The sequence below is a fragment of the Hibiscus syriacus genome, unplaced genomic scaffold, assembly GCF_006381635.1.
Source record: "Hibiscus syriacus cultivar Baekdansim isolate YM2019G1 unplaced genomic scaffold, ASM638163v2 tig00116971_pilon, whole genome shotgun sequence".
NCBI classification, from domain to species: domain Eukaryota; kingdom Viridiplantae; phylum Streptophyta; class Magnoliopsida; order Malvales; family Malvaceae; genus Hibiscus; species Hibiscus syriacus.
Window position 1 is genome coordinate 3,532,658 of NW_024063495.1, and position 144,179 is coordinate 3,676,836.

At 35.1% G+C, this 144,179-nt stretch overlaps 7 protein-coding genes, 1 long non-coding RNA gene and 2 pseudogenes across 9 annotated transcripts in view; 6 read left to right on the plus strand and 4 right to left on the minus strand.

The window, feature by feature from the left end:
* The window catches only part of LOC120192075 (methylenetetrahydrofolate reductase 2-like), a 4,132-nt gene extending 190 nt beyond the window's left edge, over positions 1 to 3,942 (minus strand). Inside the window, exons 1-11 of the mRNA XM_039194928.1 lie at positions 3,807 to 3,942; positions 3,005 to 3,448; positions 2,861 to 2,921; positions 2,686 to 2,768; positions 2,405 to 2,578; positions 2,063 to 2,236; positions 1,552 to 1,652; positions 1,327 to 1,438; positions 981 to 1,061; positions 708 to 885; positions 193 to 527 (exon numbers count right to left, since the gene is read on the minus strand). Coding sequence (XP_039050859.1) covers positions 193 to 527; positions 708 to 885; positions 981 to 1,061; positions 1,327 to 1,438; positions 1,552 to 1,652; positions 2,063 to 2,236; positions 2,405 to 2,578; positions 2,686 to 2,768; positions 2,861 to 2,921; positions 3,005 to 3,409 — 1,704 coding nt within the window. The 5' untranslated portion in view covers positions 3,410 to 3,448; positions 3,807 to 3,942. The remainder of the gene's footprint in view (positions 1 to 192; positions 528 to 707; positions 886 to 980; positions 1,062 to 1,326; positions 1,439 to 1,551; positions 1,653 to 2,062; positions 2,237 to 2,404; positions 2,579 to 2,685; positions 2,769 to 2,860; positions 2,922 to 3,004; positions 3,449 to 3,806) is intronic.
* Positions 3,943 to 33,674: 29,732 nt separating this feature from the next.
* Positions 33,675 to 40,381, plus strand: LOC120192063 (methionine--tRNA ligase, cytoplasmic-like). The gene is made up of 17 exons (XM_039194917.1): positions 33,675 to 33,891; positions 33,992 to 34,136; positions 34,218 to 34,371; positions 34,663 to 34,818; positions 35,156 to 35,386; positions 35,479 to 35,622; positions 37,107 to 37,197; positions 37,341 to 37,447; positions 37,541 to 37,655; positions 38,046 to 38,164; positions 38,278 to 38,343; positions 38,445 to 38,573; positions 38,704 to 38,847; positions 38,987 to 39,107; positions 39,462 to 39,694; positions 39,828 to 39,929; positions 40,027 to 40,381. The coding sequence occupies exons 1-17, from the start codon at positions 33,774 to 33,776 to the stop codon at positions 40,255 to 40,257; spliced, it is 2,406 nt and encodes an 801-aa protein (XP_039050848.1). The 5' UTR covers positions 33,675 to 33,773; the 3' UTR covers positions 40,258 to 40,381.
* A 1,175-nt stretch (positions 40,382 to 41,556) lies between these two features.
* Positions 41,557 to 44,418, plus strand: LOC120191704 (alkaline ceramidase-like). Its single transcript, XM_039194621.1, has 3 exons — positions 41,557 to 41,697; positions 43,018 to 43,337; positions 43,646 to 44,418. The coding sequence occupies exons 2-3, from the start codon at positions 43,087 to 43,089 to the stop codon at positions 44,157 to 44,159; spliced, it is 765 nt and encodes a 254-aa protein (XP_039050552.1). The 5' UTR covers positions 41,557 to 41,697; positions 43,018 to 43,086; the 3' UTR covers positions 44,160 to 44,418.
* A 782-nt stretch (positions 44,419 to 45,200) lies between these two features.
* Positions 45,201 to 47,096, minus strand: LOC120192144 (pathogenesis-related thaumatin-like protein 3.5). The gene is made up of 3 exons (XM_039194978.1): positions 46,607 to 47,096; positions 46,144 to 46,420; positions 45,201 to 45,351 (listed from the first exon to the last, which is right to left on the minus strand). Exons 1-3 carry the CDS (start codon positions 47,079 to 47,081, stop codon positions 45,201 to 45,203), a joined length of 903 nt encoding a protein of 300 aa, XP_039050909.1. The 5' UTR covers positions 47,082 to 47,096.
* A 12,760-nt stretch (positions 47,097 to 59,856) lies between these two features.
* On the plus strand, positions 59,857 to 62,264 carry LOC120191797 (annotated as a pseudogene).
* Positions 62,265 to 65,364: 3,100 nt separating this feature from the next.
* LOC120192165 lies at positions 65,365 to 68,875 on the plus strand (annotated as a pseudogene).
* Positions 68,876 to 70,135: 1,260 nt separating this feature from the next.
* LOC120191983 lies at positions 70,136 to 71,602 on the plus strand. Its single transcript, XR_005522747.1, has 4 exons — positions 70,136 to 70,351; positions 71,043 to 71,104; positions 71,349 to 71,405; positions 71,514 to 71,602. It is a non-coding gene; the product is annotated as an uncharacterized LOC120191983 (long non-coding RNA).
* A 14,453-nt stretch (positions 71,603 to 86,055) lies between these two features.
* On the minus strand, positions 86,056 to 107,958 carry LOC120191728 (ENHANCER OF AG-4 protein 2-like). Of its 2 annotated transcripts, XM_039194647.1 has the most exons (14): positions 107,577 to 107,958; positions 107,395 to 107,514; positions 106,747 to 106,823; positions 102,877 to 104,718; positions 102,265 to 102,772; positions 101,988 to 102,096; positions 101,617 to 101,729; positions 101,328 to 101,515; positions 100,215 to 100,869; positions 99,640 to 100,132; positions 98,969 to 99,064; positions 98,787 to 98,880; positions 98,252 to 98,431; positions 86,056 to 86,372 (listed from the first exon to the last, which is right to left on the minus strand). In XM_039194647.1, exons 2-12 carry the CDS (start codon positions 107,500 to 107,502, stop codon positions 98,804 to 98,806), a joined length of 4,266 nt encoding a protein of 1,421 aa, XP_039050578.1. In that variant the 5' UTR covers positions 107,503 to 107,514; positions 107,577 to 107,958; the 3' UTR covers positions 86,056 to 86,372; positions 98,252 to 98,431; positions 98,787 to 98,803. The 2 variants fall into 2 exon arrangements, with proteins under 2 accessions (XP_039050578.1, XP_039050577.1); XM_039194646.1 differs by having other exon boundaries at positions 107,395 to 107,957.
* Positions 94,285 to 96,330, plus strand: LOC120192145. Its single transcript, XM_039194980.1, has 3 exons — positions 94,285 to 94,892; positions 95,003 to 95,306; positions 96,310 to 96,330. The coding sequence occupies exons 1-3, from the start codon at positions 94,285 to 94,287 to the stop codon at positions 96,328 to 96,330; spliced, it is 933 nt and encodes a 310-aa protein (XP_039050911.1).
* A 19,369-nt stretch (positions 107,959 to 127,327) lies between the features above and the next one.
* Positions 127,328 to 127,711, minus strand: LOC120192146 (leucine-rich repeat extensin-like protein 3). Its single transcript, XM_039194981.1, has one exon. It carries the CDS (start codon positions 127,709 to 127,711, stop codon positions 127,328 to 127,330), a length of 384 nt encoding a protein of 127 aa, XP_039050912.1.
* Positions 127,712 to 144,179: the final 16,468 nt, after the last annotated feature.

Below are 144,179 nucleotides of genomic sequence, written 5' to 3' on the forward strand. Positions count from 1 at the left end.
GTTATACGGCGTAACTCGGACTCTGGGGTGAGTGTCGGATGCAGTATACGTCTCCAAAACATGCATGATCAACTCTTTTTTTGCTTTTGCATATATGTATACTCATATTCGTATAGATGGCATTGAGATTATATTGTGCTTAGTACTAGTAAATATGAAGTGCAGAAGTGAGCATCAAAGCAAACAACAAACCTGTTCGAGCAATTTTTTCGAAGGATCACCGTCCGGGTACAAGGCGGACCATGATCGAGCCCAGATTTCGAATGCTTCATCCTTCCACACAACGAAGCTGGCAGGATCCACAACGGTTGGCTGGATTATTTCTCTAGCTGGGAAGACACCCCAAGTTACTGCATTCACACTTGTGAGACCAATGTTCAATACCAAATTTCCATCTTTGTTGACAGCAACGTAGGTCAAAGACGAAAACGACTCGCTCTTTTTCACAAGTGCATCTAATTTTTCCCGGGAGCAGAAAAACTCGAGATAAGCCTTCTGGTAAACATACCCTCCGGGGCCACCCCAACCTGTAAGCCATCATATCGGAACAAGTTAGTGCCGATATAGCACCAACTTTTACAATGAGAAGTTGAAGCGAAGAGAAGGGAAGGAAGGTTCAAACTGGATAGTAGCATTCATTGAGGGCCATTTTATCAAACCACAGTCGAGAATACATAAGAAAACATAAGTCGTATACTTGTACATACCGACAGATGGAGAATCAGAGCGCTCCCCGTTAACAGCTGGCTGACTATTGATGGTAAGGAAACCCTTCAAATTGATCTTTCCTAGCTGTTCATGTATGATCTTCGTCTCCGGCTGAAGCCCATCCAACTCAGACCAAGGGCTACTTCTCAACTTACCCAGACAGTAACTTTTGAATTTCTGATAAACCCGAATTCGAGAATATATAATTAAGGCCGGTTTAATCGGAAAAGAGAAGAGAATAGACCAAATGCATTCCAATCTAGAAATTTCACCTCTTGGATATCATCGATGCTTTTCAACGGGGTAGCCCATTCTTCCTGAAGTTTCTTGTCACGTGCACGGGGCCTCATGAACTATTGAGAAGTTAAATCAACTTCAGTCACACACAGGTTATATCATCGAAAAGAGAAAGTAAACAAGGGCATTTCATCGACTAAACAAAAGTTGGTGTTCTTTATCAATGAACCGATATAACACATCAACTTGTTACTGAGAAAGCCAACATACAAGCAGAAAGAAATTGCAGTTGCGCTTCCTCCAAGAGATATTGAGTGGAACGAAGATGCTTTAAATATCATCGATAAGAAACAAATAACAAAATTCAACCATATTGTATACCTGATGGTCAGATAGCACACCATATGATGGATTTTGAGAATCACCCCATCTCCCCTGTGGGTATTGGTCCCAACCAATAGTCCTGGATATGTAACTCTTTGGACGGTTAGCCCTGCCATCATTAAGCCAAAAGATCAGATATTCATGAATGTTTACATTACAGTACAACTCGGTAAAGTGCAGGGATCTTGCCAAGAACTGGGACGCTCAATATTTATCACCTACCAAAATATTGGCCGAACGTCCTCTTTAACACGAAAGACATTTGCAGGGCGTCTCCAAGGTAAAGACCTGGAAATTTTGGACTCTTCAATCAATCCAAGATTCTGCAAACACAAAGCTTATGATTAGCATGGTGAAAACGAATAATGATGGGCATTAGCTCAACCCAAAACTGTTGCCAAAGTTCAATTCTCATTTACTTTCAATTGCAGAAAAGAAACTTTCTGGCATATTATCTAAATCTTCATACGAAGCAAAGCCTAAGTAATGAAATTTGCTAGTAAATCCATTATGTACCCCGTATTTGCATATCTTTTCTAAAACAAGTGAACAAAACATAAAGTTTGAGAGTTTTCATATGACCCTCGAATTGTAAATGTTCAATTTGAGGAAGAAACCATGAACTGCATATTTATTCAAGATTTTTCATTTTAAATTTCAGAGTTCAAGAAGTCAAATGATATTCGGTAGGTAACATCTTTAACATATGAAATATAGGATGATAAGAAACAACCATTAGAATAGCTAATGCAGGTTTCTCCATATTTAATGTATAAATGTGCAGAGTCTTAATCCCGTTAGCTATAATCTTGCGGCACATTTCTGTTCCGAGGTGAATCCCATAGGCTTTGACAGCTTCATCATTGTCCTTGATAGGCTCTAAGGCAGCAGTAACCTCATCCGGTATCTACAATGAGCCAATAAAAGTAGGTGTTACAATCGAAAACTATTAATCGAAGTAACCACCAAATAGCCCTTCCTCCACTCTTCTAAGCAGCCATAACAAATATATTCAATCACTAATAAGAAAAAAACATAACAGCCCAAACATATGCATTATAAAGATACCACATACCTTAGTTTTGCAAAAGCCGGTCATGCGCAAGAAGCCCTTGTAGTTATTAATGGGCATAATACCGGGCACGATGGGACATTTAATTCCAATTTGACGACAATCATTGACAAATTTGAGAAAGATATCAGTATCATAAAACAGTTGAGTAACAATCAGATCAGCTCCGGCATCGACCTGCGGAGTAAAGAGGGTTTAACACAACAATTAACCACTACAAGGAAATCGAGATATTAACATTTAGAACAAAACATTCAAAATAACCAGTGAGTTAAAAGTAAAACCTTTCTCTTCAAGTAAGCAATATCATTCTGATAAACTTCTGGTGTTGCTACACCGTTATCTCCGATAGCATCAGGATGAGCCTCTGAGCCAAAAAAAAGGGACAACATTAATAATCACAAACCACAAAAAGAGAAGCCTATTTGTAGCAGACAACTAAACGAAGATCAAAAGCACCTGGATAACCAGCAACTGTTATGCCAAAGTAGTCACCATATTTAGCTCTAATATGTCTCACCTAGAACATTGTAAGAGAATTTAGTAACTTATTCCAGGAAAAAATGGAAGCAAAATAAATAAAGAAAAAACATTGATGTTTACCAGATCGAGTGCACAGGCGAATCCACCTTCGACCTGAACGAACTTGTCCTGGCCATGAGGCGGGTCACCTCGAAGGGCGAGAACATTCTGAATGCCATTGGACTTAATGGTCTCAAGAGCATGGTCAATCTTCTCAACAGGCATGTTGGTGCAAGTGAGATGCATCATTGTTTCAACACATATGATGTTTTGCATCTTGTTAGCAATGTCCAGAGTGAGATCCGCCGTTGAACCACCGGCACCCCATGTGATGTCGCAAAAAGATGGATTATGAGCCACCATTCGATCCATCCTCTCGAACAGGTTGTCCACACCATCCTCAGTCTTTGGAGGGAAGAACTCAAAGGAAAACACCACCTTCCCTTGGTCCTGTTGCAAAGACTGGATCTTTTCTATCACCTTCATTTTTTTAATTGGATCTGGGATTCTCAGTGCCAACAACAACTACAAAATAAATAAATAAAGAATCGAAAATCAAAACCCAGATTTTCGAAGACATAAACAAGAAAGAAAGATCAAACCCAAACCCGAATCAGAATCAGAGTGAAAACCCGATAATTCAGAGATAAACCCAAGATTTAATTTTGAAGAACAACATAGAAAATATCAAAAGAAATGAAGAATTTTACATTTTACATTTTACATCAATCATTTATAAGTAAATCAGATCAGCTGAAACATAAATGATATACTAATACTACAAGTTGCATATTCAAGATTATAGAATCTAACATCCAGTAAACAAAGACAAAATGTTCCCATATCCATGGAAAAAAATATCAACAGAAATATGAAAACTCACAGGGAGGGTGCTATTGGGATCAAATGAGAGATGTGAAGCAGAGAATGGTTGGGAAATTGAGCTAGTATTTGAATGTGAGTGGAGAGGGTTGGTGTGGTTGAAATGACAAAGTTGCCATTCAACAACCCAAAAGCTAGTTTTAAATACCAACTCCCATAATTCATAGTTTCAGCAATATGATATTATTAGCAAGCTACAAATTCCAATCATATACATTATTTAACTTTTACCAACCATAAACAATGACATGTTTGATTCAGCTTCAAAACATGGAAAAATATTGGTACTTTTATTTCTGACCAGAACTACTAAAGATTATATATACATACATTATAAATACAGGGTAAACTATGCAAATAGTTAATTTTGTTTTCGGTATGATTGATTTTGGTCACCAATTTAAAAATTAAGAGTACATGGTCCTTAACATTATCGATATGTTCGATTTTAGTCTCTAATGTTATCAATCCGCTCAATTTTAGTCCATCGGCTGTTAACTCCCATTTAATTTTAGTCTCTCATCTATGTTACATATTTGTTAAGGGTTAACGACAGAGGGATTTAAATCAGACGAATCAATAATGTTAGGGATCATTTATTATTAATTTTTAAATTGGTGATCAAAGTCGGACAGACCCTAAACAAAAGGAACTATTCACATAATTTACCCATAAACATATTACGAGTCACTTATAGGGATGGTAACGAGTCGAGTTAAGTTTGACTGAATTTTTTGTCGATTTGGTCCAATATGAGAAGTATACCTCCTTCACTAGAACTTGATTCGAGACTAAAAAGATTTCATCTCACTTGGAAATTTGATTCAAATTTTGAGATAAAAAGTTGCATTCGATATTACCCGACGCAAATAAAAATAATAATACATAAAGAATGATAAAATAAAACACATTCTCACTAAAAAAATCTTCACCCATGATTTACAAAAGAATATAGACATTTATGTTCAACAATTTCATTTGAAGTGAGAATTTGAAAGATCTATTTACTAAGTCGGTTTTTCCCACTACATTCTTCAACATTTTCTTTTTGAAAGTAAACCATGATTTCATTAAGAGAAATTAGCCTTTAATCCTACAATACTAGAAATGCATGAAGTTCTCCCATGCGACGGCCTTAATATACTGCTAATGAAAGGCGCTACTAATTTTGTTATTATTTTTTAACAAAATCGGTAAAAAAAATTGCCTAAAATATTATTATTTCTACCTAAAACATTAATATTTTTTAACATTTTCGATAAAATGCCCAATAATAACAAAACCAATAGCGTTTTACCGGATATGTTAACAAAACCGGTAAAACGCCCAATAATAATAAAACCGATAGAAATAATAATGTTTTCGATAATTTTTTACAAGTTTTGTTAAAAAAATAATAACAAAACCGGTAGCGTCTTTCCTTAACCATATATTAAGGCTGACAATGCTAAAATTTCCAAAGGAGAACCAACAATGCTATGAACCCGAAAATGGGAAGTGATTCCATAAGATAGTCCAGGCATGAGCCAAATGAATTGAATTGTAGATAATCATCATCCACATCAAACCCAGCAGAGGTAATAATGGAGCGTTATTCAATGGAGTCACGTAATGCATGGGAGACTGTTTCCTTCGGTGAATCGCAAAGACAGCAGTAACAATCAGAGACATCAGCAAGGAAAAGACATCGACCCACAAGAAGTGTCTCGTGAGACGCTCACCACCCAAACATACGAACTTGAGTCAGGGTTGGCAAACGCGAGAGGAAAAGCCACAGCTGAAAAGCTTGGAGAGGGGGAGACTGACGACGTAGAAGCCAATAACCCAAGCACACTGAATAAAAACCTGATGAATGACCACTCCAAACAAGGATATTGGTATCCACCGAAGAGATGGGATAATCCAAAATAATCTTCAACATTGAATGATAACATCTAATCATATTATTAAATTGCAATCGCAACGCTGTGTAACGGTTACATTATAATGGTTTTAAAGGTCACCGCGATGCAATATCGACGCAACGCGATAATAAAATCGCATCACAACTATTGCGGTCTAAAACTGTTATGTAACACTGCAATATGCTATAAATTACACCGCAATACCGAAAAAAAACTTTTAAATTATCTTAAATATAAAATTACATTGATGAAATAATTTCATTTAATCATTAAAAATGGATTATAAATATATAGTTAGTAATATTGTAATAGTCATGTTTAAAACTAGTTACTTAAATTTGAATTATTTAAATTATTTTTTTACATTGTTTTAAAATTAAACCCATTTTAGTTTAAATTAAATCATCTCTCATATTTAATATTATTTGAATTAATTTTAAATTAAATTATTAAATTGACATTAAGTAACATAATTCTATGTTTATTTATTATTAAAAAATTACATAAAAGAGAAATTCACTTTATAATATTATATTTTTAAATCAAAATTAAAGAAGAAAGAAAAGTCTCTCATCTTATTTTATATTATTTAGTATTCATAGTACTCCATTTGTTTTACCTTTTCACTATAAAATAAATAAAAATAATAATGTGCAAGTAAAGAAGAAATTGTGCAAGTAAATGACTAAAGCAAATAATAGGTGACAGTAATGTGTAAGTAAATGACTTAAGCAAATAGTAGATATTTCGTTTGCAAGTGTAAAAAAATAATTAAAAATGGATTTTAAAATAAAAATTTTAAAAAAATCACAACACATACAAAGAAGTAAAGAACCAACGGGAGGAAGATAAACAAAAACTTTTAGTTTCAAATTTTCATCTCATTTTCTCCATATTTCTAAGAAAGAATTTCTTCTAAATTTCTCAATCTTTTTTCTCCACCATTTTAAGAAATCATTTTTCTTCCTTTCATTTCAACTTCAAGACTTGTTCATATCAACTCAACATTAAAGTGAAAAATACACGTTATCTAAATATATGTTTCATTTTTAAATATTTTTGGTGTTAGTTATAATTTTTTATTTTTATGAATCTTTTGTATTATCAATTACAAATATTTTTTTATTAAAACAAGTTTCAAAATACATAAAACTTGAAAAAAAAACTAAATAAAAAAATAGAATTATAGGTATTTAAAATATGTTTTATGAGCTTCACCTTCTTTACTTTTTGAACGGCGGTATTATCATTACATACAGTCGTTATGATTTTCTTTCATTTTCTGAATATGTTTTATTGTTAGTTTTAAATTTTATAATTATTTTTTTTATTTTTAAATACTTTATTAACTGATTTGATCTCATAAAATGAATAATAAATGATTTATGCTTAGATATAAGAAAAAATGTCAATTTAAAAGTGAAGAATGTGAAGCTCCTAGAGATGATAACAGTTGAAGGTGGGGAGACCTGTTGAAGGCCATCGAAATATTGTCATATGTAAATTTTGTGACAAAGTTATCAAAGGAGAAATAACAATATTGAAAGAGCATTTGGCTGCAAAAATTGGAATGTAACACCTTATCCAAATGTCTCGATTGAAATTTGTTAAACACACTTTGATATTTTGATATATCAAAAATGTTAAATAGTTTTAACAAATTTTAAGATTATATTCGATTCGATTATTCGAATATATAATGAAACATCACAATTATCGGGTCAGTGACCAAATTGTAAGAACTTCTAAACTTAGTGATTGAATTAGAATAATGTTATAATTCAATGATTTATGGAGGAATTTTGTGTTAGGTATTATAATAAATATGAAGGTTTAACAAGGGCAAAATGGTAATTTTTAGGGGAATGATATTTTTAAGATAAGTTTAGGGTGACGAGAAAAGGGTTGAACTCTTTATTTCTCATCTTCTTCTTGTCGTGGGAACCATTGCAAAGGTGAGAATATGAATTTTTTGGTTTTTCCTTTAATTTTTGGGTTGGTAATGAAAGTTTGGATGATATATAAGCTTAAGGAAAGCTTATATAGCAATAAAACAACAAGATGAGTATTTTAGAGATGGAATTCTAAAATGGGTTTTTAGATGAAATTTTGTTATGGATGAGTTTTTTAAGTTTGAATGAAATATTTAACTTGTCAATAGGTTAAGTAAAGAGTTAGGAGTGTTAGAATTGGTTAATAATATGATAGAAATTTGGGTAAGATTTTAAGATTCAAGTGTTCAAGTGGGAATTTAGATAATTAAGAGTGGTAATTGGATATTAATTGATTTAGAAATATGAAGGTGAGTTTATAGACTTAAGGTATGTGATTATAAGAGTGTTAGGAGAATTTTTAGGTGATTATCGGGATGAAAATGACCATTCTGGTCTGAGGGTATCGGTACCCTTATGAACAGGTAACGATACCTCATGAGTTTAATAGAAGAAATTGTAGAAAGTGTATCGATACATGTTGATATAGGTATCGATACCATTAGGGTAGTATCGATACCTGAAGGATGGTATCGATACCCTTAAAATATCGAATGCCAAATGGGTATCGGTACCTTGAGGAGGTATCGATACCCTTGCAATATCGAACGTAAATTCGGTATCGTTATATGTGGAGGTATCAATACCCTTGAAGGGTTGTATCGGTACCCTTAGGGTGGTACCAATACCTCCAAGCATGAAATGAAATACAAGATTTTCTTGCATATCAAGTTTTTATGATCCGATATATTTGAGATAAGAACGATATTGATTTTAGATTATTTTGTATAGTGGTTGAACGTAATTGACTTCCAGTTAGCTTGGTATTTTGAACATTGATTCGAAAGGATTTGGATGAGACATTAGTGAGGCAAAGGTGAGTACAATCTTTTCTTTCTTGTAATAGAATTGAGGAAGGCTTGCGATAAGCCAACCTCCTTGTTTTCGATCGAAAACTTTATATTTATTTTATGTTCTATTTCAATGTTTTATTCAATTTTTATTTTACAAACTATATTTTATGACTATGTGCTATGAAAATATGAACCTTGAACAAGTGAATATGAACTTCGAACCAATGAATGTGAATATACTTTATGACAGAGAAACTATGTGAATAAGAAACACTTTAAATAAGGATTAAACTTAATTATGTGATTAAAAGCCCAATGTATATGTATGAGGATTAGAAGTATAGTTGGCATGCCAAGAGTCGAGGGTCTATGTGGTCCTCTGGGACACGTATGTGGCACTTCGGTGCAACCCTATATGGCACTTCGGTGTAAACTATGTGGTCATTCGGGACAATTATGTGTCACTTCGGTACAAATTACGAGCTGTGGTGACAACATTAGTGCACAACCTCATAGTACTCAAATACCTAGATTTCTCAGTAGTATACTTTGGGCAATTTGCAACAAAGACATACAAAGTATAATTATTCATAAGTATATATTTGATATGGAAATCAGGAAAGCTCTTTGAAAATAGTTTGAATAAAACAAATAAGGTTTTGCTTAATAAGTAGCAGTATTAGTTTTGCTTCACTAAGTCATCGACTTAGCATGTGTTTTCTCACGCGTAGGTTCGAAGAAAGCTGAAGGTTGATTTGGGTCGAGGATAGCATACACTTCAAAAGATCATATCAGTACAAATTAACTGTAGGTTTTTGGTTCATTTTGTAAAAAAACTGTTGGTATATGTTGTACGTTTAATTTGGAAATGCTCTGGTCAATTTTGTAAACTTATATATATTTTGTATGGTGTAAACTCTTACTTTTGGTTATTTATGTGAATTATTAAGACTTTATGTGAAATTATTTTCTATTAAGAATAGTATTATTTTCTTTATTTTAATTTGAATAATAAACTTTAAATTTATTCCTTTTGGCGAATTTCCTTTGTTTTTGAAAAGTCAAATATGACACATTAGATTCGTATCTGGGTCGGATACGGGTCAGGGGTGTTACATTTAATGGTATCAGAGTTATGGTTTTAGTGATTTTAAGTCCAAAATAAAGTCGTTTTCGGTTTTAAAAAGAGTACATGCCAATTTTTAACAAAGTTTTATGATATGATAAGCGGATTAATATGTTATCTTCACTAATACCTTTAGTAATTTAATCTTAATAGATGTCGAACTTTGAAGGCTCTCGAAGTGATGTGGGAGATAGGATGGAAGAAAGTAGTAACCCCCTGCCTCTAGCAGATAGGGTAAGGAGCAGACACAACCTAGAGTGATTGTTTAAGATTAGGGGGCATTCTTTCAGACGTTGGACACTATCCTAACGCGTTTCCAACCGTCTGTCTCTTCAGTCCCTAAGATGAATATCTCTAAAGAGCTGAGAAGTTTAGGAGAGCCAGAATTTAGGGGATAAATAAAAAAAGGTCCAGTTGCTGCATATATGTGGCTTCATGATTTGAAAGTGGTGTTAGAGAATCTCAACTGCTCTGAAATGGAGAAATTAGATGGTGTTGTTTCATTATTAAAGGGTTAAGCCAGAATTTGGTGGTCGAATATGACGATGCGAGTTTCAAGAGATCTGGTGAATTGGCCTTTCTTTCTGGAAGATTTTAAGAACAAATACATAGGGGATCAATTTATTCGGCAGATGAAGTAGGAATTTATGAGTTTAAACAAGGGAATCACACGGTGTATGATTTTGAATGTGAATTCAACAAGCTGAGTCGATTTGCAGTTGAGTTAGTTCTGACAGAAAAAGACTCGTGTGATTGGTTCGTGGAGGGTTTAAGACCCATATTGAAAGAGTTGTTGTTGACCCTTAACCTCTCTTCCTTCTAAGAGGTTGTGAATCGAGCTAAACCCTATGAGCGAGCTCAAAATGAAAGATTTTTGAAGCAAAAGACGCAATGGAATAAAAGATTTGATGCATTGTCTAATTCTTCATAATCAAAGAAGAGTAGAGGTTCAAGTTCTCGACCTCAGACCAGGGCAGAATTCGTAGCATCCTCAGGTAGAGGATCAAATTCGAGAAGGGCCAGACAAGCTTATTCAGTGGAATCTGGAATGGATAAGCCGAAGCAATGTCAGCACTGTGGGAAAAACCATAGTGGAGTATGCAGACGGGTCTCCGGAGCTTATTTTAAATGTTGAGACACATGGCATTTTATTCGAGACTACACAATGATGACTAGAGAGCCTACTCAGACAGAGAGATCTATGGCTACACCAGTAAGAGGAAGAGGTTGAAGAAGAGGAAGAAATCAATCCGAGTCTATTACTCAACCTGAAGTGTGTTCTACCACTCGGGTTTACAATCTAAAGACCAGTGAAGATTGTGATGACCCGAAAATCATTGCAGGTACTTTTCAGATAGCTGGTAGATCTGTCTTAGTCTTGATTGATTCGGGCTCGAATTACTTCTATGTCAGTAGTAAATTGGTTAAAGAGTTAAACCTTCCTTTAGAGCCTATTCGTAGTGAGATAATTGTGACAAATCCATTAGGAAATAATGCTCGAGTGAGATAAGTCTGTAAAGGGAGTCCCATAAGGATTCAGGGAATTGAATTCCCTGCTAATCTAATGGAATTACCTTTTAATGAATTTGAGGTTATTCTGGGGATGGATTGGCTTTATCAATATTATGCCAACTTAGATTGCCGACTTAAGAGAGTGTAGCTAACAAGTATTTAGGGGTTGGAAGTTAGTGTGGTCAGCGAAAGAATTCGTCATTTAGCTAATGTGATATCGGTGATGTCAGTTCAGAAGTTGATGCTGCAAGGATATTCAGCGTACATTGCTAATTTAATCGATACAAGAGAGAAAGAAAATAAGCTTGAAGATATTCCAACATTCAGAGAGTTTCTTGACGTATTTTCGGATGATTTTCCTGGGTTACCTCCAGATAGAGAGGTTGAGTTTCAGATTGAAGTGACATCTGGATCAACACCGATTTTAATGGATCCTTATAAGATAACTCTGAAAGATTTGAAAGAGTTAAAGGCTCAATTGTAAGAGCTGTTAGATAAAGGATTTATTATACCTAGTGTGTCTACTTGGGGTGCTCCAGTGTTGTTTGTAAAGAAGAAAGATAGTTTGATGTGCCTCTGTATAGATTATCGTCAATTTAACAAGGTGACCATAAAGAATAAGTATCATCTTATGAGGATAGACGATCTATTTGATCAACTCAATCGTGTTTTCAAAGATAGATTTACGCTCGGGGTATCATCAGCTAAAACTTCAAGATAAATATGTTCCTAAATGGTGTTTAGGACTCGGTATGGTCATTACGAATTTGTAGTAATGCTATTCGGGTTAACTAATGCACCTGTAGTATTTATGGATCTAATGAATAGAGTTTTCCAACCGTACCTTGATCAGTTCGTAGTTGTCTTTATTGATGACATTCAAGTGTACTCTAAGTCAGAAGAGGATCATGATGTCCATCTTCATGTAGTTCTTCTAACGTTGAGAGATAAGAAGCTTTACGCGAAGTTCTCTAAATGTGAGTTTTGGTTATCAGAAGTGGTATTTTTAGGGCATATGGTTTATGTTGAGGGAATTCGGGTAGACCCATAAAAAGTTAGGGCTATGTTAGAGTGGGAGACTTCGAAAAATGTGTCGGAAGTTCGAAGTTTCTTGGGTCTCGCAGGTTATTATCGGAGGTTTGTTAAAAACTTTTCGATGATATCCCTGCCTTTAACCAAATTATTAAGAAATGATGTATATTTTGAATAGACTCTTGATTTCCAGAAATTGAAACATTGAAGAAAGTTTAGACCGAAGCGCCAGTGTTGGTGCAACCGGAATCAAACAAGGATTTCACAATTTTCAGTGACGCCTCCCATAATGGTTTAGGTTGTATTTTAATGCAAGACGGGAAGATAGTTGCTTATGCTTCAAGATAGCTGAAGCCTCATGAAAAGAATTACTCGACCCATGATTTAGAGTTAGCAGTTGTGGTATTTGCAATAAAAATTTGGAGGCATTATTTGTATGGTGAGCTTTGCTACATATTCACCGATCATAAGAGTTTGAAGTATTTGTTGACTCAAAAAGAGTTAAATTTGAGGCAAAGAAGGTGGATGGAATTGTTGAAAGACTATGATGCCATCATTGATTACTATCCCGGGAATACTAACGAAGTAACGGATGCTCTTAGTCGGAAGACTTTTACCGCTTTGCATAGTTTGGATACTCGAATGGTGTTAAAAGAAAATGGTGCATTGATGGCTAAGTTAAGGTTGAAACCATTTTTGTTAGATCGGATCAAGGAGATACAAAAGAAAGATGATAAATGTTTGGTTTGGTTTGATCGAGTAGAGGAGGGGGACTTGAGGACTTCGAGGTTAAGTCGAATGGGTGTTTATATTTTAAAAATCGTATGTATGTCCCTAATGACTATGAGCTTGTAACACCCCCAACCCGTACCCGACCCAGATACGAGTCTGAGGTGTCACATTGACTGTTCAAAACGAATACTTTGTCAATATCTAATAAAATTCAGTTTGACATCTCCAATAAAAACTAAATAATTTCTGTTGTATAAAATATATGGTTTTACAAAATTGATCAGAGCATACCCAATAAAAATCTTTTATCTTACATGCCAACTACATTTCATATGACAATATATAAAATTTAAATACATTTATGATCTGAACTGTGGAAAGGAGAATCTGACATGTCTTGCTCCTCTTAGTTTTTCTTCTTGCTTTCCGGAACCTACGTGTGAAACACTCATACGCTAAGTATATGACTTAGTGAGGTATAAATAAACTTACTATAACATATCATTTCTAATTCCTATTATGCATACCTCATGTAATCGTAATAAACTTTAAAATACATTATGTATCAAAACACAAATACATATCATTTTATTATCCTTATTATTACTCTTATAATCATCATTAATCTTTTTTATCATATTACTCTTTTATCTTACCATATATAAACATCATGTAACACTTAACAAGTATACCACTACACCAGAGAACAAACATGTCCTCATGTAAATTCTGTAACACATTTCACATTACCAAACATACATATCACATATAGTGTATTTGTTATTATTTCTTTATTAGCCCATGTACACATGTGAGAACTATATATATGTGAGTCTATTGAGGTTGTGCATTATGCTGTCACTACAGCTCGTATGGGGTCCCACTAGGGGCATATGAATTTGTCCCGAATGACCACTATGTCCCGAAGGACTGCATAGAACCCTCGACTCTTGGCATGCCAACTATACCTCTAGCCCTCATAACACATATCATGGGCATGATTATTACTTATATCATTTCACATATTCATATGTACATATCACTTTTCATATGATTTCATATGCATATATCACGTAGCTTATAACACTTCTCTTGTGTTCATATGACATATATATCATTGCCATCTATTGTTCACATATGTTTTTCATAAACCACATATATCACATATACCACATAATATCTCTTATATTCTTTCTCATATATTCATAATGTCATATCATATAGTTCATATATTTTCATATAATTTCATAGTTTAGTATTGCCTAACTTAACTTATCTCATATCCTCACGTGTTCACATATATTATAGACACTTAACATGTATCATATAAACATATAATCTTATAGTGCATACAAAAACATATCAACACGTATAACCATGCCTATATACAAAATCATGTCATTCACATGCTTATGTTTATGACTTCATGCACTAGACTTATAGAAAATGGACTTGTCACAAGTCCAATTTCTATGTAATCTTATACCAAAATAAGATGCACTCACCTAGTCAATACTGATCTCATCCCTCTTCTCGATGGTTATTACGTATCAACTTGTCCAGACTTGTACTTGATCGATATCTACACAATCATACATTTCAGATTACTATAATAATACCTTTAATTTCTTAGACTAAACGAGAAGATTATTTTCAATTTCCTTTTGAAGTGTATCGGTACACACTATAGGGTATCGATGCATCCCTTAACGTGTATATCGATACACTACCTATGTATCGGTACACAAATTACATTCGATGTTTTCATTTTTAAGGGGTGTATTGATACACTTTCTGTGTATCGGTACACACTAAACAATTTTTGGAATTTACCATTGATGTATCGGTACATGTTGAATGTGTACCGATACACACCAACCCAGAATTCACATTTTATGCTCGAGAATTTCTTCATTTCCAACTCAACACTTCCTATTTCATTTATTTACATATTCTTAGTTCATCTACTCATGCTAAAACTCATTTCTATTAACTAATAACATCTTTAACCTCAAAATATTATCCTTCATATATAATTCAAGAATTATATCAACTTTGCAACATGTTCTAAATTTAATTCTAACACTTCATTCTCCTTAATTAACTTGATGACAAATCAAATCCAACTTTCAATTCTTATTATGAACTCTATTCCAATATTTCATTCAATATCTCCTAATCTTTAATCTCTGCTAACTTCATCATCCTTTGATTTTAAGATAACTTAAGCTTTCCTTAAGCTTAGTTATCATCTAATAATCATAACCCAACTTTAAATTCAACAAGAAATTAACTAATCAGAAATCTCACCTTTAGCTTTGCCTCTCACGCATGAAGGAAGAAGAAGAGGAAGAGAACTCTGGAAGCTTGTTTATTTCCTTCATTTCCATGTGTAGCACATATATATTGCCCCACTCAATAATTATCTTACTATAAAATTACCATTTTGCCCTTCTATTTTTCTTTCTTTGATATTTAATCATGTACCAAAATTTCAATATAAGTCCCCGTACTTTTCAATTTATCAACTTTAACCAACAAATTCTGAAATATTTCATTTAGTCACTAACCCGATATAGAGGATGTTACAGAGATGAAACGAGATATTTTGTATAAAGCACATTGTAGTCCCTTAACAATGCACCCAGGAGGTAAAAGATGTATCAAGATTTGAAAGAGCGTTATTTGTGGCCTAGTATGAAGAAAGATATTATAGAATTTGTAGCAAAGTGCTAAAATTGTTAACAAGTGAAAGCTGAGCATCAGGTGCCTTCAAGTTTGTTGCAACCCTTCTCAATTTTGCAATGAAATGGGAAAACATTACGATGGACTTTGTAATGGGTTTGTCTTTATCGCCGAGTAAAAATGATTCAATTTGGGTAATTATGGATCGCCTTACAAAAACAGCGTATTTTATTCCTATACGGACGGATTTCTCTATGGAAAAACATGCAGAATTATATATCAAGGAGATAGTGCGACTGCATGGTATTCCAATCTCAATAGTGTCTGATAGAGATCACAAATTCACTTTGAGATTCTGGAAGTCCTTGCAATGAGCTTTGGGTACCCGGTTAAATTTTAGTACTATGTTTCATCCCCAGACTGATGGTCAATCAGAGCGAACAATTCAGATTCTAGAAGATATGTTGAGAGTATGTGTGATTGACTTTTCTGAATTGTGGAAAATATATTTGCTACTTGTGGAATTTGCCTATAATAACAACTATCAGTCCAACATAAAAATGGCACCGTATGAAGCATTATATGGAAGAAAGTGCAGAACACCACTCAATTGGTATGAATTAAAGGATCGAGAAGTTCATGGTCAGGATTTGATCAAATAAGTGAAAGAAAAGATTCAAGTGATTCAACATAATTTGAAAGTTGCATCGGACAGACAAAAGTCATATGTTGATTTAAAAAGAAAAGAGATTGAATATCAAGTAGGCGATAAGGTGTTTTTTGAAAGTTTCACCTTGGAAGAAAGTGCTTCGATTTGGACGTAAAGGAAAGTTGAGTCCTAGGTTCATTGGGCCTTATGAAATTCTGAAGAAAGTCGGACCAGTGGCATATCAATTAGCGTTGCCACTAGAGATGGAAAGGATCGACAATGTCTTCCATGTGTCTATGTTTCAGTGGTATCAATCTGATCCTGCACATATCATAACTCCAGATGAAATTGAAGTTCAACCTGAATTGTCTTTTGAGGAAAAAACTGTTCAGATTCTAGCTTTTGAAACCTAGCAGTTGCGGAATAAGACGATTCCGGTAGTTAAGGTTCTGTGGAGAAATCATAAAGTAGAAGAAACTACGTGGGAGCGTGAGGAAGATATAAGGGAACAATATCCCCACCTTTTTATGCAATAAAAATTTGAGGATGAACTTTCTTAAGGGGGAGATTTGTAACATACCAATTATCGGGTCATTAACCAAATTGTAAGAACTTCTAAACTTAGTGATTGAATTATAATAATGTTATAATTTAATAATTTATGGAGGAATTTTGTGTTAGGTATTATAATAAATATAAAGGTTTAACAAGGGAAAAATGGTAATTTGTAGGGGAATGATATTTTTAAGATATAAGTTTGGGGTGATGAGAGAATGATTGAACTCTTTATTTCTCATCTTCTTCTTCTTGTCGTGGGAACCATTGCAAATGTGAGAATATGAATTTTTGGTTGTTCCTTTAATTTTTGGGTTGGTAATGAAACTTTGGATGATATATAAGCTTAAGAAAAACTTATATAGCATTAAAACAACAAGATGAGTATTTTAGAGATGGAATTCTAAAATGGGTTTTTAGATGAAATTTTGTTATGAATGAGTTTTTGAAGTTTGAATGAAATATTTGACTTGTCAATAGGTTAAGTAAAGAGTTAGGAGTGTTAGAAGTGGTTAATAACATGATTGAAATTTAGGTATGATTTTAAGATTCAAGTGGGAATTTGGATAATTAAGAGTGATAATTGGATATTAATTGATATAGAAGTATGAATGTGAGTTTATAGAATTAAGGTATGTGATTATAAGAGTGTTAGGAGGATTTTTAGGTGATTTTCGGGATGAAAATGGCCATTCTGGTCTGAGGTATCAGTACCCTTATGAACATGTATCAATACCTCATGATATAATAGGAGAAATTGTAGAAGGTGTATCGATACATGTTGATATAGGTATCGATATCATCAAGGTAGTATCGATACCTGAATGATGGTAACGATACCCTTAAAATATCGAATGTCAAATGGGTATTGGTACCTTGAGGAGGTATCGATACCCTTGCAACATCAAACGTAAATTCGGTATTGGTACATGTGGAGTTATCGATACCCTTAAAGGGTGGTATCGGTACCCTTAGGGTGGTACCGATACCTCCAAGCATAAAATGAAACATAGGGTTTTCTTGCATATCAAGTTATTATGATCTGATTTATTTGAGATAAGAACGATATTGATTTTAGATTGTTTTGTGTAGTGATTGAACGTAATTGACTTCCAGTCAGCTTAGTATTTTAAACATTGATTCGAAAGGATTTGGATTAGACGTTAGTGAGACAAATGTGAGTGTAATCTTTTTTTTCTTGTAATAGAATTGAGGAAGGCTTGCGATAAGCCAACCTCCTTATTTTCGATCGAAAACTTTATATTTATTTTATGTTCTATTTCAATGTTTTATTCAATTTTTATTTTACAAACTAAAATATATAACTATGTGCTATGAAAATATGAACCTTGAACAAGTGAATATGAACTTCGAACCAATGAATGTGAATATACTCTATGAAAAAGAAGCTATGTGAATAAGAAACACTTTTAATAAGGATTGAACTTAATTATGTGATTAAAAGCCCAATGTATATGCATGAGGATTAGAGGTATAGTTGGCATGCCAATAATCGCGGGTCTATGTGGTCCTCCGGAACAAGTATGTGGCACTTCGTTGCAACCCTATATGACACTTCGGTGCAACCCTATATGGCACTTCGGTGCAAACTATATGGTCCTTCGAGATAATTATGTGGCACTTTGATGCAAATTACGAGCTGTGGAGACAACATTAGTGCACAACCTCATAGTACTCAAATACCTAGATTTCTAAGTAGTATACTTTGGGCAGTTTGGAACAAAGACATACCAAGTATAATTATTCCTAAGTATATCTTTGATATGAAAATCAAGAAAGCTCTTTGAAAATAGTTTAAATAAAACAAATAAGGTTTTGCTTAATAAGTAGCACTATTAGTTTTACCTCACTAAGTCATCGACTTAGCATGTGTTTTCTCACGCGTAGGTTCGAAGAAAGCTGAAGGTTGATTTGGTTCGAGGATAGCATACACTTCATAAGATCAGATCAATACAAATTAAATGTATGTTTTTGGTTCATTTTGTAAAAACTGTTGGCATGTGTTGTACGTTTAATTTGAAATTGCTCTGGTCAATTTTGTAAACTTATATATATTTTGTATGGTGTAAACTCTTACTTTTGGTTATTTATGTGACTTATTAAGACTTTATGTGAAATGATTTTCTATTAAGAATAATATTATTTTCTTTATTTTAATTTGAATAATAAACTTTAAATTTATTCCTATTGGTGAATTTCCTTTGTTTTTGAAAAGTCAAATGTGACACCTCATATTCGTATTTATTCCTCAACTCTTGGCATGCCAACTATACCCCTAGCTCTCATACATATAACATGGGCATTCTTATTATATTATCACATTTTCACATATTCATATCATATACACATATAAGCTCAAGGCTTCTTATCACATATATCGTGTAATACAAACTTGGAGTTTCATATCTTCTTATCACATATCAAATAGCTTTTCACTTTTAGTTGTATTGTTTTCCACATAGCTCATAGTCATGATTCTTATCTCATAACATATATTCACACATATGCATGTTCTCATACAACCCCTTCATTCAATTATAACATTTAATCTAACTTATTACGCTAACATGTATTCACATCACTCATTTAACATACATATCATATCATGTAACATTCTAATAGAAACACATATGAGTCATATCACTTTCACATATAAAGATGCATTCGACAATTAAACATATGGATTTACTCATATACAATACATCTAGCACCATATCACTACATGTTTATGCTTCAGTACTCATATCACATAATATCGGAATTAGACTTATCGCAAGTCTTAATTCCCTAACATAACGTACAATTAATATCATGTACTCACCTGGTCACAATGAACACTACCAAGCTCTTGTTCTTTCTTGCTTATCTTACTCTGACGACCTATCTGAACTTTACTTTCGATCGATATCTACACGAATACCAAATTTAATGAATGTTGATATTCGAATTTCCAATCTAACTGGAAATTCACTTATGTTCAATCACTACACAAACAATTTAGAATCAATATAAATCTTATCTCAATTATATCGAATCATAATAACTTGATATGTAAGAACCCTATTTTTCATTTCATAACTGTGGGTATCGATACACTCCTCAGTGTACCGATACACAAGTTGTATTCGATGTTTGAGGGTATCGATACACTCCTCAGTGTACCGATACACAAATGATATTCGATGTTTTGAGTGTATCGATACACACTCATACAATTACGTCTCTTGACCTCATAAGGTATCGTTACATCTCCTAAGGGTACCGATACACTAGGCCCATAATGAATATTTTTCACCCGAAAATTTAACACTTTGCCCCCAAAATTTACTGGTTAAACCCTTCTTATGCCTTAAAACTTATCTATACATAACTAAACATTCTTATAACACTATAACACTTCACTATTCCTCATAACTAACCATAATTCTTGAATCAAAGAATCTCATCAAAATTTTCATGTGTTCTAAATTCATTTCTTTCACCTCTAACTTCTTAATTATACCCTTGACAAGTCAAATTCATCATTATTACTTCAAAAACCTCTCTATATCAAAAGTTCATTTCTAAACTCTTAATAGAATCTCCTTTCTAATTATCTCTTTTTGGTGTTTTAAACTTATATAAGCTTTCCTTATAACACCCAATTACTCTAACCCAACCTATAAATTCAAGAAATTAACCAAATAAAATCAACTTACCTTTGGGAGCTGGAGCCACGAGAGGAAGAAGAAGAAAGAAAGAAGATAAGTTTCTAGAGCTTTTTCCTCTCTCCCACGTGTTATCTCCCTAAATAGGGAGATAAAAATATCCTCCAAGCTAAATTACCATACTACCATTTTAATCTTTTCATATTTACCCTTTAATCCAATATGGAAATATTTCTATTTAAATCCTTGAACTTTTCATTTTTTCTTAAATTGATCCCTAAATTTCAAAAATTCTCATTTTAGTCACTGACCCGGATTTTGGGATGTTACAAGGGGTGTTACATTTAAATTATTTTTAAGGTTAAAAACTCTATTTTACTCCTCACTCTATTGAAAAATTGAGTTTTATACTGGAAATCGCTTTGAAATAATTTTTACTAAGGGTGTCGAATTTCAATTGAGTCAAAAATCCTTTTTAAATATAATAGTATCGATACTACATAAACAATATTGATATTGTTCATGAAGCATAGATACAACTATTAATGCTGAAGCACAAAATTATGCAGTAGTATTAGGGATGGCAACTCAACCCGAACTCGACAGGATCTGACCCGATCGGGTCAGATTTTAAAAAAAAATCAGGTTCGGGTTTAGGGTGGAAAAATCCGACCCGACCCGACCCGACCCAAAAAATATATATAATTTTACCCTATATATTTAGGGATAATTACAATAATACCCCTCTATATATAATTTTTTTCAATTAAGTCACTGTTTTTATTGAATAAAAATATTTTTTTATTATTCCGGGTCGAGTCGGGTGAAACCTTAATTTCGTCGAGTCAGGTCGGGTCATAGGTGGAGGAACCTTTCTTCTCAGGTCGGGTCGGGTTGCCCAAAAACTCGACCCGACCCATTGCCATCCCTAAGTAGTATCGATATTGTCTGTAGGTCTGATAAAACATAATGCTATTTTGGTATTGATACTATTTCAGTATCGATACTACTTTTCATAGTAGTATCAATATTCCAAATGGTAGTACCGATGCTACCCTTTTGTTTTTGAAATTATCAAAATTCCAGTATACTTGTCACCCCCTAGACCCAGCCTATGCGTTTCGACTAAGTATAGCGGATCACATCCATGATTTTTAAAGACATTTTCCAAAACCCTTATTCGATCAATGTAAAATCACATTATAAATACATTTATAAAAGGATATAATAAATTACGATAAAACCTAACTCATGAATATAAAACTAAATAGTTAAAATTTTAATTTTTAAAACATGTCGTAGAATTTGGATCACTATAAACCAATTATCAATAGCTGAATAATATTCATTTCTGAAACAAATACTTCAAATAAAGGCTCATGTTACCAAAATAAAGTCAACTTGAAATATAAAAGCATTACAAATAGATGTACTTCAAGATATATGTTGATTCTCCAAGTGCTCGATCTGGGGTATCTAACCAACAGTATCTGAAAGGGGAAAAACATTTTCAAAAAGTGAGCTAGGCTCAGTGTGTCCCAATAGTACAATAAAATCATAGTAGGTACAATAACCGAGTAATAATTCAGTAAATCATCATAATATCATAATGAAGTTTAACTTTTGAAACTCGTAGTTTAAATCCCTTCCCCTGTATACCAACCGCGGTTCCCTAGAACTGCGTCCGTAGGGCTACCTTAAGCACACAACAAAAAGGAAGCCTACCTAAGGATAAGCTTTTGGGCCTGTATCCTTAGGTCTGTAGGACTTACTCTAAGCACACAACAAAGAGGGCCAACCTAATAGAGCATCTTGGGGCTCGTGAGCCTACCCAAGAGTCCATTAAGTCCGTAAGGTTTACCAGCTTGATCAAAGCTATACCTCCGTAATTCAATCCAACCCAAAATTAGTATTTCAAAAATACTATTTATGCAGTAAGCATAATTTCCATAAATCAGTAAATATCGTTATCATATATTAATGAAAACCAATAGTCATATATCAGTCATTGTCCATAAACCATCAATAAACAATAAATCATAGCTTTCAATGTACCATATTTCAAAACAGATAAAACAATTAAATAGTACTTAGGGAACACACCTCGATAATAGGTTCAAGTAGTAGATCTATTGATTGCTGGTCTCACCACGTTCTGCTACAGTTTTCGAACCTAATTTATAATAACACTATATTACTAATGGGTAACATAATTAATCTCTAAAATCATAAAATTTACAGATCTTACGGGTGAATACTGGCACACGTGGTTTAACTGATCTAGAAGAGCTGGGTCGAACTGTCGAACGATTCGGAGAGTCTCTTGTACCTTCAAACAATAATAATTTATCAGCCCAAGTCTTACTTAATTGTTCAAAGCTAAATTCTTAAGTATATAAGCATTTTCCGAGTTTGACTATCAATTTGGAGGATTTCGAGTCTGAATTTGACCAAACGGATTGCGGAATCGGAATCAGGACGTCGAAAAACATAAAGTATGACTTTTTAAAAATTCAAATTCTTGGTCAAAATCAAAGTCAACGGGTTTGACTGATGATTTGGATGCCTTCGGGTTCGAATTTGGCAAAAAAGGACTTCAGAAACGGATTCGGCACGTCGAAAAATGTCAGAATAGGTATACTCGAACAAAATCAAAGGTAGTTTAATGGCCGTTTAAAGCCGGTCAAAGTTGTGGTCAAAGGGGTTCAATAGTCCACATTCGAAAATTCCCAAATTGTCATTTTTTCACAAAAATTCCCAGAATGTCACCTTTTCCATAAAAATTCCCAGAATATAACTTTTTTCATAAAAATTCCCAGAATTACACCTTTTTCACAAAAATTCCCAGAATGTCACTAGGTCAGGTCAACGGGTCGGGTCGGGTCAGACCGGTCAACCCGGTTCGGACCAGTCAAACCGGTCATAACACCACTCATCAATTCGGAACTCCCCCACGCGTAGGGGCGGTACGTGGGGGCGCTTGAAGGGTCTTCCGGCCTCCAAAAATTCCTGAAAAAAATTTTAAAAATTATTTTAAGCGATTTTGAGTCAATTACCAACCTCGGTTCAAATTTTTGAACGGTAGATAGCTCGATTTCACTTCGATCAAAACTTGACCTCTCCACCTCCCACACGCGCTGCCGCCTACGGAGACAAGGACGACACCGTCGGACTCGGAACGACAACAGGAACACGATGATGCAGGAGGTGTCGAAAACCGATCAACGATCGGAGATGAATTTAAGATTTTCCCGGCGGTGGTGCTAAAAAAAATCAAGACTTTGACTCGAAATTCACGTCGTTTGGTAGCGCTTCGCTATAATTGGTTTACTGGGTTCTAATCACGGGTCGACGATGAACACTATGGTGGTTTTAATTTTTCGATTGGAAGTCGGACGACGTCAGAATTGAGCTTGAAAGTAGAGGTACGGGAGGAAGAATTTTAAGTAAATAAAGTATGTGTTTTCTGATTTCAATCAGAAAACACGCTTATAATGCAAGCCTGCCGACACTCCTTGGTGGAATTCAGGGCTTGGTCCCTGAATTTCCTGCAACTTTTAAAATGGCCTATAAGTTTTCATAAATTTTAATTTAGCCACTAAATTTCACCAAATTACACCGATTTAATAATTTTTTTTCTCGGGTTGTTACAATTCTCCCCCTCTACAAGAAATTTCGTCCTCGAAATTTACCTTATGAGAATAGTTGAGGAAACTGAGCCTCTATTGACTCCAATGTCTCCCAAGTAGCTTCAGAGGGGCTTCGGTTACTCCATTGAACTTTTATCATCAAGATACGTCTATTCCAAAGAACTCGCTCATCACTTTCCAAGATCTGAATGGGCTCCTCCTCATATGACAAATCAGGTCTTAGCTCTACCTCTTCAACCTGAATAATGTGACCCGGATCTGGACGGTATCGCCTCAACATTGATACATGAAAGACATCATGAATACGATTGAGCTCATGAGGCAATTCAAGATGATATGCAACATGTCCTAACCTCTTCAAAATACGAAATGGTCCAATAAATCTTGGACTCAATTTACCCTTACGCCTGAATCTCAATATTTTCTTCCAAGGTGATACTTTTAAAAAGACCTGATCTCCAACTTCAAACTGAATATCTTTCCTCCTTTGATCTGCATAAAACTTCTGTCTATCAAATGCCTCTTTCAGACGGTCACGAATTAATCTCACTGTGTCTTCCGTCTCGCGTATTAACTCAGGTCCCAAAGTCTTTCGGTCACGCAACTCAGTCCAACATATCGGAGTGTGACATTTACGCCCATAGAGTGCTTCGTAAGGTGCCATACGAATGCTGGTCTAATAACTGTTATTGTAAGAAAATTCAGCCAACGGCAAAAAGTTCTCCCAGCTACCATGAAAATCAATTACGCAACCCCGCAGCATATCCTCCAGAATCTGAATCACTCTCTCAGATTGACCATCAGTTTGTGGGTGAAAGGATGTACTATAATCCAATCTTGTTCCCAAAGCTGTATGTAGCACCTTCCAAAATCTCGAAGTAAATCTCGGATCTCGATCAGAAATAATAGACAATGGAACACCATGCAATCTGACAATCTCTGAAATATACAATCTCGCCAGCTTGTCCAAATTATAATTTACCCGCACAGGAATAAAGTGAGCTGACTTTGTAAGTCTGTCAACAATCACCCAAACTGAATCCTTTTTTCGAATGAGTCATTGGTAACCCAGTAACAAAATCCATAGTAATACGCTCCCATTTCCATTCAGGAATCTTGATAGGCTGTAAAAAACCTGATGGATGTTGATGTTCTGCTTTAACTTGCTAACAAGTCAAACATCTAGCCACATAATCCGAGATGTCCTTCTTCATGCCGACCCAATGATACCTCTCCCTCAAATTCTGATACATCTTATCTCCACCGAGGTGCATAGCATATGGACTACTGTGAGCCTCATTAAGGATAATTTGCCTCAACTCAGCATCATCAGGCACACAATATCGACCCTTAAAGCATAAAACTTTATCCTGATCAAGGGATTAATCTGTGATTGTCCCCTGCTCTACTTGCTCAAAGATAGATAGTAAGGAGCTATCAAGGGGCTTTTTAACTTTAATTTCATCAACCAAAGTCAGCTTAATTTGTAATTCTGCTAACAAAGTGCCATCGTCGTATAAATTCATCCTGTCCATTAAAGACCTCAATTCTGATACCGCCTTTCAACTCAAAGCATCTGCCACAATGTTAGCTTTACCAGGGTGATAATCAATCACACAATCATAATCCTTTAGAAGCTCTAGCCAGCGCCGTTGTCTCAAATTAAGCTCCTTCTGAGTCAGAAGATACTTTAAGCTCTTATGATCAGTGAAAATATAACACTTCTCTCCATAAAGATAGTGTCTCCAAATCTTCAAGGCAAAAATCACTGCTGCTAACTCCAAATCATGAGTAAGATAATTACACTCATGCGGTCGTAGTTGACGGGACGCATAAGCCACCACCTTACTTTCCTGCATTAGAACACATCTAAGTCCTGAATGTGAAGCATCACTATACACTGTAAAATCCTTCCCGGACTCTGGTTGAATCAACACTGGTGCTTGAGTTAAAACCGCCTTTAATTTCTCAAAGCTCTCCTGTTATGCCTCGTCCCAATCAAACGGCACGTTCTTCCTTAACAGCTTTGTCAAAGGAGCAGCAATGATCGAGAAGCCCTCGACAAAACGTCGATAATATCCAGCCAAGCCCAAAAAACTACGGATCTCAGAGACATTCTTGGGTCGTTTCCAATTCACAATAGCCTCGATCTTGCTTGGATCGACCTGAATACCTCGAACAGAAATAATGTGCCCAAAAAACGACACTTCTTGAAGCTAAAACTCACACTTGCTTAGTTTGGCATATAGTCGATGCTCTCTCAATATCCGCAGAACAATCTTCAAATGCTCGTCATGCTCTGCTTCCGTCCGAGAATAAACTAGAATATCATCAATAAAGACAACCACAAATTGATCCAAATATGGCCGGAACACACGATTCATCAAATCCATGAAAGCTGCGGGAGCGTTCGTCAAACCAAAAGGCATTACTAAGAATTCATAATGACCATATCTAGTACGAATGGCTGTTTTTAAAACATCTGACCCCTTAATTTTCAATTGATAATACCCCAAACGAAGATCAATCTTAGAGAATACAGTAGCTCCTCGCAACTGATCAAATAAGTCATCAATCCTGGGTAATGGGTACTTATTCTTGACCGTCATCTTGTTCAACTTTCGATAGTCAATACATAGCCTTAGCGACCCATCCTTCTTTTTCACAAACAAAACTGGAGCTCCCCAGGGTGAGGTACTATGCCGAATAAATCCTCGATCGAATAATTCTTGCAATTGTATCTTCAACTCCTTAAGTTCCTTTGGAGCCATGCGATAAGGTGCCATAGAAATAGGTGAAGATCCCGGATAAGTCTCAATCTCGAACTCTACCTCTCTATTAGGAGGTAACCCAGGCAGCTCCTCCGGAAAAACATCAGAAAACTCGCTAACTATACGAATCTCCTCGATCGTGGACAAGGAACCTTTAGTGTTCAGAATACAGGCATTGAAAGTCTCATACCCCTTCCTGATCATACAATCAATTTCCATAGTTGAAACAATATTGGAGAGATAGCTACGCCGTTCACCAATTAACACAATAGTCCGACCATCTGAAGTCTTCAGAGTAGCACGCTTGTATTCGCAATCCAAATTTACCTTGTGTTTATTCAACCAATCCATCCCAAGAATTATATCGAACTTCTCTAAAGGAAGCTCCATAAGATCAGCGAGAAAAATTTCTCCTTGAACCTCCAGAGGACAACGCCAAAATACTTTATTCACTAATACTGCCTGTCCTATTGGACTCGTAATCGTAATAGTATTATCAGTGTTCTCGATCGAAATTTGAAGATTTCGAGATACTGAGCTCGATACATAGGAGTGGGTGGAGCCATTGTCCATTAATGCAAAGTAGGGAATAGAATAAATAGTAAATGTACATGCAATAACCTCAGGCTCATCTCTATCAACCCGACGTCTGGTGGCATAAATCAAAGCTGGTTGTCTAGCCTCTAAAACTGAAGGCTCTCAACTCTGTTGGGGTCGAGCTCTACTATCGGCTCTGGATGCTGATCCATAAGGCTTTCTCTGATTACGACCTCTAGTTGGGGTCTGTACTGAAGTCTGAGAACGCACAGGAGTCTGGGTAGCAGTCCGCTCTGACGAAGCTAACTGTGGACAATCCCTCCGAAAATGATCATTGGATCCACACTGATAACATACCCTCATTTTCTTACGACACTCTCCTGTGTGTCGTTTACCACAATACTCATAAAGGGGTCCATGAGGCCACAATGAAGAACCACTTCGACTGACAACTGAGGGTGAATATGGTGCAGGCCTAGAACTGGTATTGCTTCTCAAAGGACCCGAAGTACGAGTCTTCTTTCCAAGACGTGCAGAGAACTCGTTTGGGCCAGAAAATCTCCCAAGCCTCTCTCGATCAACACGGTCTCTTGCTGGAGCCAAGGTCTCTACCTCATCAGCATCCTTCACTCTGCCTACCAGCACATCAAAAATCTCATCCTGATGGGTCACAACCTGTCTACGCAGCTCGTATCTGAGTCCAAGGGCAAATTTACGACATCGATCTCTCTCGGTAGGTACCATACTGACTCCATATTTTAGCAACTTCAAGAACTCGATCTTATACTCAGAAACGGTCATATCTCCCTGAACCAGGTCCTGGGACTGCTGTCGTCTCTGAGCTAAATAACGATCTCCCAGAAAACGGCTCCAAAAGCGCTCCTTAAAGAAACCCCAGGTCAAACGATCAGCCGAAACACTACTGACCACTGACTCCCACCAGGTGTGGGCATTGCCATCTAACATCGCAACTACACCCAGATATCTCTTAGTTGGGTCCAAACCCAACTGATCTATGCGTCTCTCAGTATCTTGGAGCCAATCTTCAGCTTCAGTAGGAGGTCCACCAGTCTGTCCTCCAAAAGTTCTGACTCTATTAGCAATCAGAGTCTGAGAAATAGGCACATCTGATCCAACACCAGTAGCTATGACCACTTCTTGAATCAACTGTAGAAATTGTCTACCAAAATTCTCATCAGGTGCAACTCTGGTAGAATCAGACTTAATATCAGTCGCTCCTATGATTGGTGTAGTCATGCCAATACCAACGGTAGGAGGCAAATTCGTCGGGGCCGCAGGATCACCTGTCAGAGGTGGGGGATCTACCTGAATCTCGTCGATCGGGTCTGCAAATCTAGCCACTTGACCTCGCCCTCGGCTAGTTCGACGTCCACGTATAGCACTCATTTTTGTAGATCTCTAGTTTACTACAGAAGATAAAACTTAGGGTTAGATAAGCACTTGGAGTCTCGAACACAATTAAAATTGTAAAAACTTTGAGACATGGCCTTAGCAACAGGTTCTGTAAAATATTTCAAAACCGTAATTTCAATTTAGACTCATACACAGTCCGAGGTTTAAAAACCAAAAGCTCTGATACCAATTAAATGTCACCCCCTAGACCCAGCCTATGCGTTTCGACTAAGTATAGCGGATCACATCCATGATTTTTAAAGACATTTTCCGAAACCCTTATTCGATCAATGTAAAATCACATTATAAATACATTTATAAAAGGATATAATAAATTACTATAAAACCTAACTCATGAATATAAAACTAAATAGTTAAAAAATTAAATTTTTAAAACATGTCGTGAATTTGGATCACTATAAACCAATTATCAATAGATGAATAATATTCATTTCTGAAACAAATACTTCAAATAAAGGCTCATGTTACCAAAATAAAGTCAACTTGAAATATAAAAGCATTACAAATAGATGTACTTCAAGATATATGTTGATTCTCCAAGTGCTCGATCTGGGGTATCTAACCAACAGTATCTGAAAGGGGAAAAACATTTTCGAAAAGTGAGCTAGGCTCAGTGTGTCCCAATAGTACAATAAAATCATAGTAGGTACAATAACCGAGTAATAGTTCAGTAAATCATCATAAAATCATAATGAAGTTTAACTTTTGAAACTCGTAGTTTAAATCCCTTCTCCTGTACACCAACCGCAGTTCCCCAGAACTGCGTCCGTAGGGCTACCTTAAGCACACAGCAAAAAGGAAGCCTACCTAAGGATAAGCTTTTGGGCCTGTATCCTTAGGTCCGTAGGGCTTACTTTAAGCACACAACAAAGAGGGTCAACCTAATAGAGCATCCTGGGGCTCGTGAGCCTACCCAAGAGTCCATTAAGTCCGTAAGGTTTACCAGCTTGATCAGAGCTATACCTCCGTAATTCAATCCAACCCAAAATTAGTATTTCAAAAATACTATTTATGCAGTAAGCATAATTTCCATAAATCAGTAAACATCGTTATCATATATTAATGAAAACCAATAGTCATATATCAGTCATTGTCCATAAACCATCAATAAACAATAAATCATAGCTTTCAATGTACCATATTTCAAAACAGATAAAACAATTAAATAGTACTTAGGGAACACACCTCAATAATAGGTTCAAGTAGTAGATCTACTGATTGCTGGTCTCACCACGTTCTGCTACAGTTTTCGAACCTAATTTATAATAACACTATATTACTAATGGGTAACATAATTAATCTCTAAAATCATAAAGTTTACGGATCTTACGGGTGAATACTGGCACACGTGGTTTAACTGATCTAGAAGAGCTGGGTCGAGCTGTCGAACGATCCGGAGAGTCTCTTGTACCTTCAAACAATAATAATTTATCAGCCCAAGTCTTACTTAATTGTTCAAAGTTAAATTCTTAAGTATATAAGCATTTTTCGGGTTTGACTATCAATTTAGAGGATTTCGAGTCTGAATTTGACCAAACGGATTGCGTAATTGGAATTAGGACGTCGAAAAACATAAAGTATGACTTTTTAAAAATTCAAATTCTTGGTCAAAATCAAAGTCAACGGGTTTGACTGATGATTTGGATGCCTTCGGGTTCGAATTTGGCAAAAAGGACTTCAGAAACGGATTCGGCACGTCGAAAAATGTCAGAATAGGTATACTCGAACAAAATCAAAGGTAATTTAATGGCCGTTTAAAGCCGGTCAAAGTTATGGTCAAAGGGGTTCAATAGTCCACATTCGAAAATTCCCAAATTGTCATTTTTCACAAAAATTCCCAGAATGTCACCTTTTCCACAAAATTCCTAGAATGTCACTTTTTCACAAAAATTCCCATACTGTTACATTTTTCACAAAAATTTCCAGAATGTCACTGGGTCGGTCAACGGGTCGGGTCAGTCAACGGGTCGGTTCAGACCGGTCAACCCGGTTCGGACCGGTCAAACCGATCATAACACCACTCATCAATTCGGAACTCCCCCACGCGCAGGGGCGGCGCGTGAAGGGTCTTCCGGACTCCAAAAATTCCTGAAAAAAAATCTAAAAATTATTTTAAGCGATTTTGAGTCACTTACCAACCTCGGTTCAAATTTTTGAACGATGGAGAGCTCGATTTCACTTCGATCGAAACTTTGACCGCTCCACCTCCCACACGCGTCGCCGTCTACGGAGACAAGGACGACACCGTCAGACTCGGAAAGACAACAGGAACACGATGGTGCGGGAGGTATCGAAAATCGATCAACGATCGGAGATGAATTTAAGATTTTCCCGGCGGTGGTGCTAAAAAAACATCGAGACTTTGACTCGAAATTCACGTCGTTTGGCAGCGCTTTGGTTTACTGGGTTTTGATCACGGGTCGACGATGAACACGATGGTGGTTTCAATTTTTCGATTGGAAGTCGGACGACGTCGGAATTGAGCTTGAAAGTAGAGGTATGAGAGGAAGAATTTTAAGTAAATAAAGCATGTGTTTTCTGATTTCAATCAGAAAATACGCTTATAATACAAGCCTGTCGACACTTCTTGGTGGAATTCAAGGCTTGGTCCCTGAATTTCCTTCAACTTCTAAAATGGCCTATAAGTTTTCATAAATTTTAATTTAGCAACTAAATTTCACCAAATTACACCGATTTAATAATTTTTTTTCTCGGGTTGTTACAATACTCATTTGGTATCGATACTAGTACCAATATCGATACTACTTTTTATAGTAGTACCAATACCCCATGTATCATTATCAATACTACATTTCCCCATCGACTATATTTTGTATTTAATGCAGGGAGTATCGATACCCAAAGCTCGAGTAACGATACTACAATCATCTGAGCATCATTTATTGCGGGAAATTACCTCCCAACGGCTTTATTCACTCCCACAACAACCCAAACAATTAGAAATAACAAAGAGAGTATAAAAACAAGATTCCAAGTCATATGTGAAGACAAGAGATCAAAGAGAAAACCAAAAGTAACCAATTTGAGTCAAAATCAAGTACATTCATTTTGATTTCAAATAACACTTTTGTACTCATTTGTTTCCATTTTTCAAGTGTTCTTATTTGTTATTGAATTATGCAAATACATTCCTAGTGAGATTTTTTATAAGTTTGCAATTTGTAATTTTCTTTTTGAGAAAGTGTCTCAAGAATTTGGGGTATAATTCTTGAGGGAGTTGTAAGGTTAAACATTATCCTCAAAGGTAGCTACAAATTAATGAATTTGTGAAAATCTTTAGAGTGGACAGCTAGGGTAGTGGATGTAGACTTTGATTTATAAAGTCAAACCACTCTAAATTCTTATGTTCAATTTTTATATTTTCTCTTCAAACTTCCACCAAATTTTTTATTTGTCGATTCACCTCCTTTTGGTTATTTTATACATTCGATTGACTCAACAAAATTATAAAAAAAACATTGCTCAACAATTAAAAATTTCATAATAAAAAAAGCTTTGAAGCAGAAAAGGAAAATAATTAGAGGATAATATAAAATTAGGAGATCATGGAAATTATGGTGATAGTGATTCAGATGATTAGGATTCAACTATTGCAAGACAAGAAAGTATAAAATCTAAAATGGAATGGGAAGAAAGACAACGTCGAAGAACAAGAACTTGTCAAGATTCAGTCAATGAATATAAGGGAGGTTGTACTTATGAATCTTGAGAATTCAGAATATCATTCCGTACCATTTATTCTAGAAAAAGTGAGAGGGAACATCAATAGAGTAATTTTAACTCTCCTGGAGCTAGATTAGCAAATATGAATTATATTTTTGAAAAATCAAAGAGTTCAAAACAACCAAAACTAGTTATAAGCTTTTTGAAAAATGCAAAATATACTCTCAATCATTTATAGTCTTTTAGACTTTGAGGTGACATGAGTGCATTTAGAAGAAGAATATAAAAAAGTATAAGAATATACTCTCAATCATTTAATAATGAACATTCAATCATCTTTATAGACATTGATGTTCAAACTCATGACCTCTAGAAATATCATTAATTTCTTTAACATCTGATGTAAGTTAATTTGTACTTATATATCTTATTCTTTATATTATTTTCAATAGTTTATAAACAAAATTATCTGATGTAACTGTGTGTTGGATAAAAAGAAATTTAACTACACATATAAATTTTATTTCCTGAAACCAAACAAAACATTAACTATTGCTTTTAAAATTTATGGTTCCCAGAATCACATAATATTATCAAGAAAATAGAATTTTATATCTGGAAATTTGTATTTTTTATAACTACTATTATCATATTTATCGATCGACTAATTTAAATTAGATATTATAGAGTTAATGACGACCCTTCTAACCAAATTTGCTCGATTCACAAATATTAGGATTCAAATCTCAACCTTATTTAAGAGATTTAATTTCTTATTCTAGTGTATTATATGGTTGTGAGTGAAAACTTATATTTAAAAAATAATTTTATTATATTTTAATCTAAATTTTAATTTTTCATATAAATTCATCCATCCATTAGCAACATTGTGGTTGGTGATCCACCACTTGCTCAAAACTTGAGGAAAAGCAAATTGCTAGACACCCAATCATTTACGTACACGTGTACAATTATGTTATACTATTGTCGATTCCACATTTCTTGTCGTGCATTGAAAATACCTGATTCTAATCTCCTACGTCTCCCCCAATTAAACCCTCGTTATCCAAAGCAGCAAACATCATATTCCAACCCCTCCATTTTGCTCCACAATACTTTCCTTTTCCAAAACATTACCCAATCGACAAACGCGCCGGCGGTGAAAGAAAGAGCAATCAAAGCCAATGGGAGACCTAAATCAGACAGCACCGAAGCTTCCAGTCCCAGGGAAACGCAACGTCCTCATCACCAGCGCTTTGCCTTACGTCAACAACGTCCCTCATCTCGGCAACATCATCGGATGTATGTTATCACAGTCTCTAGCTCCAGATTTCAATTGATCTTTTCTTTTCTAATTTAAGCTTTTTGTGATGATTTTAATTCCTTTTTTTGTTTGGTTAAGCTGTATTAAGCGCCGACGTTTTTGCTCGTTATTGCCGGTTGCGAGGCTATAATGCTATATATATTTGCGGGACTGATGAGTATGGAACGACGACGGAGACTAAAGCTATGGAAGAGAATTGTACTCCTCAAGAGATTTGTGACAAGTAAACTATTTATTTCATTTTTTTAGAATTTCTGGTGGTTTTTTGGTTGTGTGTTTAGGTTAATTTATTTTGTTTTTAAAGGTATCATGCACTCCATAAGGAAGTTTATGATTGGTTCGATATAAGTTTTGATAAGTTCGGGAGGACATCGACTCCGCAGCAAACGGAAGTTTGCCAAGCTATTTTCCATAAGCTATGGGAGAACAATTGGCTTACGGAGAATACAATGCAACAGGTACGTAAGATATGTTTCGTGAAAGAATTCATATGCTTAATTTGATCTTTGTTCTTAAGTTGATTGGACAATAGTATAAACTAGAAGCAAATGTTGAATATTTGAAAGCAAGTGTTAATTAATATACATATTTGCTTTATGTAAAAGTAAATTTATGTCTTGTTATAAAAAATTAAATTGTTTGCATAAATATTGCATTTCTGCTGGGGTTGGGTGTGTTGGTTGGGGTGTGCTAAATATTCTGTTTTAGTGTGTATTTTTCCTGTGACTCAAATTCCTCTTGGTGTCTAGCTCTTTTGCGACACTTGCCAACGTTTTCTGGCTGATCGGCTTGTGGAAGGTACCTGTCCAGATGGAGGATGTAACTACGATTCTGCTCGTGGAGATCAATGTGAAAAATGCGGGAAGCTTTTGAATCCTACTGAACTAAAAGAACCTAGGTGTAAGGTACAAGCAGATCAATAATGGGATTGACTTTTATTTTTCATCAATAATTAGGATTTTTGTGGTAAATTTCTTTTCTCCAAGTCATTGTAACAAGAATTGATTTTCATATTATGGAAGAGATACTATTACTATATCTGGAGATGTGCATGTAGCCTGTTGTTGAAGTTGACTGTTGTTTTATGAGGCTGGTGACTGTATTATAATTTTGGAAGTGTAATTATATTGCTTCTTTTATTTTTGTATTACTGTTTTTTTAATAATTTTCAACTTTTGATAAGAAAATTTTGAAGAAATGGAATTATTGCAATTGATGAGGATACTTGAATTTTGACTGCAGGCCTGCCAAAACACACCACGTATTCGTGACACAAGGCACTTGTTTCTTGAGCTTCCTTTGCTAAAGGATAAACTAGTTGAGTACATTAACAAAATGTCAGTTGCTGGTTCTTGGAGCCAAAATGCTATTTACACAACACAGGCATGGCTCACGGAAGGACTTAAAGCACGGTGCATTACAAGAGATTTGAAGTGGGGAGTTCCTGTACCACATGAAAATTTTAAGGACAAGGTAAGATAAAGTTTCAATAAAGGATGGCACTTTATCCCATATTGTTGTTAATATTTAGTTTTCATTCTACATTCAAAATCTTCTGGTGATAGGTTTTCTATGTCTGGTTTGATGCACCTATCGGATATGTCTCAATTACCTCATGCTATACTTCTGATTGGGAGAAATGGTGGAAAAATTCTGAAAATGTGGAGCTGTTTCAGTTCATGGGAAAAGACAATATACCATTTCATACTGTAAGTATCTTGGTCAAAATTTCCTTGACTCTATAGGGTGCTATTATGCATTTTGGCTCTAGTTTTGTGTTCCATCCTCATTGTATCTGATAAATGGGTATCTTTTTACTGTTAATGCTTAGATATCTTTCTCCACACAGTTTAAACACTGTAAAGTCATTGAAGGTCTTGAGTTGAACTGCAACGTTGGAGCAGTAAATCATTATGGATATGGATGTATTTGTCTCAGTTATTCTGTGACAGTTTATTTATTTATTTTTGATAGGAATAGGAGGCCTCATTAAAAACCTCCCTCATAGTTGGCTCTTGTGAAGAGGCAACTAGCGGAAGGAGGAAAAGAGTACCTCAATTTATTAATAAACCATGAATACATAAGAATACCTTTTACACAATAACCACCCCGAAATAAAACACATAACAGAACATCAATATAGCAGTAAACAATCAACCAATCCCATCCTTAGCTAACTTGTCTGCCTCCCAATTACTGCTCCTAGGAATCCATCTAACCAAAATCTTCCTAGTAGAAATTAAGGCCCCAATTTCCCCAATCAAAGAACTGAATAGCGTAGGGGGAGAAATAGGCTTAAAAATCCAGTCCACTGCTGTTTTACAATCACTCTCTACTATAAGTCTTCCCTTCAACGCCCATTGAGAGGAAAGAAATAAATCAATGCCTTATTTAATGGCTTTCAACTCAGCAAACGTAGGCGGACCTGTTCCCACAGCAGTAGAAAAAGTTAATAAAGTAGATCCATTCAAATCTTTCAAAATTCCTCCAATTCCGCCCTGCAAACCAACACCACTTACCGCCCCATCCACATTGAATTTGAAAAAATCCGGTGGAGGTGGAAACCAGCAGAGTTCCGTCTTCTTCTTAGGAGGTTTAATAGAGATCGAGTCTGCTAGCGATGGATCCCCTACTAGTAAATCAGCCTGCATATTAGCATGAGGGAATTTTGCTAAGAACCATTTGGCCAGCCTAAATCTGGAAATGAAGAACAGGGATAAACTGTCAAATTTCCAGTCTTCAAATACCACTGAATTCCTTGCCTTCCATAAAGACCACAATACAACTCCTGGGATAAAATTCCAAATAGTAGAAGAAGGCATAAGATAAGATCAAGAACAAAGTAGAGAGGAGGGATCGTGGGGCAAAACTGAAGATATATCCCATAACCTTAAAAATCTATTCCACAGCTCTCCTGCAACAGAACATAAGTTAAAAAGGTGTTCAATTGTTTCTTCATCCTTTTGATTCTGTGACAGTTTATTGAAATCTGTTGGTGAATTATTCTGGGAGGAATTGATTCTTATGGTATCATGATGTGTAATTGTCCCAGCCATCTATCTAATATTTTTTATTGCTGTCTTTCCTGTCAATCAATTATAACAGTGGTAGTGTCATTTAAAATTTTCCATTCATAATAATAATTGAGTTGGTTTTTCCCGTAAGATTGAAATGTAATATATTTCTATTTCAGGTGATGTTTCCATCTACTCTTCTTGGTACTGGTGAAAACTGGACATTGATGAAGACTATCAGTGTTACAGAGTATTTAAATTATGAAGCTGGTAAGTGCCCATTTTGATTGATTTGGACCATACACTGGGGAGAAATTAATTGATTTGAGTTGGATTAGTGAATGCTAAATAGGTTAAATGAATTATCCATCTTAACGGCCTGGCATATATTTTTATTTGCACGACTTCTGTAGGGAAATTTTCCAAGAGTAAAGGTGTAGGAGTTTTTGGCAATGATGTTAAGGAGACGAAAATACCTGTAGAAGTTTGGAGATATTACTTATTAGCTAATAGACCTGAGGTATTCCTGTTCACTGACATCATTTATGACTGTTTTCTTTGATCTTGGATTCTACTTACCGCCTTTTGTGATTTTATTGTTTTGTAAAACTAGGTTTCTGACACCTTGTTTACATGGGACGACTTGCAAGCAAAACTGAACAACGAGTTGCTTAGTAATTTGGGCAACTTCATCAATAGAATTTTGAGCTTTATTGCAAAACCTCCTGGTTAGTCATCTGTTCTCTAGAACCTTTTTGTTTTTAAGTTGGATTTCGTTCTTGTGTTGAAAGCTTGAAATTTGTTGATAATGAAATATTCTAGTTGGGGAAAGAATCATGATGACTAGTGATAGGATCTGGAATTCCAGTTCATAATGGACAGGATTTGTTTCTATTCTGCTTAAGCTTTTGTACAAGTGATTGATAAAGTGTCAGGGAAATAATGCCCCATAGGTCCTGATATTAAGAAATTAATCATCAATCTTTTTACATTCATTAGTGGTAAAGTAACTCGTCATTGTTTCGTGAAATGGATACATACGCATATTTAACAAACTTTTTTTGTCCACTCGTAATGAAATCTTCCAAATGGATTTAACTAATGGTTGCTGTCTACAGGTCAAGGATATGGTTCCATAATTCCTGATGCTCTGACTGCTGAGTCACATCCCTTGACAAAAGCTTTAGGTGAGAAAGTTGGTAAACACGTGGAGCAATATATAGAAGCCATGGAGAAGGTGACTGGTCTTAAACTTTGACACTGCATTTGACTATATAATTTATCACCCTTCACATCCCCATATTGTCAGAACTCAGAACTGCTTTTACAAATGTTTGGAACATTCTGCAGGTGAAACTAAAGCAAGGTTTAAGAACTGCAATGAGCCTCTCAAGTGAAGGAAATGCATATCTGCAAGTAAGTTGTAGAAACTTCTAGTTCTAGAAATCAATTTATAGAGTTACCTTTTCTGGCCGTGTCACTTCTTCTGATCTGTTTTATTGATAATTTCCATTCAGGAAAGCCAATTTTGGAAGCTTTACAAAGAAGACCAAACTTCTTGTTCGACTGTCATGAGAACTGCAGTGGGTCTAGTGCATATTCTTGCATGTTTATTGGAACCTTTTATTCCATCTTTTTCCATTGAGGTAATCTAATTGGTGCACAGATTTTTTTTACTGGTGTGATAGAAAATATTTCTGTTACATGTAGTGCTAGCTGTCTAATTTCATTTCACGTGCCATTTATTTTCGTTTTATTTTTTGGGTGCACTTAAAGGTATTTAAGCAGCTTAATTTGCCTCCTCAAGCACAAATTTCACTTTGTGATGAGAAAGGAGATGTCGAAAGGGCTAGAAGATTGTGGGAGATAATACCTGCTGGGCATAAAATCGGAGATCCAAAACCTTTGTTTGAGGAACTGGTACCTCTTCTATGCTATTTGACAATATGCCATCTTTCTCTAATTTTTTACTATTATTTTCTGTGGCTTGCAGTACTTGTTTTCCTTTTATTTCTTTATATATATAGTGTCTTATTTTGTGAACATAAATTAATGACAGAAAGCTGAAAGAGTTGAAGAACTGAGGCAGAAATATACTGGAAGTCAAGCTGATAGGCGTGCTAGGGCAGAAGCCGATGCTGCATACACTGCTGAGCAACTGAAGAAAACAAAAATTTCAGGTTGGATATATGTTTCCTTTGTTGTATTTAAAATATTACTATCTAAAAGAATCATATCCTTATAGAAACTTCAGTTTTTGATGTAATTTGAAGTCTTCAACATTTAAAACACTAATCTTATCATTCAAGCTCAAAATTACAACACAAAATTTATTTAACATTGAAAAAAGTTCGTCTCAAAATTCTTTATGGAGCATTTTCTTTAGGTTTGTAGAATATCATTTCGAGATTTGATCTTAAAGCTAAAATCCGTTCTTGTAAGAAACTGCAAAAATTATCAGTTCTTCGTTCCTTTTTGTTGGGTATGTTTGTGCGTATGTGCTTGCTTTGGTCTGAGCTGTTCTTTTATTACAGATAACAAGAAACAGAAACCGAAAAAATCTTCAGCGGACTCTAAAGACAAGCCTACCAGTACTGAACCAGAGATTTCCATTACGAGACTTGATATCCGGGTTGGTAAAATTATAAAAGCTCAAAAGCATCCCGATGCTGATTCTTTGTATGTAGAAGAGATCGATGTGGGTGAAGCCCAGCCTCGGACAGTAGTTAGTGGACTCGTAAAATATATTCCTTTGGAAGAGATGCAGGTATTCATTCTGTGCCTCGTAATTTCTAAATTATACATGTTATTAATGTATCATTTTGGGGCAAGGAGTGATGCTTGTTCCATGTCAAGGTTTTTCTACCTCTAATATCTTGTTCGGATTAACCATCAAGCAGAACAGGCTTGTTTGTGTTCTTTGTAATTTGAAGCCGGCAACCATGCGCGGTATAAAATCACATGCAATGGTTCTTGCTGCTTCGAACGACGACCACACCAAGGTATGCAAATAACCAGACATGGAATTTTGTTCTGTCAATGTGTGATTTGGTATCATAGGCCCTTACCGAAACTAACTTGGTCGTTGATGTTTGTTAGGTGGAATTGGTTGAACCGCCGAAATCGGCCACAGTAGGAGAGCGAGTAACCTTTCCCGGTTTCACGGGTGAGCCGGATGATGTGTTAAACCCGAAGAAGAAGGTTTGGGAGACACTTCAAGTGGATCTCCATAGCGATGGGAATTTAGTGGCGTGTTATAAAGATGTTCCTTTGACGACCTCGGCCGGGGTTTGCAAAGCTTCGTCCATTGGCAATGGGTCAATTAGATAAGATGGTTACGTATCCAAAAAATAGAAGTACAAATCCATTCATCTCAAATCGTGTTATACCTATTTTACCCCTCGTTTTGTGTTTTAATTATCGTAACTTTTTATTAAGGATTTTGGCAATTTCATATTTTTATTAAAAATATATTAAACATAACAAGTCATTTAAAAATAATTACACGTTAAAAGTTAAAATGTAATATTTATTGGGACAAAAGAAATATTTTTTTTTTTATTTTGATAAATTTATAGTAAATATAAGAACATGTATGTTTAAATACTCTCAATCATTTTTAACAATGAACGGTTATACTTATGATATTTACAGTGTTTGAATCCAATATTTTATGGAAGATCAACAAGTATCACGGAGATCACTTGTAGTATTTATTAAGTAATATCTATATTTTAAAAATTTTATCATATGAATGAACAAAAACTATCAAGTGAAATCAATTTATTACTCAAACATATATGAAACATGACTAATAAAAAATGTTGTTTAGAAATTATGATGTAATTCGAAAACGTAAAATTCGTTCAAATAGTATATGTTCAAATATAATAAATAATTATTTGATATTGGACGTTTACATCTAATATATTTTTAGTGCTCAAACCCGGGACACCTTAATGAATAACAACAATTCTTTTACCATCGTTGTCACTAGTGTTGTAACCTAAAATGTTTTGTTAGTAAAATAATAATTTCAATAAAATTAAACTGATTCAAATTTAATAAAACTTTATCCTAATTAACTTATTGATCCGGCTGAAGAAGAATCCAACCCGTTACAATTCCACTGTATATTTTTATTATTATTATAAAGAAATTCAGGTTGTAAGTTTTAATTAAAATTTTCATTAAAAGTGTGTTCATATAAAGATTTTGTCTTTTAAAATGGTCAAATAGATGTATAATATTTTTAAATTTGTGTTGATAAAGATATGTTTTCTTAAAATAATTGAATATTTTTTATAAAAAAAATTATTTAAATACAAACTCTAAAAATTTCAAATATATTTGAATAAGTGTAAATAGAATATCATTTTAAAAAATTTAAGAATATTAAATTTTTATTTGATAATTTTAAAATATTAAATCTTATTCGAATATACTTATGTTTATTTAATATTTTTAAAAATCAAACTGTCATGCAAGTAAACTCGAATGGGTTAGTCTAATTTATATCATCAATCAAATCTAATAACGGTACAAATTCATTTCCTAACTCAAAATCTCAGCCGTCCATCAATTATATAATCCAGCGAATGTGCCTTTCCCCGCAAATAATATTCTTCGTACACCACGCGTCCCCTTGCTTCCTTCATTCCACCGCCAGATTCCTTTCAAGAATCTGTTTCTTCTTCTTCTTTCTATTCTGAAAGCAGCTTAAAATTGATATCGTCGCAATACCAGATCTTCCTTGTTTCCATTCCAAAGGTTAGTTTCAATTTCACTCTATATATATATTGTGTTCTTTCTTTGGGAACTATGTGGATGATTTTGTTATTAAAAAGGCTTTTGTTTTACTTTTTGAGGAATGGGTCTTAATGGGTGAAGGTCAAATTTCAAAGGGATGTTGGGTTTTGAAGGGTTAGTACATTTTGATTTTTATGGGTAGCTGAAATGATGTTTCTTTCCTTGAAATCGTTTTTGTTAACATATTAATTTGCTGCTAAAGTTTGATTTTTTTTAGTGGTGGAAAAATAAAATAGCTTGAAATCTGATTGATTTGTAATAATTGCTACAATTACAGGGTGTTAGTTTAGACTGGGGGAGGGGAGGGGGAGCTTCTTTTAAGATATTCAGTATCCTGAGGCTATTCTTGAACTTAGGTTGAATGCTTTGGTTAAACATTGGATGGAATTTTGAAGTGCTGAATCTTTAAGAAGATTGCATCGGTCAGATTGGTTAGGCGAGATCGGCTTAATGTATGTTTCAGGACGATCTTTGGCAAATGCCACACATATTTGGTAGAGGTTTTAGTGCCTTCTATGGTTTAGGTTTTGGAATAGATAGATTCACATGGGTTACCTGCGGTACCGGCTAGTATCTTGAGTCTTGATGTCAGCGTTCTTTATCCTTGGGATAAAGTGAGATGCCATTGCAATTTCTCCTGTATTATCAAAAGGTTATTGGAATTTGATAAGATTGGTGTCATTGCAGGCTTATAGGATCTGGTTTTGTCGAAGTAGAATGGTTTTTAATAGCTTTCTATGTAGTAATGCTGGTGTTGCTTTTTAATTTTTTTAGTCTTGATCTCTACATCCGTGAATGCGGATGTTCAGTCTGTTTTGTTGATTTCTTTAACTCAAAATGATTTTGCCATTGAATAAGTTTGAACGTAGCTAGTGTAGAAGATTTTAAAATTTCCGGTCTTATACGGAAGTCAGCCGAAGCTGATGTTAAAAAAACTTTACCTTATTGAGGTTGTGCAACTGTGTGAAAACATGTTGCTCTCATGAAACCAAATGCTAGATTATCAATTCCTTCGATTCTTTTCTACTATTTCCCCCATTTTTGCTATTCCAAATGGCCCTTTGTCATTTGGCCTTCTAGTAAAAGGTTCACTTTATGTGCATAGCTGAACCGGTGTACATATACCATAGTCTAACGTGTTGTGGAATTTGTTTTTATTTAGTTTGTTTATTTGTGTCTTCCGATAAAAGAATATTTTAGTGAGCTAAACATGGTACGTTTTGTTTAATTTGTCTGTCAAATGATTTTAGTATCTCAATTCTTTATGGACACTAAATGCAGGTTTTATGACAGTTTCAAGACTTCAGTAAAAGGTGCATCAGCTGAACGATAATACGTTTTTAGTATAGAATGGAAGATGGATTTTCAAGCTTCTGGGGTCCTGTCACATCCACCGATCGGTGTGAGAAAAACTATGTTCACTCATCTTATATTGCGGAGTTTTTCAACACTATATCCAATGTCCCGGGCATTCTTTTAGCACTCATTGGCCTTATAAATGCCTTAAGACAACGATTTGAGAAGAGGTTTAGTGTCCTTCACATATCTAACATGATACTCTCCATTGGGAGCATGCTATACCACTCCACACTGCAACGTGTGTAAGTATTCGGTTCCTCCAAATGCTTCTGACATTAGATGAATGTCTCTCCAACCGAGACATTATATTAGAACATATTGTTTCTGTATGTCTGATTAGAAGATTGTTTTTTCCTTGTACTGGTTTGCTTAGTAGAAACGATGACTAAATTTAGGGTTTATTTTGTAATTCTTCACTGCATCTGATATGGAAAATGAACATTAGAAACATTGCTGATCTTATGAAGCTTTAAGAATTAAGATTTAAAAATTTGTAATCCTTTATTCTTTAGGAAGTTGATTCGCAATGTGAAATTCCGAATATTTTCAGGCAACAGCAAGGTGATGAAACTCCAATGGTGTGGGAAGTACTTCTATATTTTTACATCCTCTACTCACCGGATTGGCACTATCAGAGTACAATGCCTACTTTCCTGTTCTTTTACGGAGTAGGATTTGCAGTAGTCCATGCGCTCTTCCGTTTTGGATTTGGCTTTAAGTTGCATTATGCCATTCTTTGCCTTATCTGCATCCCTCGCATGTACAAATACTACATCTACACGAAAGATGCCGCTGCAAAACGACTCGCAAAGTTATATATAGCAACTTTGCTCCTGGGAAGTATATGTGGGGTTTCGGACCGGGTATTCTGCAAGCAGATATCTAATTGGTACTTCAACCCTCAAGGCCATGCTCTATGGCATGTCTTCATGGGCTTCAATTCGTATTTCGCCAACACATTCCTGATGTTTTGCCGCGCACAGCAGCGAGAATGGGATCCGAAAATCTTCCACTTCTGGGGTGTTCTCCCTTATGTCAAGATTCAAAAACCAAAGAGCCAGTGAAAAAGCTTGCTTGCTGCACAATCCAATTCTTTTTTACCCAGAAGAGACGAATGAAAGAAAACTGTTTTGTGATTGTCCCATATTTTAACATTCATATCCTCTCTTATTACCTTTAGAACCCTTAGTTTAATGGCTTTTTATGGATTTGGACACTTAGTTTTACAGAAATTAGTTTAATGTATTTGTGAGTGGTAGAAATAGGGGAAAGAATTTTGGTCTTCGAGGGGTATTTTTGTCCAACTTTTTAGAATTTTAATTATGTATCAATGATTTCTTCCTATTTCCTTTTTCTTTTAGTCAAACTAAGCTTGTACATATACATGATATGTACTTATTTTTATATATAAAATTAAAACTTTTATATATATAATTGTATAATATTAAAGTTCATGCATCATAGTGTTCATTCCACCAAAATTTATAAATAATTTTGAATTTTATCCCTTATTTTTATTACATATTATAATATTATTTTTTATAAGATGAGGGGAAGAGTTTGTTTATGACAAAAATCAAATTTTAATATTAATTGAGATTAAAATAATAATCTTTATCAATATATTATAAATTTAATTTATCGATAGAAAGGCTTCCCCTGCTAATTAAATTTCCCAATGCCCCATGCTCTCCTAATGAACCTTGAAACCCTAATTTTCTCTCTCCTCACACCAACCAATAATTCAATAAAACCTATACATATATAGAGAGAGGTAGTATTTAGTTACGTAAAGTAAAACTAAAAAAGTTTTACATTGATTTAAGATCGTTGGATAAATGAATCTAGACGGTGTAAAGCTCTTTTAGTTTTATATAGTCATAGATTTAATACCGTTGGATGAGTGAAAATAGGCGGTTGAGATTAATAGTAAGAAATGATAAGATATTCACTGAAAAAAGAAAGAAATAAGTAATTAATCTCATTTCATTGAATATCTTTTTATTTCCTATTGTTAATCTCAACCGTCTATTTTCACTCATCTAGCGGTGTCTATATAAATTAAAAGAGTTTTACATCTTAACATGATCATATATATCAGACGTTCAAAAGAGGTACATGTTGAGTGAAATGAGAAAGAGAAGTGGAAAGGGAAATAATATTAAATTTGAATGTGAAGAAGTAGTCTGCACAACTTTGCCTTTGGTCCCATCTCCATTAGATGGTGGTGTATATCCCCCATTTACTCTATTTGCCCTGCATTTTTCGTATTAAAATTTAGGTTTAGAATAAATTATTATTAAATCATATAAGTAAATTTCAAATGATAAAATAGATAATCGAGCTCAGGGAAGGACATACATGTAACATGAGAGAAGTTACAACCTAAAAAAAAGTTTGGGTTTAATTACTTTTAGATCCCTCCTACTTTTGAAGTAAGATTAATTCATTTTTGTTCATCTATTTTTTTGGACTCAGTTGTTTATTATTATTTTCTTTTTGAATTTCTTTTCAGGTGCTCCTTAGTTTTGAAAGTAGGTAAATTAAATCTTGACCTACCATTTTTTTATTTAAATATTTTTTTTTATAATCCTTTCAATTTTAAATTAACAAATTAGATCCTAAATCGTCTATTTGAAAGTTTAAATAGATGGTTTAATAATTAGACTCTAACCATCATTTTATTCCTATTTATATGTTTTATCTCAAAGTTTCATCCTAACTTCGTCCCTAATTTGATTGGTTTAAGTAAAAAATTAGATAAAAAAAATTGAACAACATCCTTAAAATTCTATTAAATAGTAGGTATATTATAAATTTAAACGCACATGAACTCACGTCTTTTTAGATATTACAATAACAATAATATCAACAAAATTATCAAATTTTATATAATGGTGATAAAAGAAACTTGTGTATCAAATCATACCCATATATTTTGTCATGTGATATCGTCGTTAAAATAATTTATAATTTTAATATTTTAATAATACACATAAAATATATTTTAAATATTAGTGTATTTATATAATATTGAAGTAAAATTACCTATGAGAAGTCGGGCAAAAAAGGATGAGATAATCAAAGGCCTTGCAAGTGAAAGTGCTGGTGCCATCATCGTAAGCGTAGCTGTAAGCCCTAGGGCAAGCCCTTTTGAAAATGGTTGAATAAAATGAAGGCCTGCACGTTGTTGGGTTTGCGAATTGCCCACTGCAGCAATATTGGTCCAGCCCGAAAGCCTCGCATGCACTTCGGCATGCCACCACCCTCGCCGTGCCACCACCCTCGCCGTCTCCGCCCACCACTTGAAGCTCTTTAGGGCAAGCTGAATGTCATTTGATAACATATTAGAATTGTATCCAAAATATGAAAAAATTCTTAAAATTTTATCATGAGTTATTAACGTTGGATTAAAATTCGAAATTGTAAGCACATATAATATATAATTATTTTAATTATTATAAAATATGATACAACAATATGATAAAATTCATAGCTTATTGGTTCTTACCAAGATTAAGATCAGAAGAACAGCCCGTGGCATTGCATGAGCCATGCACACCACGAGGAGCAGCAACAATAGGCAAATTATACCCATCCACAAGACTAACATCATAAAAATCTTGTTCAATCCCCTTCCCCAGAGTTATCTCAAAAAGTGAAGCTGGCGGCGTAGCCCCATTGCCATCACACTCGAGCCTTCCACCGCAATCACCAGTTTGACAAAACCCTACACCGTTCACATCAAACTCACAACCAGTCCTACCCCAAATCCGACCCGACCATCCGGCAGGAACCGAAGGGATCCGAACACTTTGGCCAGCATTCAATTGAAACCCCGTTGTTTGCAACGACGGAGTCCCCGAACCGGCTAATGTCCCGGGCCATATCGTGTAGGGGCAGTTGTTTGTGATGGTGAAAGTGGAACAATGGGAGGTGGAAACGAACAATGCGAGGATAATAAGGAAGACATTAGCATGAAACATGGGTACATCGATGGTTAAAATGAAATAAGAATAGAAATTAGGGTTTGAATAGGAGAAGACGGTTAAATATAAGGGACGTTGAGGGAAATAGAATAAAGACAAAAGCCTAAAGGGCTAAGACTACGTTGCTTTGCTCAGGCTATATGATTTAGTAGCAAGAAATTGCCTTTTGGGGGTTTAGTATTTCCTTTTATTTGCTGGTGAAGGACAACTTTCTTTTTATAGAAGCAATTCCTTGCTTTATTGACTGTGTAGGAAAATTATATAAAATAAAGGTTTAAATATGTACTTCTATTATTTCAATTTTTAAAATTTATTTTATATACTATACTTTTATAAAATCAAGTTTTTGAACGGTTTTTTTTAATCATAATTCTTTATTAATTTTTGTTCAATTTGATTACTAATTGATAATTTAGAATTATATATAGGGTTTACACCTTTTAGATGAGAGAAATTAAATGATTAGATTAACCATGAAATGAGAAGATGTTCACCGAAAAACAAACAAGGAGTTAAACTCAGTCTTTGATTTCCGCTCATCTAACGATTCTAAAAGGGTGTAAAAATGAAAGTTTTACACTAGGTGTAAGTGAATCGTAACCCATAATATATATATATATATATATATATATATGAACTAACAACTAGTTGATCAAAGGACGAGACATTAGATCTGTTAAGCAAGATCAAGGGATTGAATCATGACATTATGAATGAAGTAAACTGGACTGGGAGGGTCATCCCCATAAATGGACTTTTACAATATCCGATCTAGATTAGTTGATTAATATATCGTATACTTGTGATTAAACCAAAAAGAATTATAAGAAAACAAAATAACTTTTTAAGTTCCTAAGTTTACAATTTTTTTTATCAATTTAATCCTTAATTAAACAATATAATTTTCAATCATCTATGTTTATAGTTTTTTAAGGGTCAAATTAATAAAACTTATAAACACTGAGGATTAAAATGATTATTTTACCTTTACTTAAACAATAATCGACAAAATAATTAAATAAAGGTTAAACGAGAGATTAAAATTCTTAAAATAAAAAGTAATACATGGATAGGGATGAATACGAGATTTGGACGGGACCTATGTTTATCCCTATGTAGGGACCCTATTTCGTAAAAGTATAATAAACTGTTAAATGTGGTTAAAAACTAGAGTCTAAAATCAAGTTCTTGTTCTGTGTTTTTTTTCTTCAAATCTTTAATTTTTATCAATTTTTGTTCAAATTTATTCTCAATTTTGATGATTTAAAATTATAAAAAAAATAAAGGATGATGTTGCCACACTCGATAAGCATGGATGAACACCGTTAATGATAAGCGCCGTTAAATTAATTTATAAAACATTAAATTATAAAGTACTAAACGTATAATTATAAATTAATTAAAAATCTAAATATAATTTAATTAAAATACAATATTTATAAAAATTAGTTTTTATGATAAACTATATCATTGACCACCTAACTATTTATCCCTTTTACTTTAACCACCAATTTTTTAATTTTATCAATCGGATCGCCTAACTATTTAAATATTGTCAATCAAGACATCTTCTGTTAAATATTAATGGAGGAGATGACATGACAATTAATAAATTTTTTATAATTACACATTTAGTCCCATTACTTATCATTCTATTAATTTAGTCCTAACTTTTATTTAATTCAATAAATTTAATCCTCAATTCGATGGTTACATGTGTCACTATGTGATTGGATTTTTTAAAATATTTTTTATTTAATAAAATTTTCATCCAATCAAATAGTACACTTTTCATCCGCAAGCCAAAAAATTGAGCATCCTAACCATTAAGTTGGACCACTAAACTTGTTAAATTTACATAACATAATCTATATAATTTATAATATAGTTAATAGTAATAAATAACCTTATAAGAACTCAAATATGAAATAATTGAATAGCATAAAAATATAAAATATATATAAACAAATATTATAATTTATTAATAAATGATTATGTTTTATTTACATTTTAAATCACATTTTATGCAAAAATCAAAATAAAAGTGAATTTAATATGTTATAATTGAAATGTATAATTTCACATATTTTAAATTAATAAATTGTCTTCATTGTTCTTATTTTATTGAACTAAAATGTATCATATCTTATATTTTAAAATATTATAATGTCGATCGGATTCTAATCTTATTTAACAACTCTATATTAAAATAGAATAATTCAATTAAATCAAAATTAGCTGACCATTTTTCTCATATGTAATGAGGTAAGGGGGAGGTATGATAGTAGACTGCCCCCAACGTCAGGTTGAGAGCAACTTCCGTGGGAGACCTTCGAATTATGAAATGCCCTCCGTGGGACTCGATCCCACGACCACAAGGTTAAGAGCCTTGTGCTCTACCAACTGAGCTGGACGGGAATTTTTTAAAGTTAAAATCAAGTTTCCCCTAAAGTTTTTTCAAATATATAATGAATAAAAAATAAAAAATAAAATTCTTAATCTAAATGGGATATAAACAAATCAATGAATAAGTTAAAATGCTTACTATGATAAGCCCTCAACTATCAGGAAAATTCTAAATCAACGAAGCTCTTCGTTATATTTCAATTATAATATATTAAAATTATTTTTATTTTTATTTTTTCATGAAAATAATTTAAAATATAAATAAAATACATTCACATATTAATCAGTTATAATATTTGTGTATATATATATGTATATTATATTATCATATTATTCAATTATTTCATGTTGGAGTTCTTATTAGGCCATTTTCTCTTTTCTTATTGCCATCAAATATATATATTATGTCGTAATAGATTTGTCATTTGAATAGTGCTTCTTAGTAGTTGGGGAGTTTGCTTAATCTCCTTATGTCTTGGGTTAAAACCTCACAAATAGTGGTTATTGATTTAATTTATTTTCTATTCATTCAATTGGTGACACGTGCCACCATTTGAATGGATGGAAAATTATTAAATTAAATAAAAATATTAAGAAAAAAATCATCCAACCACATTTTTGAAAACATTTTAATGTTTCGATATAACAAATAAAGTCCTATTGAATTTTAAGATTTTATATTCGATTTCAAAATTAATATTCGAGTAAATTATTCAATTATCAAAATATTACTCCAAGTTTTCAAATGTCAATTTTAAACCTTACTTAAATGTAAAATTGTGTTTTAATCTTAAAATATTTTTGAAACAATTTTTACAAAGTATTTCAAATCATAATCGGGCCAAAAATAATTTTTACAAAAGAATGTACTGGTACACTCTTTAATGTATCGATACACACCAAACATCGAATGCATTTTGTGTATCAATACACAACAGATGCATCGATACACTCCTGGCTCCGAGAAACATCGGATGTAATTAATGTACCGATACACTAGGTCAACTAATGGTCAAAATATTTGAATTTTACACTGAGTGTACTGATACACCTTGAGAGTGTACCGGTACACCTACGCTCCCAACAGATTTCTTAAATGATAATTACACCATAACGGCTCTATTGACTTCACCAATGATCCCCCAACGTTCAAAAGTGATCCAATGTGTATTTAAACAAGCTCATGAGGTATTGATCAATAACAAGAAATAAGAATCAAGAGAGAATCAAAGTGAAAGCATCAAACCTCAAGTTTGAGCATTTCAAGCCTATTTTTATTCAATATTCATTTTGCTTTCAAGAACACCATTTGTACTCAATTATATTTATTCTTGAGTGTTCTTTCTTTGTTCTAGAATTGAGCAAACAATCTACCTTGTGAGGTTTTTCTGTAAAGTTTGTGAAATTTGTATTCTTCTCTTTGGGAGAGAGTGTTCTCAAGAATTTAGGGTATAATTCTTGAGGGAGTTGTAAGGTTAATCTTTATCCTCAAAAGAAAGAACAAATTAGTAAATTTGTTGGATAACTAAGGAAGTGGACGTAGAATTTGGTTGAGAAAGTCGAACCACTCTAGATCGCTGTGCAAATATTTTCAATTTTCTGCAAAAGCTTCCACCAAAATTTTTATTACCAATTCACCCCATCTTGGCCTATTCGTCAATCGTTTAACTCAATAATTGGTATCAGAGCTACACTCATTTAAAGTTTTAACCACCTCTTGAGTCGATTCGGGAAGAGTTATATCAATATTCAAGTCATCAATGGCTTCCACTTCAAACTTCGACTTCGTTCTTGATTCAATTCCCGTCAACAAGCCTCATTTCTTAAATGGATCTAATTATGCTTATTAGAAGAATAGAATGAGGTACTTCATTCAATAAAGTAACATAGGAGCATGAAATATCGTGGAAGACGGATACATCATACCTTCCACTCATTCAAGATTGTGGAGTGAAGAAAAAACAAGAATGTTCTAGCTCAACTCAAAGGCTATCCATATTATTTTTTGTGATCTTGGACCAGATGAATACGAGAGAGTTTCATCTTGTACAACCGTCAAGGAGATATGGAATAAACTACAAGTCACTCATGAAGGCACAAACGAGGTAAAAAAATCTAAAATTAGTCTTCTAACTCATAGCTATGAAAATTTCATGATGAAACCGGATGAAGACATCAAAGCTATGACGAATAGAATTTTCGTGATTGTCAATGGTCTCAAATCATATGGAGAGATCATTTCAAATGAGAAGCTTATGAGAAAGTTAATTTATTCTTTTCCTAAAGCTTGAAAATCGAAGAAGACGACGATCATCGAAGTTAAAAATATAAAGTCTTTAACTCTCGATGAACTCATCGTTTCTCTCCTCACACATGAAATAATGATTCAAGATGAGTTAAACCTCGAAAAGAAGGACGAGACAAAGAAGGAGACAAAGAAAAAGAAGAACGTTAGAGTTGCTCTCAAATCTACAAAAGATGAGAGTGATTCGGATGAAGATGACAATCACGAGGAAATGACATTATTTGTCAAACGATTCAGAAAACTAATGAAGCCCAACAGAGGAAGAAAATTCAAAAGAAATGAAGGCTTCAAAACTGAATCAAATGAGAAGGACCCTATCATTTGCTACGAATACAAAAAGTCGGGGCATGTCAAATACGATTGCCCATAATTAAAGAAGAGGGGTCAATCCAAGAAGAAGCACAAGGCACACGTGGCTACATGGAGTGATGATGAACAATCCGATGAATAGGAACACGAAGTAGCAAACTTGTGCTTAATGGCCATCGGGGAGAATTCTCATGTAACTCCCAACTCATCTGATTTTGAAGATTATTCTTTTGATGAGTTAGTAGAGGAATATATTGGGTTGGCTTCGGATTATGAGAAATTATTTTCAAAATACAAGAAAAATATTTCAAATTTGAAAAATGAAAACAATCTCATATTCAAGACAAACAATGATCTTGAAAGTAAAATTAATGAATTGCAAATCAAATGAGTTTGAAAAGAAAATTTTTGATTTGCATAATTTACTTTCAAAGGTCAACGATGATAATCAAAAAGAAATTGATGATCTTAGAGCTTCTTTCGATAGAGTTAGACCAAAATATTTTAAAAATTGAGAAAGTTCAAAATCCAATTTTGTTAGAAAAAGTTTTAAAAACTACAATCATAGATGTCCCCAAAGAACCTCAAATAAAAAAAGTATTAGAAGTATATGGGTTCCTAAAGAACTCATTACTACTAAAGATAAGGATATCCTATACAAATGGATACCCAAGGGGACTAGGATTTTAAAAACTAATGAATATGAACCCAAAAAAATTTGAGTACCAAAAATAAAAAATTAATCTATGCTTGTAGGAAAATGAGCATTGCTACAAGGCGCAAAATATAAGTTCAAATTCATGGTTCCTTGATAGTGGGTGCTTAAGACACATGATCGGAGACAAGAGCCGGTTTATAGAGCTTAACGGCAAAAATGGAGGAGTGGTAACCTTTGGTGACAACTCAAAAGGTTACATTGAAGGTATAGGTACTATAGGTAATACCTCTTCCATACAAATAGAAAAAGTATTATATCTGAATGGGTTAAAGCATAATCTATTGAGTATTAGTCAATTATGCGATAAAGGATACAATGTCTTATTTGAAACAAATGGTTATAAAATCATTGACATTGCATCTAATGAGATTATGCTTGTTGGTCATAGAATAAGTAACATATACATGGTGCATTTAGATTATATTAATATGACTAACTTGTGCCTAGTTGGTTATGGCGTAGGAGACTAGAACATACAAGCATGAGTGTTTTACAAAGACTAATTCAAGGAGATTTAGTAAGAGGATTGCCAAAGCTAAAATTTGATAATGATAAAATCTATGATGCATGTGCTAAAGAAAAACATAAAAGAGCTTCCTTTAAATCCATTAATGATGTATCGACTAGTAGAGTATTACAATTGATCCATATATATCTTTTTGGGCCAATTAGGACCACTAGCTTGGGTGGAAAACAATATTACTTTGTATTAGTATATGACTATTCTAGATATACTTGGATTCTATTTTAAGTACTAAATATGAAGCATTAGAAAAACTCATCACATTTTCAAAAGTAATCTAAAACGAAAAAGGTTACTGCATAACTAGTGTTAGGAGTGATCATGGGTACTGAATTTGAAAATCTTGGATTTACTGATTTTTGTAATTCAAATGGGATTATACATAATTTTTCATCATCTAAAACCCCTTAACAAAATGGAGTTGTTGAGAGGAAAAATCAAACTTTAGAAAAAATGGTTATAATCATGCTTTGTGAAAACAATTTGCCAAAATATTTTTGGGCAGAAGCCACAAATACCACTTGTTATGTTATAAATCGAGTAATGATTAGACTTATTTTAATATGAACTTTTCAAAAATAAGAAGCCTAACATTAGTTATTTTCATCCTTTTGGATGTAAATGTTTTGTTTTAAACAATGGTAAAGACAATCTTGGCAATTTTGATGCTAAAATTGATGAAAAAAAATTTCTGGGTTATTCCTTAAATTCTAAAGCTTATCGAGTATTTAATAAAATAACTTTAGTGGTAGAAGAATCTATACATGTCTTCGATGATAATCCCCTTCTGAGGAAGGATTCTTGTGTTAATGATGATGTAGGTATTGTAAATACATATGACTTTAGACATGACGTTGGAGAACCATCATCAAATGAAGAAGTTAAAGATGAGGAAACTCACGATGTTCTCGAGAATCTAACCATTGAAGAAAAGGATGTTACTTACCCAAGAGAGTACAATTATGTCAAAGATGGTGAAATTATAGGTGATCCATCAAAAGGGGTAACAACTTGATCTTCATTTAGAAATATATGTAATTATGTTTCATTTATTTCATACATAGAGCCTAAGAATATCAAAGAAGCATTAGATTATGAAAATTGGATTATGGCTATGCAAGAAGAATTAAATCAATTTGAGAGAAGTAAAGTATGGACATTAGTTGAAAGGCCTAGAATAAATCTATTGTAGGTACTATATGGGTATTTAGGAATAAGCTCGATAAAAGTGGTAATCTAGTGAGAAACAAGACTAGACTTGTTGTTCAAGGGTATACTCAAGAAGAGGGTATAGACTATGATGAAACATATGCTCCCGTAGTTATGATGGAAGCAATTAGAATGCTATTAGCATTTGCATGTTTCAATAAATTTAAATTATATCAAATTGATGTTAAATGTGCATTTTTAAATGGTTTTATAAAAGAAGAAGTGTATGTGGAACAACATCCTGATTTTGAAGATTCAAAATTTCCAGATCATGTTTTTAAATTGATAAAAGCTTTTTATGGTTTAAAACAAGCTCCTAGAGCTTGCTACGAAATATTGTCAAATTTTTTAATAGAAAAAGGTTTTTCAAAAGGGAAGGTTGACACTACATTGTTTTTAAAGCGAAAAGGTAAAGATTTATTAGTAGTTCAAATTTATGTTGATGATATAATATTTGGTTCTACTAATGATGCTCTTTGACAAGAATTTTCTAAGCTAATGCAGAGTGAATTTGAGATGAGCATGATGGGGGAGCTCTTATTTTTCTTGGGACTCCAAATCAAGAAAAAAAAAGATGACATCTTCATCAATAAATCAAAATACGTCAAGGATATGCACAAAAAGTTTAGATTGGAAGATGGAAAACCCCAAGCCACTCTAATGAGCTCATCTACAAAGCTTGACAAAGATGAAGGAGGTAAATGTGTAGATGTTAAATTATATAGGTCTATGATTGGCTCGTTTCTTTATTTAACTACAAGTAGACCGGGCATTATGTTTAGTGTTTGCTTATGTGCTAGATTTCAATCATGTCCTAAAGAATCACATCTAAAAGCCATTAAGAGGATCTTTAGATACCTTAAGGACACTCCTAGTTTAGGACTTTGGTATCCTAGAGACTCTAGCTTTAGTTTGCATGCATTCTCTGATGCGGATTATGGAGGATGTAAAATAGATAGGAAAAGCACCTCCAGTACTGGTCAATTCCTAGGAAATTTGTTGATTTCATGGTTTTCAAAGAAACAAAATAGTGTTGCATTATCTACCACTGAAGCATAATACATTTCAGCGGGTAACTGTTGCACACAAGTTTTATGGATGAAACAACAACTTTTAGATTATGTAATTGAAGTTGGTACCATACATATCAAGTGTGACAATACTAGTGCTATTTGTCTCACTAAAAATCTCATCCAACACTCTAGAACTAAACACATTGAAATTAGACATCATTTCATTAGAGATCATGTCACTAAAGGAGATATAGTTCTAGAATTTGTTGATACTTTGCATCAAATAGATGATGTTTTTACAAAACCTTTAGATAAAAAAAGATTTTGGACACTTATGAGAGAATTAGGTTTAACCAACCTACCTTGACTTAGTGTTTAAAATAATTTTAGCGCTTTTAATTAGTTTTGAAAAATGTTTATAAAAATAAAATTTTTGATTGCATTCTTTGCTAATAGTTAGGGGAGTTTATGATCTTTTTAGTGAAAATTAATAATATGTTCAAATAAAATTTAAGGATAGTTTGATTGATTGAACATTGTTAATTTTTCGATCTATGAGTTGCCAATACCACTAGAGCTAATTAATTTAGCATTTTAAGTGTTTAAATACAAAATTTAACATTTTTGTGCACAATGTATCGATATTTATGTATCGATATATCCTCACTATGTATCGATACACTATGATAGTGTACCGATGCATTCCTTGAATATGTATCGATACACTTAAGAGTGTACTGATACACTCGTCGGGTTTTTGGTTTTACATCCCTAAAATATCATATTTAGCCAAAATATAAAACCACTAAACACTTGTCGTTCGTCCCTCTCTCTCACACTACTATGTAAATTGCTTCAAATCAACGCTTTCAAGTCAGAATCTACTCGATTTTCAACTCCTAAACCTGCTACGATCAACAAATTCGTGCAAACAACACTACATTCCATTGAATTCCAATTTTTCATGGTAATTTTTCTAAAACCCATATTTTAATAATTTTGAACTTAGGACTAGTTTTAATTAGTTTTAGGTTGAAGTATATATCGGACATTTTTTTAGATTGTAGTTTAGAACTATAATCTACAACTAATTTCATAAAAAAAACACACAATTTTGTCAAAAAAATTAATTTTCGAAATAAAAAAATGTTTTGATTTTAAAATTGTTGTTTTTGATGAAACCTATACATAATATGATTTTTCAAACATTGTTTTCAAAATAGTTTTCAAAATTTTCCCATTAGGATATTATTTAGAGAACCTTGAATATTGAGGACTCGCATTGAGTTTTGGAATTGATTATATTGCATACATGTGTTTTTAAAATTGCAAGTAACCTTATCCATTCCGATTTTAATCATGTCTAAACGCCCTAGGTCATCCTCTAGTCAGTCTTTAAACTAACCTCAAAATCGACCTCCTATTCCATCTCCTAATCCAAATCCAAACGAACCGAAAATGACTATTCTAAACTCTTGCTTTAACCAACCTAGTCGTAGAGAAAATATCTACCATATGTATGTTAATTTATTCCAGTCATATAAAATCCGGGAAGAGCGTATCCTCTCAATCTAAGCCATGGTCGATATGAAATTTGAATATCTTCCTACCCTCCGTTCATGGAAATTTGATAAATTGTTTAAGCTCAAACCTATCGTTTATCATCAACTAGTCCGCATTTTCTATTCCAATGCGGGTTGTGTCCAAAACGAGTCTTGTACTGAAACCGTAGGTATTCAGTCTTATCTCTTAAGCCAATTTATCTATATTGACTCCGACACAATCACTAATATTTTTGGATTAGATAATGAAAGAGAAATTGTGGCTACTCCTTATAGAGCCAAAGCTAGTGCAAGTACATTGTTAACCTATCACGAGCGTTTTCTTCACTTAATCATCTCTTGGTGGTTTAGACCATCCAGAGGTAGATATTCTACGCTTAGAGTACTAGACCTTTGGTGGATACATTGCATCCAAAAGAAAAAGAAAATAAATCTTCCACAAATCATCTTTGGTGAGCTAGTAAAAACCGTGAACAACGTTCCCTCCAAATATGTAGAAACTTTAGTTTACGGTTGTATTCTTAGCAATTTGTTTATCAAATCCAATCTAAGGGTCCAGCTTGATGTAGCCATCCCTATAAAGAACCAAATAAATTTCACAACCTTGAAGGAATCGGGTTGGTCCGGGGACAAGGATCATTGGGTTCGATCCACTAAGAAAACACCATGAGCTAGCTCTTCACGAGCTCCTCCGACATCGACTGCGGACGATAATCCAGAGCTTGAAGAACTCATGCGCGATATAGATGATCACATACCCGATGACGAGCCATTCCAACAATAAGGTCAAATGCCTCTACACTTTCGATCGTTTTTGGAGTCATTTGATATGAGGTTTGCATCCATTGAGTCTCATTTAACCGCTATGGGGGCTCAACAATTGGAAATTCAACAGTAGATGCGCGAAAACAACGAAGCTATGAATGAACAATTAAATACGCTTACACTCGAGATGCGAGCACATTTTTCTCCTCCCGATCCCCTATGGATGATTAAAACCTTTTCTTGCTTAGTTTTCTTAGTTATTGAACTTAGGACTTATTGTTAAAACATTTTGGATGTTTTTGGATTTATGTTTTGGATGTTTTGGATATTTATGTTTGAATGGTTTGAATTTTTAATTATAACTTAATGTTTACATTGATTTATTAATTTTTTGCATCATTTTACATATTATTTGAATATGACCAATTACCATTACACATTATTTATGAATATTGACTATGAACTAATGGCTAATATGAATATTGATTATGAACTAATGGCTAATCTTTCTCTTGATTGTGATCTTAGCAGCTTAAGCTATATATATATATATATATAAATTTCAATTGGCTATTTTCTTACAAAACCTTGTTTAAAACGTTTTATAGAGTCTTTTTGATTTAACAAAAAGGGGAGAATAAAGTAAGGGGAGTAATTTCAAAAATAGTTTTTCAAAGAAAATCTTAAAATCACTCAAATGTTTTATTATATCAAAAATGGGGAGATTGTTGAAAACATTTTAATGTTTCGATATAACAAATAAAGTCCGATTGAATTTTAAGATTTTATATTTGATTTTAAAATTAATATTCGGGTAAATTATTCGAATATCAAAATATTACTCCAAGTTTTCAAATGTCAATTTTAAACGTTACTTAAGTGTAAAATTGTGTTTTAATCTTAAAATATTTTTGAAACAATTTTTACAAAGTATTTTGAACCATAATCAGGCAAAAAATAATTTTTACAAAGGGATGTACCGATACATTCTTTAATGTATCGATACACACCAAACATCAAATTCATTTTGTGTATCGATACACAGCAGATGCATCGATACACTCATGGCTCCGAGAAACATCGAATGTAATTAGTGTACCGATACACCTGGGATGTACTGATACACTAGGTCAACTAACGGTCAAACAATTTGAATTTTACACTGAGTTTACCGATACACCTTGAGAGTGTACCGGTACACCTACACTCCCAACAAATTTCTTAAATGATAATTACACCATAACAGCTCTATTGACTTCACCAATGATCCCCAACATTCAAAAGTGATCCAAGGTGTATTTAAACAAGCTCAAGAGGCATTGATCAACAACAAGTGTTGAAAACATTTTGATGTTTCGATATAACAAATTGGGTGTTATTGAATTTTAAGATTTTATAATTATTTTTAAGTATATTCGATTAAATTATTCGAATATCAAAATATTACTCCAAGTTTTTTTAAAGGTTAATTTTAATCCTTACTAAAGTGTAAAATTATGTTTGGATCTTAAAATATTTTTGAAACAATTTTTACAAAGTATTTCGAACATTAATCGAGCCAAAAATGATTTTTAGGTAGGGATGTACCGATACACTCTTGAATGTATTGATACATACCCAACATCGAATGCATTTTGTGTACCGATACACATCCTATGCATCGATACACTCCTGGCTTTATTAAAACATTAAATGCAATTAGTGTACCGATATACCCCAAGTGTACCGATACATTAGGTAAACCAACTGTCAAAATATTTGAATTTTACACTGAGGGGTGATTGGATCATGTAATTCAAGATTCCTGATGAGAATTTTTTTCCAGATTCAAATTCTCATGTTTGGATGGGAAATATTCCCGATAGGGAGTAATGATATATTCCCAATATGAATTTTACTCCCATGTGATGGGCTAAAATACCTTTCATTTTCTCCCATGCATTGCTTTTGCCTTTGCGCTCTCTTTGTTATTTTCTTCCATCTCTTCAGTTTCATCTTTTCGGTTCTTCTTGAGATGATCTGTAAACTTTTTCATGGTAAACCCCTTTTCTTGAGATTAATTTGGTTTGGACAATACAATCAATAGCAAAGGAAATAAGAATCACAAATACTGATGAACAATCTGGAAGAGTCCAAACCGGATCTCTACCCACAACATCAACAAGAACAAGATATGGCAACCTCGTCGGCGGCGATTGACGGAATAGCAGCGTCGGCTCTCCGGTCAGTTCTCTAGAGAGTCCAACAGGTCGCCCAGCGATGTGGTCATGAATCGCAGCGGATCTGCGTCGTTGCCGTCAGTAAAACGAAACCCGTCTCCCTCGTTCGTCAAGTTTACGACGTCGGTCATCGATGTTTCGGTGAAAACTGCGTCCAAGAACTTGTCGAGAAAGCCCCTCAGGTTCTTCCTCCATTTCATTCAAAAGAAAAAGCATCGAACTAGTCAAAAAAATCATTTCTATTTTGAAAATGATAAAGTACCGAAGTAATAATCATTTTCGTGCTTGCAATAGCAGCTTTCGGATGACATAGAGTGGCATTTTATTAGGAATTTGCAGAGCAATAAATTGAAACCTTTGATTGGTAAGCAAAGCTACGTGTTTTTAGGAACTTTCGATTAAAATGTCTGTGTTTACATTATAGTTTATTATTACTGCTTTTAAGCTGAGCTTTTTTAATGGGTATCTAAAATTGAACTTTTACTTCATTTGGTTTTGCTGGAGGGCAATGTTTGTTGTGTGTTTACTTATTATTCATTGTTACACAGCTGCTATGTCGAACCTTGCCATGGTGGAAACTGTAGATGATGAGAAGGTAATTTTGTTCATTTCTATTAGTATAATTGCTATAAACTGTTCCTTTATGTATTGAAGCAGAATTAGAGACAACTTTTTTAATTAATTTATACCTAATTTTGAATCTAGTTTTAGCGAGAATGACTGATATGATTTTGTTTTCTTATATCATTAATCATTATGTCAAAGCTTTCAATTGATAGTGTCAAGAACAACATTCATAATGTGGCGAAGTATTTGTGTTTTTTCCTCATTAAACTGAGTATCTTCCTTATTTTGGGTCAGATTACAAATCATCTTAATCGTGCGGTTGGAAACTTTGAAAGAAAGCCTTTGAAAGTCTTAGTCCAAGTGAACACCAGTGGAGAGGAATGTAAGTAAATTTATTTTTATTACAATGAAAATATATTGTTTTTCGTTGAGTTGTGTTAAGGCTTTGAACGTTCAAGCGTGTTGTCATGTATTTGTCTTTAAGTTTACTAGATAAAACTGGTCTTGTTTCTTTAGCTTCTAGTTTCGTACTATGCTCTATCAACATGGCTATTGGAACCTAGTTCATTGGGGCTAAGTACCTAGTTAGATTAGGTCAAGTATATTTGCTGACAAAGAAGTTGTTTTATGAACACTTGGAGATCGTTTTCATAGTATTTTCCTGCATCATGTTATTGCAGTAAAATATGGTGTTAAGCCTTCAGGTTGTGTGGAACTTGCAAAACATGTTAGTCTAAATTGCCCGAATCTTCAATTTTGTGGATTGATGATAATCGGGATGCCTGATTATACATCAACTCCGGAGAATTTCAAGGTGGTTGAACTTCTTATCTCAGGTTTTCCGTCCTTTTCAATCGATTCTTTATTTTTCTAACAATATTTATTTGATACACAGACATTAACAAATTGCCGAAGTGAAGTCTGCAAGGCTCTTGGAATACCAGAAGAACAATGTGGACTGTCAATGGGAATGTCTAGCGACTTTAAGCTAGCTGTAAGGATTATTTTCCCATTATCATCTAGATAAGGAAAACTTTAGATTTGTATGCAATTGGCTTTGTCTATGCTTTAGTACTAAAACATTGTTGTGCAATGTCTGTGCTCCTGCCACATACCATGCACAAAACCATGCTATGTTACTCAAATTTGGGTATGTTAGATATGAGTATACTTAATTTTTTTTCGAAGTTTCTAATATATTTCGAGAACTCTTGTAGGGTTGTACCTTTATACTCATGTACCTATTGTGTCATATTCCCTAACCAAACCCCATAGAAGTAGTATTCAATTCTTTTAAAGCTTACGAGAGAACGACTATCTAATGGATTGTCTCATTGTTTCCGCATATTGAAATGGACAGTACCAATGTCAGAGTTGGATCAACCATCTTTGGGGCAAGAGAATATCCAAAGAAGAAATAAAACGATGCATTGTTATTAAACATAATCATCGGGTTGTTATTTTGTTACACCGGGTTGATGTGGTTTGATCCGAGAGAAAGAATACACTGATTGATAGTAGAATCCATTGAACTTGTTTATTCCTTCTAAATAATGCTAATAAAATTGTAATTGTTTGATCTGAAATTCGATTCTTATTGTTCGGTTGGAAAAGTAACCTCAAGTACACGAGTTTGAGTTTTTCGTTAAATCAGTTTCTCCTCACAAGGATCCCACAATGAAGTCCTCGCCACCTGCATATCCACGCTCAAATCCAACACACCCAGATTCCCACACATTCCTCGACCTCCTCAAAGCTTGCACTTCTCTGTTACGCACATCCAAACGATATCTCGAGGTCTTTAATTCAATCAATCGAACCAATTTAATTGAGAATCGGCTGATCTAGTGGTTATAAAATTGGAAATCCGAAAAACTGTACTAAAAAACAAAAAATTGAAATAAAAAAGACGGATGAACAAGTTATTTTATGGCTGAGTTAAGTACAAATCAAATTAGGACTGAGTATTATTAGGTTGCTTGCTTTTCGTAATCAAGAGTTAAGTACAAATCAGATTTGGACTGAGTATTAGTAATTTTATTAAAATATTAGCAAAGATAATGATGAATGACGGTGAAATATAAAATTATAGACAATATGATTTTTAGTGTTATATTTTCTTACTTATTTGAATTATGTTTTTGTAATATAAATTAATGAGATAAATAATAATGATAAAGTATGCATAATTAAGTATAAATATAAAAGATAAATAAGTAAATTATTGTATATAGAAGATATAATAAATAATATATCTTAGATAACAAAAATAATTTACATCTTTTTATTATTATGAATATCTATGAAGAATTTCCACAATATAAATATTTAGTTAAATGTTGATGTAAAATTTTAATATATTTGTACATAAATTATATAAAATTTAATATTAATTAAAATTAAAATCATACATGATATATTTAAATACTCAAGTAATATATTATCAACAAATAGAATTTTTATATAAATAATTTTTATTTAAATATTTAGAATTTCACTTGTTAAAAAACAAATATAGAACAAGGCCAATTTGATAAAATATTCATTCCAGTAATCTTTTATTCCTTCAACAAAACACTTAATCTTACATTCCTGCCAAACCAACCATACACAGTAATGTAACATTCCCAGTAATCCTATTCCCTGGTAATCTTTTATTCCCACTGGTAATCTTACATTTCGTGAACCAAACGCACCCTGAGTGTACCGATATACCTTGAGAGTGTACCGATACACACACGCTCCCAACTATTTTATTTAATGGTTTTCACACTATAACGACTCTATTGACTTTACCAATGATCCGTAACGCTCAGAAGTGATCCAAGGTGTATTTAAATAAGCTGAGGATTGATCAACAACAATTGTGAGAGAAACAAATAGAAAACCTTAAACATCAAGTTTGAGCAATTCAAGCCAATTTTCATTCAATATTCATTTTGCTTTCAAGAACACTACTTGTACTCAATTGTATTCATTCTTGAGTGTTCTTTCTTTGTTCTAGAATTGTGCAAACATCTTGCATAGTGAGGTTTTTCTGTAAGTTTGCGAAATTTGTGATATTCTCTTTGGGAGAGAGTGTTCTCAAGAATTTAGGGTATAATTCTTGAGGGAGTTGTAAGGTTACTCTTTGTCCTCAAAAGAAATAACAAATTAGTGAATTTGTTGGAAAATCCTTAGTGTGGATAGCTAAGGTAGTGAACGTAGACTTTGGTTCAGAAAGTCGAACTACTCTAAATCGCTGTGCAAATATTTTATATTTTCTGCAAAAGCTTCCACCAAAATTTTAATTGTCAATTCACCCCCTACTGGCTATTTCATCGATCGATTAACTCAATAACAAGAAACAAGAATCAAGAGAGAATCAAAGAGAAAGTATCAAACCTCAAGTTTGAGCATTTCAAGCCTATTTTCATTCAATATTCATTATGCTTTCAAGAACACCATTTGTACTCAATTATATTTATTCTTGGGTGTTCTTTCTTTGTTCTAGAATTGAGTAAACAATCTACCTCGTGAGGTTTTTCTGTAAAGTTTGCGAAATTTGTATTCTTCTCTTTGGGAGAGAGTGTTCTCAAGAATTTGGGGTATAATTCTTGAGGGAGTTGTAAGGTTACTCTTTGTCCTCACAAGAAAGAACAAATTAGTGAATTTGTTGGAAAATCCTTATTGTGGATAGCTAAGGTAGTGGACGTAGACTTTGGTTGAGAAAGTCGAACCACTCTAAATCATTGTAATTTTTTTTTCAATTTTCTGCAAAAGCTTCCATCAAAATTTTTATTACCAATTCACCCCCTCTTGGCCTATTAATCGATCGATTAACTCAACACACATAGTGACACACGTCACCATCTAATTGAGGATTAAATTTATTAAATTAATTAAAATTTAAGACCAAATTAATAAAATGTGTAAGTAATGAGGACTAAATGTGTAATTATACAAAATTCCATGTCATCTCCTCTGTTAATATTTAACAATAGGTGGCTTGATTGATAAGATTTAAATTGTTAAGTGACCTAATTGATAAAATTAAAAAATTGATGGTTAAAGTAAAAGGGATAAATAATTAGGTGGTAAATAATATAGTTTACACTAAAAACTAATATTTTATAAATATTGTATTTTAATTAAATTACATTTAGATTTTTAACTAATTTATAATTATACGTTTAGTACTTTATAATTTAACGTTTTATAAATTAATTTAATAGTGTTTATCGTTAACAATGCTCATTCATACTCGACGAAAGTGGTAAAAAAATTTCTAAAATTTAATTTAATTATTAGTTATAATTTAGTTCAAAATATACAAGTCTTGTAGAATTTTTTAAAAAATTTAATTTAATTATCAATTATAATTTAATTTAAAATATAACAAAAAAAACAAAAATAATGGAAGACAAATTACATGACTGATGAGATGAACGAGAGCAGCTGAAAAGCAAAGCAAAGCAATTGGATCAATAACCAAACTATTTAGCATCTTCTCTTTCACTCATTCTCATCTTGTCACTGCTCCGCCCATCAGTCGAGACTTTTAAGACTTCTAACGTACCACCCTTCTCCCAACTACTACCCTTCAGACACAAATACCCTTACATTTTGAGACATTCTACATTAGTGTCCAAGAAGTACCATTTTTCTCTCTGTCGAAACAGTATTTCTAGCTTTCTCTCTCTTCACTGTCCTTGCTTATATAAAATTTTGTTTCAAACTCTCTGTCGCTCTCTAAAGTTACAATATTTTACTATTTGAATCCTTCAAAAACACTGAAAGAGAAGATGGCTAAGCCCCTTTTGACTAAAACCCCACGAAAGTTTTTCTTCTTCTTTCCTCAGAAGCCTACTTGTTTCTCGGCAGAGAATTTTTGATCAAATTTTCTTGGGAGATTCCTGTCCAAAGTTTGGGTCTTTCTGGGTGGATTTTGGTATTTAGGTTGAAAGACTAAAAGGGTTTTTGTAGAAAGAAGGAACAGTATGAGATCAAAGAAGATGTCCATCAAGCTGTGAAGGGATTTTAGTTTTAGACAATGTGATCCTTCAAAATTTTCTCTTTCTTTTGTTTTTCTTTTCTTTTCTTTTCATTTGACTACTTTTTGGTTTTTGCTGTCGTAGGTAAAGTTTTTACTTTTGTTTACAGGATATTTGTTTGCTTTGTTGAATGATCTTTTACGGTTCGTTTCACTTCTATGCTTGACTTGAGATATCAATTTTGTTATGTTTTTGAGTTCTAGAAAATTTTCTTAAATGTATTTTTTTCTGTCTCTGGTGTTGAGATAGGGTTATGTTGCTTGAATTTCTGGGTCAAAGTTAAAGCTTCATGTTCTTACAAAGGTGATTAGATAGTCAAAGTTGGTTGAAGACTTTAGAAGGATATTTAAGGTATGTTCAGCTTCATGATGTTGAAATATTTATTGGCGATTTTGACTTTTTTTGTACTGGAATCTATTTTCGTTGATGGTGTTGAAGCTTTCGGTAATCTAGGACAGATGTATAACACAAGGTTCCACTTGTTAACCTTGTTCTGTCTCTTTTGATTAGTGTACTATTGCCAGCCTGAAGCTACTAGTCTATGTTGTGATCGGGCAATCGATTTAAGATGTCGAAATATGTAATAATGCAAAAGAACCATTTGGCTCTGGAGGAGTCTAAAGTTTCTTTGAGATCATGTTTCACATTCTTTCTGCTGAGACATGTTGGTTTTGGAGATTATATTGCACATCTTATTGAGTTGGTCTCATTTGTCGAATTCGTACTGATTTTTACCCTTTGTTGAACTTGTGAACTTCAGACACAAACAATAAAGACACGACACATTATGGTTGCAAAGGGACGTCCAAAAGTGGAGGTGGGAGAGATAGACACCAGTGCACCTTTCCAGTCTGTTAAAGATGCTGTCACTCTTCGGTGAAGGCGCTTTCTCTGGGGAAAAACCTACCATCAGAAAGGCAAAAGCTCAATCTGCGGAGGTACTATTGACTCACTGAAGATTTCTTTCTTCTTTCACCTGAAATTTTGTGACAAGTTGTAATAGTATACGTATTTTCTCGGCTTGGATATGATATCTGTGGCACGTTGAAGTTTTTTCCTTTCACTTTTTTTATTCCCCTGTTCGCATTCATCAATAATGGCTGTAAGTGTTAAAATGTCTATGAACCATACCACTGAGGATCATGAAAATAGAATCTACCTTTATATGAGAAGCCCACGTGGCAACTAGACCTTGTTAATAAGCATTTTTGTCGTCTTTCCAAGATTCATTTATTAGTCTTCAGCTGTTATTTGTTTTCGAGTTGCAGAGGGTTCTAGCCAAGGAGACTCAGCTTCATCTCACTCAGAAAGAATTGAAAAGATTGAAGGATCAACTAGAAAATGCCGAGACAACCAAGGCTCAAGCACTTGTAGAGCTGGAAAGGGCTAAAAGAACCCTTGAGGAACTGTCTCATAAACTCAAAACTGTTAACGAGTCGAAAGAATCTGCAATCAAGGCTACAGAAGCTGCAAAGAATCAGGCAAAGCAGATTGAAGAAGCAAATTCTGATATTCTTCCCAGACCTGACGGAGCTAGGAGCCTAGACTTGGAAACTGCAAGGGAACAATACATGACCGTAATTACTGAACTTGATGCGGCTAAACAAGAATTGAGGAAGCTTCGTCAGGACTGTGATGCATCCTTGGAAGCAAAAACTGCTGCCTTCAAACAGACAGAAGAAGCTGACATGCAGCTAAGGTTAACACGGAGAAGGTTGAAGAGGTGTCTACGGAAATTTCATATTTACAGGAGTCAATCGGACAAGTGAAGCTTGCATCTCTTGAAGCACAGAAAAAGCAAGCCGAAATGTTCACCGAAAAGGATTCTCGGAGGCAATTATATAAAGCTACCCTTGGGGAGTCAACAAAGAAGTTTCTTTCTTTGAAGAATGAATTTTACCCTGAGCTTATGCGAAATCTTGAAGCAAAACTGGTTGAAACGGATAATCAGATTGGGGCTTTGCAGAAGCTGATGGAAAATGCAAAGGCTTCAGATCTGGACTATGTGCAAACTGTTACCTCAGGGCTAGATGGTGCTAAAGAATCACTGCAAAAAGTCGCTGATGAAGAGAAGTCCTTGAGAAGTTTGGTGGAGTCTTTTAAGGTGGAACTAGAAAATGTGAAGAAAGAGCATTCAGAGCTGAAGGAGAAGGAAGCAGAAACAGAGTCCATTGCCGGGAATCTGCATGTTAAGCTTCGGAAAAGTAAAGCTGAGCTTGAAACTTTCCTTGCAGAGGAATCCAAAACGAGAGGTAACTGTGAAGAAATGATTTCAACCCTCCAACAGCTATCAGTCGAAACAGAACATGCACGGCGAGAAGCAAAAGAGATGAAAAAGGAAGCTGAGAAGCTAAAGGTGGAAGCTGAAACCTCTAGAATTGCACTTGAGGAAGCAGAGAAGGAGCTGGTAGTTGCTCTGGAAGACGCTGAAGCTGAGACTAGGGCGCATGATCAAATAAAGATGCTTTCTGAGAAAACCCGAGTCTGGAGCCAGTATAACTATCTCCAGGGAAGAATTTGAGTCTTTGAGCTGGAAAGTTGAAGAGTCGACCAATTTAGCTGAAATGAAAGTGGCGGCTGCTATGGCTCAGATAGAAGCTGTGAAGGCTAGTGAAAACGAGGCCCTTAAGAGGTTAGAGGTGACTCAGAAAGAGATTGAAGACATGAAGGTCGCAACTGCAGATGCTTTGAAGGGGGCTGAGATGGCTGAAGCTGCAAAGAGGGCCGTGGAGGGAGAGCTCCGAAGGTGGCGTGACAGGGAACAAAAGAAAGCAGCCGAAGCTGCATCTCAGATACTGGCAGAAGCACAGATGACAACAGAATCATCCCCACAGCACTACAGAATTCAAAAGCCGTACCCACCAGAGAAAACTGTTCAGGTTAGCAAGTTAGAAAAGGAGAAGTCTTCCGTCTCGAAAAAGGTTCTCTTACCTAATATCAGCGGCATCTTCAATAGGAAAAAGAACCAAATCGAGGGTGGATCTCCCTCTTATCTTCCTGGTGAGAAGCCTCTGTAACATTGCCTGATCTTTGTACATTTTATCAATGGTTGAGAGAGACATATATTTGGTTGTGTAATTCGGAGAACTGTGAAATCAAATCCCTGTTATTTTTGTCTGGCGTGAGGAATTTAAATTGGAAATATCCAAGGATTAGTTTGCAGCAACATGGAGTAAATGGAATATATGGCTACTATTAGGTTAATTGATGACTTAGCAATGGAAATGAATGCTTGTGTTGTGTATTTTAAGTGCCAAAAGTTCTTTGGAGAGCAATGTGGTGGCAATGATGTTGATGAACCTTTGGTAGTAATCAAAATTTAAGCTTTTTAATGCTTTTGGCCACTCAAATTGCTTGTTTTTCAAGACTGGTTGAATGCATCCAGGCAATGGCATCCTCCATCTATTGGAATAAATTAAACATTTTCCTAAAATTAAGCAACTGGTGACCACTGGTGGGTGAGAATTAGCCAAATACTTGAAAAAATGTCCAATTAAGAGTCCATTATTGCATCAACATCACTATCATTCACTGCTAACATCCAAGAATACATATGCAACACATGTTTCTTCACACCCTGATTAGCAGCCTGAAACTTTTTTGCATTATTTTGAATGAGCAATGAGAAGCAGGTGGATCTAATCAATCTTTTTATATATAAAAGTATGGTAAAGGGGATCATTTTAAATGAGAGAAAATCTTACAGTATCAAAGTACCATTGACAGTTGTTCAACCTCAATTATTGATAATGTGAGTCTTTCTTATTGATTAAAATTGATGGCATGACAAGAGTCGTTAAAGCACCAGAGATCGAGATTGGTGGTTGTGTTATTTGCAGGTTGGTACCTTTGCATCCCCCCCCCTCCCCCCCAACTTTGTTACCGTTATCAATTTTATGAACTTAATTGTGTGACTAATCCCCTCCATGGCTCCATTCATCTATATGAGTGAATAATCTCATGATAGTTTCTTCATTGCATTTCTTGGTTCTGGGTTTTCGTATTTTCCATTTTGTTTTTCTGGGTTTTTGTATTTTCCATTTTGTTCATTGCTTGGAGTCTTTATTTGTTACCAACGTTTGTGTTATGGATGATTTTGTCTTTTTGGTCAGGGACCATGACTTTAGTGGCTCTACATTTGATGATCAAACAGTGATTCTCTGTGATCAAGTATGTGCAGCTTCCTCGTACTCTTTCTGTCCAAGCAAGCAATTTGCTTTGTTTTAATATTATCTTTTTCTCTTGTCCTTTCTTAGTGTGAGGAGTTCCATGTTGGTTGCCTGCGGGATAGTGGACTGTGTGATTTGAAAGTAAGTCTGAAACCTTCTAGGAGATTATTTATCGAAAAATACATGCTAGTTGATCACCATTTTGGTTTTCTTCCACACAACAGGAAATCCCCAAGAATAAATGGTTCTGTTGCGATGACTGCAACAGGATTCATGGGGCTCTCCAGAGTACTGTTTCCAGTGGTGTGCAGATAATTCCCACTTTGTTCTCAAATATAATCAGAAAAAAGAACTTAGAAAAGGAATTATGTATTGATGTAGCTGAGGTGTCGAATGGAGAATACTGAGTGGAAAAAGCCGTTATCCTGAACACTTGCCGTTACTTTCAAGTGCAGCTGCAATATTTCGAGTAAGTACTTCCAGATGTGAAACATATTAAATTTCAGTGTTTGAGCTTTTAGTTGTTCTGGAGTTTTATATACATTTTTTGTTCCTTGATCTTTTTGTTAGACTTATGTTGCCTTTTACCAAACTATTTAGTCATGTCCTCCAAGTTTGTTGGGAACAATTCATGTTGACCATTTTTTCTGGTTGAAATTTTAAGATAAGCTCAGCCCATGAGTTGGTATGATTTTTGAACAATATATAAAAGGGAACTTGTTCTTGTAGAGTGAATAGTATCATTATTAAAACAGTTGAAATTCCCAAGTATAGAATCATTGATGATGCTGGGTTACGAAGGAAATCATTAATCTTTAGACTGTAGGATAACTTATTATGGATGGCTGATGGGATAGTATTAAGAACCTGCTCAACAAAAGAAAAATTGTAATTCTCTAATCAAGTTGATGAAAACCTATTAGTCAAAAAGTATTAGAACTTCACTTGTAGTGAAGCTAGGATTTCAGAAATAAGCTAATTTTTAATAGAACTTGATTACAATCAGAAGTATTTGGTTTTTCTTTGGGATTTTTTAACATACCTGTGTACATCTTACAGCTGGTTGTGAAAAAAATTAAGTTCTCCTACAGATGTAATATTTTTTCAGTTTTATTTAAACTTCCTGTCTGCTCAAGTGATTTGCACTTCCTTTTTGACAGGAATGTTTTGATCCTATTGTTGCTAAATCTGGTCGTGATTTGATTCCTGTCATGGTCTATGGGTATGTACGCGTTCTTTAACTGTGCCATTTTTCTTTTGCCTCAAATAGATGTGGAATCTCTTTATGGGAAGAAACTGTTATCAAGAATACATGTTTATTTCTCTCTGGTTACTAGACCATCTTGTTCTATTAATCACAAAATTTGCAGCTTAATGATATTACTAACATTGTTAAGACAAATAATTTGCTGTTGGTCTGGCTTGTTCTAATCATATCTGATGGTTACTCTTTTAATGTCTTTTAGGAGAAATATATCTGGACAAGAGTTTGGTGGAATGTATTGTGTGGTTTTGATGGTCAGGTATAATGTTTCTCTCTTCTCACACACATCGGGGCCGGATTTGCAAGGTGTTCTTGTCACTGAAATACTTTATCGGTGTATGAATTTATGGATGTTGCACATGCACAGGTCTGTTGTCGTATCAGCTGGGCTTCTTAGGATATTCGGCTGGGAGGTTGCTGAGCTCCCTATAGTAGCTACAAGCAGAAAATATCAAGGAAAAGTAAGTGTATTATTAGATTGGACTAAGAATATGCATTGTTGTTTCTGTCAACTTCAATTGGTCTTTTGTGGCCATAATTTGCTTGAAGATGGAGCCTAATTTTGGACCAAGCTAAACTTGCCTAATTGGTCTTTTGTTATAGGGATATTTCCAGGCATTATTTGCTTGTATCTGTTGCAACCGTCTTTCGGTTGAGCCCTAGAATTGGGCTTCGACTTGAAAAGTGTGGATTGGAGTCGCCACCGATTATTTATTTAAAAATAAATAGGTTAATCGGGTACCTTATTTCTTACCTGATCTGCGTCTTACTAAAGATATGCCGGATTCGGGAGTCGGTTACATTCAAGGAAGGGTTAGCACCCTTGAACTGCCCTTTCGGTACTCTATAATTGCCAGTTGTCTTAATTAAGAAAGATATAAGTTTAAATTAGAAGGTAAAATATCGATCCGAATTACTTACCGTAGATTGATTCGAAAGTTGTACCCTTTAAAAGTGAATGTGTCAGAGTGAATAAAACGAACAACATAAAGAAAATAAAATAAAGAGAAAAAAAGAATAAAACAAGATAAAAAGAACAAAGACAATATATACATAAATAAATAAATAACCATAAGCAAATAGATCAAAGATAAAGGAAATAAAAAAGGGAAAAGTGAATAAATAAATAGATAAGATAAAGAAGAAAAGTAAAGAAATAATAATAATATATTTTATATACATAAGTAGTTTAGAAAAAAATGATATTAGTTATAAATATACAAATATATAATGACTTATAAAAATAATAAAAATAATCAAGTGACAAATAACTAAAGTATATAGTAATAAAATATTAAAAGTACATATAGATAATAATAAAATATAGTAGTAATATAGAATATAAACATGTATATATATTAAAATACCGAATGGTATAGATCAAGAAAAAAAATAAATAAGAAAATAAATAATAAAACTATATAATTAAATATAAATGCTAATAAACAACATTTAAATTAAGAAATAAAAAAAACATGGGGATCGAATTGAATGAATACAGAGTTGGGGATCAATTTTAAGAGAGGTTAGGGCGATAATGGAAGAATTAAAACAATAGGGGTCCAAAAAGGGATTTACCCTTAAATACGTAAAAACATACGGGTCAGAAGACTGGGTCGGGTCAACACGCGGGTTAACTGGTCGGGTATGGGTTGTGTATAAAAGCCAAAAATTTGTTTAAAAATTCATTTTCTCTTCTTCCCTAGCCGAGTCACTCCCTCTCTCTCAACATTTCTCTCGTCTGTTCTTTAAAAATAAGAACATGGCTGGGTTCTCGCATGAACCCAGATTCTGGCCACCTTAGCACCGCCTCGCCGTCGCCGTTCATCGGCGGCAAAACCTTATTTTTTTGGCCATTCGAAAGATCGTTTTACCCTCGTTTCAAAAATCAAAGTCTTTTCTAAATCGGGCCTCGGGGAACCGTGGATCTAAGGGAGAAGATCTTCGATTTACCCCTTATGTTCATCGGCCAAAACGTTTCCTTTGGTGGCTTTCCGAATCAAGAATAACAAAACGAACGCCTGCAAATATCAAAACGAAAAAAAAGGTACAAGCTTTACCTTTTGTTCTTCTAAAAAACGTTCCGGTTTTGCTCTAATTTTGCTTGGAATTTCTGCTTTTATTTTGTGTAATCCGAATCCCCCTTACAATAGGTTGATTACATGTTTATTTATACTGTAAAAAAATATTTTAAAATTACATTTTTGAATCCTAATGGAACTCTAATGTTGGATTATTGCTTTGGTTGATGATGATGGTTGTGACTCTTGCGTCGGAGGACTCGGGGACTATTGGAGAGGCGTGAAAGCTGCGGTGTCCTCGAGCGGCTGGAAATAAGGGATGCGACGCTGCTGGTGAGGGGGCGTGCTAGGGTTTGGAAGCATCAGAAACGAACTGTTGGGCCTGGGTCACTTGGGCCATTTTTATTTAGGTGTAATGGGCCTGCAAATATGATAAAACAATTTGTAAATATATATATATATATATACGTTAAATAATCATATATAAATGTGTGACGAAATTATGTATCTACAGCTGCCCCTCTTTGCTCATTATCGTGTAACGAAAATAGAGCAAAGATAAAGAGACACAAATTTCGGTCATATCGAATGTCCTCTGTCATAGAGTTGAAATCCGATATTGAAATTGGTTTATCGATATGAATCGTGAAATGACTCCCTTGTCGTGAGGCTGAGTCAAAACTGAGCACGAAATCCTTCATTGTGAAGTTGAAATTGGACTCCGAGCTTTTGGCAAGTGGCCTCTGAATCATCTTCTGGTTCAAGGTACTTCGTCGTGAAGGTGACCCTTGGCCTGAAGACTGTGGTGTTGTTATAGATGACTCATTCGTCACGAAGTTGGGTCAATCTGTTTGTGAAGTTGGAATTGTATATGGCTCCTTCGTCATGAAGTTGAGCCTGAGAATTGGATTTCCTTCGTTGTGAAGTTGAAATCCAAGTATTGTTCCGAGTCCAATATCCTTCGCTATGAAGTTGAAATTGGTTCTGGAAATGGGAAATTGTATATTGACAACCAGTGGTCCCTTCGTCGTGAAGTGAACTTGTGCTGTCTCGAGTCCAATATCCTTCGCTGTGAAGTTGAAATTGGCTCTGAAATTGGGAAATTGTTTGTTGACAACCAGCCGTCCCTTCGTTGTGAAGTTTGAACTTGTGTTGTCTCGAGTCCAATATCTTTCGCTGTGAAGTTGAAATTGGCTCTAAAACTAGAAAATTATTTGTTGACAACCAGCCGTCCCTTCGTTGTGAAGTTGAACTTGTGTTGCCTCGAGCCCAATATCTTTCGCTGTGAAGTTGAAATTGGCTCTAAAACTGGGAAATTGTTTGTTGACAACCAGCGGTCCCTTCATCGTGAAGTTGAACTTGTGTTGCCTCAAGCCCAATATCCTTCGCTGTGAAGTTGAAATTGGCTCTAAAACTGGGAAATTGTTTGTTGAAAACCAACGGTCCCTTCATCGTGAAGTTAAACTTGCGTTGTCTGGAGTCCAATATCCTTCGTTGTGAAGTTGAAATTGGCTCTGAAATTGAGAAGTTGTTTGTTGACAACCAGCGGTCCCTTCGTCGTGAAGTTGAACTTGCGTTGTCTCGCTTCGAACTAGATATCCTTCGTCGTGAAGTTGAAATCTACCTTCGATCAAGTTGTGTTGCTTCGAGAGAAACTGTCTCAAGGGAGACAAAATTTGTTTCCAAAAGAAACTGTCTCAAGGGAGACAAAACTTAGTTCCAAAAGAAACTATCTCAAGGGAGACGAAATTTGTTTTAAGGAAAACATATTCAAAGATTTTTTGTTTCAAGAGAGACAAAACTTTGTTCTAAAAGAAACTGTCTCAAGGGAGACGAAATTAGTTTAATGTAAAACATATTCAAAGATTTTGTTTCAAGGGAAACTGTTTTCAAAGTTTATGTCTCAAGAGAAACTGTCTCAAGGGAGACAAAATTTGTTTCAAGGGAAACTATCTCAAGAGAGACAAAATTCATTTCAAGGGAAATGTTTTCAATGTCTCAAGGGAGACAAAATTTTGTTTCAAGGAAAACTATCTCAAGAGAGAAAGAAAAAAAAATTCATTTCAAGGGAAATGTTTTCAATGTTTATGTTTCAAGAGAAACTGTCTCAAGGGAGAAAAAATTTTCTGTTTCGAGGGAAACTATCTTAAGCAAGATAAAATCTTCTTTAAAAACAGTCTTGAGTGAAATAAATCTTCTTTCGAGTAAAACAGTCTCAAGTGAGACAAAGTCTGTTTTAAGAAAAGCAATCTCAAGTGAGATAATCATCTGTATTAAATGAGACTGTCTCAAGCGAGACAAAATTTATATTGGAATTGTTGAATCTGAAGATGAATGTCGATCTTTCAATCTGTCGAGTTGGCTTTTAATCTCATATTCTCCTGAAAGATCTATAAAATGTATTTGGATGTAACTATCCTGATGATGGATTTTTATATATGCCAAGATGAAATTTATTCGATGTTGAATTTGTCCTCAAGAGAGGAAAAATCAAGGTCTTTATTACACATGATGATGAATGCAAATATACAAATTTCATGCGTCATGTATGTACGTGCTGATGTATATGTTGAGATGTGAGGGGAATGGTTGCGTGTGCAGTCCTCATTCTATCTCTGACTCAATTTGTCTTCATTTCCACCAGGGTGTATTCTTGTAGACCTCAAGAGAAGTTTTCCTTCCCCTATCAAATTTTACCCCAAAAATGGCTTCTTTTGCCTCAGTTTCGATCTTGAGCTTGGGAACGATATTTGTTGAATTCCAAGATATGCTTCCAGAGAACTTATCTTGTTTGAAAATGCTTTTCTTCTTTCGAATTTTCAAAATTTTGAAAAATATCAAAAGGAATCTTTGAAAACGTTACTTCCTTCTAGGTTTCACAATTGAAGCAAATCATAAAACATGAGTTCATTGGATATCAAAAGAATCAAACACTCTTTTAATCTTTGATAGCTACAAATCTTTGACAAATATCAAGATCGAAAAGTTGGTTTAGAGGTGGGTTTGTTTCATCGATTTGGTTATCGTGAAGATTATGGCATGCCCCTCTTTCTTGATTTGGTATTTTGATCGGAGGCGAACAAAATGACACAACTAGCATAATCAATGGCTAGACTTTTCAGAACACTTCTGTTTCAGTTCTCTGAAATCTTCCATTTGTTCAAGTTTCGTAAGCTCTTCTAACAAAGGTAGTGTAGAAATATCGGTCTAAAAATGAAATTCTTGAGTGCTCGTGTTAATTTGACTATAACAGGTGTTTCTCAACTCCCTTAGTCTATTATTACCGGAAATTTCTTTTTTAGATAAATTTGATTTATTTTGCCATTGTCTGGCTAGTCGAATCCATAAAACCGAGGTGTTCAACCAATTGCTTTAGAGGGACAACTTATTATTATAATCACTTTTATCAGGTTTAACTGAAGGGTTCATCTCATCACAAAGTCTTTGGCCTAGCAAAAGCAGTGGAGCAAACACCGAATTGCCAAGTGTCCGAGCTATGTCATGGTTTGAATGTAATCTATTCATAAAGCCAGGGCTTTCGAGTTTCCTCTATAACCAATTGCCTTAGTGGAATATCTCAGCTTTAGAGGGATAAATCACTGAAGGGTTCGTCTCATCACAAAGTCTTTGACCTGACAAAAGCAGTGGAGCAAACACCGAATTGCCAAGTGTCCGAGCAGTGTCATAGTTTGAACATAATCTATTCATAAAGTCAGGGCTTTCGAGTTTCCTCTATAACCAATTGCCTTAGTGGAATAGCTCAGCTTTACGGATTTAATTTCTTAAGATTGTCAAGAAGAACCTGTTATAGTCTAGGTGTTTTTTGAAAGTCAAGGGATCTCATCTTTAGAGTTCAATTTCCAAACAACTGACCTAAACTAGATTTGCTTACTCGACTATTACATCTATGAAGATCATTATCATCACTGAACGTCATAAACAAAGGTATAAACCAATTAGTTTTGCAATCTCATGTGTTAGTTGCCCCATTCTGTTCGCTCTTAATGCATGTCTGAATGCCAGACCTTGGATGGACTCTTCATGAGAAGAGAAAACTTAGCTCGGTAAGAGAAAAAACATGTAATCTGATGTATCTTTTAAATTAGGACCAAGAGGTCTTTGTTTTACCGGGTTCAATCTTGTCATTTGTCAAAGATTTACAACCTCAATTATTAAACAGTTTTTAATTAAGGTGATATTCAAAGAATTCAAGATTAAAATTTGTTCATTTCCTAAGAAGGAAGCATTTTATTTAAAATGTTTAAACGTCAAGTGACTTAAAAATGTTTACGCATAAGAAGTACGAAAGAAAAACAAGTTCAAACAAGATGATATGATTGATAATGCAACAAAATTCCTGACGGATGCCCCATCTGACTCTCGATCAGAATGCCCCATTACATATTGAAAGTGAATGCCCCTGAATTGATCAAATCTTGGACCTTACGTTTCAATGCCCCACAATTCTCAGTGGTATGTCTTGAGCTCCCAATATGATAGCTGCATACGGCGTTAATATCATGACCTTCAGGATATGGGGCCTCTCTAGGTTTGGATTGAACTGGAGTCACAAGATTCTTCTCAATTAGCGTTGGGAGTAACTCCTCATATGTCATTGGGATTGGACTGATGCAAATATTTTCTTTCATTGGTTCTCTCTGAGTTTGTTTAGAAGTACTAGACGGTACAGCTGCAATACTTTTTGGACTTGAGATCGTAACACCTTTTTTGGCGTTGTAGGTGCTGACATTGTTGATATATCCCTCAATTTTTCCTTGTTTTATAGCTAGCTCGATCATCTCACCAGCCATAACTAGATCTGAGAAACCTCCATATGTAATTGCCACCAGGTGTCCGAAGTAAGGTATCTTCAGGGTTTGTATAAACAACTTTCTAGTCTCTTTTTCATCCAAGGGTGGATGAACCTGCACAGACAAATCCCTCCATCGCTGTGCATATTGTCGGAAACTCTCGTTGTGCTTCTTTTCCAGGCTTTGCAGCATAACCCGGTCTGGTCTCATATCATTGATATGTTTATATTGTTCTAGGAAAGACTTGGCTAAATCTTTCCATGTCTTGATGTGAGTTTGGCTGAGCTGATTGTACCAACGGATAGATGAACCAGATAGGCTCTCCTGAAAGCAGTGGATCAGGAGTTGATCATTCCCTCCATATCCTGTCATCTTCCGACAGAACATAATGATATGGGCTGATGGGCAGCTATTCCCATCGAACTTCTCAAACTCAGGAACTTTAAACTTTGGTGGAAGCACCAAATCTGGAACCAGGCTCAACTCTCTTGCGTCCACTCCATAATAATCATGGTCCCCTTGGACCATCTTCATTCGATCTTCTATCATCCTGATATTCTCTTCCATATTTTTCGCTTTGTCATCTTCATTGAAATCCGGGATATTGTAATCACCCGGATGATTATCAGGATTAGTTTTGGAAGTTTGCACCTTTACAGCAGATGATTCTTTTCCTTTGACAGCAGAAGAATTTTCTTGTGGTCTGGGTAAGATCTCGGGTGACATAATCACCTGTGAGGTTGGTGATATGGTTACCCCTTCGGAGGGACTTCCCCCTACTACACTAGCTTGCTGTAAACATGATAACTTGGCCACTATTTGGTCGACCAAGGATTCCCGGTTTTTCTTGATGGACTCCAGAGTACTCTGACTGTTTTGAGCCATCTTTTCTTCCAATTCTTTTTGTAGCCTTGCCATGTTCTCCTCGAGTTTTTTCCATTCTGGCATCCATTTGTCTTTTCTTTGCTCGGGTATTGTGTGGGTGATGCGTATTTAATATTTGCGGTGGTAAGCTTGGAGTGGTGTATCCAGTATGTGTTCCTATTTGATGAGACATGCTTCTGTTAGATAATGTGAATGCAAAGAAAATAACAAAATACAAAATATGTCTAAATGCATGATGCATGATGCATGAAATGCTCGAGGCATTGATCCAAAAAATGTGTCTGTTATTATGAATAATCCTTATTGGGGACAAGAGTGTTTTATATTTTAAAGATAAAAATATCCTGACAGCTTCTGACATGATGACTAGTCTTCTGCCTTCGTCTTTCACTGGTTGAATAACATATCGAACTGCTCCGACCTCTCTGGATGAACCGTGAAAATGTTGAGTTGTTTTTTGTACTAGCCCAAGAAGTCTCGAATGACTGCATCTCGGGTATTTATTTTTTTGTTGAGCCTGAATACGTCACTGGAGCCCTTAATTGGTAGGAATTATGTGAAGTTCATTAGTTTGTTTCTTGAGTTCATCAGCAATGGTCTCTAATTTCAGCCATCGTTTTGTCATTGTTGTCTTTGAAGGGACTCCTAAGATCAGTAACCTTCATCTTGCCCCTGTAACCTCTGCCAGTTAGTTTTTCCAAGATAGACTTTCAATGTGCTTGATGCAAACCCGATTCATTCTGAGTCCTTTATAACGCAGCAAAGTGATATATTCCTCAATTGTGGGCACCACGCCTTCAGGATTGAATATGACACATAGTCGCCTTGTAGACTGTCCTCTGCATTTTTATCTCTTGTATTACAACCCCTTTGTTTATTAATTCAGATTATTTATGTTTAACAAACACACTTTTGGTGGATCAACACCTCTTTTAAATGATGCAAGTGATGAAAACAAGATAAAAGAGAACAAAAACAAAAAGAGAGTTAGTGAGGTGAATCAAAATAATAAAATGAAAAATCCTACCCCAAACGATATCTACCATACATGCTTATTATTCCTACCTGGGCATGATCTCTATCCCGTAAGTTGATTTTGAACAAGTCCTAATCCGCATAAATTTCTAGTTCACATGCTTTGAACAAGAAATAAAGCAGGAAATAATAGAAATAGCCTAGGGTTTGAAATGAGGTTTCGGGGTGGGCTCTATTTCTCCATAGTCTCCTGGTTTAGGTTCTAAAAAATGGTACCCGAGTTCTCCTTGCAGGTGACCCCCTTGGGCTTGCCAGACCCTTAGTCCTAAACCCATCACAGGCTTGTGTGGACTAAGTTAAACTCGAGAGGACACATTCCCTTATGTCTATGCGGAGAATAAATTCACACGAAGACATAAGGTATATGAATCCCCGAAGGTTACTTGCTAGGCATATGCGGTGAATAAATTCACACGAATGCGTCGCTTTCACCCCCACTTAAAACGAGTTCGGAGCTCGGGTTTAGAGCCTTAGATGAAAAAAGTTCGGGAAGCTGAAATCATTAAAAAACGGTCAGTCAACTATTTACTCGGAAAAATATAATCAAAAGTAAGCAATAAGGATCGAAATGTTACCTTAAAATTTAAACTTACCGCTTTCATTAAAAAGACAACTGGAAATTACCTTAGCCTGACTCACTTACATGTGTCCCCAGCGGATTCGCCAAGCTGTCGCAACCATATTTCGGTTGGGCCCCAGAATTGGGCTTCGACTTGAAAAATATGGATTGGAGTCGCCACCGATTATTTATTTAAAAATAAATAGGTTAATCGGGTATCTTATTTCTTACCTGATCTGCGTCTTACCAAAGATATGTCGGATTCGGGAGTCGGTTACAGTCAAGGAAGGGTTAGCACCCTTGAACTGCCCTTTCGGTACTCTATAATTGCCAGTTGTCTTAATTAAGAAAGATATAAGTTTAAATTAGAAGGTAAAATATCGTTCCGAATAACTTACCGTAGATTGATTTGAAAGTTGTACCCTTTAAAAGTGAATGTGTCAGAGTGAATAAAACGAATAACATAAAGAAAATAAAATAAAGAAGAAAAAGAATAAAAACAAGATAAAAAGAGCAAAGACAATATATACATAAATAAATAAATAAGCATAAGCAAATAGATCAAAGATAAGGGAAATAAAAAAGGGAAAAGTGAATAAATAAATAGATAAGATAAAGAAGAAAAGCAAAGAAATAATAATAATATATTTTATATACATAAGTAGTTTAGAAAAAAAAATGATATTAGTTATAAATATACAAATATATAATGACTTATAAAAATAATAAAAATAATCAAGTGACAAATAACTAAAGTATATAGTAATAAAATATTAAAAGTACATATAGATAATAATAAAATATAGTAGTAATATAGAATATAAACATGTATATATATTAAAATACCGAATGGTATAGATCAAGAAAAAAAATAAATAAGAAAATAAATAATAAAACTATATAATTAAATATAAATGCTAATAAACAACATTTAAATTAAGAAATAAAAAAAACATGGGGACCGAATTGAATGAATACAGAGTTGGGGATCAATTTTAAGAGAGGTTAGGGCGATAATGGAAGAATTAAAACAATAGGGGTCCAAAAAGGGATTTACCCTTAAATACGTAAAAACATGCGGGTCAGAAGACTGGGTCGGGTCAACACGCGGGTTAACTGGTCGGGTATGGGTTGTGTATAAAAGCCAAAAATTTGTTTAAAAATTCATTTTCTCTTCTTCCCTAGCCGAGTCACTCCCTCTCTCTCAACATTTCTCTCGTCTGTTCTTTCTTTAAAAATAAGAACATGGTTGGGTTCTCGCATGAACCCAGATTCTGGCCACCTTAGCTCCGCCTCGCCGCCGCCGTTCAACGGCGGCAAAACCTTATTTTTTTTGGCCATTCGAAAGATCGTTTTACCCTCGTTTCAAAAATCAAAGTCTTTTCTAAATCGGGCCTCGGGGAACCGTGGATCTAAGGGAGAAGATCTTCGGTTTACCCCTTATGTTCATCGGCCAAAACGTTTCCTTTGGTGGTTTTCCGAATCAAGAATAACAAAACGAACGCCTGCAAGTATCAAAACGAAAAAAAAGGTACAAGCTTTACCTTTTGTTCTTCTCAAAAACGTTCCGGTTTTGCTCTAATTTTGCTTGGAATTTCTGCTTTTATTTCGTGTAATCCGAATCCCCCTTACAATAGGTTGATTACATGTTTATTTATACTGTAAAAAAATATTTTAAAATTACATTTTTGAATCCTAATGGAACTCTAATGCTGGATTGTTGCTTTGGTTGATGATGATGGTTGTGACTCTTGCGTCGGAGGACTCGGGGACTGTTGGAGAGGCGTGAAAGCTGCGGTGTCCTCGAGCGGCTGGAAATAAGGGATGCGACGCTGCTGGTGAGGGGGCGTGCTAGGGTTTGGAAGCATCAGAAACGAACTGTTGGGCCTGAGTCACTTGGGCCATTTTTATTTACGTGTAATAGGCCTGCAAATATGATAAAACAATTTGTAAATATATATATATACACGTTAAATAATCATATATAAATGTGTGAGGAAATTATGTATCTACAGTATCGAGAGGTTACTGAGTTCCCTGAATGTGGAAAATCTGGTACTCCCTGCAGCCGAGGAAGCTTTATCAATTTGGACAAAGAAATTTGGGTTTACAAAGATGAGTGAGCAACAAGTAAATGGTTTCAGAAAAACGAAGGCCATTTTAACTTGTTTCTACCAAATAATACTTTTGAAACAAAAGAATTAAAGCCAAGCTGGAGAAAAAGGTGCAGCACCAGATAACTGAATAAATCCGAATTACCAGAGTTGGCCGAGACTAACATTTCTTTTCCCTGTTTGTAAAATTGGGTTACTAAAGCAAGCAAACACTGCATGCAGCAGACCTTTATCACGCATGCATGCGCCATGACCATCTTTTGTTTGTTTCTTTTGGGCTATTCTCTGTATGCTTTTTGAATATGTAAAAATTAAAAAGAAAGGAGAAGAAAGAGGAATTTTTATTGTTACGGATTTTTGTAACCCTCTGGAGACCTTGAAATGAAATAGCTGGTTCGACCTTTAGCCAACATCAGGAGCTAGCATTCATTAAAATAACACTCAGGATTTGGGGTTTTTATTTTTTATTGTTGTTGCATGCTTGCATTGCAAAGGGAAATTTCCATGCATGACTTTGATCCTTGTCCGTATTATGGGTTAGATGGAGAATGGATAGCATTCATGGTAGGAAAGCTGATATTGCTTGTGCCTGGATATGTATGTAGGTCAAATGTGTATTCGCTCACAAGTTGTTGATAGTGAGATGTTCTAAACGTGCGTTTAGAGGAAATGTAATGCTGCTCCCTTTGCCCTTCCATTTTCCATTTAACCCAGAATCAAGTCTAGTTTCAGGCTTATTACTAAGACTTCGAACCCTATATGATGAATCCCTAGACCATAACCTTGAACTATAAACCCTAAATCAATGGTTGAAGTAAGAGGGATAAATAGTTAGGTAGCCAAAGATATATTTTACCCTAAAAACTAATGTTTTATAAATATTGTATTTTACTTAAACTACATTTAGATTTTTAACTAATTTGTAATTATACCATTAGTATTCTATAATTTAACGTTTTATAAAATTAATTTAATGGTGTTCATTGTTAACGGTGTTCATCCATGTTCGACGAGCGTTGTAGAATTTTTAAAAGATAAAATAATCTTTTAAGTTCTCTAAATTTACATTTTTTTAATCAATTTAACCTGTAATTTTAGAAAAATATTATTAATTTAAACAATACATTTTTTAATCATCTATGTTTTCATAATTTGGAAGTCTTCACAGAAGCTGCTCTTAACCTGGCGTTGTGGGCAACCTACTATCCTACTTCCCCCTTACCCCATTACATATGGGAATAAGGGTCAGCTAATTTTTAATCTATCATGTACATTGATTCAAAATTTTAATTTCACTAAAATTTTTCTGATGTGTTACATCGAATCAATCAATGAATATCTCGTGTTTTTTTTAAATTCTCTAAATTTGAACTTAAGTACCTAGTGAGTACATGAATTTTTTATTAGAACCTATTTAATACCTAAACTTGAAAATAGTCAAATACTTTAATCTAAAAACTTGTCACAATTAAGATCTTATTAACATGTCACTTCCAGCCAATCAGTTATATTTTAGAGATATATTGTAGCAAAATCAAACAAATAATGCACACGGAATAATTACTTAGTAAAATAAATCACCCTTAAACTTATCAACATTAAAATTTTATTAACTCGTCACGTGGAGATGATGAATTCCATAAAATATATTAAAAAAATAAAACCCGTCACATAAAATAGATCAAAATTGTATGAAACTTGTCACCTCCACATGATAAATTTCATGTGCGTCATAGCAAATGATTTAAATCCCAAAATAATTCTCGACCACCCTATTTTTTTATAAAAAAAATTCCACCCGTATTATTTACCTGATTTTGCCACATATCACATCAATTGATTAATTGGAGGTAATATTTTAGTAAGAAAACATAACCGTGAAACTCGATCCCACAACCACAAGGTTAAGAGCTTTACGCTCTTACCAACTGAACTGACAACCTACTATCATACCTCTTCCTTACCTCATTACATATGGAAATAGGGTCAACTAATTTATACATTTGATACACGTGACAATTTTCAAGTTCTTACATCAGATAGGTCCAAAACAAAAAACCAAATAAACCCAAAAAAAATTCAAGTGTCAATCATGTACTTCAAGCTGAGTTTAATAGTTCATTTGGCAAACACGTGACGTCCATTGATTGGCTAAGAGTAATATATGAGCAGATTTAATTTTTCGATTAATGTACGTTATAAACCCCAAATTCAGGAGTTTGGTGCTTATGGCCAACAGGCCAAGTTCGGAGCGAATGATTTCAATCCCATAATATTATAAATATTATATTCGAATTTAAACAAAACCATAAATACACATTCAACTCAACTAAAAGAAAAATCAAATAAAATTTGAATGATAAAATAAAAATCAAAAACTCGAATCTTTTTTGTTCGAATCAATTCAATACTCACCTCTACCTCATATCCCTTAAAATTAATTTACATTATAATTTAAACATATCCAAAACCATACAACAAGCTAAAAAGTTAAGCAAATCTGTCCTTTAATTATTTAAATAATTTTTTTATTAAAATTATTATTGTTAAAAATTAAACCGTTAAATTAATAACGATAACTGACGTGACACAAAAATCATTTGATAACTACAGCTATGATGGTTTTTATCAATTGAAAAGATCACCCCTAATCAACCATCGAATTAAATAAAATTGAACTTCGTAAATTTTCTTATCAAACAAAATCTTCTAGCTATTGAAATTGAACAACCATTCCATTCATTGAAAATTTAACCTTTCTGACTAGTAACAACTAGCAACAGTGACTATAATAAAAGCGAATTAAAAGCTTAGTGATTATAATATAAGTTCTAAAAATTCAGTGATCAAAATAAAAGTTTTCAAAGTACTACAACAATCAGTGTAGTTTAATCTTTCTTTCATAAGTAATTGTCTGATTTCTATGAAGAAACTACTGCTTCCATGGATATTCAGATCTGCCATAAAAGTAATCCTTCCAACGCTTAAGAAAACCACATTCCACAAATTCAAACATATCCAAGTGTATATAATGACAATCTCTATTCTCATCCAATTAATCAAAGCAAACATAATTATCATTATGTCTATGTTGCTGACCCATCGTTTTTCTTTAAATACAACCGGTATCCGATACCAACGTCGAATGCATATCGTATTCGTACATGGATATACAGGTATGAACCTCCAAAACTCTCTAAATACATTGAAAAAGAACTTTTGAAAAAGAAAGCCGTATATAAAACACACGCCCCACCTTAGTTCAAGTAACATGGAGCATCTGTGTCGTTCGAGTATCCAATTTATGGCACGACTTCAGGTAAAGAATTTTATGCAAGTAGGGACGGGAAGGTCGTGGTAAACAATTTATGAAAACCAGTTTCACAGATTATTAGCTCCAGAAACCAATGATGTATACTATCAGTGTAAAAATCTACTTTATATCCCAGAAAAATTGTGGAATGTAATGAATCAACTAGAAACTAAGGTACTATGCAAACAAATTTATGTGTAAATAATATACATAATAGTACATGATACCAAATAAAAACTGATGTTTTAGCCAAAATTTCTTCAAGTATTTTTCTAACTACCTACAATTGACAGGAGTATCCTTGTAAGAACTACTTGTATCTAACTAAAAAAAAATCCAAGCATTGTCTAAGCTCAAGAATCCAAGTCAAATATTTACCTTAACATTTTGCAGTAGTTTGCTCTGTTCTTAGGACCTGTCAACATTGGTGAATACCCGAGTTGCCTCACCATAACTTCAGATATTTCAGATTATATGATATTTTAAACCTGTGACATACAAGTAATGACCACATTATTCTCAGCTCAATTCTCTTTTATCGTCTGGAAAGCATAAAAAGAATATCAATCCCATATTACCGATACTAAATCGGGTTGGTAAAATTCATACCGCGTGCTTCTATACATTGATATCAAATAAAAATGGAAACAAATCTGGTATAAGGAAAAAGGTAATAATTGACGATCAAACAAAAACAAGGCTAAGCAGTCCAGGGTACACAGCTACTCAGGCAATTTTCTAAACTCTCATTTTTTCTTCTACCTCAACCTTCTAAGGTGCTTTGCTATCTAACATATCTAAATGACCAATTGATTTCATCATTGACTCGTCTATAGGGTGGACAATTTAAATATTGGGGGTTGTTTTGGGGGGGGGGAGGCAATATGAACCACCAGCACAAAGCGATTACTTGCTAGCAAATCACTTTTGAGTTTTGTACCTGAACATTTTAACAATAATGGAAAAGAAAGGGCGATCAACCTTTCTTCAAACGTAGAGTAATTGATTCAAATATCGATAAAGATTCATCACTATCAAGTCTTTGAAGTTGGTTTGCACTGAGATATATCAAATTTTATTTTAATTAGTTGCAGTTTTTAATTTTAGCCAGTAGCAGGATCGCTATCAGTGACGACACAAAAGAAGGTTTGAACACAGTTTCCCCAACCTAGCAATCAAAAGGAAAATAATCTTTAGAATCATATAGGCTGAGTGTGATTTACAGTTCCCACGCTTACTGAAAATTCAAGTCCTATTTTGTTGGTCAAAAAGTTCTATTTTTAAGTATTTTATGTTCTCATTGTCAGACTCCCCGCAACAACTGGCACAAATAACTACCCTGGGTTTGCTTGCTTATCCTCGCAAGATCTTTAAGACCCTAAACAACAAAATTTTATTTCTAGTTAATGGCCATTGTAACCATGCAGTGTCTACAACTTTTGCCTTTAAGCATTCCTCCCCGACCATACTAGATCCTATATCAATACAAACAAACAATAAATGTCCCCTCGTAAAAAATTTCAAGGAAGGCACAAGCATTATGCAATGATATTCACCAACCCCCCCTTTTCATCCTCAGAGTTATCACACCTCAAATTCCTCTAAAACCTCTAACAATATATGAGGATTTCTACCTTCAAAAGAACACTAGCCCACCTCATAAAAATTTTATTTAGAACCAAACAGATCACTGAACTCAGATTTGGTTCTATCAAAATAGACCAATTTTCTACGCATCAGCATGGTTACTCGTACCACCATTAGAAATATCTGCTTAAAATTTTGCATGAGATGCAAGTCCAGAAAACTGTAACAACTCAAACACTTTTCATTAGTTTCTATATGAAAGACTATACTACACTGTTCAAAAAGGCCAAAGATAAACTGTGATGATTAGAACAGTTGTAAAACTTTGAGGAGTTTGTGATTGATTGCAACAAAAGGTAGCTTCTATATTTATAATATTTTCAGAGATAGTGAGGGGCAAACATCTTGATTCTTGTTTTGTTCCTAATTCCATTATAGAACTGAATAATAACATAAAAGTTAGGATTCAGCAAGCCATATCATTAAAAACTGGCTCGCAGAATAAGATGCAAATCTTGTCAAGGTGGGACTTGGTTGATGAATTGCATAGAAAGCACAAGAATTTCCAAGGAAACCATGCTCATCCAAACAAGAATCAAATACAAAGCAACCACCAACAAACATTGCAACCATATGTACAGGTTTAGTCATCTCAATGGCAATGTAGGAAGATATAGCATAGGATTTATTATTCCTTTTCCTAAAAGAACCCAAATATGAACTGCTAGATTCAGCCATCAGTCTCGAAACTTGGACAGCATAAATCCCAAGTTGCTATATCTGTCAGTCCCTGGACATAGAAGGAATACATCCCAAGTCCTATAAAATATAAAAAATTGCCTCATCTGATATGAATCTCCAAACGTTACGAAAAGAAAGATGCATGCATCTCAGCAAGAAAAAGGAATGTCTCACTCCCATTGTTTCATTCTATTTGCCTCTCTTTCCCTTTTATTGATGTCCACTACTACGTTTCAATCTTCAGCACCTAATACAATTTACTTTTCTACCTTTTATGGCAACGTTAGCCTTTTTGGCACTGAAAATCATTTAACATAATAACTTCTTTAATTAAAAAACCATATCCGAAAATTCTATCAATTATCCTCTTTTTAGTCTTGAGCATCTATTACAATTTACATTTTTGTCTTCTATCTAACCCTTAACCTCTTTGGCAATGAAACTCTAAAACATGACTTAATTTATATATATACATATCAAAATCAGAGTAAAAATCTTATATTTTGTGTAGGGGAGGCATACATTTAAATATACCAAATATTGTTTTATCTTAGGAAACTTCTAAATTAGGTAAGAGATTGATCCTAGGACTAATTATAATCCCTTAAGAGTTAGAGATCCAAATTAATAAAATACATTCACAAAGATCCTACTAGATTACATAATCTACTTAATTTGGGAATCTAATTTCTGACACTCCACATCAAGCTAGGCATGGATGTCTTCCATCCTCAGCTTGCCTGTTAACTTCTGAAAATACTTACCAGGTAATCCCTTGGTAGGTATATTTGCAACTTGATCTCCAGGGGTCACATAGGGAGTACAAATCAGGCCACTGTCAAGTTTTCCTTTATGAAGTGTCTATCCACTTCAACATGTTTTGTTCTGTCATGTTGAAATGGATTATGTGCAATATTAATTGTTAACTTGTTATCAATCCTCTAAAATAATCTTTAGTCATTATAACTCATAAATTCCCAATGCCATAGCTCGAAATTCAGCTTCTGCACTAGATCTAGCCACAACATTCTGTTTTTTTCTCCTCCAAGTAACTTAGTTCCCTCCAAAGAAAGTGCAGTACCCTGAGGTTGACTTCCTGTCAACTATGGACCCTGCATAATCCGCATCAGTGCATGCTTCCAAAGACAAATTTCTCCTCTTTTAAACAGATTTCCTTTGCTCGGTGTCCTTTAAGTAATGCAAAATTTGAGTCACAACCCTTAGATGTGATTCGTTAGGATTGTGCATAAACTGGCTCACAACTCCAACAGCATATGCCATGTCTAGTCTGGTGTGTGAAAATAAATAAGTCTTCCCACAAGCATAGTTGTAAAAAGCGCGCCTGAGGCGCAAAAGCGCAGAGGCTCACTGAACGGGGCTTTTTCAACACTGAAGCGAGGCACGTAGCCTAGGCGCACCTAAGCTCAGCGAGGCGCAGCAAGGCTCTGAGGCGCGAAGCTCAGTCTAGGCGCGATGTGGGCTTAAAACCTTGTGTTCTTTCATCGAAATCCCCACCGAGGTTTGCAAATCGGGCCTCGACTCGAAGAACTCGATGATTTTCTCTTGTGTTTCCCTATTTTCCCCTCTCATGTAGCTCTTCAAGGAGGCTTTGTCGACCTCGAGTTTATTGGTCGACTTGGCGTACGTTAGCATGTTGAGTTGGGGTGAAGGTTGGAGCGGTGGAAGTGGGGTCAGGTGAAGGGACAACCACTGAATACGGCGGTTCACGGCAGCGATGGATGGGTGTTGTTCGTCCTCCGGCGTCTTATTTGGGTTCATTTTCTACAAAGAACAAACAGGTCGGTGAGGGGGATTTTGAGCGGTGGTTTGTCTTCGTACAAATAAGAAGGTGAAGAAAAGGAGGAAGTGACTAGTGAGTAATTTTAAACACAAAAGCTATGGTAACATGTCGTATTTTGATTGGCGGGAAGAAAAATCTTTAGTTGTCGTGGGTACTTGTGGGGAATGGATAAAGTCATGACGTGGAACATTTTGTGACGATTGATGTGGATATTTGTTTTATTAATTTTCGTAATTAAAAATTTACGTCTAACACATTTTTCTATATTTTACCTTTTCTAAATAATGATTAATATAAATTAAATGTCTAATCATATTTAAAATTAATTTTGATGTTTAAATTTTTTTATTAAAATAAGTGTATAATGTTTCTTCCATTACACTTTTAGGTTCCTACTGTTAATAAAAACGTGAGTGACACGTGTCAAGTTTGATGTTTGATGATGATTATCAGTGACTTTATTTGATGTTTTGTTTATGCATGTTGGATGCTTTTGTTAAAATTAGTATTTGATTATGCTTGTTGATAGCTTTTATGACGTTAGGTTGGTATTTGAGTTTGAGAATGAACTCTATTGAAGCCTAATATTGGTATCTATGATATTTGAGTTTGATTGCATAATATACATGTATTACAATTTTTTGGATATCATGCGCCTCGCCTTTGTGAATCCCGCGCCTTTCATGCGCTTCGCGCCTCAAGGCTCTAGGAAACTTTGCGCCTCGATGCGTCTTGAGCCTTTGATAACTTTGCCCACAAGTCTCTGAAACAACTTCTATCAACTACTACATCATCATCTTTTGAGACTCCAATCTTGTGATTGAATTCTATTGGAGTTTCTGATGGTCTACACCCTAATTTTCTAGTCTCCTTCAATAAGTCTAGAGTTTACTTCTGTTGAGATATAAAAACCCCCTGCTGTGAGTGTGGCACTTCAATACTAAGGAAGTATTTTAGTCTTCCAAGTTCCTTCAAACTCTTTTTTTTATAAGAACTTCAGGCCTCATTAAAACCTCCTTGATTGAAGGTGCTTGTAGATAAGCTCCTTAATCAACGGAAGGAGAAAAAGAGTGCCTTAGGATTTTATTGAACAAAACAATAATATACATAAGATACATCCTTATAAGTAAACTAAACACAGACAAGTCAGTACAAGGTAACCTTGTAACCCATATGCATAACCATTTAATCAACCAATTCCTTCTTTAGCTAAGGCATCAGCCTCTAAGTTGGTTGTCCTGCTTACCCATCTAACCACACCATCGAACATATTAAGCCAGTGTGAATGTCTCTAACCAAATAAGCATAAAAATCAGGACATAATTCATCCCCCTTAACCCAATCCATTGCCATCTTGCTGTCACTTTCAATAATCAAACTGTCCTTTATCCTCTCTCGAAAATCAGCATAGAATGGTAGCCCCTTTTGAATAGCTTTTAACTCCATAAATGTTGGAGGCCCCGGACCTGCAGGCTCCTTGAAAGACCCTAAGGTAGTTCCAAATGAATCTTTTAAAACTCCCCCTTAACCACTCTTCTTCAAATCCTTAGTCGTCGCTGCATCAACATTAATTTTCACAAAACCCATAGGAGGAGGATTACAAGGAATAATAGACACAATCATATTAGAATGGATGGAACAAGCGTCCCCTAAGGAGGGTCTGAAATAAGAGTTTAAAAATATACACCCTTTTATTCTTCGCAAGGAACCATGAAGCAAGCCTAAACCTTGCTAAGAAGACGAATTCAACCTCATCCAACTTCCCTCCTTCAAAAACAATTGAATTCCTCAATTTCCAAGTAGTCCAAATAACTACCCCTGGAATAAGAGACCAGATTGTAGAATCGGTCTTCAAAGCATCCCCAGCAAAGAGAAAACTTTTAGCATTATAATGGAAAACAGTTTGAATCTTCCAAAAGTTGAGAGATTTATTCCAAACAGACCACACCACCGAACAAGAGAAAAACAAATGTGAAGGAGACTCTTCTTCCATCATGCAAAGAGGGCATAACAGGTTTTGAATTCATGTTATTCCTCTTTTCACCAGTTCTGTTTTAACACCCAATCTCCCTAGAACAACCTGCCACATGAAGGATTCTACTTTTGGTGGCAGTTGACCCTTTCAGAATCGTTTCCTGTAACAATTATATCATCTACATATACCAAAAGTGCAGTCACTCCCCCTGAAGAAGTATGTTTCACGAACATAATATGGTCACCTTAGCTTTGTTTAAAACCTTGTCTCAACATCACTTTAGTGAATCTCTCAAACCAAGCTCTCGGGGACTGTTTCAATCTATATAGAGCCTTCTTCAGTCTGCAAACTGCCTGTCCAATATTCGGCCCAAATCCAGGTGGTGTATCCATGTATACTTCCTCTTCAAGTCTCCATGTAAGAAGACATTTTTAATGTCAAACTGTTGCAAATTCCATCCCTGAATAGCTACTAAGGACAGTAGGACTCTCACTGTGTTCATCTTTGCAACATGGGCAAATGTCTCAAGGTAATCTATCCCATAGGTTTGAAAGTACCCCTTTGCCACCAACCTTACTTTGTACCTTTCTAAAGAGCCATCTGAGTTATACTTGACTGTGAACACCCATCTGCATCCCACTGTTTTCTTCCCTTCTGACAGCTATACTAAGTCTCATGTTTTATTTTTTCCAGCGCTTCCATTTCATCTTTGTAACTGTTGCAAATTCCATCCCTGAATAGCTACTAAGGACAGTAGGACTCTCACTGTGTTCATCTTTGCAACATGGGCAAATGTCTCAAGGTAATCTATCCCATAGGTTTGAAAGTACCCCTTTGCCACCAACCTTACTTTGTACCTTTCTAAAGAGCCATCTGAGTTATACTTGACTGTGAACACCCATCTGCATCCCACTGTTTTCTTCCCTTCTGACAGCTATACTAAGTCTCATGTTTTATTCTTTTCCAGCGCTTCCATTTCATCTTTCATAGCCTTTTTTCAGTTCTTCTCTAATGCCTCGGATACAGTGGTGTTTAGGCTGGTGAGGAAGGCTTCGTGGTTTGGGGATAAGTTTTTATAGGTCATAAACAAGTAGGAAGGATGTTTTGTAGTATAGGTTCTTTTTCCTTTTCTAATAGTAATGGGAAATTCAAAATCAGAGGTAGACAGAGAATTTTCAATATCATTTTGATCAGAATGAGTTTCAGAATGTACCTCAGATTGTATAGGAGCAGGAGAAGAGGATGATTGAATTTGCATAGGTGCCTTCTTCTTTGAATAGACTAGTAGGAGACAAGTAGTATCATGAATGTTTGGCTGTGGTGTATTAGGTGCTGGGTTTGTTCAGAATATATGGGTGTATGAAAGTCAACGAGGCTGAAGCAAAAAAAAATATGCATCCTTATCTTCCCTAAATGATATTTCCCCCTGAAGATAAGGAACAATAAAATAACTTTCTTTTTCCACAAAAGTGACATCAACAGAGGAGTAGTATTTCTTTGTAGGTGGGTAATAACACTTGTAGCCTTTTGGCTGGGAAGAGTAACCAATAAATATGCATTTTAATGCTCTTGGATCAAACTTACCCCGACCTTGAGAATGTATATGAACAAAAGCAACACCCCCAAATATTCTAAGTTTTAGGTTAAGAGATGGACTGAAATTTGGAAAGAACTTTGTGAGGGCTTTAAGGGGACTTTGGGATTCAAGAATTTTAGTGGGTAGTTTGTTTATCATGTAAGTGGCAGTTAACACTACCTTTCCCTAGTACTGTTAAGGCACTTTGTTTCGAAATAGAAGGGCTCTTGTTGTGGCAAGGAGATGGCCATTCTTCTCTACTACACCATTTTGTTGGGGGTATTTCCACAGGAGGATTCGTGTATGATACCTTTTTCTAGAAAGTAAGGAGATAAGACCCGATTAAAGTAGTCCTTAGCATTGTTTGATCTGACTCGCTTTATTTCAGCCACAAACTGAGTTTTAATCATTTGTAGAAGGTTTTAAAAGTAATGGTAACATCTGATTTCTATTTTAGTAGGAAGATCCATATAACCCGAGTACAATAATCTATAGATGACAAAACTATCTAGCCCCGATTATATTAGGAATAGTGGGGCCCCAAATATCACTCTGAACAAGATTAGAAGGGCTGGTAGTTCTTTTATTGCTAGCTGGAAAAGAACGCTTGTGTTCTGCAAGTTCACACACTTTGCAATGAAATTCTTCAATATTTAAGGATTTAAATAAAGAGAGGAACATAATCTCCAAAACTTTAAAAGGTGGGTGACCAAGGCGAAAATGGTGGATTGGGAGGTTGAGAAGTGGCTGCAAATTATCTCTCTGTTGAATAGCTCTTCATTGTCACTATTAGAGGAAGATTGTTGGATTTTGTTGAGAAATGGAGAGGGCTATTTTACTGCAAAATCATGCATGGAAATTTATTTTGATAGAGAGGGTAATGATGATTTAGAAGGTAATTGGGAAAGGTATGTTTGGAAAGGAGTAGCTCCACCACGAGTGGAATCTTTTGTTTGGCAACTTGCTCATCATAGAGTTGCGGTGAAAGAGGAACTGCTGAAGAGAGGAGTTACAGGGGTTGAAGACAATGTCTGCCCATTGTGCAAGAAGTGCAATGAGTCGATCTCACATTTGTTTCTGCATTGTGATGTGGTATGGGATTTGTGGGCTAAATTTTTAAAGTTATGGAATGTTTTCTTTGTGATTCCTGGTAAGTTGATGGATTTCTTAATTGCATGGGATGACCTAGTTCCGAGATCTCACATATGGAAGTTTATTCCAAGAGCAATGTTGTGGTCTGTTTGGAAATGTAGGAATGAGGTGATTTTTCAGAATGGGAAGGTAGATTTTGCGTTGTTCTTCATTACACGATTCAGAATTGTTTCTTGGTTTGAAACTTCATTTAAGGATGTTCATATTCATTTTGATTCTTGATGGGGGATTTAAAATTAGCGGATCAGCATGGTAATATGAAAAAGAGGTCTCTTCCTTCTTCTAGGTGGAGTTCTCCGGAAGGGTTCTTAAAAGTTAACGTAGATGGTGCAATGGTCAAAGGTTGGGATAAGGGTGGAATAGGTGTCTTGATTAGGGATGGCAGTGGTTCGGTGCTTGGGACGTTTTCAGAGAAGGTAGGGGGAGGTCCTCCTTTACTCGCAGAGCTATTGGCGATCAATAGAGGGTTGATTCTTATTGATGAAGTTGAGTACTTTCCAAGTCAGAAGTTCATTTTGGAATTGGATTCTTCTAATGCTCTGAAGTGGATTAATAATCCGAACCTTAGTACTACTTTGTTTCAATCCTTGGTAAGGGATATAGCTACCATTGTGGAGAGGAAGGGTATTATCATGAGGCATATTTCGAGAGCATCAAATTGGGAAGCGGATGAATTAGCTAAAGCTGATATAGGTTGATTTTTAAGTTTGTGTAATGCTTAAAGGTGTTATGCCTTGGTTATTTTTATTAAGGGAGTAATAGGGTGTGTTATGTTTACAGAATTATGGTTAATTTGTTATGTAAGGAGTTGTTAGTTGTTGAGGTGTGGAGGTGTATTATTGTTCTCATTAATAAAAGTTAGAGATGCTCTTTTCCTCCTTCCAATGTCTTTCATGTTATGTTTGTAACATGTAGGATATTTTTAATGAGGCCTTATTCTATAAAAAAAAAAGGCGAAAATGGTGTAACCAGATTTGATCTTTATTGTTTATAGATTCATATAAAGGAGATGATAGTTGGGTATTCAAGACTCTAACTAGTCTACTATGGTCTTCAAGGTAGTATAGGTCGTTGACTTCCCTAACATGCCCAATCCTCCTCCTCGTTTCTTGCTCCTAAAAAATACATTGTGTAGGATGAAACAAAAAACCGAAATTAGTATTATGAGTTTTTGGATAGATATGAGATTAGTAAATAACTTTGGTACATGTAGGACATTTTTTAAGTACTAGGGTTTTACTAATGGCAATATCTCCTTGGCCAGCAACAGTTATCATGGTACCATATGCAATTGTGATTTTTTTGTTACTAGGACAGGGTGTGTAGATAAGAAGTTTGAGCGAGGAATTAATCATATGGTCTGTAGCTCCTTAGTCAATCATCCAAGAACTTTGGGTAGGTATATGGGTAGAAGATTCCAACATTAGAATCCTGAATAAAGGAAGTGGATATACCTGAATTAATCATATGGTATGTGGGTAGGTATGTGGGTAGAAGACCCCAAGACATTAGAATCCTGAATAAAGGAAGGTTTTTCTAAGGATCCCAGTAGATTTTTCAATTTTTCTACTTCTTCCCTGTTGAATTCGACAGATTGTTCTTCAGGTTCCTTAACCATTTGTTTGGTTGTATAAGCTCTGCTCTATCCTCTTACTGAACTTTCTCTCTGTTAAATTCTTACTTGTTGACTGAGGCTTTCCATGTAACCTCCAACACTTCTCTTTAGTGTGGCAAGGCTTTCTGCAGTAAGTACACCTGTCACAACCCTAGTAACCAAGGTTGAACTATCTACTTGACTATTTTTTCGATCATAACTCCCCTTCTTCCTTCCTCAGTACGAACGATTGCAATGGCTTCATCTAGTGAGGGCAGATCTTCCTACCAAGAATCTGAACTCTCACTGCATCAAATTCAATATTTAGTCTAACAAGAAAACCCTAAATTATGTCCTTTCAACAAACCTTTTTAAGGTTATTACATCTTCACTACACTTCATTTCGATACTCTAGTAGTGATCCATCTCCTGCCACAAGTTTCGCAGTAGGTTAAAATATGTTGTGATTGATGATATCTTGGTCTTGATTTCATAAATCTTGGCAGCACCTTAATCTTTGAGTAAGTTTGTTTTACAGCCTCTCATATCTCTTGGGCAGTATTGAGGAACATGCATATGTCATTGATTTCTGGCACCATGAAATTCCATAACCAGGACATCACCAATGAATCTTGTTCATCCCAAAATTCAAACCTAGGATCTCCCTCCTTAGGTCCAGTTCCAAGAAAATGACTTAACTTACCTCTCCCCTTTAAAAACGTACGAACCAACTGAGAGCATTTAAGGTATTTTTTCCATTCAACCGATAGACAACTTGTATGTTTTGCAAGTCACCTACCGGATTAAAATGACCCCCTTCATTCACTGTGACTCCCTGCAGGGCTTCAATGCTATTGGTATTATCAGCCACTTCAACCATTTGTTTGTTGGGATAACAACACACGCTCAAGAGACGGGTTTTAAGAAAAAAAATATTTGCTAGACCGAGATTAACAAGTCATGGAATGAGCGTAACAAGCTCTAATACCATGTCAAAATCAGAAGTAAAAATCTTATATTTCTTGTAGGAGACTCATATTTAAATATACAAAATATTGCCTTATCTTGGGAAACTTCTAAACTAGGTAAGAGATTGATCCTAAGACTAATTATAATCCCTTAGAGTTAGGGTTCCTAACTAATAAAAAATACATTCACAAAGATCCTACTAGATTACATAATCTACTAAATTTGGGAATCTAATTCCTGATAATATATGTGTGTGTAAACACTAAGGGCCAAAATTCATTTTTAATTTCCATGCCCAGACAAACATGGTCAAAAAAGAAAAGACGTGAAGTAGAACTATTCTCAAAACTATCAATTCAAGAGCACAAAATATGATTTGGTAATTAATGATCCTGAAAGAAGAGAAACAAAATTACCAAAATTATGCTCCCGCCACTAGCAACATAAAGACAGTTCAAGAGCTTATGTCAATTTATCAGGCATTTAGGATCACCACAAGTAAAGAGAATGCCTAAAACAATCCAGCAAATGGCCTTTCACTTCTTAAATTATTGCTGCTTAAAGTTTTAAATATCGTTAAAATCTCTCTCCACTTATAGCAGGTGGAGGGGGGGAAATCTGGTAATGGATCTAGTGCTTAAAAAAGTTCACACTTCTTACTAATGAACAAAAAAAAATGATTGACATGCTTAGCAATGAACCGAAGTTGCATCTAAGCAAAATCAGCAAAGTCACAACTATGTTCAGATAAAATTGTGCTTCCTATGAACATAAAAAGAAAACATTGAATGTAGCTCCACAATGAAGCCAGCATCATAAGTAATTAACTCAACAAAAGCACTGATCAATTTTTGGATAACAAACAATCAAAACATCTTGAAAACAACTAAGTGGACCGGAGTTCTATTAACAAAGAAACATTTTTCTTATGAAGTCGGTATAATTACAGAAGCTAAGAAACAGTGTACTAACCAAGTCAGAAATATGGGCTACACTCAGAAGCAAACGTTCCTGGATACATTTGTCAGGAAAAATTACAATATACACAATCCTGCCAAGAGTCTCCACAAGTTATCAACACAGCCTTCATGTGATAATTGTATTCTATCCACAAATTGAGCCACCCTTCAATGAAACATGTCTCGCAGCCAACTAAAAAAAACGTCAAATGTAACAAACTAAGCAGGAATTGATCAAGAAGTGAAAAGGATAGGCGTAGAGGTCATGAGTTATGGATTCCTTTTACCCTGAAGAGTAAACTGCTATATTTGTAACAGGAAATAGAGATGCAAGAAAAAATTGTAAACTTAAACATGATAATAACATGCGAACAAATAAAAACAATTACAAATACACCTCATTCTTGCTACAAAAGGGGTGCACATTTTAAACAGCACATTTCATTTTCACTTCAATAACGAAAGTCAAATGTTGTGCTGAAAAGTAAAATAAAGAATGAAATGTTCACGGCAAAGATTTCATTAACAGATGAATATTAACTAAGTACCTAATAAGACTATATCCTTATTCTCGAGGTGGCCTCCAACTGTTAACGGCAGACATGTCTGGTCGACATGGCAATATTGGTGAAACACCATGACCTGAAAGATACATCCATGATGTCATTCTCTGATTTAATATGTACTTGATTCTTTAACTGGCAAACCAAGAAAAAAAAAATTGCAATACCTGAATTTGCAGCTCCAGCTGGTAGATTATCGGTGGAAGCAATTGGATAACCCATATTACTTGAGGGTGGCCTTTCAACAGGTGGTCTAAAGTAACCTGCCAAACAATTAACAGAAGTGTCACAAAAAAGTAGGTACATCTGATAAGCACATTAAGTCCCGTATGAAGAGGAAGTCTTGCACATGAAATATGCATGAAAAATATAATCAAAACAACATCTCAGATACTAATTCATGGGCATAAGAATGAGCTCTTAAAAGGATTTCCATCTGCAATGCCTCATGGAAATCTAAGACTAACTGTATTGTATTACCTCAATTTTTTTAAAAGACTTAGTGTCACTCATGTTATTTATAGTATAGATAATACGTGGATACTACCAGTCCCAAAAAAAAGCTTGCAGATACAGTATGAAGTGTGCCTTTCATATTTATATGGTGACATGTTCTACATTTTTATGGATTTTTCTCCTTTTGAACAGCAAATCATCCATAACATCATGCAAGTAAGCAACACCTTGAAGTCTGACTGCCACAACCATAGAGGGGGCATATATTTAATTTGCAGGTAAGAACAGTACAATCAGATAAAATAAATAAATTTAATGACCCTAAACATACATTTTTTAACCATGGAAGCTTCCTAGGGATTAGGAGCAAGGTAATTCATACCTTCCTGGACAAACAATGGACCAGAAGGTGGTGGATTTCTTCCAGCCATCCACCCACACTGATTATCAGTATTATAATCTCCGGCAGGCATTCTCCACTGTTCATCAGCAACAAATGGCCTGTGGCTATCATGTTGCGATGGCAATGAGTATGGAGGAGGATATGAATGCTGAGGATGTGGTCGCATGGAAGACTTTGTGAATGAGAAATGGCTGGATGAAATTTGTGGCAGATTCGGGGGCAAAGGTCTTTGCACCAAGGCTGTATTACCAGGTTGAAATTGTTGACTTGGTTGAGAGGATTGGGCATTTAAGTAAATTTCATTATGTCCATATTCCAATTGCCTTGAAGAATTATATCCAGAAGGCTCCCGAGAATTTCGGGCTCCTGAAGAAAAGCAAGGTGACTGCTGCAGAAATGATTCACTTTTCACAGCAACATCTATATGGCCTCCATGAGGAGCAGTTCCACCCATTTGAACTATATGATTACCCTGCAAACGAAGGCATATGCTTTATAAATTAAAATGTACTGACAAACTTAGTAGCAAGCAAAGAAATACCTAGAAGACTTACATTTGGTGTGCCCTGAAATTCATGATGTACAGGTGGTTGATACGCCAACTGTGGTGAAGACTGCATCAATGACTGGGGTGGCATGGGTTGAGATAGCAGTGAAGGTTGAGTGGGTAATGGTGGTTGGGGTACGAAGGCTGGAGGAGGGCATGAAGGCAGCGAAAGAGGAGGAGGTGGTTGTGCTGGTAAGGGTAGATGAGGTGGGGGTGGGGGTGGTGATGGAGATGATGAAGGTGGGGGTGGAGGTGGTGAAGGTGGCAAAGGTGGTAGGGGTGGAGGAGAATCTGGGGGCAATGGTGGGGATCCCTCTGGTATAGGAGGGAATCCGTCGGAGCTATTTGAAGCTGGTTCCATAATCTTATCAGTGTCCAGCTGTTGCATGTCCTTTTCAAGAGTATCATTAGCGAATGATGGTCTGTCATCCTTCTGGTGTGCAGACACATCTTCCATTTCAAGCTCACCATCCACATCTTCTAAGATGCAATGACGCCTGTCACTTGGAGTAACCGTACACACTTCTAACTCTGCCGAAATCTGAGCCGTTTCTAGAGGTGATGCGTCAACAGCTTCTCCACAAGGACTGTCTGAAAGATCTTCCTCATCATCTTCAAATGCATTTGAAGACAAAAGGCCAGGCAGCTGAAATGTAGCATTACTGGTTACAAAACCAACAAAATTGGTGTCAGAAAGTTAGTGTTCCCCTCAAGTGACAAATCTAGGAAGTAGAAGATGGGACATATATGCTACAAAAGAACTTTGGAAAAAACTTCAAATTTTAGAAATTTGAGAAACTTCAATAAGATAACTCAGGAAGTAGGTAGCTCAGCAACATATTCCCAATCAGATGAATGACAATAGCATAGTGAAACGGGATGCTGATACTTCTGGCCTAAGCTAAAATTAACTAAAGTATCCAAGTTGGATTGGCCTAGTTTGAAAAGCAAAAGGTTTTACTTTGGTCTGAAAATCAAGCTGATAAGTAAATTTGATCTTAGTTTGGCTTCAAATATATATGAAACCAAACAAAAACAAACCCAATCTTCAATAGGATATAGTAGATATTATTTATTATCATTACAATAACTTCATTTAAATAGTTGAAAGAGCTTTCACCTGCCATACTCGTCGACAAGCATGCCTTCCATTTCTCTTATAGGATCATCTATAGCACGTTCAGCTCGAGACGGGCGCCTTAGGGAAAACCCTGAGATTGTATCATCATTTGAAACTCCAATGTCATTCATATAACACCGCAGAATTGGTTCAGGAAAAATTTTCCTCTCAAGCCACAACCGTAGAACCTGGTATAGACAAAAGATCCCCTTAACCTTCAGGGGGGTGGGAGAGGGTGGGGTGGAATGAACAGAATAATACTTTCTTACATTGAAAAACAATATTATACCTTAAGACATTGACGACGATTTTCACGAGAACTTGCTCCAGGTGGAGCAGCTGCACCCAGGAGACGGGGCAGTGCTGTTTGAACAGTAGGGACATATGAAGCACCAGCAATGCCTAAATAAACATTAACCACAACCGTTTAATTGATGCATTCATAGATCACATTCGACTATTTCAGTGAGTGTAACCAAGTAGAAGAGGACTTAAAAAAGTGTTCTTGTTAAAATGAAGCACTCCTTCAAAGCTCTAAAGATGCAACTCAGTACAAATATATTACATAACAAATAAGGAAATAAGACTCAACAAGAAAAAAAAAAGTTGAAGTGAAATAAAAAAAAATTCTTAACCTCCAGCAACAGATAAATTACGAACCTTTCTGATTATATGAGCATTGGGTGATTGAATCAACAAGAAAGAACAGGTCAACTTTACGATGAAAACTGGGCTCGCTTTCCAGCTTCCGGATGAGAAGCTCAACAACCTGCATACAGATTATGGAATCTAAAGCTCATTCCAAAAAGTAGTCTTCAAAAGGATAATAATATCATATGTAATCATTAACATATAGATAATAAAATTATAAATCGTAATATAAAATTTGGGGTCAAACAAGCTCATCTTGCACCTATAAGCATAATAGTTAACTTACTTCATTTGCAATGCCATACTTTGCACAATCAATAGCGAGGCGAGTTGCACGTCCAATACTTTCTTTCGTCCTTGATAAAGTCTCTATCATTCCTTCAAAAGCATCTCGAGCAACAGATGTCTCGGTACCACCACTGAGAGAGCCACCAGCTGCCATGTGTCCTGAAGTAGCTCTTCTCTCTTCAATCTCCTCCGTGTCCAGTTGATTTTGGGATCCTGACTGACGTCCAAGAGTTGGTGGAGAAACTATACTTGTTGGATGAACAAATCCCTGCACTTCATTGTTGATCGCAGAGGGAAAAGGTTGAACTGCAGGACTGGAGCTCCTCCCAAGAACCTCAGACATCGACAGAAACACAGAACTAGGATTTCCTAGAGAATACTGTTGAGAGTGAGCTTGTCTCCTTTTTGCCTGGGCAGCGGCGATAAGATGCTTCATTGACGTAGCAGAATCTGGATTTTTGGAATCAATCAGCGAACCACCTCTATATTCTCTAAAGATGTCAAATCTGTACAGAAAGAAATTAGTTTACACAATGCAATGAAAATTAATATAATAACTTAAAAAAGATTAATTGAATTTAATAATAATAAGGGAAATGCAGAACCATACTCCATTGAAGTTTCAGTAACAAAAGTGGTGTCATTTACACGTGAAACTTCTTTTGGAGTAGATTTCGATCTCTCTACGGAAGAAGCTTGTCTATGTCTTTGACTCGAAACCTGATTTTGAGAAGACTTTGAACCATCAGTCGAAACCTTGACAGCGGCTTTAGCAGTTCTGTATTGTTCAACTTGTTTTGTGGCAGAAACCAGATAAGGAGACTTCATGGGGGAAATCAGGACTGGTTTTGCCTCCTTGGAAGACAACTGTTCTGATTCTGATCTTTCAGGAGCGAAGGCATGAATAGAAAGCCTCCTTTCAACAGTTTGTGGTCGAATATGTGACACAAAATCATTCACCAATTGTGAAGATGCCTCCTTGGGACCATTGTTCTCATATTGGCTGGAATCTCCAATACTGCGTTGAGCATCAGTAGCAGTTGAGTGATTTACATCAATGATTTTTGAAGCAGAAGAAACAACAGAAGTTACTTTAACATCCCGGGTAGATACTCCATGAAGTGGGGTTTTGGGATCTTCTTCATCATCATCAAAAAGACAAACAGCTCTAGGCCTTCTGGGCAATTGGGTAGCAGGAAGTTTCACATTACCAGAACTTGAAGTGTCATTCTTCAATTCAACAGGATTTTTTCCAATTTTATTGTCAGAATAACTAGAATCAACCATTGACTCCAGAGCCAGCCATTGGCGTTTTGGTAAGGGCAGCACAGCTTCATCATTGGAAACATCAGAAATAACAGATGCCCGAGCTCTCAATACTGAAACATGAGGTGTGGATTTCCTCGAATCTGACTGTTTAGCAGCTTTGTCATTGACATTGTTAGAGCTTGGAGAATTAGTTTTCATTTTTTTGACAAGAGATCCCTTGGAAGCCTCATTTTCCATATCTAAAACCTTTGGCTTTTTGCCAGGATGGAAAACTTCATCTCCTCCCGGTTTTGGCTTTCCAAATCCAGTTTCACCCCTTTTTTTCTTGCCAGTAGTCTCAACCTTTGGATTAGCCACAGCATCCTTTACATCAGCGGTAACCTTCAAGTTGCTGTTGCTTTTGCTTTTCAGCAATTCCTTTGGCTTTTTACCACTATTGTGATTAGAATTTGATTTGAAATCATCTGGCGAGAATTTCCTTGCAGAGCTATCCAAGACTTTGCCTTTTAGTCTATCCTTTAATTGCTCCTCAAAATCAGGCCGATCAAGACAACCACCAGATTTAACATCCCTCGATAATGTTGCAGCTGAGCTGCTGCTTTTCTGCCCTTGATGGGTTCTTTTCTTTAACCCAGGAGCCATCTTCTTTGACATCTGATCATACCTCAAAATTTTCTTAGTGGAATTGACTGTAGAAATTTTATCATCAGAAAATTCCTCCTTTATATGAGAAGGCTCATCTAAAGATGCTGGAGATAACACCACCTTTTTAGCTTGTTCACCACTTGAAATTTTATCTTTACCCTCAAAAGACATAGTTGGAGATGAGCTATCATCTGCATGACCGGAAATCAAAGGCTTTATGTGTTCTCTATTACTTTCACCTTTTCCTAAACTAGTGGTTTCTTCATCAGGTGCTACTGCAACTGGTCCATTCTTTAAGTCAGCCTTAGAGCCTTCGTCCTCAACCCCATCAGCAGATGAAGCCTCACGGCTAGGTTCTGGTCTATCAGATTCATTTCTCAAATCATTGGACTTCTCTTTATGTAACTCATCAAATGCCACGCAGATTTCCTTAACTGCTTGGACAAAGTACCTAGTTTTAACAACTTGACACTTAGCAGACAATTTACTCTTTGTCTCATTTGTAAACACTTGAATATCGGCAGGGGCAACAAAAGCTCTGTAAAAGAAGAAAGCCATAGGGGGGTAGTAAGCAACTGGAACACAAGTTAACTTTAGTTCAAAAAGTAGTTGGAGGAAAATAATAATGCATGCAAGCATCTCTTGGCCGGAAAAGAAAAGTATCGCTTCTTTTATACAAAAGAAATTGTAAAAAACTGCAACAATCAAATAAGAAAATCCCAATCACATAAATACTAGGTATAAGAGAGAGAAAAGATGGAGATATTCAATCCATCAACTTGCTCATATGTGCATGAACATGATGTGCACAAGGAAAAAGAAAATACACCACCAAGTATTAAAAAGTAACAAAAGACAAAATGAGTAGGTTCTCATTTTCAACAAATTTAAAGATGTCTGGCACATAATTGAGGAGAAGAAGCATCATCAATCAACCATTATAATCCAAAGTGGAATCAAGTTTCCCATTCAAGGCATATATGGATGCAACAATACTAAAAATTCAGGAGAAGGAAAATCCCAATACAAGCCCATAATGGATGGAACATTTCGAAAAACCAAAAATATATTCCCAGAGCCACTTCACTATTTACACAAAGACACCATTTATGCAAAAATGCTACCAAGGATAATACCAGTTGTACTTATTTTTACGGCATTTAAAATTCCTTTACATGAAGACCTCTGCATATATACCATATGCAAAACACTGAGCTAAAATCTCAAAATTGCTAAATCAAACCAGAGATGCTCCTCTATCTAATTCATGGTCAGAAGTAGGGAAGCTATTTGGACTCAAGTTATTTATCCAAGACGACTCATAAATTTATAGTAAAATTGGAAACTCTATGTCCAAACATATTCTGAATACATACAAGATTGGTTTGAACTTTATTTCTTCTCAAGATAGTAGCTACAAAAACAACTCATCCAACAATAAAGAAAACAGATAAAGAAATGCTATCAACCACATAAAAGTTTCATTGTACAAACTACAAAATAAAAAGATCCATTACTGTGCCCTAAATGCTACAGCAATAAATTATGAATAAGTCCTCCATCAAGATTGGTTATTAGAGAAAGAATATTTCTAAAATTCTATGCGAGTATAATAAATGTGAGAATGCAAACTAACATAGCATACAAAAAACCTAAATCAAAAATCCATTTAATGCTAACAATTAATAAAAGTTTTAAAAATGGAAATTTGCAGTGCCTTTCAATTCAACTCCAAATAAGCTACACCAACTTTCAAATTCAGCACAGTGCAATTAAGTTATAAATATAATCATCATGACTACTAATTATGCCAACTATGATTCCTTTCTTGAAAATATGACTCGACATTGGCTACAACCCACAAATGCATCCATGTCACGAACCAAAGCATTGTTGAAAAAATAGTATTTAAGACAATAATAATAACAAATAAAATTATTTAAAATAGATTTATTGCTCTTTTAATTAATTTCATGTATATAGACCTATCACACTCTACAAGCAGAAACTTCAATTTGGAGCTAACTGATAGCCGTTACAAGCTCATTCCGTAAGTTTTAATTTTGCCTGCTTTAGTTTTCTAAAGTAGAGAAACTATTGCCTTTTTATTCATTTGGGAAGATTTAGAGAGTTTTTTTCATTTTTTAAATAAATAATAATATTATTAAGAGAAACAAAAACATAGGTATATTTCTCAGACGTGCCATTTTTGCACTTAAATTTCACTAACAAGAATGCTTACGCACAAAAAGTCTTGCCTCATCAAAGGAGCCTAGCTCAGAGGCTCTTGAGCTGTTAACAGATTCAGGCACCATGCCTTGGTGCCTAGGCACAAGCCTTTACAACAAGGATTGGTGTCCGGCATACTCAACAAGTTATTTGGATACAAGTATACAACAAAACAAATACTTTCGGAAGGAATTTAGCAGTAACACCTTTCATGTGTTTTCCTTCATACCAGAAAGCAAATGCAAAACCTAGAATAGACACATCAACTCTCTTAAGTCACCATGTTGCCATCTCACTCATTCAACAAACATGTAGAAATTGAATGTGGATTACTTACATTTCTTCTGTTCCAAAGAATTGGACAAAATATTTCTTAGGGTCAGGCTCTCGCTCCCAATCTTCAGGCCTGCTAATCTGAAATTCATAACCCGCATAATCTTACCTCAATAACCAATATCACAAATTAACCAAGCCCTGAGTAACAGAATAAAAAATTGAAATCCCTAAATAATTTTTTGATGCACTTGGTAGGATCAACTTGATCTAGCATTCAAGGGGGGGGGGGGAAACACATAAGTATTTAGTCATATTTCCTTCGGTCCAAAAAATAACATTGCATATTTGCATTAAGTAACCATTTAAGAAACAGATCAAAGTATTAAATCTGAAACACCAAAAACAAAATCAGCTAGCATAAGCACGGAGAACGTTGAATCCAAAAAACAAAACAAAACTTACTTAAAAGGCAACAAATTGAATATAAACCAGAAAATATACTACAAAGTAAGACAATGTAAGCACAAAAGAAACTTACCAACATCACACAAAACTTTCTTAAACTAAAATCCCCAAACTCTTCACGGATTTATTCAAATTTCCACAAGTTCAGAAGAGCATATAACAAAACAAAGAATACAATCATAAATTTCCCCAAACTAGTACTAATAAAACAAAAGGAAATAAAAGAAAAATGGGGAAGAGAGACCTTGGCAGGCCAAGCAGGGAAACCCTTGACTTTGGCAAGAACAAGATCACCCAAACTAAAATTCTCAACTTTTGCTTTGTTCCCTCCCCTTTTACGACTCCCAGCCATAAGATTAAAACCCTAACAGATCCTTCGACGCCGTCGTCGTTACGTCGTCGTCGTTATTCCTTTCTTCCGCAAACCAAATCCCAAATACGATTCCAGATTCAAATCCAAACCCCCAAAAAGGAAAAACAACAAACAAACCCTAGAGATAGCAAGAGAAGGTAAGATTTGAAATTTTGGTGCCACTGATATCGCCGGCGGCGGCGACGCGCCCTGGGAAGTTCCGGCGAGGGCAAGTGATTAGGGCATCGAGAGGGGCGAGGAAGACGGTGGCAGTGGACGAAGAAGAGATTATTGGATTATTGAGTAGAAATGGTAGATATATTTTTCTTTTCCTGATTATTGTGGGGCGCGTGAGTGAGGTTCAGGACGATAAGTAACCACAAGGAACGAGAGGAGAAATGAAGGCCGAAGTTCTGCGTTTGGTGTTGTCGGTTTACAATCTCTGGTCTCTCCTTCTCTCCCCTGTTTTAGATTTTGTTTCCAAATTCCCTTTCCATGATATAAAGTTGTAGCTTTAAAAATATATATTTAAATGATATTTAAATTTTTAAGTAAATCGCAGTTTTAATATCTCAATTTTCATTTTCATTTTATTTTGATCACTCAACTATCTTTTTAATCATATCTAACATTTAGTTTTGATTTCATTTTAATCACTTACCATTAAAAATTTAACGATACTACTGATATATCATCATAAGGTGATGTCACATTGATAACTCTGTAAAAGACCGTGTTCTGAGTCTTTTTACTTAGTTATTGTTTGCCTAAAAGCTATTTGTCATAACATTTTAGTTGTATATAGTTGCATGCAGTATACACTTGTATGTGGTGGATAAGTTTTGCTGAGGCAAACTTTATTTGGTTCAAGTGATGCTGCTTTAGAGGAAGGTTGTTGGCTGGTTGTGTTGATGCAAGAAATGACGAATGAGGAATTTATTTGCCGAGGCAGAGAAATTCTCCGAGGCTAGAGGAACACAAGAAGACGACAATGAGGAACATATTTTCTTACCAAGGCAAGATTTATCTTGCAAGTCTGACGTGGCTCAACAAAATTGCTGACGTCATTTACCCAGCTTCATCCTCACGTGCAATCATGCCCTCATCAAGGAAATTGACCACTGGCAGCTGCTATGTCATTTATAAAATGGGTATGTCAACGAGGGTATTTAGGGAATTTCCAATGGCACTGAACCATATAAATTCCAATTATAAATACCCCATCATAGCTTTTCAAAAGGCGACGCAATCAAGGAGAGAATATACCCTAGGCTTGGAGTAAGCAACTGCAATACCCTATTTTCCATCGTTCCCACTCGACCGTTCTTGGTGCCCTCCATAGTCAGGCTTAATCGGAGCAGCGGTCAGGCCCTCGAGAGAGGCCGACCGCTGGAGCAGGCGTGGTGGTGGTCAGAATGTCACGACATAGCTCTTTTTTTGGGAATGTTTACTCATTTGTTCTTCATCTTCATATCTTGTTAAGGGTTATACTTAAAAGAATGATTTATGGATAATATTCATTGTACCATGAATTGTTTTACTTGGTGTTGGTTATTGTTTTGTTGCACGTTATTTGCTTGTTAATGAATGATGTAGTTTGTTTATGTTAAGTGTCGTTTTGTTCACTGTTTAAATATTTTTCCTTAACACTGTAAGAGCTTTTGAGAGATTGTCTGGTGCCTTGGCAAAACATACATAGACTTTGTAAGAGCTTTCGAGAGATTGTCATTTTTCTATGAATAGATGTTTAATATCGAGGGAATTAGGGTAGATCTACGTGAACAATGGAACTAATTTGGGATGGTGAGGTTCTAATCCGCCTTTGAGATAGGGAAAGAGTTTCATTCGACTAAAAGGGGTAAATAATCGAGTAAGATATGTAAAGACTACAGTTTACGTTGAGGGGTATTGCCACAACAATAGTTTGACAAACCAAGGATTGTAGCTCACGCCAAGTAGTATTGACGTAGCAATCATCCTTGAATACTCTAGTAATCATGTCGGGCAACCTAAGCATAGCACACTAAATCATTCTTAGCGTAAAATAGATTCTCGCCATAGCAAAACCAACCTAAGTTTTTCATAAGAAGTCTGATTGTGTGAGGTTTTTCTGAATATATCAAACTCAACATTTTTATTTTCTTAGACAACTTTTATTTATTTACCTTTGAACATTTTTTTTTGCCTCGACCAAACTTTTATGCACACCACACTTTACAATATTTCTTGCCTCAACGATACTTTTCCATCTGTTTAAACCATTTAATCCCGTTTGTTTCTCTTTTTGGCAAGAACCATAGGACTAGCTTGTGATACCTAGTACTAGCTCTAGCAAAACATCAAAAATTCCCACCAATCCCGTGGAGACGAAACTCAAATTACAATTATATTACTTGCATCGATTGTGTACACTTGCACAGATTTGCTTGCCTTAGTATATACATTTGCAAGCGATCACAAATTATCATTGAAAAATAACAAAATTACCACATCAACTTTTATGTTATTGATAGGGGTGTAAATGAATAGAGCGTTTGGTGAAATGTTCATGAATCATTCATATAACGTTCGTTTATGTTCGTTTGTTAAGCTAAATAAACGAGTATGACAAAAAAAATTATGTTCATTTAATAAACGAAGAAACATAAACATATGTGTGTTCCATTCGTTTATGTTCACGAATAAACTCGTTCATAAACTTGATTATGAGCTTGTTTATCAACTTGTTCATTTATGTTCACGAACAAGTTTGTTTACATGGTCCTTCTTTTTCCTTTTTTTTTACATTTTAAATATCGGTGAAGATAAGGACTAAATTGAACACATGATAAAAGTTAAAATTTAAACTGTGAATTTTAATGAGTTTAAGCACTGTTGGTATAATTTTTCAATTTGTTAGCTTGCAAATGAAAGGGTAAAACTAAAAATTGAACATATAAACGAACATGTCCATGAATGCTAAAGGAACATGTTCATGAATGCTAAAGGAACATGTTCATGAATATGTTCGTGAACATATAAACAAATACGTTAGTGAACATTAAATGAACACGTTCATGAACAATATATAAAGGAACATGTTCATGAATGCTAAAGGAACATGTTCATGAATGATAAAGGAACATGTTCATGAATATGTTCGTGAACATATAAACAAATACGTTCGTGAACATTAAATGAACACGTTCATGAACAATAAATAAACGAACACAATATTAGAATTTTAAATTATCACGAAGCGAACATAAACACCTTCAAAAATAAACAAACGAACTTGAACATAACGTTGTTCGTTCAACTTTGGTTCATTTACACCCCTATCTGTTAAATTTTTAATAGTGGGTGCCCACAATGATATCAAAATGTAACATTAGGTATGATTTTAAAAAAATGGATGATCAAAGCAGAATAAAAATTATAGATGGGGCATTAAATGTGTAGTTTACCATATATTTTTAATATGATAACATATATGATGTACTAATTTAAATTTTAATAAAATATTAAAATAATTATTGATCGTAAATATTCCATAAAAATATATAAAATTTAGAATATCATTTTATCTAAAAATGAGTTAGACCTATTGAACTGCCTCAATAGTTGAAATGAGTTTTGCTCTATAGAATGTGCATAAAGAGTGAAAAATTATTGTTCCTCTCAAATTTTTTGATCGAATAATATTTTAGGTTTTTATTAGTTTAAAATTAAATTAATTCATAATATTAATCTTAACTTCGTTTCTAATTACGAGATATAGAATTTTTAAAGCTAGTATTAAGCTAATTAATATATTTATTTCCTACTTTTAGAGAAAACTTTTGTAATTGAGTTAAAAAATGACTTTTAAACGTATTTTTCTTTAAAAAATATATGTTTAGTATTATTTATTATTTTAAGGTTTAGGATTTAGATTGTATCTGAAAATGTTACGAAGAATATCACATTTTATATTTTTAATAATTTTTTAGGCCACACTTAATTTTACCTTTTTTTAATGGCGTTCCAACCCTTTTATAGGATTTTCTTATAAATCATTCATTATATTAAAATAAAAAAGAAAATACTAATAGGGATGTTCAAATCCGCAATTAAAAAAATAGGGATGTTTAAATTCGGATAACAATGACTTTCAAATTTATGATATTAAATGTTTTCAAATTTAATAGTTAAAATTAAATAAAATAAAAATAAAAGTGATTAAATAAAAAAGAAAAGCCATCAATTAGTCCAAGATTAATGCCAACATCAGCAATAAAAAATATAAAAAAATCAAGTGGATTTTTTAATTTAATAATTAAAATTAAATAAAATCAAAATAAAAGTGATTAAATTTATAATTTATCCAAAATTTTACTATTCAGATCAATCATAACAACTATGTGTGTTCAAATCCGGGTATCCGAGATTTTCAGGTTGCTAAAACTCGGCTCGTGGCCTAGTCCATAAGAGGTGGGATCGTAAAACTTGGATACCTGCATTTTCAGGTTATGAGTATCGATTAATATTTATTTTTCTTTTAGTTTATGTTAACTTTTTTTAAAAAATCCACGTAGAAAAAACATAAAATTTCAAACTTAAAAGTTTCTAATACATAACATAAACATAAAATTAATAAATCTAAATTATATAATCTAAAAGTAAAATTTAAAAAAACAAAAATAAAATAAAATTATAAAATTACAATGAAATTTAAAATAATTTGAGATTAAAAGAAATAATTTAAATGTTAAGGTGAAATAATTTAAATAAAATAAAGATTTAGAATGATAGTGTAAAATAATTTTGAATTTATATATGAAAAGTCTAATTTAAAATAAAAAATAGTATTAAAATTAAAAAAAATGGGAATTAGGTCTGTGGGTACCCAATTAAGAGTAATATTATGACCTGAACCCGAGCAGAAAACCTACTGTCATAACCATTTTTTGTAAAATAATTAAATATTATTTTAAAAACGATTATGACTTTTATTTGGAAAAATTGACGGTTTTGAATTGATTTGGATGAAATTGGATGGGAGTCGCTATCGACCTTTGGTTTAGGTAGGTCGAATACCTAAAAACGTTTTTTTAAAACAATTTTAAGAAAAAACATTTTATAAGACAAAAATTGGTTTGTGTTACCAAAGATTCATTTTAACGGGTTCGTGAATTGATTACGCGTGGGGAAGGATAAGCTCCCCCACAGCGCCCAAAATTGATATTGTGTCGCTTACATATTGTCGTAATATGATCCATTTATTAAGTTGCTTCGAATTAATTAATTAGAGAAAATTCTTTAACTTGAAAAGAAATCTCGAGATTAGCAATCCTCCATCGGGAAAGTTATCTTGTCTATTTCTTATCCGTAAAGAATATTCCTTCCTCAATAAAATGCATATTAAATAAAAAAATTGAAAATTGACATTTGCGAAAAATAATATAAATTGTCATTTAGAAACATGTATTACATTGTTCAACGTAAAATAAAATGAATTAATTAGCTAAAATAAAATCGTTTTATTTCAAGTTCACATTTTGTTCGAATGTCATATCGGATCACACTACTTCGATCAAGCAATGCTTTCCAGCCCATTCTACAAATTATTGTTTTTGAAACTATTCGAATAACGATAACAAATAAAGAAATACAATAGAAATAAACAAGGATGAAAATATGTAAAATAAAATATATACAACAAATAAAGCATACAATATATTTTTTTATACAAATAAATATGGAATATATAAAATATTTTCATACATAAATGACTAAAATAAAAATAAGCAAACATTACAAACCAAAATACAAACAAAAAATAAGCATATAGGGTGATTTCAGGGACCAAAATGGTTTTTAACAAAAACTGGGATGGCTAAACAAATAATTGCAAATAAACCGGAGCCAAGATCAGATAAATTAAATAATACAGGTGCTAAAATTGCAAATAACCCATAAACTATTAAGGAATAAAATATAATGAAAGTAAAACATACATGCAAAATTCAAGATTTAACCCAAAATACAGTACAATGACTAAAATGAAAGATTCGTAAATATCATGACCAATTTTGAATATTAAAATCATGTTATAGCACATGAACTAATGACCTAAATATAAGCATAGAAAAATAAGAGCTCAAAATGAAATAATATAACTTTCATTTAATGGCTAACAATCAAAGTTACAAAATAGCAGGGACTCGAAATGATATTATCTCATACGCGGAATTATAGACTCTCCATTGGCCAAAACAGTGTCGTTTTATCGGCTGATTAAATACCACCCATCAGGGTTTAAAAACCCTAACTATCATTTGCTTCACCTATCTAAAAAAGAAAAGAAAGGAGAATTCTTTCCTTACCCCAATGGCCATCCCTCACTCGTTCCCCTTACGACCATGCACAGTGGCCGGGAGTTCAAACTCACTCTCAAAACAACTTTTTCACACTCCGAAACATAAATCTAACATCCCTTTTCCCCATAATGAACCCCCAAACCCTAGAAACATGAGGTTTTACCTTCGGGTATGGTGGTTTCCTTTGGTCTCGACGAAGCCCACGACGGTGGTTGCTCGGAAAGATAAAACTCTCTTAGCTTCTTGACTTTTTTTATTTTTTTATTCTCTATCTTTTTTAGGCTATGTTTTTTCTTATTTCCCTCTGTTTTCCGAATCCCCCTCTATTTTCTTTATCTCCTATTTTCTGGATGGAAAATCATGATAGTTATTTAGTTAGGGAGATTTTTTTTATTTTAGGTGAAATCCTAAATTTTTGGGATTTAGGGTATTTTTAATTTGAGGTTTTCTAACTTGGGTGATTTGTTTATTGTTGGGGTTGATTTGGTGCACTGTTTGGCAGGTTGATGATGACGACGGCTCGGGAGGTTGTCGGTGGTGGCTCACGCACCAATTTAGGGGTTGAAGAGTCGACCACGGGTCCTGTCCTCGGGTCGGGATTCGATTCGAATCTTGGGTCTTCAGTTTTTTTGATTTGTAATTTGGGTTATGGGTTTGTAATGGGCCTCATTAAATTGTATTGGGCTTTGATGAGGGCCTGCAAAATGTAATAATAATTTAATAATAATAATATACTAATAATATATTTGTAGACCCGGACAAAAATGAGTGTATATGGATGCCCCTCTTTGCACATTCTTGTGTTAACAAGAATAGGGAAAAAATGAAAAAAATAACAAGTTTTTGTTCGGTTCTCTTTTTTGGTTTTGAAATTTGATATGTTTGTTGTTGGAGACGATACGGCTCATACATGATGAGGAGATCTGGTCGGTGGATGACATTGTTCCTACGTGATGAGGAAGGCTTGGTCATCTTTAGGAAAGTGATAACATGATTCCTCCGCGATAAAGACGGTTGGTTGTTTAGGGAAGACGATTGGTTGTTTAGGGGTGACACGGCTCCTACGTGATGAGGAGGTATGGTTGGAGGATGACACAGTTCCTACTTGATGAGGACGGCAGACCATCTTTAGGAATGATAACACGGTTCCTACGTTGTAACACCCCCAACCCAGATACGAGTCTGAGGTGTCACATTGACTTTTCAAAATGGTTTTCTTTACAAATTGGTAAAATTTACAATTTAAGAAAAGATTTACTTACCTTAATTAAAATCAGTTGGTATACAAAACATATCAGAGCATCTTTAACTCAGATCTATTAATACATGCCAACTACATTTACTATGACAAAATACATATGATTTAAACACATTTCTGATCTGAACTGTGGAAATGAGAATCTAACATGTCTTGCTTCTCTTAGCTTCTCTTCTTGCTTTCCGGAACCTACGTGTGAAATCCTAATTATCTAAGTCTATGACTTAGTGAGGCATAAATCATATAATAGAAATTCTAACTCGTAATCATGCATAAACAATTTCAATTATCCTATTATACACAAATATAACACACACACACACACACACACACACATACATATATATATCACCTCAATACTAATTCATATTATGCACTCTTCATGTAATCATATTAAACTATAAACACATTATGCATTAAACATAAATACATACATATGCATATCATCTCATTATCCTTATTATTATACTTATCATTATTAACATTAATATCATTCTTGTTTCTTAGTCATACAATATGGTACCTAACATTTCAATCCAAACAATATGCACATCATCATATAATTTTTGTAATATATTTCATGTCACAAAAGCATATATATATATATCACATATAATATATTCTGTTATTATCTCTTTATTAGCCCATGTACACATATGAGAACTAAAGATACATGAGTACATAGAGGTTGTGCACTATCCTGTCACCCCAGCTCGTATAATTCCCACTAGGGGAGTGTAGAATTTGTCCCGAAGGACCGCGTAGAACCCTCGACTCTTGGCATGCCAACTATACCCCTAGCTCTCATGACACATAACATGGGCATTATTATTTATCTCATTTCACATATTCACATAAACATGTAGTTCACTTTCATATATCACGTAGCTTATGTCACTTAACTTGGATCACAAATACTTATAGTCACGTAGATCACTTTTGCATAACTTATATCAACTTTTCATGTCATTTCACATTTCTTGTCACATTGCTTATATCTTACTCTTATGTTTTCCCATATTCATATATTCACCTACCTTAAAATCATATAGCTTATACCATTCATACATAGTCACATAATTACATATCACATGGTTTATATCATATTCACATATAATCATATAGATCATTATTACTATTTCACATGACTTATCACACTAACAGACACTTATACAAATCATGTAACATACATAGTACCATGTTATCACATATACTCATGCTCACATATAAATCATAACAAACACATGCTTATATCTATGAACTCAAACATTCTACTATATGAAATAGGCTCATCGCAAGTCATATTTCCATTAACACCAGATACTAATAGTATGCACTCACCTGGCCTCACTAGTCAATAACGAGCACTTATAACTCTTTGTCTTTCCCCCGATCGATCTTACTTGCCAATTGATCTTGAACTTGTTTAGGCTTAATATCTACATAAATATACTTTCCAAGACAATCATCAGAAGCCTAAACATCATAACTCGATTCTAATAACTTAAGCTAGTTGATAAACATAATTCACATTTTCCATTAAGGGGGTATCGGTACATTACTAGGGGTATCGGTACCCAAATTCAATTCAAAATTCACAGGTATCGATACATGCCTGTGTGTATCGATACATAGGTATCGATACACTCCTCAATGTATCATTACACTATGAAGATATTCTTCAAAATTTAGTCTTAGTGTATCGGTACCTATTCATAGTGTACCGATACACCCTGTCCAGAACATACTTTTTCACCCGAAAATTCATTAACTCTTCACTAAATTTCCTCATATAAAGCTTCTTTTATACCACCAAACTCAACTATAACCATTTTAACTAACTTCTATCATTTTAACACCTTATTTTCTCCCACAATTCATACAAATTCTTAAAACCAAGAATCTTACTAAATTTTCCATGTAATCCAAACTTAATTCTAACACTTATAACTTCTTATTCACACCTATGGCAAGTCAAATTTAGCTTTCAAATTCATTAAAACCTTCTCATTCAAAATTTCTCTTAAAAACTCTATTTATTTAATCTCTCATAACATATCCATCTTTGAGTTTTTACTTATCTTTAGACTTCCTTAAGCTTTTTTAATACCAAAGAGTCAAAACTAACTTAAAATATTCAAAGAACAAACAACTTGAAATCAACTTACCTTAAAATAGAGCTCACGGGAAGAAGAAAGCAAGAAGAAGAAGAGAGCTTCCAGACTTTTTCCTTTTCTCACCTAACTCCACGTATTTATATCACTTAAAAGGGAAAAAAATATTTCCTTTAAAAAGACCATAATGCCCTTTCATTTTTCATTCTTTTCCAATCAGTTATACCCAAAGAAATTACGATTAAATCCCTAAACTTTTTACTTATTTCAAAATTGAGTACCAAATTTCCAAAATTTACATTTTAGTCACTGACATGGTTATTGGGATGTTACATACGTGATGAGGATGAATGGTTATCTAAGGGTGACACAACTCCTATGTGATAAGGAGGTATGGTCGAGGGATGACACCGTTCTTTCGCGATGAGGATGACAGGCCATCTTTAGGGATTTGTTTCAAGGGAAACATACTCAAAGATGATGCTTCAAGAAAAGTTTTCTCAAGAGAGACAAAATTCATTTTGAGGGTAACGATATCAAAGATAGGTGTTTCAAAAGAAACTATCTCAAGGGAGACAAAACTTGTTTCAAGGGAAACAATCTCAAATGTTGGTTTTTAATTAGAAATTATCTCAAGAGAGACAAAAACTTTGTTTTGAGTAAAAATTGTCTCAAGTGAGACAACATTCATTTTTTAGAGAAAACAATCTCAAGTGAGATTAATTTTGTTTCAATTAAAACAACTTTGAAATTTATGTTTCGAGGGAAAATGTCTCAATGGAGACGAAATTTGTTTTTAGAAAAAAACACCATTAAATGTGATAGACATTCTGCTTGCTCCTTTATGTTGAGTAAATGTATTTAGAAGATCTGATTGTTGACTTCAGAAAGTCAAATCATTGTTTCTTCAAGTTAGAGACATCTGGTCATTTTCGAACATTGATTTCCTAAAAGATCAAAACGATGCATTTCTGACTGACTATCTTAGTTGTTATGATGGATACCGTAATGAAATTTATTTGATGTTTTATCGAATTTGTCCTCAAGAGAGGGAAAATCAAGGTCTTTATTGCACATGATGATGAATGTAAAGATGAAAATTTCATGTGTCATATATGTATGTATATGTTAATCTGTGAGGGGAATAGTTGTGTGAGCAATCTTCATTCTATCCCTGACTTAGTTTGTCTTCATTTCCACCAGAGTGTATTATTGCAAACCTTGACCCAAGACAATTTGTTTTCCTTGCCCCATCAAATTTTGCCCCAAAATATTTGGCTTCCCTTGCCCCAGCTTCAATCTTGAGCTTCTGAGAGATATTCGTTGCATTCCAGGATACTTATAGAGAACTTATCTTGTTGAAAATGTTTTTATTCCTTTGGATTTTCAAAATTTTGAAAAATATCAAAAGGAATTTTGAAAAATATTGCCTCATTCTAGGTTTCACAATCTAAGCAAATGATAAAACAAGAGTGTATTGGATATCAAAAGAATCAAATGCTTTTTTAATCTTTCATAGCTGCAAATCTTTGACAAATATTGATAACTCCATAAAAATGTCATATTTAGGACTTTTTCACTTAAGTTATTGACTTTAAAGAGCCCATTTAGGATCATATAGATGCATTTAGGAGCATATATTTGCATATGGTGAAATTCTGTTTGTCGTATTATTTTATTTTGTAATCAGTGTTACATTATGGGAAGGTGTTTTGTTTGATGATGTGCAAGATTTGGGAGCAAGGATAAGCAAAAAGGAATTGCCATGACATTATGAGACTACTAAGCAAAATGCGATTGTCGCGATAACTTGGACGACATTTCTGGGCAGAAAAGATAAAAAAAGATATTTTTAGTAAGAGCCAGCTGTCATTGTCTATACGTGATTTCTGCAATCAGCCACATAGGATGGGCCAATTACCATCTCTGCACAATCTCTCACATAAAAAGAATGAACTTTAGGGTACTAGGGTAATTTTAACAAAAAACCCTAAGTTCATTATCCCCTATAAATAGGAGATGAAGCCAGACTTTTTGAAGAGACTTTGAAACTTTTAGATAGCCGCCAAGAGCCTAAAAATTCGGAGAAAAAGATATCTTTTTTTTTCCGTCAATCGTTTTTGCCGTGGCATTCCTCCGCTGACTTGATAGAGGGAGTGACGAACTAGGCATCCGAGAGGAGCTAGATCGCTGGGACAGTTCGTGATGGCCGAGGGAAGCTTCGACAGTGCACGTCGAAGGCTTTTCCTCCTTTCCTTTGCTCTTTGCTTTCGTTATTTATTATTTGGGTTGTAAGGAATGAATTAACTTGTTTATTTCGAACCACACCATGAACTAATCCTATTTGGTGGGAGTTCCTGATGGATATTTGATTTTTTCTTTAATGAATGGTTATTTTTTATGTTATAATCTATTTTTCTTATGAAGTTTAATGCGTTAAGGTTGTAGGAGCTATGAGAGTAGCCATTCCTTAGGAGATTACTAAGTGTTCGAGAGAATGTCTAAGTAGCACATCCTTAGTGTTCAAGAGACAATAGGGAGGAACAACATAAGCAAGGGGTTCTAGATAGTAACTAGGCCTAATCCACCTTAGAGATAAGGCTAGGATTTCATTCGACTAAAAGGAGTTGTGCTTGAGCGATAGGTTAGATGTTAATGCTGCCGCAAAAAGGTATTGCCAAGACATATCCTGTTATCTGGACCAATAGGATCCCTGTTGTAGCTAATGCCAACCGGTTTTGCCAAGGCATCTTAAATCTGTCGAGTCCTTTAACTAGAGATAACACAGGGCACTCTTATTAAACTCTATCGGGCAAATAAGGCATAGAAGTAAGACCATTCTAAGAAGTATACTTAAATTTCCTAAGTGACTCTTATCATTCAATCCTATAGTAGCTTGTCGTGTGAGGAGTCTAAAGTCCTTATAATCAAATCTAGTATTTACAGTTTATTTTGCCTTTACATTTTCATTTGTTTGCACTCATCACAATTCAATTTGCCATAACATCTCAATTTATTACCATATTACCATCATACAATTTCCACAATATCTATTCATTTTGCCACATCATTTTCATTTGCAAATAACATCACTAACTTTACTTAGGTGACATAGTAAAGCGCTTTGATTGAACTTATCAATTTTCTCCAATCCATGTGGAGACGATACTCACTCATCACTGTATTACTTGTTCGATTGTGTATACTTGCACATATTTCTGCACCTATATTTAGTACTCACAAAAAGCGAGCAAGTTTTTGGTGCCGTTGTTAGGGATTGGCAACTAGAAGTTAATTTGTTTAGTCAAAGCATTTTTATTTTACTTGTTTATTTTTATTTTTTAGATAGTTTTACTTTTTATTTTCCTTACATTTTTCAGGTTATTCTCGGTGTATGACCAGAAGACATTCAAACGAGCCATTAGAACCGGTTGAACCTAAGATTTAGAGGTTTTTTAGGAGAAGAAGACGTGCTCAACGTGCAAATATGTATCAAATCGGAAATCAAGGCATTGGTAATGAGAAAGATCCGAATCTCGGGGCAACTTTAAATACTAGAAATACAGCCAGGCCTCGCGTCATTCGTGATCACTTAAACCTTATCCTAGATGACTTAAATCCTAGAATCTTGGTACCAGAAATTCAGGTAGCCCACTTCGAGCCCAAACCTGTCTTGTTCAATATGTTGAATTCCATATGACAATTTGGGGGCATGCCAAATGAAGATGCCAGACAATATATTCAGAACTTCTTGGAGGTGTGCGATTCCTTTCTCCAACAGGGAGAGAACGAAGATGTTTTGAAGTTAAAGTTATTTCCATATTCTCTATGTGACAGAGCAAGGGCTTGGTTGAGTGGCGTTCCAGCGGGTTCAATGGAGTCGTGGAATGATCTGTAAAAAATTTTTTACTGCGGTATAATCCTCCGGACATAAACACCCAACTGACGAACGACATCGCCTCTTTTCGTCAAGCTGATGACGAGTCAATGCGAATTGTAACACCCCTAACTCGTACCCGATCCGAATACGAGTCTGAGGTGTCACATTGACTTTTCAAACTTTGACTCTTGAGAAAATTCAAAGAAAATTTAAAACTTTCATTAAAATAAAAGCGGTTTATTTACATAAAGAGACCAAAATAACCAAAATCGATCAGAGTATATTCAACTCAATCAATTAGTACATGCCAACTATATTCAAAATAACCAAACACATTTAAATTATCTATTTTTTGATCTGAAATTTTGTAAGGGAGATACTGACCTGTCTTGCTATTCTTTGCCTCTCTTCTAGATTCTGTACCTACGTGTGAAACAATCACACGCTAAGTCTATGACTTAGTGAGGCATAAACAAACTGACTATAGCATATCATAACTAATTCATATTATGCACATTTCATGTAATAATGATAAACCATAAAATGCATCCAAACATATATATATATATATATATATATATATATATATATCATATACATACATATTGTTTCATAAAGAAACACCCATATCATCATATAATTCTGGTAACATATTTCCTAACACAAAACATATAAAGCGTATGTAGTAAATTTCTCATTATCTCTTTAATAGTCTTATTTTCTTCTTTATCTTTTAGTCATATGTTCTTGTACATATTCTTCTTAACCAAGCTATATACACATCACCATCATATCACATATATCATTTCACCATAAAGATTACAAACAAAGCACATAATATCATACAAGGTTCTTTTATATCATCTTCTTTATTAGCCCATGTACACATGTGAGAACTATAGATATGCGAGTCTATAGAGGTTATGCACTAATGCTGTCACCACAGCTCGTATAAATGCACCAAAGTGCAACGTAGAATTGTACCTAAGTGCCGCGTAGAAATGCACCGAAGTGCCATATAAGATGTCCCTAAGGACCACGTAGAAAATTTCTTAAGAATCATATACATATACAAAGGATCAAGTATGTGTCTCAAAAGACATCACACATGTTCCAAGGAATACATATATGTCCCGAAGGACCGCGTAGACCCTCGACTCTTGGCATGCCAACTATACCCCTAGCTCTCATGACACATATCATGGCCATTATCTTTTATATCCTTTTTCATATTCATGTAAACATATCATATATTCATATAAACTCGTAGCTTTATTCACATATACATTTAATCACTTAGTTTATTTAAATTATCATATCATTTCGTATTCATGTATCACATGGCATATAACACTTTTCATGTATTCCTATAAACATGTCATATCCTATGACTTATATCTTTTCATATAATTTATGCTTTAATCTCTTATATTCACCTGATTCAATATCATTTAACTTGTTTCACTTTCTCATATCACATATACTTTCTCTTTCATATATCTAATGTCATGTATCATATCTTGTAATCGTGTAAACATGTCTCTTTAATGTAATTTACATAGTAATGCCCTATATTTATATCATATAATGATTTAACCTAAGTCCTCATTTATAAAGTTTATAATACATGTTCAAATAGTCTTATTATATCCTATAAATAATTTCTACTTATTTTATCTCATTTCCCATTTCACTTACATAATTCATCTATATATACTAATTTAATCTATTTAATTAGTACAATTTCCCATTACTTCATACATATACTCTTTCATAAAGCTTTGTAGCTCTTCACTTTATAATTCATAAACCATAGTTTCCTTTAACTATATAAATATTCCCTATATAACTTATGTATCCTTATTTATGCATATACCCTCGAATTTATACTATCCTCATAGAGTCTTCCAATACCATATAATATGACTTATACTTGATTATCTTATGCTCACTCGTTCATTTCATTCCTTATGTCTCTATCATATAATTTATTTCATGTTATTCCATTATTACATTTTAGTGTTTTACACAAATCCTATAGCATATACAAAGCATATCAATATCTTTAGTTATGCATACATACAATTAATATAAAATATATAATCATATATAACATATATAATAATAACAACCACATAATCTCATTCATGACTTCATGCATATTATTCTAGGAAATAGACTCATCGCAAGTCTTATTTCCATTAAACAATACATATCACTGTTATGCACTCACCTGGCCTCACTAGTCAATTCCAATCTCTTATCTTTCCCCTTGATCGATCTTACTTGTCAATGATTTTGAAACTTGTTTAGGCTCTGAATCTACATAATTATACATTTTAAGGTAATTATCAGATACCTACACCTTGTAATCTGATACTAACAACTTAAACGAACTTAATAAACTAATATTCACTTTTTCCTTCAGGGGTGTACCGATGCACTATAGGTGCATCGGTACCCAAAATAGATTCGAAATATTGATGCATCGATGCACCCCTTACTGTATCGATGCACCTTCAAATTTTGTCTTAGTGCATCGGTGCACACTCATAGTGCATCGATGCATTCCTGGCATTTGATGTTTCTTCTTTAAAGAGTGCATCGGTATACTTTGAATGTGTACCGATACACCTTGCCCAGAAATTACTCTTTAGGCACGATAATTCACTCTTTCATCTTTAAAACTTCATTGGTTCATCCTCTTTTATAATCCCAACTTACATATACATGCTTAGATTCATTTTTATTCATTTATCTTGTCTTTAACCTTAATATCCTCTCCTCTTTATTAACTTCAAGAATCATACCAAATTTCCAACATGTTTTAAAGCTCATTCTATCACTTCACATCTCTTAATTCAACCCTTGGCAAGTCAAATTCAACTTCAAAATCTATTAACTCCTTATATTTCAAAAATTCACTTAAAAACACATTTTTCTTAATTTCTCATAACTTGTTAATCTTTGAGTTTTAAGCCACCTAAAGCTTTTCTTAATCTTTCTTAATATCCCAAGAATCAAAACCAGCTTTAAAACGAAAGAATTAACCAACTGAAGACCCACTTACCTTATACCAGGCTTTACAGTGGAGAGGAGAAAGAAGAAGACTGAAGAATGCCCTGGAAAAAATATCTCCTTCCCACGTGCTTATTACCTTTTATAAAGGGAAATAAAAATCTTTCCTGAAAATGACCATAATACCCTTATTACTTTCAAACTTTATTATTAAATCCAACATCAATAATTTTCATTTAAATCCCTAAACTTTTAATCTTTTCTGAGATTGGTCACTAAATTACCAAAAATTCTATTTTGGTCATTGACCCAACTTTTGGGATGTTACATGAATGATGGGATCAATACAAAGGATTACTTCACAAATGTTTGAATCATGGTTTTCAAGATTTGACACAAGTGGTGATGTTCTATAACAGAGTAAATGCACCCATGATCGCTTCTGAATGTATATGTTAAGGCAAGCTAATCTGTGCAAGTATACACAATCGATGCAAGTAATATAGTAGTGAATAAGTATCATCTCCATAGGGATTGTATTAGAAATATATTTTCCCCACAACTAGAACTAATGTGACAAATTAATCCTACTAAGTATTAAAGCTAAAAACTAATATTAAGGAGCTAAGAATAATGATTCAATGATTTCAGAGAAGTGTGGTCGAGACAAAGAAAATATACGGACAGATAAAACAAAACAAAACAAGTATTGGATTAAATATAATACAAACAACATCACATATTGAAACGTGTCACAGAGCACTGATGCTAAACCATTGTCTCGACAACAATTATTTTAAGCCCAGAATGATTATTATGACTCACTAAACTGCCCGACAGGATTCCTAGGTATTCTTAGACGGTTGCTATGACAATACCTCTCGGTATTAACTATAGACATTGTCTTAACCTACTCTAGCCTTTATCCCTTTTAGTCTTTTGAAACTCACTCCTTATCTCTAAGGTAGACAAGTTAGAACTTCACCATCTCGGATTCATTCCTTTGCTCACGTTGATCTCTCTTAATTCTCTCGAATTCAAGAATCACTTTCTAGACAAAAGACTATCTCTCGATGCTCTTACTATGCCCAGGTATGTTTTACCAAAACCCGAGGCGATCTCTCGATGCTCTTATAGTGTTAAGGCAAAATATTTAAACTATGAGCAAAACAGTCATAAGCAAACATAATTCATCATTCATAAACATAAAATATTGTTCAGGCAAAACAAAGTTTAACACCAAGTAAAGCATTCATGGTGTTATCAAATATTATCTAAGATTAAACCGTTTAATACAACCCCAAATAAAATAAGAGTTTAAGAATAAAAAAATAACAACTCCCAAAATTGGGGGCTCTGTCGCGACAATCCTGATCAGCACCACGCCTGCCTTGGTGATCACCCTCTCTCGAGGCATGATCACCGCTCTGCTATTGTCTGGCTATGGAGGACACCAAGGAAGACTATAGGGTAGACGGAGGGAAAGCACTGCAGTTGCTTGAACACGCCTAAGGTAAAGCTCTTTTTTCTTATTCTTTGCCCTTTTTATTTTTTTTGCTACGGCTGGTAATTATAAGGAGAATCTCCTAAGGCTTTGCATGCTTTTGGAGTTTTCTTAATTAGCCGTTATTAATTTCCCAAACTTAAAAAGGAAATGCAGCTAGAGGTTGTCAGGATATTCAAGGCTTGCTTGCACGTGAAGCAGGTCATCCAGCTGGCATGTGACATATGTAGTTTTGTCACATTTGCTTCAGACTTCTTCAGATAAATCTTGCCTCGACGAGAGAAATCTGCTCCTCATGTTCTCATCTGCTCCATTAGTCTTTGCAGCTTTTCATTGTCACGACTAAAATGTTCTTCCTCTGTAGAATCATGCACAAACACAACTCAAACAACCCCTTCTATTCAGCAGCATCAGTTAAGCCAAATAAATCTTGCTTAGGCAAAACTTATCCACCACAACCTATATGTAACTAAATGCAACTCAGTGCATACTTTGTTTAGACGAGAAATAACTTAAGTGAAAAGACTAGAATTTAAGTCTTTTTACGGAGTTATCACATCCCCAAACTTAGGCTATTACTTATCCTCAAGTAATGGATAATAGCTAGAAGAAAATCAAAATTGTTATGGCAAAGCAGTATCAAGAACATCATCAGGTTTGAGATTTTATCCCTCAGTAAAAATATGTGGCCTCAACATGTTCGACAGTCATATTAGTCAAGTCCCTTCCTTAGTCAGGATCCTTTGCTATTGTGTGTGCATGATTATAACCAGTCTATGCATAGAGGTAATTAGAAAACTTAAAGTAAGCACTTCTAGGTTGTCAAGGCAACAATTTATTCATCAGGCTTAGTTTATACTCCTAGTTATTTATCAACTTTTATTCTCTTTATTCACATTTTTTATATATAGGGGAATCAGCTCATCACAACTACCGTTCCACACTCTAGGTGAAATGGAGCATACCTTCCACCCCCAAGCTAGTCGGGTAGAGTCATCCTGTGACTACTTTCATTCACTCATATGCCTTGGCTACTCTTAATTTCTTTTGGAGTTTTTATTATTCATACCTTTGCACAGAGGAGTGTCATTTTGTATTTTTCGAGTTTTCAAGTTTTTAAACACTAGAGAGTTTTTACCTTACCCTTAGAATATTTTTGAAGTCTCGGCAATTAGAAAGTTTTTTCCTAAAACTTTTACAGATTACCAAGAGCAAAGACAGCCTACAATTGTGTTTATAAGTTTCAAAGGATCAAGCCTAGGGTTGGTTCTCTTCTTCAGACAGTCTTTACAATAATTCTGGCCTAGGTAATAAAATTTTGCATTCATCATTAAGCATCCCTAATTTAACAATAATCCTAACCTACTTATGTCATGACAACCAAAATTTTCAACCAATTAACATCAATTACTATTTAACAAAGTATGACAGAATGGACAACACCTCCCCCAAACTTGAGGGATGCATTGTCCTCAATGCATGAAAACTACACTAAATGTGTTATATGCAAATGCGAAAAAAAATGAAAACTACAAAAACTTACTGTGGTGGTGTGGCTTAACTGGACGCCCTCGTGCGACGTTGTTTGGGAGGGGAATGGCTCTCAGATCTCGAGTCTACTACTTCTGGCTGAGAAGGAGACGGTTGAAGTATACGCCTCGTTGTTCTCTTGTATCGCTTCTTGCTGGTCAAAGCTCGGGCTGGAGTGGACTACTCAGTCGCGGGAGTCAGTTGTGTTGGAACTGGTGGTGGACTAGGAGCTGCTGTTGGGGCTGGTGGTGTTGATCGAATTGGGGATGGAATAGGATCATGCTCAGGCTGCTTCGGTGCTGGCGTGAAATCTTCATCAGTAAAGAAGTGGGGTGGAGTATCACTGCTACTTTCGGTGGTGGAGAAGGATGAAGAACTGAGGAACTCCTCGGTGTCGACGTGGTTTTCTTCTGGTACGGGTGGGATATGGGTTGCCAATGGTGGCACATCGGTGGGCACCTCTGGTGGAACGTCTGGAGGGACATAAGATGTCGAGGCATGGAATGTGTTGCCGCCCGCATTGTAGTTGAGAGTGACACTGGGGAAGGTTGGCAGTCTGATCATTGTGGTTGGGAGCAACTCCTTGATGAAGGCATTGAGTTGCATGTCCCTTGCCTTGGCGTATTCAAAGTAAATTTTCATGTGGTCCTCCAGGCACTCGATCTTTTCACGTGTCTCACACGTGTGTGTGACCACATCGACCATTTTAGTCGCGGCAACCGATTTTTCTCCTCACTTCATTCCCTTCTTTGGGTCGTCATCATTGAAACTCATCAACTCGGAGACCTTTTTCTTTGTAATACCCTCCTTGGGTTTAATGAAGTCTTCGAATGGTTCCTCATAAACCTTTTTCTTTCTGCACAGCACAGTTATAAGGTTTGGGAACAGTAGGTTACCACGATTCTTTTTGACACAATCATGGATCTGCTTAAAGATAATTTCACCCACATCGATCATCCTACCGTATATGATCGAGTGCAACAACATCAGTCGCTTGACGAGGATAGGGGTGTTCTGGGACGTTGGCATCATCTTGCCTTTAAGAAAATGGTTCCATAGTTTCACGTGTGGTTTGAGGGCTCGGTGGTCTACTCGCTTTCTTGTGGGGGCATTCCCTTCGAACTTGGCCCATCCAAAACATAAATCCTGTAGAACTCCACTGTACGTTTCTTGATCTACCTCAGCCACAAATCTCTTGTGTTGGTCATCCACTTTCCCCATCTTAAAGTATTTGTTAAGTGTAGAAGTGGAAAAGTGAATGAGTTTTTCTCGAACATATACCGTATGGTTGGAAGTATCCGCGAGGTGGGCATAGAACTCTCTCACCATTGCTGGTGCTACGGTGTTAAGATTACGAGCAAACTTCTCCCAGTTATGCTTCTTTATGACGTCCATCACCTCAGGGCCAAACGGCTCTTCTCCCTTAACTGGAAAAACGAATCCATCTTTTAAATAGACTTGGCATTGCTGAATGGTTTTGAAGCGTGCCTCTACTTCAGCTGTTTGGAAACGTTCGAAACTCTGTCTGGGGGCTGGGGTCGGTCTCGATCTCACCATTTTTCTTGGCTGATTTTAGTGGTGGCGATGGTGAGGTATGTTGAGAGAAATAAAAGAAATTGTCTGGTTTGTAAAGAAAGAAGGAAACACGATGATGATGAAGAAGAGTGGGTATTTTTTCTTGGAAAGTGATGGGTGGTTTCGGGGTATTTTGGTCTTTACATGGTAGGGAAAATATTTCTCATTAAATGAGAAATATTTGATAAGACATAAAGGGGAAGAAATGATTTCTTTCTCTCTTTATTCTGCCGTCAAATCGCGTACCCTAGGGCTTCTTCTTTTTTTCTTCATGCATGTTTCAACTCCCCATGCTGCCACGTGTTCCTTGCTCGTCTACAATATGAAAGAATAAAATAATAAAATAAAATGAATTAAAGCATAAAATAACTTAACTTATTTATGTACAAAATTCAGATTTTCGTTGCCTAGGCAACTAATATTTGCTCAATTAAGAAAAGCAAACTATTGGGCATCATGTGCCAACGATGCCGATTTGTCGCGCATGACTGGGGCTCCTTTGTACTCCTTAAGTCTCTTCCCGTTCACTTTGAAGATGGAACCATCGTTTTGGTTCTGAATTTGAATTTCTCCATTGTCATGGACTTGGTGTACGATGAATGGTCCTGACCATCGTGATTTTAGCTTGCCTGGGAATAACTTTAGGCGTGAATTGTAGAGCAGTACTTGTTGTCCAGAATAAAATTACCTCGACACTATTTTTTTTTCATGCCATCGTTTTGTTTTCTCCTTGTAAAGGCGGGCATTCTCATATGCATGTGCTCTAAATTCATCAATCTCGTTCAGTTCCAATAATCTTCTTTCTCCAGCAAGCTGAGCATCCATGTTTATCTTTTTGATGGCCCAATAAGCTTTGTGTTATAGTTCAACCGGTAAATGACATTCCTTTCCATAGACTAGCTTGAACGGGGACATTCCTAGCGGTGTCTTGAATGCTGTGCGATAAGCCCATAGTGCTTCATCTATCTTCGACGACCAATCTTTTCGACTTGGGTTGACCACTTTTTTGAGTATCTACTTGATTTCTCGGTTAGATACTTCGGCTTATCCATTCGTCTGAGGGTGATACGCCATAGCAATTATATGTCGTACTCCATATATTTTCAGTGCATTGGCAATCAATTTATTATCAAAATGTGTCACTTCATCACTAATGAGAGCTCGTGGTGTTCCAAAGCGGGTGAATATATTTTTGTGAAAAAATTCAACACCGTCTTAGAATCGTTCTTAGGTATTGCAATGATTTCAACCCATTTTGGTACGTAATCCACTGCCAAGAGAATGTACATATCTTCGAATGATGTTGGAAAAGGTCCCATGAAATCTATGCCCCATACGTCAAAAAGTTCGATCTCCAGAATGTTTTGCCATGGCATCTCATGCCGTTTAAAGATGTTTCCTGTGCGCTAACATCTATCACATGACTTGTAGAATTCATGCGCGTCTTTGAACAGGGTTGTCCAATAATATCCCGACTGAAGTACTTTTGTTGCTGTTCCCATCCCACCAAAATGCCCTCCATATGGTGACGAGTGGCATTGGAGTAGGATATCTTGCTGCTCTTCTTCTAGAATGCACCTTTGGATTATTTGGTCTCCGCACTACTTGAATAGAAATGGTTCATCCCAGTAGTAATGTCGCACATCATGTCGAAATTTCCGTTTGCCCTGGCTAGATAAATCAAGAGGAACAATACCACTAACAAGAAAATTAACAATGTCAGCATACCACAGTGCAGCCATGACAAATAATATTTTCTCATCGGGGAAATCCTCTTTGATATCTGTGATGTCAGGACAATCAAGTTTGTTATCTAGCCTAGACAAATAGTCCACCACTTGATTTTCTATACCTTTTCTATCCTTGATCTCTAAATCAAATTCTTGTAGTAATAATATCCACCGAATTAGTCTAGGCTTTGCATATTTTTTATTAATCAGATATTTAATAGCTGAGTGATCTATATGCACAATTACCTTAGTACCTATTAGATGTGACCTAAACTTATCAAATGCAAATACTACTATTAAGAGTTCCTTTTCAGTGGTGGTATAGTTCACTTGAGCATCATTAAGTGTTCGGCTTGCATAGTAGATAACATGAAAAAAAATTACTTTTTTATTGCCCTAGCACTGCTCCGACTGCATAGTCACTAGCTTCGCACATAAGCTCAAATAGTTATTTCTAGTCTGGTGGGATAACTATTGGCCCTGCTGAAAGTTTTTTCTTCAAATCTGTAAAGGCATTCAAACAATCATTAATAAACTAAAAAGTGGATGATTTTTTTGAAGCAAAAGACATAAGGGTTTAAAGATTTGAGAAAAGTCTTTTATGAACTGCCTATAGAATCCTGCATGTCCAAGGAAATTGCATACACCTCGCATATTAGTAGGTGGGGAAAGATTTGCAATTGCATCCACCTTGGCTTTGTCGACTTCGATGCCATGGCATGAAATTTTATGTCCCAACACTATTCCTTCAGCTACCATAAAATGGTATTTTACCCAATTCAATACTAGGTTACCTTCTTCACAACGTTTTAACACATTGGATAAATTGTCGAGGCATCGGTCAAAGTCATCACCTGAAACGGAGAAGCCGTCCATAAATATTTCCATGTATTCTTCCACCATATCTGAAAAGATTGCCATCATGCATTTTTGGAATGTAGCTGGTGCGTTACACAGTCCAAACGACATTCGCCTAAATGCATATGTACCATACGGGCATGTGAACGTTGTTTTCTCTTGGTCTTCAGGTGCTATGGCAATTTGGTTATACCCCGAGTATCCATCGATGAAGCAATAAAATGCCTTTCCCGCTAATCTATCAAACATTTTATCGATGAAAGGGAGAGGAAAATGATCATTCTTTGTGGCTTTGCTAAGCTTCCTATAATCCATGCATATGTGTCAACCCGTGACTGTTCTCGTGGTGAGTATCTCATCATGCTCGCTTTTAACCACGGTTACACCACCTTTCTTTGGCACGCATTGGACTGGGTTAACTCATGAACTATCGGATATAGGATAAATCACTCCCGCATCCAGCCATTTTATAATTTCCTTCATAACTACCTTCTTTATGATCGGGTTGAGTCGTCTTTGGGGTTCTACCGAGGTATTGTGGCTATCTTCAAGATTGATTTTGTGTATGCATATGGTTGGACTGATTCCTTTCAAGTCTGTCATCTTCCATCATATAATTTTTCTGTGCTGTGACAAAACATTCAATAAACTCTTCTCCTGTTCGGAGGTTAGGTTGGTAGAGATTATCACTGGTAAAGTTTCATCAACTCCTAGATAAGCATATTTCAAATGTGATGGTAAAGTCTTAAGCTCCAATTTTGGTGCATGTTGTGAAGATAACTCTTGAGATTTAACTTCATCATAATCTAAAGGTTCGAATTTCATACCTGACCTATGAAGAAATCTCAATTGGTTATTTGTCTTTCCTTCACATCTTGCCTTTGTATTGCTTTCAGGGTGTTCATTGGGCAGATTTTTGTTGTCGTGGCCATGATTGTCAGAACCGTCTTCTAAAAATATTTCGTCAGGGCCAAAGTTTTCTGCTTCATGTATTTTGGTTGTAGGTTCATGGTACAAATTGTTGTACTCATAGAGCCTTATAGATTCACCTCGTCCTAGGATTGCCTTTTCTTCAATCTTATTAATGCATTGGCATTCTTCTGGATCGTCTGTGTATTTCATAGAGTTGAATACATTGATCGTGACACTTTGCTCGCCAACTCTCATGGTGAATTTTCCCTTTTCACAGTCTATTAGGATTCTGCCTATGGCTAAGAATGGGCGTCCCAGAATGATTGGTGCATTTTCATCAGCTTCGCAATCCAGAATGAGAAAATCCATTAGAAATATGAATTTATCTACCTTTACTATGACGTCTTCAATTATGCCCTCGGGTCGCACATAAGACTGATCAGCCAACTGTAGAATGACCGAGGTGGGATGTGCGTGATACCCGTCTAGTTTCATGAATATCGATTTTGGTATCAAGTTTACACTTGATCCCAAATCAATGAAAGATCATCCAATGAAATCATTACCAATAGAACATGGTATTACAAAGCTGTCAGGGTCTTTTTGCTTTAGTGGGAGTTTGCTCACTGCCGAGCAGATTTCTGTTGCCGTGGCGACACGTTCTACCTTCCTTTTCTTTGTAACAATTTCCTTCAGATACTTGTCATAGGAAGACATTTGCTCGATGGCTTCGAGTAGGGGCACATTGATACACAACTTGTCCAGAACATCAACGAATTTCTTGAACTGGATGTCATCATCATGTTTCTTCAACCATTGAGGGAATGGTGGTGGAGGTCCCACATCGACTACTAATGGTGCAGGGAAATCGCTGGCATTGACCATGAATTTCTTGTTATCCAGTTAATGCTTTTCTGAGCCTTCACTTCTTTCCTTCTCTTCATGCGCTTTCTCTTATTCAGCATTCTCATATTCCTCATCCGGTTATGTTACGCCTTGGCAAGAATTGTTCAGTTGTTCTCCCCCAAACTTGTCATCTTGATCAACTTGTTTTCCACTCCTTAGCGTAAGTACATTGCATTGCTCCTTCCTATGAAGCTTAGTGACTTCAGTATCACTAGGGAGATTTCCGTGTGGGCAAGAATGTAATGGTGTGGCAATCTGTCCCACTTGATTCTCCAATGCTCTGAGAGATGAACTATGGCTTTGCAAAAGTGTTGTATGGCTTTGTAACAAATTTCCTTGATTTTTTATTGTTACATAATGTTCGTGCATCAAGGTTTTTGTAGACGCCATGAAATCTTTTGTCGAGGCCATGAATTCCTGCAAGGATAATTCCAAGGAGTTAGTATTGGAATGAGTGTTAGAGGAATAAGCTATACCTTTGTTGTTCTAACAGGGCTGTTGATGCTGATTCTGAATATGCGGATGGTCAGAATTAGTTTGTTGTGGCCTGTAATTTGTGGCTTGATTATTGTTGTTCCCTTGATTATTCCACAAAAAATTTGGGTGTTGTCTCCAACCAGGATTGTACGTGTTCGAATAGGGATTATTATTGTTCCGATTGTAGTTGCCCACAAAATTAGTTGACTCATGGTTTTCAAGAAATTCACTCTCGTGATGGTTGCCTTGACAGAATAGGCACATATTATTGGTCGCCTTGACTTCTCTTACCTCATTAGGACGTTGCAAATTTTTCAACATATTGGTTATGGCAGAAAGTTGGGCTGCTACCGAATCTTTGCTTTCTAATTCATATGCTCAAGAGGTTTTTCTGTCGGTTCCCAATCTTGCACTTGAAAATTGATTGTCATTATTTGATATCCTATCGAGGATGTCAAAAGCTTCTTCGGGTGATTTGTCTAGTAGGGTGCCATTTACTGAGGCATCTAACATCATTCGAGTTGGTGCGTTGACTCCATTGTAAAACATCACCACTTACATCTAATCATGAAATCCATGATTAACACATTTGCGAAGTAAACTTTTATACCTATCCCAACATTCGTACATTGATTCATCATCGCCTTGGCGAAAACTCGCATTGTCGTTCTGAAGCTGTGTATTCATATTGGGTGGATTATATCAGAGTAGGAAACTCTTGCATAAATCTGCCCATGACTCCATTGATCCGGAAAGAACTCCGCTGAGCCAAGCTCTTGCTCTATCACGTAAGGAGTAAGGAAAAAGCTTCAGTTTGAGCACATCTTCATGTACTCCTTGTTGTCTAAATGAATCGCATACTTCAAGGAAAGCACACACATGTTGTCTAGTGTCTTCATTGGGTATACCACCAAATTGGTCGATAGAGTTCATCATATTAAACATCACCAGTTTGAGTTCAAAATGAGTGGCTTGTATCTCAGGTGCCACTATGCTAGGATTGAGGTCATCAAGAATTGGGTTCAAATGATCTCGTATAGCTCTTGGTCTTGCAACTTGATCTCCTAAATCTCCCATGTCATTTTGCATTTTATTCAATTGTTCTTTGGTTCTTTGGGCACGCAACTTTTGTCTGAATGATTGCTCAACTTCGGGGTAGAATGGTTCCAAAGGCTTACCAGCAGCAAGTATACAAATCGATAAGTAATATAGTAGTGATAGTATATCACAAGATTGTTAGAAATTCTTTTCACCCAATGCAATGCACAAATTATCCTAAGTATTAAAGCTAAGACAATCTAATATGATTTCAGAGAAGTGTGGTGAGACAAAGAAAATATGCAGACAGATAAAACAAAACAAAACAAGTATTGGATTAAATATAATGCAAACAACCTCACATATTCAGACGTATCACAGAGCACTGATGCTAAACCGTTGTCTCGACAACAATTATTTTAAGCCCAGAATGAATTATTATGACTCACTAAACTACCCGACAGGATTACTAGGTATTCTTAGATGGTTGTTATGACAATACCTCTCGGAGTTAACTATAGACATTGTCTTAACCTACTCTAGCCTTTATCCCTTTTAGTCGTTTGAAACTCACTCCTTATCTCTAAGGTAGGCACGTTAGAACTTCACCATCCCGGATTCATTCCTTTGCTCACGTTGATCTCTCTTAATTATCTCGAATTCAAGAATCACTTTCTAGACAAAAGGTTATTTCTCGATGCTCTTACAATGCCCAGACATGTTTTACCGAAACCCCAGGCGATCTCTCAATGCTCTTACAGTGTTAAGGCAAAATATTTAAACTATGAGCAAAACAGTCATAAGCAAACATAATTCATCATTCATAAACATAAAATATTGTTTAGTCAGAACAAAGTTTAACACCAAGTAAAACATTCATGGTGTTATCAAAGATCATCCAAGATTAAACCGTTTAATACAACCCCAAATAAAATAAGAGTTTAAGAACAAAGGAAGAACGACTCCCAAAACTGAGGGCTCTGTCGTGACAATCCTGATCAGCACCACGCCTATCTTGGTGATCACCCTCTCTCGAGGCCTGATCACTGCTCTGCTATCGTCTGGCTATGGAGGACACCAAGGAATATTGGGGGAAGACGGAAGGAAAGCACTGCAGTTGCTTGCTCACGCCTAAGGTAAAGCTCTTCTATCTTTTTCTTTGCCATTTTTCTTTTTGCGGCTACGGCTGGTAATTATTAGGAGAATCTCCTAGGGCTTTGCATGCTTTTGGAGTTTCCTTAATTAGCCATTATTAATTTCCCAAACTTAAAAAGGAAAGGAGGTTAGCGGTTTTCAGGATATTCAAGGCTTGCTTGCACGTGAAGCAAGTCATCCAACTAGCATGTGACATAGGCGATTTCTCCACATTTGCTTCAGACTTCTTCAGATAAATCTTGCCTCGGTGAGATAAATATGCTCCCCACATTCTCATTTTCTCCATTGGCCTTTGCAACTTTTCATTGTCACAACTGAAATGTTATTCCTCTGTAGAATTCCTGCACAAATATAACTCAAACAACCCCTTCTATTTAGCATCATCGGTTAAGCCAAATAAATCTTGCCTAGGCAAAACTTATCCACCACAACCTATATGTAACTAAATGCAACTAAAAATGCAGTGCATACTTTGTTTAGACGAGCAATAACTTAAGTGAAAAGACTAGAATTTAAGTCTTTTTACGGATTTATCAACCCATGAGGATAATGCTAGAGGCCTCGGAAAATGGGACATTACTTGACAAATCACTAGCAGAGGCATTTGAAATTCTGGATAGGATTGCCAACAACGATTATCAATTTTCATCTACAAGGCTTGGACTTGGGCGAAAATCACATGAAGCATTCGGGCTAGATTCTAAGGATTCGGTATTCGCCCAACTTGCTGTTATTACCAATATATTGAAGAATTTGCAAAGGCTAAGTGAGGTGAGAGAAGTAAAGGTAGCCAATTCAGCATGTTTATTATGCCACGACAATCACAATGAGAGTGACTGCTTGTGTGACTGCCCGACCAATCAAGAATCCATCAACTATGTGGGCGACTACAATCGAGGTAACAACAACCCATATTCTAACACATATAATCCTGGATGGCGTCAACATCCAAACTTTTCGTGGGGAAATCAAGGAACCAACAATGTTCATCAACCAGTTCGACAGCAGAATTTTAATGACTCCCAAGGTTTTCAAACGAATATGCCATGGCATAATTCTCACAATGGAGGGGCATCTTCATCTAATACCAGTTCTTTGGAGGCCACAATACAAGAGTTCATAGAAACTATGAAGACCATGTTGCAAGACTATGCGACCTTCATAAAAAACCAAAGGGCTCTGCTTCAGAGCCACAATTCATTTTTGAGGACATTGGAGAGTCATGTTGGTCAAATTGATGTGGTATTACAAGAATAAAGACCAAGACATCTGTCGAGTAACACTGAAGTCACAAAACCTCATGGAAAAGAACACTGTAGTATGCTAACTCTATGGAGTGGTATACAGATCAATGTCGAACATAAGTTTAAGGGAAGACCGAAGAATGATTCACCCCCTGAGACTGTGCAAGCTGATTAGGAAGTGCTAGAAGAAGCACCAGAGAAAGATGATAAGGATGAGAGTTCATCAAGTAAAACGACTGAGGGGGCAAACAAAAAAGCCAAGGCAAACACTGTTCTTACCCCGTTAGTACAAGAAGTCAGACCCCCACCTCCATTCCTGCAGAGACTGAAGAAGCATAACGAGGATATTCAATTTGAGAAGTTTGTTGACATTCTGAGTAAACTTCAAATAAATGTCCTTTTCTGGAGGCTATGGAACAAGTGCCTATATATGCTAAATTCCTCAAGAAAATTGTTACCAAGAAAAAGAAAGGCTAAGCAGTACGAGAAAATTGCCCTGGCAAAAGAAATTTGCTCATCCTTAAGCAAGCTGCCACCAAAAAGACATGATCTAGGCAGTTTTATCATTCCATGTTCGATAGGAGACAAATATGTTGGAAAGGCACTATGTGACCTTGGCTCAAGCATGAACTTGATGCCTAAGTCAATTTTTGTGAAGCTTGTAATAGGAAACACGAGACCCACCTCTGTCATATTGCAATTAGCCGATCGTTCACATGTTTGACCCGAAGGGAGAATCGAATATGTCATTATGTCGGTTGATAAGTTCGTATTTCCAGTCGACTTTCTAATTCTAGACTGTGAGGTTAATACCACAACACCCATCATTTTGGGGAGACCCTTCCTAGCTACCAGTCGCATTCTTATCGACTGTGAGAAGGGTGAGCTGACCATGAGAGTGGTCGACCAATGTGTCACTGTGAATGTTTTCCGATCGCTCAAATAAATGGATGATTCTGAAAAATGCCAGAGCATTTTAGAAGTGGATACAGTAATTGCAATAGAAGCAGATCATTTTGCCATGACAATTTCATTCAACTGGAACCAGATGAGAGGTTATTTGAAGACTTAAAGGCTGAAGAACCTAATGATTTTTCATTCGAGGAGTAGCAGGCTAGCTTCCTCAAAGCTAGCCCAGGTATGCGTTTTAAACCTCTTAATTTCAAAGAGTTTGTTCATCCTAAGCCCTCCTCCTTACAGCATGCTTCTACCCTAGAGCTAAATAATTTGCCACAACATCTTAAATATGCTTATCTGGGTAGTCATAAAACTTTACCTGTGATTATTTCCTCTGCCCTTACTCCTAACCAAGAATCTAGTTTGCTAAGTATTTTGTCATAGCATAAGAGAGCGTTAGGATGGACGATGGCATATCTGAAGGGAATAAGTTTAACCATTTGCATGCACAAAATTCTGCTGGAAGAATGTCATGGCAAATCCATAGAAAATCAACAAAGATTAAACCCAGTTGTGAAGCAAGTTATGATGAAAGAAATTCTCAAGTGGCTTAACGTTGGAGTAATTTACCCCATCTCTGATAGTTCTTGGGTGAGTCCCGTCCAATGTGTGCCAAAGAAGGGAGGCACGACCATGGTGACAAGTGAAAACAATGAGTTGCTACCAACACGCACTGTCACCGAGTGACGAATATGCATGGACTACCGCAAACTCAACAAGGCGACCAAGAATGATCACTTCCCTTTGTCATTCACTGATCAAATGCTGAATCGACTAGCTGACAAGAATATTATTGTTTCTTGGATGGATACTCGGTGTATAATCAAATTGCCATCGCACCAGATGACCAAGAGAAGATAATATTCACGTGTCCCTATGACACGTATGCTTTTCGAAGAATGCCGTTTGGACTCTGTAATGCCCGACAACTTTTTAGCGCTACATACAAGCCATATTTTTCAGACATGGTTGAGGACTTTCTAAAAAATTTTATGAATGATTTCTTTGTTTCTGGAGATGACTTTCAAAAATGCCTTGGCAATTTGGCAACGGTATTCAAGCGATGCAAGGAGGCTGATCTCGTGCTGAACTGGGAAAATCTCACTTCATGGTGACCGAAGGCATTGTTCTAGGCCATAAAATTTTTGCAAAGGGCATTGAAGTAGATAAAGCCAAGATCGAGGTAATCGAGAAGCTCCCCATACCAAATTCTATCAAGGGCATTCAGAGTTTTCTTGGACATGCTATGTTTTATAGATGATTCATCAAGGACTTCTCCACGATATCCAAGCCCTTGTGCACCATACTTCAACAAAATCAATTGTTCGTGTTTGATTAAAATTGCATGGCGCATTTAATGAGCTAAAATAAAGACTTATCTTTGCACCTATCGTGGTTCCCCCATATTAGACGTCACCGTTCGAGTTAATGTGTGATGCAAGTGATTTTGCCGTGGGAGCTGTGCTTGGGCAACGTAGATGTAAAATTTTTCATGTTATATATTATGCTAGTCGTACCTTGAATGAGGCTCAATTGAACTATACTACCACTGAGAAATAATTACTTGTCATGGTATTTACATTTGACAAGTTTAGGTCATACTTGATAGACACCAAAGTCATAGTTCACACCGATCACTCAGCTATAAAATATTTAGTGATCTTATTAGGTGGATATTACTACTGCAGGAGTTCGACTTAGAGGTAATCGATAGGAAAGGTACTGAGAACCAGGTTACATATCATTTATCTATGCTAGAGAACATTTCAGAATGCCATGACATTTTTGATATTAAAAAAGAATTCCCTGATGAGAAAATTTTATATGTCACGATAATACCGTGGTACGCTGACCTTGTTAATTTTCTTGTTAGTTGTATTTTTCCTTATGAATTGAACAACCAGTGTAAGAAGAAGTTCTATCATAATGCCAAGTTCTATTTTTGGGTCGAACCGTTAATGCGCCGATCAAATGATTCGACGGTGTGTCCCTGAAGAAGAGCAATGAGACATTCTACACCATTGCCACACAGCACCCTGTGGAGGGCATTTTGGAGGTGCGAGGACTGCTGCAAAGGTCCTCTAATCAAGCTTCTACTAGTCATCACTGTTTAAGGATGCTCACGAATTTTGCAAAGCATGCGATAGATGCCAGCGCACTGGGAACATTTCCAGACGACATGAAATGCCATTGCAAAATATTTTGGAGATATAGCTCTTTGACGTTTGGGGCATTGATTTCATAGGACCGTTCCCATATTTTTTGGAGATTTGTATATTTTTCTTGTGGTGGATTACGTATCCAAGTGGGTTGAAGTGATTACCACACCAGGGAATGACTCTAAGACAGTGCTCAAATTCCTTCACAAGAGCATCTTTTACCCAATTTAGAGTACCAAGAGTCATCATCAATGATAAGGGCACCCACTTGATAATAAGATAATTTCCAAGGCATTACAAAAATATGGAGTGCAGTATAAAATTATCACGACATATCACCCATAAACTAATGGGCAAGCTGAAGTGTCCAATCGTGAAATCAAGCAAATCTTAGAGAATGTGGTGAACTTTAAAAGAAAAGACTGGTCCCCAAAACTAGACGAAGCGCTCTGGGCTTATCGGACGGTATTTAAAACACCTTTGGGATTGTCACCCTTCAAGATGGTATATGAAAAAGCTTGTCACCTACCTGTAGAGTTAGAACATAAGGCATACTGGGCGATCAAGAAGCTGAACTTCGATGCACAATTAGCTGGGGAGTAAAGGTTACTCGATCTGAATGAAATATAAGAGTTTTGAGCATAAGCATATGAAAATGCCAAGCTTTACAAGGTAAAAACCAAGAAGTGGCATGACCGAATGCTTTTGCCACGACATTTTCATATTGGCCAGCAGGTGCTCATGTTTAACTCGAGGCTAAAGCTCTTCCCTGGAAAACTGAAGTCAAGATGGCCAGGAGTATTTAAACTACACCATGTTTACCCTCATGACGCTGTGGATATCAATAATATGGATGATGGATCCATTTTTAAAGTCAATGGCCAGCGTCTGAAGGCTTATCAAGGAGCTCCGCCCATGCGTGACAAATCTGCATTCTTCTTGCACGATGTTGAAATCTGCTAAGCATCTTGAAGATGTCGTTACATTTTGGATTTACTCCTGTGCATAAATAAATGTTTATTTTGTTATTGTTTTTATTCAGTTTCCTTTTAATTGGCTATTCTATTTTTTCTTTGCAAGGTTAGGGTCCATCCAACCTTCAATCATACCAGCATCAGATTCTAAACACTCCATCCCCACACAATTTCAAAAGTACACACGTTGCACGACCGTCACACCACTACAAGCATGAAGTCAAGGTACCTTACATTGCATTGCATTGCATTTCATAGCATGTAGTTTAGTTTTCCTTAGTTTTTATTTAGCATTGAGGACAATACTTCTCTCAAGTTTGGGGGAGGTAGGGTTCCCAAATCATTGTGTGATAGTATTAGTAGAATGAATATGCCATGACATTAGTAAATGTAGAATTAGTTTTCTAGAGTAAATTAAGGATGACTGGTGATGAAAAATTCTTGATGGCTAGGATTGAATGTACATGATTGTTAAGGATGATAGAACCAACTCTACGACTTGCTTCTTTAAACCCTTTGAATACATGATTGTATGTTTTCCATGTTTAAGGAACTTAGAAATTTTTTATAAGAGAATTATTGAATGTCGTAGCATAAAACTATGAATGATGAAAGCCCACATATTTTTCTAAACAAAAAAAGAATGAAGTTGTGAATAAATATCTCAGTATATCTGTAGAGGGACACTCCGATATGCCATGTCATTGACTGGAAACTGCAAATAAATAAATGGCAGCTATGGTATATGAGTGAATGAAAGTAGTCATGGGATGAATCTACCTGACTAGCTCGGGGGTGGAAGGTATGCTCCCTTTCACCTAGAGTGTGGGATGGTAGGTGTGATGGGCTGACTCCCCTCGTAGCAGAATTAATGAAAAAAAGAAAAAAACAATGTGGGAGTAAACTTGTAAATGTCGTGGCAAAACAAGAAAGCTTGCGTAGAAAATTTTTAGGTTTGTTAAGCATGGACTGGATACAAACACGCACACACATACACAAAGAATCTTGCCCTATGGGACAGTACTTGATTTCTCAAACTCGTCTAGCATGTTAAAGCTAATTGTTCTGAGGGCTGAAATTTTATCCCATATAACTATTATTCTTCTGAACTTGCCATGGTATTTTTATTTTGCTTAATACTATCCATTGCTTGAGGACAAGCAATAACTTAAGTTTGGGGGTATGATAACTCCGTAAAAAGGTCATATTTAGGACCTTTTCACTTAAGTTATTGACTATCTAAGAGTCCATTTAGGATCATGTATATACATTTAGAAGCATATATTTGCATGTGGTGAAATTATGTTTGTCGCGACATTTTATTTTGTAATCAGTAATGCATTATGGGGAAGGTGTTTTGTTTGATGATGTGCAGGATTTGGGAGCAAGGATAAGCAAAAAGGAATTTCCATGACATTATAAGACTACTGAGCAAAATGTGATTGCCGCGACAACTTGAACGGCATTTCTGGGCAGAAAACATAAAAGAATATATTTTTAGTAAGAGCCAGATGTCATTGTCTATACGTGATTTATGCAATCAGCCATAAAAGAAAACATAACTAGGCGTCTGAGAGGAACTAGATCATTGGGACAGTTCGTGGTGGCTGAGGGAAGCTCCGGCAGTGCACGTTGAAGGCTTTTCCTCCTTCCCTTTGCTCTTTGCTTTCATTATTTATTATTTGGATTGTAAGGAACATATTAACTTACTTTGTGCTTGCTTATTTCGAACCCCACCATCAACTAATCCTATTTGGTGGGAGTTCCATATGGACATTTGATTTTTGCTTTAATGAATGGTTGTTTTTTTTTACGTTATAATCTATTTTTTATGAAGTTTAATGCCTTAAGGTTGTAGGAGCTATGAGAATAGTCATTCCTTAGGAGATTACTAAGTGTTCGAGAGAATGTCTAAGTAGCACATCCTTAGTGTTCGAGAAAAACTAGAGAGGAACAACATAAGCAAGGGGTTCTAGATAGTAACTAGGCCTAATCCACCTTAGAGATAAGGCTAGGATTTTATTCGACTAAAAGGAGTTGTGCATGAGCGATAGGTTAAATGTTAATGATGCCGTAAAAAGGTATTGTCAAGACATATCTTGTTATCTGGATCAATAGGATCCCTGCAGTAGCTAACGCCAACCGGTTTTGCCAATGCATCTTCAATCTGTCGAGTCCCTTAACTAGAGATAGCATAGGGCACCCTTAGTAAACTCTGTCGGGCAGATAAGGCATAGAAGTAAGACCATTCTAAGAAGTAGACTTAAATTTCCTAAGTGATTCCTATCATTCATTCTCATAGTAGCTTGTCGTGTGAGGAGTCTAAAGTCCTTATAATCAAATCTAGTATTTACAGTTTATTTTGCCTTTACATTTTCATTTGTTTGCACTCAGCATAATTCAATTTGCCATAACATCTCAATTTACTACCATATTACCATCAAACAATTTCCACAACATCCATTCATTTTGCCACAACATTTTCATTTGCAAATAACATAACTAACTTTACTTAGGTGACATAGTAAAGCGCTTTGATTTAACTTATCAATTTTCTCCAATCCCTGTGGAGATGATACTCACTCATCACTGTATTACTTGTTCGATTATGTATACTTGCACATATTTTCGCACCCATATTTAGTACTCACAAAAAGCAGAAAAATATTAAGATTGAAAGTTTGGTTTTGAGGTTAGCTACCTAAATTCTAAGGTTTATCTCATTGTTTCGTCCTCTTTCTTTATGACATGTTCCTTTTTCCTGGTTTGACATTTTAATTGGAAGCATACAAAATGTCGCAACTAGCATAATCAACTGCTAGACTCTTTAGAACACTTTTGTTTCAGTTCTATGAAATCTTCCATTTGTTCAAGCTTCGTAGACTCCTCTAGTCAAGGTAGTGCAAACATATTGGTCTAAAAATGAGATTTCTGAGTGCTCGTGTGAAGACGACTATAACAGGTGTTCCTCAACTCCCTTAATCCATATTCACCGAAACTCTTTATTTAGTAAATTTGATTTAGTTTGTCATTGTTTGGCTAGCTGA

What these genes read in the sequence shown, in the direction of transcription:
- LOC120191704 (XM_039194621.1), top strand. Translation starts at nt 43,087, where the DNA reads ATGGAAGATGGATTTTCAAGCTTCTGGGGTCCTGTCACATCCACCGAT. An exon ending in CACTCCACACTGCAACGTGT is followed by an intron (nt 43,338 to 43,645) that starts GTAAGTATTCGG and finishes GAATATTTTCAG; the next exon opens with GCAACAGCAAGGTGATGAAA.
- LOC120192146 (XM_039194981.1), bottom strand. Translation starts at nt 127,711, where the DNA reads ATGATCAGACTGCCAACCTTCCCCAGTGTCACTCTCAACTACAATGCG.
- LOC120192144 (XM_039194978.1), bottom strand. Translation starts at nt 47,081, where the DNA reads ATGTTTCATGCTAATGTCTTCCTTATTATCCTCGCATTGTTCGTTTCC. An exon ending in TTCTTCTGATCTTAATCTTG is followed by an intron (nt 46,421 to 46,606) that starts GTAAGAACCAAT and finishes AATGACATTCAG; the next exon opens with CTTGCCCTAAAGAGCTTCAA. An exon ending in TTTTGCCCGACTTCTCATAG is followed by an intron (nt 45,352 to 46,143) that starts GTAATTTTACTT and finishes CGAAAAATGCAG; the next exon opens with GGCAAATAGAGTAAATGGGG.
- LOC120191728 (XM_039194647.1), bottom strand. Translation starts at nt 107,502, where the DNA reads ATGGCTGGGAGTCGTAAAAGGGGAGGGAACAAAGCAAAAGTTGAGAAT. An exon ending in TCCCTGCTTGGCCTGCCAAG is followed by an intron (nt 106,824 to 107,394) that starts GTCTCTCTTCCC and finishes TATGAATTTCAG; the next exon opens with ATTAGCAGGCCTGAAGATTG. An exon ending in CTTGTCGACGAGTATGGCAG is followed by an intron (nt 100,870 to 101,327) that starts GTGAAAGCTCTT and finishes TTTTGTAACCAG; the next exon opens with TAATGCTACATTTCAGCTGC.
- LOC120192063 (XM_039194917.1), top strand. Translation starts at nt 33,774, where the DNA reads ATGGGAGACCTAAATCAGACAGCACCGAAGCTTCCAGTCCCAGGGAAA. An exon ending in CGGAGAATACAATGCAACAG is followed by an intron (nt 34,372 to 34,662) that starts GTACGTAAGATA and finishes CTTGGTGTCTAG; the next exon opens with CTCTTTTGCGACACTTGCCA. An exon ending in AACCTTTGTTTGAGGAACTG is followed by an intron (nt 38,848 to 38,986) that starts GTACCTCTTCTA and finishes AATTAATGACAG; the next exon opens with AAAGCTGAAAGAGTTGAAGA.
- LOC120192145 (XM_039194980.1), top strand. Translation starts at nt 94,285, where the DNA reads ATGGTGGATTGGGAGGTTGAGAAGTGGCTGCAAATTATCTCTCTGTTG. An exon ending in CGATTCAGAATTGTTTCTTG is followed by an intron (nt 94,893 to 95,002) that starts GTTTGAAACTTC and finishes TCCTTCTTCTAG; the next exon opens with GTGGAGTTCTCCGGAAGGGT. An exon ending in CTACTTTGTTTCAATCCTTG is followed by an intron (nt 95,307 to 96,309) that starts GTAAGGGATATA and finishes TGAATTCGACAG; the next exon opens with ATTGTTCTTCAGGTTCCTTA.